Source organism: Henckelia pumila, chromosome 4 (genome assembly GCF_033568475.1).
Source record: "Henckelia pumila isolate YLH828 chromosome 4, ASM3356847v2, whole genome shotgun sequence".
Lineage (NCBI taxonomy): Eukaryota > Viridiplantae > Streptophyta > Magnoliopsida > Lamiales > Gesneriaceae > Henckelia > Henckelia pumila.
Genome location: NC_133123.1, coordinates 36182449 through 36326627, shown reverse-complemented (window position 1 = coordinate 36326627; position 144179 = coordinate 36182449). Strand labels below are relative to the sequence as shown.

The 144179-nt window shown below is 35.8% G+C and overlaps 10 protein-coding genes across 15 annotated transcripts; 2 read left to right on the top strand and 8 right to left on the bottom strand.

Annotated features, from left to right (window-relative positions):
* Nucleotides 1–42147: 42147 nt before the first annotated feature.
* On the top strand, nucleotides 42148–48550 carry LOC140860200 (phospholipase D delta-like). 2 transcript variants are annotated; one of them, XM_073263073.1, is made up of 10 exons: nucleotides 42148–43334; nucleotides 44032–44148; nucleotides 44559–44753; nucleotides 45454–45759; nucleotides 45842–45910; nucleotides 46013–46160; nucleotides 46312–46460; nucleotides 46845–47000; nucleotides 47663–47863; nucleotides 48031–48550. In XM_073263073.1, the coding sequence occupies exons 1-10, from the start codon at nucleotides 42393–42395 to the stop codon at nucleotides 48325–48327; spliced, it is 2580 nt and encodes an 859-aa protein (XP_073119174.1). In that variant the 5' UTR covers nucleotides 42148–42392; the 3' UTR covers nucleotides 48328–48550. The 2 variants fall into 2 exon arrangements, with proteins under 2 accessions (XP_073119174.1, XP_073119175.1); XM_073263074.1 differs by lacking the exon at nucleotides 46845–47000.
* A 2685-nt stretch (nucleotides 48551–51235) lies between these two features.
* On the bottom strand, nucleotides 51236–52507 carry LOC140867765 (uncharacterized). Its single transcript, XM_073272805.1, has 3 exons — nucleotides 52074–52507; nucleotides 51618–51699; nucleotides 51236–51510 (listed from the first exon to the last, which is right to left on the bottom strand). Exons 1-3 carry the CDS (start codon nucleotides 52505–52507, stop codon nucleotides 51436–51438), a joined length of 591 nt encoding a protein of 196 aa, XP_073128906.1. The 3' UTR covers nucleotides 51236–51435.
* A 7316-nt stretch (nucleotides 52508–59823) lies between these two features.
* LOC140865414 (NEP1-interacting protein-like 1) lies at nucleotides 59824–62089 on the top strand. The gene is made up of 5 exons (XM_073270054.1): nucleotides 59824–60085; nucleotides 60762–60940; nucleotides 61085–61168; nucleotides 61256–61423; nucleotides 61736–62089. The coding sequence occupies exons 1-5, from the start codon at nucleotides 59875–59877 to the stop codon at nucleotides 61856–61858; spliced, it is 765 nt and encodes a 254-aa protein (XP_073126155.1). The 5' UTR covers nucleotides 59824–59874; the 3' UTR covers nucleotides 61859–62089.
* A 4306-nt stretch (nucleotides 62090–66395) lies between these two features.
* LOC140866902 (F-box protein At4g35930) lies at nucleotides 66396–69155 on the bottom strand. 2 transcript variants are annotated; one of them, XM_073271966.1, is made up of 5 exons: nucleotides 68924–69155; nucleotides 68146–68587; nucleotides 67232–67306; nucleotides 67026–67135; nucleotides 66396–66901 (listed from the first exon to the last, which is right to left on the bottom strand). In XM_073271966.1, the coding sequence occupies exons 2-5, from the start codon at nucleotides 68536–68538 to the stop codon at nucleotides 66640–66642; spliced, it is 840 nt and encodes a 279-aa protein (XP_073128067.1). In that variant the 5' UTR covers nucleotides 68539–68587; nucleotides 68924–69155; the 3' UTR covers nucleotides 66396–66639. The 2 variants fall into 2 exon arrangements, with proteins under 2 accessions (XP_073128067.1, XP_073128066.1); XM_073271965.1 differs by having other exon boundaries at nucleotides 68146–68592; nucleotides 68924–69154.
* Nucleotides 69156–70767: 1612 nt separating this feature from the next.
* LOC140867821 (rac-like GTP-binding protein RHO1) lies at nucleotides 70768–73393 on the bottom strand. Its single transcript, XM_073272876.1, has 8 exons — nucleotides 73323–73393; nucleotides 72856–73124; nucleotides 72398–72485; nucleotides 72134–72243; nucleotides 71951–72014; nucleotides 71401–71465; nucleotides 71218–71283; nucleotides 70768–71127 (listed from the first exon to the last, which is right to left on the bottom strand). Exons 2-8 carry the CDS (start codon nucleotides 72952–72954, stop codon nucleotides 71026–71028), a joined length of 594 nt encoding a protein of 197 aa, XP_073128977.1. The 5' UTR covers nucleotides 72955–73124; nucleotides 73323–73393; the 3' UTR covers nucleotides 70768–71025.
* Nucleotides 73394–93751: 20358 nt separating this feature from the next.
* LOC140864905 (3-dehydroquinate synthase, chloroplastic) lies at nucleotides 93752–97514 on the bottom strand. The gene is made up of 8 exons (XM_073269312.1): nucleotides 97019–97514; nucleotides 95658–95808; nucleotides 95399–95566; nucleotides 95079–95305; nucleotides 94696–94819; nucleotides 94485–94547; nucleotides 94135–94278; nucleotides 93752–94047 (listed from the first exon to the last, which is right to left on the bottom strand). Exons 1-8 carry the CDS (start codon nucleotides 97351–97353, stop codon nucleotides 93916–93918), a joined length of 1344 nt encoding a protein of 447 aa, XP_073125413.1. The 5' UTR covers nucleotides 97354–97514; the 3' UTR covers nucleotides 93752–93915.
* An 872-nt stretch (nucleotides 97515–98386) lies between these two features.
* LOC140867819 (protein ALTERED PHOSPHATE STARVATION RESPONSE 1) lies at nucleotides 98387–102441 on the bottom strand. Of its 3 annotated transcripts, none has more exons than XM_073272873.1 (5): nucleotides 102261–102441; nucleotides 101280–102167; nucleotides 100222–100424; nucleotides 99799–100022; nucleotides 98387–99436 (listed from the first exon to the last, which is right to left on the bottom strand). In XM_073272873.1, exons 2-5 carry the CDS (start codon nucleotides 101953–101955, stop codon nucleotides 98656–98658), a joined length of 1884 nt encoding a protein of 627 aa, XP_073128974.1. In that variant the 5' UTR covers nucleotides 101956–102167; nucleotides 102261–102441; the 3' UTR covers nucleotides 98387–98655. The 3 variants fall into 3 exon arrangements, with proteins under 3 accessions (XP_073128974.1, XP_073128975.1, XP_073128976.1); XM_073272874.1 differs by having other exon boundaries at nucleotides 102271–102441; XM_073272875.1 differs by having other exon boundaries at nucleotides 102281–102441.
* Nucleotides 102442–104588: 2147 nt separating this feature from the next.
* Nucleotides 104589–107380, bottom strand: LOC140866201 (protein EARLY-RESPONSIVE TO DEHYDRATION 7, chloroplastic-like). Its single transcript, XM_073271118.1, has 4 exons — nucleotides 106405–107380; nucleotides 105628–105794; nucleotides 105326–105410; nucleotides 104589–105221 (listed from the first exon to the last, which is right to left on the bottom strand). The coding sequence occupies exons 1-4, from the start codon at nucleotides 107331–107333 to the stop codon at nucleotides 105035–105037; spliced, it is 1368 nt and encodes a 455-aa protein (XP_073127219.1). The 5' UTR covers nucleotides 107334–107380; the 3' UTR covers nucleotides 104589–105034.
* A 9051-nt stretch (nucleotides 107381–116431) lies between these two features.
* On the bottom strand, nucleotides 116432–129760 carry LOC140861606 (alpha-mannosidase-like). Of its 2 annotated transcripts, none has more exons than XM_073264630.1 (29): nucleotides 129447–129760; nucleotides 129256–129339; nucleotides 128641–128729; nucleotides 128383–128557; nucleotides 128167–128286; nucleotides 127996–128079; nucleotides 127834–127905; nucleotides 127629–127742; nucleotides 127076–127176; nucleotides 126892–126985; nucleotides 126413–126577; nucleotides 126207–126296; nucleotides 124724–124786; nucleotides 124581–124637; nucleotides 123535–123805; nucleotides 123259–123389; nucleotides 122225–122290; nucleotides 122069–122128; nucleotides 121847–121918; nucleotides 121683–121730; nucleotides 121412–121531; nucleotides 119679–119744; nucleotides 119300–119412; nucleotides 119132–119216; nucleotides 117893–118003; nucleotides 117727–117834; nucleotides 117608–117655; nucleotides 117312–117380; nucleotides 116432–116853 (listed from the first exon to the last, which is right to left on the bottom strand). In XM_073264630.1, the coding sequence occupies exons 1-29, from the start codon at nucleotides 129666–129668 to the stop codon at nucleotides 116635–116637; spliced, it is 3117 nt and encodes a 1038-aa protein (XP_073120731.1). In that variant the 5' UTR covers nucleotides 129669–129760; the 3' UTR covers nucleotides 116432–116634. The 2 variants fall into 2 exon arrangements, with proteins under 2 accessions (XP_073120731.1, XP_073120730.1); XM_073264629.1 differs by having other exon boundaries at nucleotides 117727–117819; nucleotides 129447–129759.
* Nucleotides 129761–130849: 1089 nt separating this feature from the next.
* LOC140865773 (alpha-mannosidase-like) lies at nucleotides 130850–142947 on the bottom strand. The gene is made up of 29 exons (XM_073270539.1): nucleotides 142459–142947; nucleotides 142288–142371; nucleotides 141651–141739; nucleotides 141393–141567; nucleotides 141172–141291; nucleotides 141001–141084; nucleotides 140839–140910; nucleotides 140641–140754; nucleotides 139775–139875; nucleotides 139586–139679; nucleotides 139111–139275; nucleotides 138897–138986; nucleotides 138305–138370; nucleotides 138164–138220; nucleotides 136699–136918; nucleotides 136370–136506; nucleotides 135305–135370; nucleotides 135150–135209; nucleotides 134958–135029; nucleotides 134795–134842; nucleotides 134525–134644; nucleotides 133620–133685; nucleotides 133341–133453; nucleotides 133174–133258; nucleotides 132488–132598; nucleotides 132319–132414; nucleotides 132199–132246; nucleotides 131905–131973; nucleotides 130850–131395 (listed from the first exon to the last, which is right to left on the bottom strand). Exons 1-29 carry the CDS (start codon nucleotides 142675–142677, stop codon nucleotides 131201–131203), a joined length of 3036 nt encoding a protein of 1011 aa, XP_073126640.1. The 5' UTR covers nucleotides 142678–142947; the 3' UTR covers nucleotides 130850–131200.
* Nucleotides 142948–144179: the final 1232 nt, after the last annotated feature.

Genomic DNA, 144179 nt, shown 5'->3' with positions numbered 1-144179 from the left:
ACCCTTACACGACCTCAAGACCCCTGGCCAGCAGCGAGACGCACCATGGTTGAAGAAAACATGAGCATGATGGAAGGAATACATGAACAAAGTGCATAACAATCAAAAGCCAATGTTTTTCTGAAAATTTCTTGGATGTTTCTGATGCATACACACGCACACTATTACCCACTGATATGGAACGAAAATTTGAGAAAGAAAACATGCCTTCCACCGAAGTTGAAGAGAAAGCAACGTGTAAAGCGATTCCGGGACGACGAGCAACCTTGAAACTTCGAAGAAACTCGGCTATGGAACCTCCTTGGCTGTGGTTCGAGGAAGAATATGATGGATGGGGGTGAGAAAACTGATGGAGGCGGCTGATGGAGGGTTTGAGCGTAGGGTTGGGTAGTTTTAGGATTTAAAATTTTAAATATAATTACCCTACATAAATTACTTAATTAATATACCAAAGTATATAATTAAAAACTCGACTTAAAAGATTTAAATCTGATACTAATCATAAATCTCGAATTATATAATTAAGAAAATTTTAAAAATACTAAAAAGTCATTATTTTGGCTTAATTTGAATAAAAACGGACTCCTAAAAATATATAAAATTAAATACTGGAAATTTTGAGGAAATAAAACTCAAAATAATATTTTTGGGCTCTTAAAAGGCTCATGAAATAAATTGGATAGAAAGTTGTCATCTCGTTCGTCCACGGTCCCGTCAACGCGATCAAAACAATTAATTTCCATAAATCGTGAAAATCACTAATTATGGATTTAATGCTTAAAAATCAATTAAATCATGCACAAATAATTCACATAATTATTTAACTTATAAATCTAAAATTTAAATAATTAAATTCCCTAATTATGCATGCGGATTTACGTATTTAAAAAAAATACCGGGTGTTACAAACTAGATCCTGTTTTTTGTGATTAGATTGTGTCGATTGTAGCCTTTGAAGAGGAAAAAAAACTGATTGGGGAGATGCAAATTGGTGGTGAGGTAATTGATTATAATTAAAATATGTCCTGTATTGAGAGCTTGTGAAATAATAAACTTATTGTGAATAAATTATTTTTTAAGGTAAATTATAATTCGAAGGATGCAGATTTGTTGTGTTATGTTAAAAGTTTAGAGGTTGAGATAAAATCTTTGAAGCAAAAAATTACTGGCTTTCAAGGTGGTGTTCCTTTGAGTAAAGATGATGGTGATGGTGATTGTGGTGTGAATAAAGAAAATAGTGGTTATTTTGGTAGAGATAGAGATGTAAATGCAGATCTTGGTGGCGAGAGTTTGAATGTGAAGGTGGAGTATGATGGAGATCCATTGTTGGACAGTTTGACAAAGTTATTTGTGGAGGAAGTTGGAGGTGATAGTGATGAATCTAGTGGTATTGCTGGATCTGAAGAATTGAATATTGAAAATCCTAGTAGCACCCCACAACCAAAGAGAAAACGTTTGTCGCACTGCCAGGAAGTTTCTCAGGAGCATGTTGAATTGGTATTGTGAATAACAACCCCATACTTGTTTTAATGGTAATTTTATATACTCGTATGATTTAGTATTAAATTCGTGCAGTCAGACACAAGTTTAGATGTTGCTGGAATTGCTTCATGTGCGGTGGAGAAAACTTTGAGCCAGTACAGTGGCAGACTTGATTACTCTGGGCATAAAGAGCTTTGTACCGATGAAAAGAATGTTATAGAATCATTTCTCAACGGGGATACACTTGGGTAAATATTTTTTTAAAAAAATAACTTGAATTTAAGTTATTTTAATTCATCCTATATGTTTTTTCATAATTATTTTATTGTAGTGGTATAGTTTGGCAACATAGTGATGTATTCCTCGATGGAGCTCAACTATTGCAGTGCTTATTTGGGGAAGAATTACGTAAAGATATGGTTCTCGCGTACTTCACTATTTTAAGCACCAAAGGAAGATTATATGGTCATGAAATTTTTTGCATGCCTCCATATGTGCAGGAAAGTGTTGTAATTTTCTCTCTGTGTACTTCAATATTTAAGTAACCTAGAGTCTCATAACATAATAATATTATCTCTGACAAAACACAGATTCGTGTGCTTGAGAAACTTGAGACCTGGAAGGAAAAAAAGGTGAAAGATCTTGAATTTGGTGCATTCATGTCGAAGCTTTGTGGAAGTACTAGAGAGAAACTATCAGATCTCACACATCAAACTCTTGAATGCCGCAAATACATCCTTTTCCCAATATGTTATAGGAATCACTGGTTTCTACTGGTTTTTAATCCTTCTCAAAAGAATTTCATTGTGAAAGACTCATTGTCCTCCCCTTTCGCCAAAGGTGCCGCCAAAGTTTATGTAAGTCATAAATCAACTTATGTGTTTATAAAATAAGTGTTAATGCCAATATTATTCGATGAATTTAATGTTTTATAGGCAAAGTTTGTGGTTGGGTATCTTTGGAACGTGCTACATCGTGACTATGGAAAAGGTGATGTCTTATTCCAAAAGAGTCGTACAAGAAGGTGACTTAAACTGCGGTGTGTTCACATGTTTGTGGGGTGAATGCTTTGCACGAGATGATCCTTCATTTTGGAAGCAAGAAGAGGATTGTTCGATTGAAGCCTATAGAGCACATATTGTTGCTATGATACTGTCAGATGATAAAGCAATCTTGCCAAAAGATTGAATTTCGTTGACAACTTTTTGGGAAAAAGAAAGGTGTTTTGTGTTGGAGGTTTTTGAACACAAATGTATTTTGGCTTTGCTTGTTTTGAGAATACTGTATTTTGGATATAAAGTGTAAATCAAGCATTATTTCACCGTAGTTGATGCATAACTATGAAATAGCAGTTAGGAATTATATCATATTTTATCTTTTTCATGAGTTATTCGCACATCCACAAGACACTTAAATTCATATATCAAGTAAAATTTAATGTAAATCAAGTATTATTCCAATGTAATTGAGATCTCTCATAACAAAATCGAGCACTGCCTGAAAATTTTACGTGAACACACGTTTTTGTACTTAATATTTATAAATGTTTCTGTGACTATGTAATCATATTGATGCATAACTATAATATAGAAGTTAGGAATTATATCATATTTTATCTTTTTCATGAGTTATTCGCACATCCACAAGACACTTAAATTCATATATCAAGTACAATTTAATGTAAATCAAGTATTATTCCACCGTAATTGAGATCTCTTATAACAAAATCGAGCACTACCAAAAAATTTTACGTGCACACACGTTTTTGTACTTAATATTTATAAATGTTTCTGTGACTATGTAATCATATTGATGCATACCTATAATATAGAAGTTAGGAATTATATCATATTTTATCTTTTTCATGAGTTATTCGCACATCCACAAGACACTTAAATTCATATATCAAGTACGATTGAATGTAAATCAAGTATTATTCCACCGTAATTAACAGATATGATAACAAAATCGAGCACTACTCGAAATTTTATACGGTCTTTGGCAATTTAATATTTAGTTAATGATTCTGATGACTTATCAGATAAAGATGAGTCATGTATAAGAAATAAAAATATATCCATGTAAGACACTATTATGAAATCAAATCATAATACAATTGGTGGATCAAATAGTTTAGTTATGCATGATCAATACTCAAGTAGAGACCAATATAGTTGAACACAATGAAAGATCACATCAACATATTGTTAAGGATTATGCCGGAGCGAACATGACGATAATAATTGCGGAATAAAAATAATCAACAAGAACACCAAGATGTACGTGGTTCACCCAATATAGGCTACGTCCACGGAGCTGCTGCAAATATTTATTACCGGAGAAATATTACAAGTGTATACAAAACACTATATCTCTCACCAACCCCAAACCCCGAGTATTACCGAGAAAATATTTCTCTAACTCACACAAGAGAACCCTCAAGAAAATACCTAGAAACCTTTTTCTTTTGTTTCTTATTTCCTATGCTCTCTGATTTTGGGATGTCTAAACAGAAGAACGAATGACCCTATTTATAGGCATCATCCTCCAATGTGAAAGCCTTCAGAAAAGAAATCAATTTTGATTTCTTTTGCCACGTTTAGACAATGCATGTGAACACATTAAAATGGTTGGTGGGCTGTCGTCAACAATTTCCAACTTTCAACAATCTCCCACTTGAAGACTTGATTCCAATCATGGCTTCACACAGTCAATACAACAGCTCATGCTTCCTTTCTTATACTTGCAGTCTAACTGAAGTCGAACATAACTTCAGTTTGTCAGTGGTCACCGCCTTTGTGAACATATCAGCTGGATTTCTGCTTCCAGGAATCTTCTCAAGCATCAAGATTCCATCCTCCAAAACTGATCTGATGAAATGGTACCGAACTTGTATATGCTTCGTCCTTGCATGATAAACAGTATTCTTTGCCAAATGAATAGCACTTTGACTGTCACAGTGTAACGTGCTATCTTCAAGCTTCTGACCCAACTCCTCAAGGAATGATCTCAACCATATCATCTCCTTGCTAGCTTCTGTCACTGCAACATACTCAGCTTCAGTAGTCGAAAGTGCAACAATCTTTTGCAACTTGGACACCCAGCTTACTGCCGTACCACCTAATGTGAACACATATCCAGTAGTACTCTTTCTGCCGTCTAGGTCACCACCCATGTCGGCATCTACAAAACCTTGTAAGCCTGAATCTGAATTTCTGAAGCACAGAGATGAACTAATAGTACCTTTCAAATATCTGAGAATCCACTTCACTGCTTCCCAGTGTTGTTTTCCTGGATTGCTCATAAACCTGCTCACAACTCCCACTGCATGTGCTATGTCTGGTCTGGTGCACACCATTGCATACATGAGGCTTCCGACAGCAGATGCATAAGGAACCTTATTCATATAAGCATGCTCATGCTCCGTCAATGGTGATTGAGCTTTGGTTAGTTTGAAATGACTAGCCAAAGGAGTACTAACCGGTTTAGCTTCATCCATGTTGAATCTGCTAAGCACCTTTTTCACGTACTGTGTCTGAGATAACTTCAAGACTCCGTTCACCCTATCTCTCAAGATCCTCATACCAAGAATTTGTTTTGCAGCTCCCAAATCCTTCACTGCAAATTCCTTTGATAACTCTCTCTTGAGTTTATCAATCTCCTCCAGACAAGATCCTGCTATCAACATGTCATCCACATATAGCAGTAGAATGATATAAGAACCATCAATCTTTTTCACATAACAACAGTGATCTGCCTGACACCTCAGGAAACCGTTGTTATTCATGAATCCGTCAAACTTCTTGTACCATTGTCTTGGAGCTTGTTTGAGACCGTACAAGCTCTTCTGAAGTTTGCATACCATTTTTTCCTTCCCTCGTAATTCAAATCCCTGTGGCTGCTTCATATAAATTTCTTCATCTAGGTCACCATGAAGAAATGCCGTCTTTACATCCAACTGCTCCAGATGTAAGTTTTCATTCGCCACTAATCCAAGTACAGTTCTGATAGTGGTCAGCTTCACCACTGGAGAGAAAATCTCGGTGTAATCAACGCCTTCCCGCTGTTGAAAACCTTTCACAACAAGTCTCGCCTTGTACCGCTTGCTACCGTCAACTTCTTCTTTGATCCGGTACACCCACTTATTGTGTAATGCCTTTTTGCCTTTCGGAAGTTCTGTCAGCTCCCAAGTCTGATTGGATGACAGTGAATCCATCTCGTCTTTCATGACTAACTCCCACTTGATTGAATCATCATTTTGCATCGCTTCTTCAAAGGTCTCCGGTTCACCTTTATCAGTCAGCAAAATATAGTGAAGTGCAGGGGAGTATTTCTGAGGTGGTCTGATGGTTCTCGACGATCTCCTGAGTTCAATCACCGGAGTTTGTGGATCAACTTCTTGTGCAGTTTCTTCTTCCTGGTTACTATCCTCCGACTCATTCATAGGAATATCTATCAATGGCACCTCATTTGACTTCAGGACTTTGGGACATTTATCTCCTGCTGCAATGTCTGACTTGTCCTTGTACAAAACTTGCTCATTGAAAATGACATCTCTGCTCCGAATAATCTTTCGATTTTGGTCATCCCAGAACCGATAACCAAACTCATTATCTCCATAACCAATAAAGAAACATTTCTTTGATTTCGGATCAAGTTTCGTTCTGTTGGCTGAATCGATGTGAACATATGAGAGACAACCAAACACTTTCAAGAACGAAAGATTTACTCCTTTGCCGCTCCAGACCTCCTCTGGTATTCTACAATCAAGTGGTACCGAAGGTCCTCTGTTGATCAGATACGCTGCAGTGTTAACTGCATCAGCCCAGAATGATTTCGGCAGTCCAGCGTGCAATCTCATGCTCCTGGCTCGCTCATTCAGGGTCCTGTTCATTCTTTCAGCTACACCATTTTGTTGAGGTGTACCAGGAATGGTTTTCTCCATCTTGATCCCGTTCTGTGCACAATACTTCTTGAACTCAAAATCTTCATATTCTCCACCATTATCAGACCGTAAACACTTCACTTTCAAGTTGGTCTCATTTTCCACCATGACTTTCCATCTCTTGAAGGTTTCGTAAACATCAGATTTATTTTTCAAAAAATAAACCCAAACTTTCCTGCTCGAATCGTCGATGAATGTGACATAGTATCGTGAGCCTCCGAGAGATGTCACAGGAGATGGCCCCCACACGTCAGTATGAACCAGCTCCAACTTTGCTGCTTTTGGTTCTCTACCGCCTTTTGAAAAACTCACCCTTTTCTGCTTTCCAAGAACACAACTTTCACACAGTTTGTGTTCGACAGTTTTTAACTCCGGTAGCTTTCCTTTTGATATCAGCATCTTCATTCCCTTCTCACTCATATGTCCAAGTCTACAATGCCATAGACTTGAGTTAGCTCCAGTATCCATAGCTGCTAACATATCTCTGCAACTGGAAGTCATGTAGAGAGTTCCAGTTTTCGTTCCTCGAGCAACTATCATGGCTCCTTTGCTCACTTTCCAAGAGCCATCACCAAAGGTCACTTTATGGCCTTCGTCATCGAGCTGTCCCACTGAGATCAGATTTCGGGTCAACTTTGGTACATGCCTCACTTTGTTGAGCTTCCAGATGGATCCGTTTGACATTTTCAAACTGATATCACCCATACCAGCTATTTCCAACGGTTTTCCATCAGCCAGGAAAACTTTTCCGTAATTACCAGCAATGTAATTACTGAATACCTCACGATCACCGGTGGTATGAAATGAAGCTCCCGAATCCATAACCCAAGAATCAACCGGGCTTTCCATGGATAGTACTAAGGCATCATGTACATCCTCAGTAACAGCATTTGCATTATTCTTGAGTGATCTGCAGTCCTTTTTCATGTGACCAGTTTCACCACAGCTCCAACACTTCAATTTCTTTTCAAAGGTATTTTTTTCTTTTCCAGTTCTTGATTTGGATCTGCCACGCCATCGGTTAGAACCTTTTTCGCTACTCCTGCCCCTACTTTTGTTTTCAAGATTTAGGGCAGATCTCGATGATGTTGCTTCTCCCGAATCCCTCCTGCGAACTTCTTCACCAAGGATTCGATCTCTGACATCATTGAATTGTAACTTTCCCTTTCCAGCAGAATTGCTAACCGCTGCCCGCATCGGCTCCCAAGCATTTGGCAAAGACGCCAATAGAATAAGTGCTCGAATTTCATCATCAAATTTAATTTCAACCGATGTTAGTTGGGAAACAATCGTGTTGAATTCATTGATGTGTGCTGCCACCGAAGCACCTTCCTCCATCTTTAAGTTGAATAATTTTTCATGAGAAACACTTTATTATTTGCTGATGGCTTCTCGTACATGTCCGACAAAATGGACATCATTTTCTCCGTGGTTTTTGCCTCCGCCACGTTGTGTGCCACGTTCTTTGTTAGGGTCAATCGTATTACCCCTAACACTTGTCGGTCAAGAAGCTCCCACTCATCATCCTCCATCTTTTCTGGCTTCACCCTGGATAGAGGTTGATGTAGCTTCTTGCTATACAGATAATCTTTAATCTGTAAGCGCCAGAACGTGAAATCTGTACCGTCGAACTTATTGATTCCCGGTCCCGATCCGTCATTTTCGGCCATCGCTTCACCTGCCTTAATAAAATTTCAAAAAGTCTTTTCTGATGTGGAAGATCAGACAAAGCTGCAACCACAGAGCATACTCAGAATTTTAAGAAATTTTTCACCAAGGCTCCCGAACACCGTAACAGCTCTGATACCAGTTGTTAAGGATTATGCCGGAGCGAACATGACGATAATAATTGCGGAAAAAAAATAATCAACAAGAACACCAAGATGTATATGGTTCACCCAATATAGGCTACGTCCACGGAGCTGCTGCAAATGTTTATTACCGGAGAAATATTACAAGTGTATACAAAACACTATATCTCTCACCAACCCCAAACCCCGAGTATTACCGAGAAAATATTTCTCTAACTCACACAAGAGAACCCTCAAGAAAATACCTAGAAACCTTTTTCTTTTGTTTCTTATTTCCTATGCTCTCTGATTTTGGGATGTCTAAACAGAAGAACGAATGACCCTATTTATAGGCATCATCCTCCAATGTGAAAGCCTTCAGAAAAGAAATCAATTTTGATTTCTTTTGCCACGTTTAGACAATGCATGTGAACACATTAAAATGGTTGGTGGGCTGTCATCAACAATTTCCAACTTTCAACACATATGTCATACTTAACCCAAAAATAACTTTATTCTCAATACTTTTTATCCATAACATAACTATAAAATAGAAGTTAGGATTATATCATATTTTATCTTTCTCATGAGTTATTCGCACATCCACAAGACACTTAAATTCATATATCAAGTATAATTTAATGTAAATCAAGTATTATTATACCATAATTGAGATCTCTCATAACAAAATCGAGCACTACCAGAAAAATTATACGGTCTTTGGCAATTTAATATTTAGTTAATGTTTATGATGACTTATATCATATTTAATCATTTTCATGAGTTGCTCGCACATCCCCAATATATTTTAATTCATATATTAAGTACAATTGAATGTAAATTAAGTATTATGCCTCCGTAATTCAGCGCTATGATAACAAAATCGAGCACTACTTGAAAATTACGGTACCATGATTTCAAAATTAAGTATCTCAATATATAAAAAGAGTACTTTGTGTTTGGATATTAATTTCAATATGAATCTATGGAAATATCTATTTTGTAATTTTGTTTGAATTATTTTTAAAAATTGGGGTTTTATCCTAGTACATGCCCTAAAATAAGAAAATCGGCAAAACTCAACTCTAAAAACTAAGCTATAGGTGGAGAAGGAGACAAGCATTCTGTGGCAAGCTTTACTTTCAAAAGGTACTTTTTTTACATTAACCCATAACAAATCGATTTGATATATCTTAGATCTGGTATATTATCTTGAAGCTAATGGAGTTCATTTGGGTTTTTATTTTTTGAATTTTGTTATTTTCGTCCGGAAGCAATTTGTGAAGATAATGTAGTTGATAAGGTATAAATCATGCTTCAATCGAGAAGCTTGTTTGTAAGATAAAGTAGTTGATTTCTTATAAATGCTGATATTTTGGTGTTTATCTTTATTATTTCCCAAAAACCATATTCAAAGATAATGGAGTTGAAGGAGGCACCCGAATGCCAATGTGGGGGAGACAAGATGTCACTTCGGAAAGCAGGACCACGCTCGACTCGTCCAGGGGTTTATTACTATATATGTCCTCAAGATCTTCATCATCCAAACCGCTTTATTTGGTATGACAATTACAGCGGACAAACACAACCACCTAATTCAGATTTAGCAGTGGTTCTCGGTCGAAAAATAAGATATATTCTACAGTAAATGAGCAATCCTCAGCTTCTTCTGATCGCGGGTCAGCACCGACTATACCGCATATGACGCACGACCACTGTGATGCCCGTGGAAAACATTCTGAAAGCATGGTATTTGTGTGTTGCTGTTTTGGATGTGGTTGTTTTATCTTTGAAATGTTCGTTCTTTTCTTGTTGTTAATTATCATAATGACTCATTGATTAGTTGTGTATGACTCTTGTCAATCTGTGGGACATTTAGATAGGTAGTCTTGACTTCTGATGCATATGTGGATTAGTGTTGTAATTGAAAATCGTTACGATGTATCGCTTTTATGAATTTGATGTGAACTCTTGTAAACTTCAAGTTTATTGTGTAACTATAATATCATATCCCACTTAATTATTGTTAGTACCAAATTTTATCAATCAAGTTCCATATATGACCGTATTTGTATTTTAATTGATTGATTTCGTACAACCATCCTAAATTTTTTTGACATGACCCATTTGAAAAATGATAAACCACCATAAACCAACAAAAAAAATGATCCAACGAATTCTCATAAAAACACCATTGCACCATGGAAAAGTAGACGACTATATATTGACCAAAAGTACCACAATCCAAGTTCAAGCTTGAATACGAACAACAACATAATGCGTCTCAAAGTAACAACATAGGCTGCTACATAATTATTCCGACACACAATTTAACCAACATAATGTAAACAACTCAAAACGCAGCACGACTAGATCTTGTACGCCTCCTAATATGGCCTTCAACACTTGTTTCATGCTCGAGTTGTAGCAACCTCTTACGACTAATAAAATAAAAGAAAAACAGTTAGTTTTCAATTAACTTCATTAAACAAACAAATATTTTAATGAATGATAAGAAACAAAATACACTAAACAATACAAAATCATCAACTGTTCATTCAAAGGCTTCTTTGCAGGTACGCCTGTTATGCCCTTGCTTTTTACATCTTCCACACTTTGTCAGATGATGTTCAACTTGAGAAGGGATCCTCATAGTTCATCTACGACCTGGTTGACTGCGCACGATAGGAGCACAAATTGATTCACCTTCATCATTATAACCTTCATACATATCAAATGTTGGTATAGGATTGATGACACATTTATAACTTTCACGATAAGCTCCGATCGTAAAATATTTGTCACAAAAATCATAAACCAACAATGACTTTGATTCTATGCAAGCACATGCATGCTTGCAAGGAAGTTTATAGATTTGCCAACCTCGGCATGAACACGTCCATGAACTCAAATCAACTGCCAAAGTTTTATCTCCATCTATAACCTCAAATTTCAATCCACATGACCTATGGACCTTCAAGCTGCGGGACTGAGAATAAGCAAGTGAAACATCCTTTTCTTTTCTAGGGGTTAAATCTTTATCCATCACCAAAGATTTTTCTCTTCTTTCGTGCATCATTGTCATAATTTGGATGTGTATATTGTCTACCATTGCCACAATTGGTAGGTGGCGCGCAGATTTCACCCAACTATTCCAACTTTCAGCAATATTGTTGTTAATCACACCCCATCGGTTACCCGTAAATAGAGCATTTGCCCAATTATCAGGTGAAGAATTCACAAGAAACTCTTGTGCAATTGGCATTGACTCGGTTATAGATTTTATAAGCTCAAAAAACTCATGTCGCGATGAGGCATATGTCGCTTTTTTCAATACAGATGACCATTTCTTCTTATTATGGAGTGGGTACCTCCGCAATACCTACAAGAAATATGCATAATATTAAAATTGTGAACCAAACAGTCAATATAACATAACAGTAAATAAATATTTATTTATGTCATACTAACTTGTTTCACAAAATTGTCTACTAAATGTCTTAAGCAATATGCATGATGACTACCAGGGAACACAGACTGAATAGCCTTAATCAAACCAGGATGCCTGTCAGAGAAAAAAGTAAAGCTATGGAAGAACGTTACGTTTTTTGAAGCTAGAACATCTTTCAATCGATTACAAAACCAGTGCCAGTTACAGTCATTCTCTGCATCCACAACTGCATATTCCAAGTTGAAAAGATCATCATTTGCGTCCTTTGCAACAGCTACTAGAATACTTCCTTTGTACTTGTTTTTGATGTGGGTTCCATCTAAAAATATTAATGGCCTACAGCCACAAACGAAATCAACAAGGCAAGCGTGAAAACATATGAACAGCCGATCAAATCTATTTGTCATCGTATCAATCTCATATTCAGCATAGCTTCCAGGGTTGGTTTCTTTAACGGCGTGACAATACCATCGCAACTTATCATATGACCCCTTCTCAGTTCCATGAATTTCATTCATTGTCATTTCTTTGCCCGTCCAAACTTTGTGGTATTTAATTTTCACTCTGAAATCTCTTTGTATGTCCTTAATCATTGTAATTGGACGATATGATGGCTCTCCCCTCAACTTATCTTTCACCAAGTTACATACCCAAGAGGAATCAGCTTTAGGATGTCCTCTAGTTCTTAAATTGTCATCACCACAACTATGAGTTAAATTACAATTTCTAATGCCAAATGCATTATCTTATTGATGTTTAGATGCATATATTCTCCATGAACAATTTGCATCACTACACACAACAATGATCTTCTTACTATCATTTTTCACATAGGAAAATGAACGTCTGATAGCAATGACATAGTTTTTAACACAATTTCGGAAATTAGCTGCATCTTTAAATATTTAACCAACACCACGTATGCACTGACGCCACGAATCAATAGAATTACTCATACTGCAAACTTCGAGATGGGTGCCACTTGTCGAATGTGTCTCATCTTCAGTTTGAACCCTTACCACGCCAATACAAAATATAACTCAGACAATATAACTATGCATGGTCCATTTATTCAGATTTTCACAAATAAATTAAGTAATTATACAACAAAAATAAAAGTCAAATACGTGACTATAAAAAAATTAATAATAAAACAATGCAAAATAATTACCTGTCTACGTTTGTGCTACGGTGACTTTGATCAGTCTTTCTTTCCGCTCTCAATTCAATGATATTCAACTTCATACACATATGAAGATTTATCATGTTACGCACATCATCATTGTCAATCAAAGTGACTTCCATCTTCTTGTGAGGGGCTGTGAAAAGCAACGTTGTAGTAGCCCGGTTTCATTTTACAAGATTAAGTAATTTTAAACATGTTAGAAAATGACATATAATTTTAAAAGTGTCAAAACATGTTTAAGGAGTCCTTATTTGGTTAAAATAAGTGGAAAATCAGATCCGGAACGTCCGAAAATGGTGGGGTAGGTCACGGGGGTCCCGGAGGACCAAAACCAGTTCGGAAGCATGAGAAACAGTTCGGAGCTACCGGGCAGATCGGAGCTTCTGATCCGAGATAGGAGCTTCCGATCCAAGAACGGAACTTCCGATCCGAGAACGGAGCTTCTGATCTCAACCAGAAACAGGTGTCAAGGAGATTGAAACATGTGGCCAGATGCAGGAGATCGGAGCTTCCGATCCTGCGATCGGAGCTTCCGATCCTGCGATCGGAGCTTCCGATATCGGCCGTCCAAAACGTGGCAATCATGCACCGATCGGAGCTTCCGATCAGGAGACCGGAGCTTCCGATCATGGCCTATAAATAGGGGTCCGAATCCCTCATTTTTAAGTGCAATTTTCCCTCTCCTCTCCCGGTAATCGCTCTATTTAAGGGCTTCGGGACTCTTTCTTTAAGATTTGGAGTAGAAAATAGTTTATTTTATAGCGGACAGTGTCCGCAGTAGCAGTCAGGCGGCGGAGCTCTGGCAAGGCGTCTAGGAGTCGTAGCTAGGCTATGCTCTAGGGCATGCGACATCAGCGGGCTGAAGACGGACGAAGGTATGGCTTTGGTTCCCTATAGTAAATAGGGAATAGGCTATAGTTTAATTAAGGCTTTTAGAGCCTAGTCGGTGATGTTTGGCATGCTAGGTAATGCATGGTTATTTATGCTGTAGTGCTGCATGGTAGGCTTGGACCTAGAGGGGGAGCTTCTAGGATCTGCCATAGTAAGGTACGGAAGTATTATTCGAGATATCTAGATTGAGTATGCATGTATTATGTGTTTGCATGGATTATGTGATTGCATGTTTTATATACCTTTATATACAGCATGTCATGACTGTATGTTGCATACATGAGCATATTGAGTTTTTACCTTAGAGGTATCCTGTAGTAGAGCGCTCACCCTACGAGTTTGTGGATGGTTGGATACGTAAGTTTTGTGTTAGGTCACCTTTATGATTGGACACATGTACTAGTATCAGGTCACCATTATCCACTGGGTATATGAGTCACCTCCTGATGCGACGGTGCAGCGTGCTATATACCCTGGGCCCGGTCTATGAGCTTGTTTCTTGACCTGAGAGTCTTGGTACCCAGTTCACTTGCATACATGCACACATAACACCGTATACTCATACTCTCGTACTGAGCATGTTAGGCTCACTTTCGGTTATTTTCTGTTGGCTGGATGCCCTATTCCATGGGGCAGATGCAGGTAGTTCTCCCGGAGACAGGGAGGTTAGGTGGTGACCAAGGCTGGATAGCGGGGTTGACCACTAGGTTTTGCTTACCTGGTATTTGACTTACTTTAATTCCGCAGTTTCTCTGATTAAGATTATTTATTAATTAATTGCATGCTTAAGTTCTGATTAGTAGGTGATCACGGTGCGGGTCACTACATTTATGGTATCAGAGCATGCAATAAGATTCTTTGGGACATAGTATTGATTTTGTGTTATCCTTTGTAGGATTACAAGTTGGATTCAATAACGATAGCAGTATCAGGAATTGGAATAGCAGGATGTCTAGGCTTTTCCAAGATCATAATTTCCAAGGTTGGCAGCAGAAGTTCGTATTATGTGGATCCCAGCAGGATGGAGCTGGTAGAGAAGATCCAGTTTTCAACGCCAGGAACTTCTCCAGGTTGAACGGAATGTGTGACATGTAGTCATCCATTCTAAGTCGACCAAGGAAGCCACCCCGGATGACTCTTCACTAGTAGTTGGAGAGATTGACGGGAAAATATTGTCTCATCTACCAGATAAGGAACCCAACAATATTGGAAGGATCCGGTAGATTAGCAAGATTTTATTCTTTGAGATCTTGTGAGGTAGAAGTTCTGCTGACATGAGTAGCAGGCGGGAAACTTCACGTTCAAGATCAGTAGATGGAATGAAAGACTTCCGCATGGATTTAAATACTGTATTTGGTTGTAAACAGTATTTCAGTTGTAATCAGATGTATTAAAGATTTCAGTATTTGATGTACTCAGTTATTGTTGTATTGTACATCTTTCAGTGTAATCTTTTGATTAAGTTATGTATTACATGGGATTGTAATAAAGATTGTATTAGAACCTGGATTTGTGGTTCAAGTGTTGTAATCTTTGAGATTAACTTGGTTATTTTGAATAAAAGACTGATCATTGTTTTAAATGAGTACTTGGGAATTTTGCATGTTTTCAATGAATAGTTCTAGATGTTTTACCTAGAATATTCTATTAAGCCAAGTGTTTGCCAGAGATGATGTGACTCATCAAGACGCATGAATGTTTGTTCTAGACGTGTTTTCTTAGAATAGTTGGCTGCTTTGATCCTTTTAGGTTGTTACCTAGTGATGATGGATTTTCATCAGGATGACAGATTAACTAATACCAAGAGTTGTGGATTGTGACCAGTACTAGACATGAGGGGGCGCCACCCTTAGTTGGTTATTCCTCTGGAAGTTTCTATACTTCGGAGATTGTTTGGAGGCCTTGGTGCTCCAGGGACTATATAGGGAAGGCTACTCAGTTTAGAAATTTGGCAACAGTAACAACAGGGTATGACTTTGGATAGGACAGATACCAGGTGTGGTATCAAGGTTTAGTTATCGTTTATTTGAGATAAAGATGTTTCGTTGTCAGAACAGTCTTGGAATGGATTTTTCCTTGACAAGTAATTGTTCTGAGTAGATAAGTTTTTGATCTTGATTTGTGATATCGGGATTTAATCCAGGAGATTAGTTGAATTGATATTCAACAGGATTTAATTATCAGATGCTTGCAGACTCGGGATTTGAGCTGTGCCTCTACAGAGAATTTTCCTTGACCAATGATTTTGGTCCAGAAAGGAATGATTGCATAATACCAGAGACTCAGGGATGAGTTATGCCAGGGTGCTCTTGACTGTCGGGTTCCGAGATGGTATAGTAAGTGCGACCTTATACCGATGTACTCTGAAAGGATTCTCTTGTTCCAGTTTGGCATTATAGGAAGACTTACCTCAGTCTCGTTGTTTGTATAGTCATAGCAATAGGTATAATTATCAGGAGAATATTCAGGATTTATTTGAGTCTTCTGGAGTTATACTTGGTACTGGATTAGTTCCAAGGGATTTGAGTTATCGTTTGACTTCATCAGAGATACAGACTTTCATTTCCGTGGATAGAATAGTCTTGGAAAGGATTCCTTGACAAGTGAATATTCTGGACGGGTAGTTCTCGCACGTGATACTGGGGGAGAACCAGGAGGTTTTACCAGTATTGTCTGATTCTATCAGAGGTATTTTAGTGATCGGGATCTTGATTACGAGATGAACAGGAAATTCTAAGTGATGAGTTTACTTAGGTAAATTTTCCTGTAGGAATAGGAATTCGATCGATGGATTGTCAAGCAAAGAAGAATTTTATCAGGGCACTGTGATGACTTATACTAGGAGACGTGAACTGTGATCAACGATAGACATGGGAGAGTATATTTCCATTGATATTCTGGAAGTATTTTGTACTTCAGGAAAGGATGGAAAATTTACTCAGTCTAGAGATCATTGCAACAATTACGTTAAAAATATAGTTTGGTGTCAGTTTGATAACCTTGAAAAGATACTCGATTCTATTGACAGATGTCATGAGCCTGCTAAGTTACAACATGTATTCATCAGTATGAGAATTCACTTGGTTAGTGAAAGCTGGGCACTTAAGTGTTCATGTATGTTTCGAAATGGTCAGTTAAATTGGTGCAAGTTTGGTGCCAATGACTATTTGCAACTATTTGTCTGAGGTAGATACAGATGTTATAACCCCGTGACGGAGGAGCTAAATATTCTTTTGCATAAAGAACGATTGGAATTATTCAATTTTTGGTAGTCTGATAAGATGAGTATAGTACTCAGATATTCAGTTCTCAGGAATGATTTGAAGTAATTCTCGGACTTCAGTGACAGAAATTGATCTAGCAAGCATTTGAATTTTAATGAATACTAACAGGATAACATCAAGTGTTTAGATATGGAAAAAGAACATCAGCTGAGATCTAAGGTTATCAGATCCAGCGAGATTGCTGTCACTGATTTTTTAGGATGTCTAATGGATGCATTGATAAGTTTGATTCGATGAGATCGATTCAGGGGTTTTTGCTAGGTTGTATTGTTTTTAGGACTTTGCCTAAGAGGGATGAAACGGTTTTGTTCATCCAGTAGTGCAAGTCAGGATTCAACAAGAAATGATTATCCGTGAGAGGATAAGCAATATTCTCATTTTCAGGTGTTATCTGAAGTTATGAGATGGGTGTCAATATAAATTGGCACTAGAGATTTCACTAATCGATTTGTTAATCAACAGAATAATTGTATTGATGTTTTCCAAGAAGAAAACCTAAGAGGTTCAAGAAATCAAGAATTGTGGACAACGGCGTTGTCACAGTTGTTATGACAAGTGTTAGTTATAAAGTATGTGAATCCTTTCGGTGTAAAACAATTTGCGTCTGAGGTTCTTTATGGTGGAAAGGAATGAAGAAAAATGTGTATTAGTATGCTTCTATATGTTTGGTGTATCAGTAGGTCAAGGCAGAACACTGACAAATTGGAGGATTGCTTCACAGTTTATCCATTCCTGAGTGGAAATGGGAGTTGATCATGATAGACTTCGTGACCCATTTACCGGTGAGCTCGAGGAATTGTGATGCTATCTGGGTTGTGGTGGACCGACTCACCAAGTCAGCACATTTCATTCCTTATAACCGAGACTTTAGTTTTGATAGTGTTACGCCTTAAACGCATACAAATCTCGTGTTATGAGATTAATGTTTTTAATGCATTAAAAAATCTCATATTATTATGTTTTGATGATTACAAAACTCGGTTAATTGTTACTAACCATTTAAAGTGAGACTTTGCAGATTAGATCATATTAACAGTCAAATTCTTGGAAGTTACTTTGAAGTTGTAAAAGAAATGGACAAGGACAAGCCAATATTATAAAGCAGAAACTTGCAAAATTCACCGGGCACTTTCCGGTCATCCAAATCAGATCTCCAACAATTAAAATCAAGATCAGGATGTTCTCAAGCTTCTCTCCAAATTTCATAGCAATCCAACGGCTGGATATGAAGATATGAGTTTTTTTAACAAAGCTGCACAGTACTTACTTCTGCAAGGAATGAACTATGAAGACTCAACTTCAGAAAATAACTGGGAATGCTTCGGTTATTAAAATCCGATCTACACCGGTCACATGGATTTCTATGATGTTTTAAAGTTTGTATCCAAATTTCAAATCAATCCAACGGCTGGATATGGAGTTATGATTTTTGCAAATATGTTGAACAGTAGCTATTTCTGCAAGGAGCTAACTGCTGAAGTATCGGATTCAGAAGACTACTGGAATCGATGGAGGCATCCAAATCCAATCTCCACCAATCACGATCAATATCAGGATGTTACAAAGATTGTGTGTTAATTTCAGGCCAATCCAACGGATGGATTGTGAGATTCGAATTTTTGAAAAGTAATGCTCAGAACAAAAGCGAGAACGTGATTTTGCGACTTCCGAGATTTACTGGAAATGTTTGACTCGTTAGAATCAAATCTTCACCGTTCAGATTGAAGATCCAGATGTTTTAAAGCTTTAGTTTAAATTTCAGATCAATCCAACGGTTAGATTGGAAGATATGATTTTTTTCACAAAAGCTGCTCAGTTCTGGAAAAAGAAGGCAGCGGCGCCTACACTTTGTCTCTACTCCTTGGCTTCCCAATAAACGCTCCAAGCACACAAATTCAAATTCAAATCTTTGCCAACTATAAATAGAGGCTTGCCAAGACCATTTAGAGACATCCCAACTCATCTCTTCTCTCCTTTGCAAGCAATTTCTCACTATCAAAGTGTTTGTGTGATATATTTGAGAGTGTTTGTAAAAATAGTTTGTGAGTTGGTTGTGCTATTGTTGTAAACACTTGAGTGTGAAGCCAAGTGTGTTGTGCTATCGTTGTAAGCACTTGAGTGTGAAGCCAAGTGTTGTGTTGAGGCTATCCTTGGAGCCCTTAAGGCCAAGAGTGTTGAGTTGTATCGGCGCGGTGATCGTGTCAAGTTGTAAGGCTATCCTTGGAGCCATCAAGGCCAAGACGTTCGAAGTGCTAGTGGATCCTTGGTTAATCGACTTAACCAAGAAGGGGAGACGTAGACGATTTATCGTCGAACTTCCATAAACATCTCTTATCCCTTTTACTGCTTTATTTACATTACGTATTTATTTACCGCACTTATTTATTTGATTGCTTAAGTCTTTCGCTTGCGTACTTGCATAATCATTTTAAATTGCTAAAGTTGCCAATAGAACCTAAATCCCCCCCCCCATTAGGTTCTAACAAGTGGTATCAGAGCCATTTGAAAATACTTTTCAAATCCTTTTTATGGCAAACCTAGCGAGTGATTATGCTCAAGGGCAATCTACTAATCGTCCTCCTCTTTTTAATGGCATAAACTACGGGTATTGGAAAAATCGTATGTCCCTATATATCCAAGCCGTAGACTATGACCTATGGAAAGTGACGGTGAAAGGTCCCTATACACCTATGAAAATAGTTGATGGGGTTGAAATTCCTAAGGGAATGGATGACTTTTCAAAAGAGGACATGAAATTAATTTCGCAAAATGCTAAAGCTATGAATATCTTGCATTGTTCCTTAGATATGAACGAGTACAACCGGATATCGATGTGCTCATCTGCTAAAGAGATATGGGACAAGCTAGAGATATGTCACGAAGGCACCAACCAAGTGAAAGAAACAAAGATCGACTTACTCCAACTCAAATACGAAACATTTGAGATGGAATCCAACGAAGATGTTGACACCATGTTCCGAAGGCTTACTCAAATCATCAATGAGTTAGCACAATTGGGAGAACAATATCCTACCAAGCAAGTTTGGAGGAGAGCTCTTCGTGCCCTACCAAAAGAATGGGATGCAAAGAGAACCGCCATCATCGAATCCAACAAAGGGGACATTGCCGCCTATGATCTTGATCAACTACATGGGACCCTAAAAACCCATGAGTTAGAAGTGTCCACAAGAAAAGAATCAAAGAAAGAAGATGTCAAGCACAAAGGGATAGCCTTGACTACACAAGTCGAAGAAGATGACGATGATGACATGGCTCTCTTCGCAAGAAAATTCAAGAAATTCATGCGAGGAAACAAATTCAAAAAGGACAAGAAACCTGAGAAAGAAGTGACCTGCTACAACTGTCAACAACAAGGTCACTACGCCAATGAATGCCCACTCAAGAAGAAAGTGGACAAAGGAAAGAAGAAAGCCCTACTAGCTACCTGGAGTGATAGCGACGACGAAGACGAGGAAGCAAACTTCTGCTTAATGGCTAAAAGTGATGACATCGTCTCTGACGACGATGACGAGGTACCTACTTACGATGAACTCTTACATGCTTATAAAGATATGTTTGATATGGTTAAGGTTCTTAGAAAAGAGAATAGAAATCTTAAAAAGGAATTAGAAACTAAGGAGCATGATAACCTTAGACTTAAGGATGACTTAGATCACTTAGAAAAATCTTTCGATAAATTCAATGTGAGTAGCAATAAATTGAACAACCTACTTAGCATGCAGAAATGTAGCTTTGATAAGGGAGGAATAGGCTATGGTAAAAAGTCTATAGACTTTGCTAGTCTAATAGCTAAAGCTAAAATGAGATCAACCCCTACTTGTTCTTATTGTTGCAAATCTGGTCATGTTAGACATAAATGCAGATCATTGAAATATCAATATGTTCAAAAGAGCTATATGAAATGGAGGCCTAAGAGTACTTAACAACTCATTAGTCGGCATTATGAGATCAAAATCTAAGGGAGTTCAATATAGACCGGCTTAAAAATGCCTTGACTTGCGGCTGGTCTCCCTGTTGAACGTTGCTCTGTCCAAGGAAATAGGTTTTTAAAGTGGCCATATGCCCTACCTACTACTGGGAGCACTCTTGGAAAGTGGCGATGATGTTGCTATGAGAGACTGAACTCTTAGAAGTCTATTTTGTATCTCTCTTTTCTAACATTGTGGACCCAAAAGAACTAAAGGGTACCAAAATCAATTATTTTCAGGGAAACAAGAAAAATGCTCTCCCTAGCATATGGTATCTAGACAGTGGATGTTCTAGACATATGACGGGGAACAAAGATCTTCTTCAATCAATCAAACCAAAGGAGAAGGGGACTGTCACCTTTGGAGACAACAGCAAAGGAGTAATTGAAGGCATCGGCTCAATAGGTATATCTAATTCTTGTCTAATTGATGATGTACTCCTAGTGAAAGGACTTAAGCATAATCTACTAAGCATAAGTCAATTGTGCGATAGAGGTTATGAAGTCAAATTCACTCCCCAACACTGCACTGTATCATTTATTAGTGACAAATCCATAAATTTCAAAGGATATAGAAGTGAGAACGTTTACAAGGTCTCTTTAAATAATTTATCTTTATCAAATATAAAAAGCCTTGTATCCGTGAATGTTGATGACAACATTCTTTGGCATAGACGATTGGGTCATGTTGGTCCTAGTACCATCGAAAAACTTTTAAAACTTGACTTAGTCGTTGGTATGCCAAAACTTGATTTGAAACTTGATTCTGTTTGTGATGCGTGTCAATTTGGCAAACATACAAGGGAATCTTTTAAAAGCAAAAATTTTGTATCCACTTCTATGCCCCTTGAACTTCTCCACCTAGATCTATGTGGTCCCTCGAGGAACGCTAGTTTAGGAGGAAAGCTTTATGCGTTTGTCATTGTAGATGATTTTTCACGTTACACGTGGACATTGTTTTTAGCTCACAAAAATGATGCCTTTGAGTATTTTAAAACTTTTGCTAAACGAGTTGAGAATGAGAAAAATCTTTCAATAAAACAGATCCGTAGTGACCACGGAACTGAATTTCAAAATGAGAATTTTTCAAACTTTTGTATAGAAAAAGGCATCGGTCACAATTTTTCTTGTCCTAGGACTCCTCAACAAAACGGGGTCGTTGAGAGGAAAAATAGGACACTAGTAGAGATTGCAAGGACCATGTTATGTGAGCATTCTCTACCAAAATATTTTTGGGCTGAAGCAATGAACACTGCCTGTTACATCATCAATCGCGTATCAATAAGGCCAATTCTCAAGAAAACTCCATACGAGTTATGGAGGGAGAGAAAGCCTAACATTTCATTCTTTCGGGCTTTTGGTTCTAAGTGCTTCATTCACAACAATGGTAAGGACAACCTTGGCAAATTTGATGCCAAATCCGATAAAGGTATTTTTCTTGGGTATTCTACTACAAGTAAGGCTTATAGAGTATTCAATAAGCGCACCTTACTTGTTGAAGAATCAATGCATGTTATATTTGATGAATCTTTGTTAAATATTTCTCGCACTAACAATGATGATATAGAAATACTTGAAGAAGAGATGATTTCCTCAAGCTTAAATGATATAGATGCTACAGTTGAGGAAACACCACTTCCTAAGGAATGGACACATCACAAAGATCATCCTAAAGATCTGATAATTGGAAGTCCATCAAAGGGAGTATCTACTCGCTCTTCTCTCAATAATATTTGTAATCATCTTGCTTTTGTTTCTCATGTTGAGCCAAAATGTGTTGATGATGCTTTACTTGATGATTCCTGGATTATTGCTATGCAAGATGAGTTAAATGAATTTAAACGCAATAATGTTTGGGATCTTGTTTCTAGGCCGCATGATAGACCTGTGATAGGTACTAAATGGGTGTTTAGAAATAAACTTGATGAGCATGGCACCATCACTAGAAACAAGGCTAGGCTCGTAGCTAAAGGATATAGTCAAGAAGAAGGCATTGATTATGATGAGACTTATGCTCCTGTTGCCCGTCTTGAATCCATTCGTATGTTACTTGCTTTTGCATGCTCTAGAAATTTTAAATTATTTCAGATGGATGTTAAAAGTGCTTTCTTGAATGGTGATTTGAAAGAAGAGGTCTATATTGAACAACCTGATGGCTTTGTTGATAATTTGTTATCTGATCACGTATATAGACTCAACAAAGCTTTGTATGGATTGAAACAAGCTCCTCGAGCTTGGTATGAAAAACTCTCTTCTTTCCTTATTACCAATGGCTTTACTAGAGGAATTGTTGATATTACTTTGTTTACCAAACATGACAAAGATGATTTATTAATTGTGCAAATTTATGTTGATGACATAATTTTTGGTTCTACTAATGAAACTCTTTGTCAAGAATTCTCTAAGTTGATGCAGGAACACTTCGAGATGAGTATGATGGGGGAACTTAACTATTTCCTCGGATTACAAATCAAACAGTGCAAGGATGGGTTCTTTGTGAACCAAAGCAAATACATCAAGGAGATTCTAAAGAAGTTTGGAATGGAGAACACAAAATCATCATCCACACCGATGAGCACAGCAATCAGACTCGACAAGGATGAAAATGGTAAAACTGTAGATCAATCTTCCTTTCGTAGTATGATTGGCTCCTTATTATATGCTACTGCTAGTAGACCGGACATTATGTTTAGTGTTTGCTTGTGTGCACGATTTCAATCATGTCCAAAGGAATCACATTTGTTCGCCTTAAAACGCATTTTCAAATATCTTTCAAATACTCCAAATCTCGGCTTGTGGTATTCGAAAAATTCTTTCTTTGATTTAAAATCTTATTGCGATGCCGACTTTGGTGGATATAAGGTGGACCGGAAAAGCACTAGTGGAACCTGTTTCTCATTAGGAAACTGTTTGGTTTCTTGGTTTTCCAAAAAGCAAAACTGTGTTGCGTTATCAACGACCGAAGCCGAATATATGGCTGCCGGTAGTTGTTGTGCGCAAATTCTTTGGATGAAGCATCAATTGCTCGACTATGGCGTCTCTTTTTCAAAAATCCCTATTTTCTGTGACAACACTAGCGCCATATGTCTTACAAAGAATCCGATTCAACATTCGCGCACCAAACATATTGACATTCGTCATCATTTTATTCGTGACCACATCGAACGAAATGAAGTTGAACTTCAATATGTTGACACTAAAAATCAAATTGCCGATATTTTTACAAAACCACTAGATGAAAATACTTTTATTCGTTTGCGTGGTGAACTTGGCATGATTGAGTTGTAATCACTTGTGGACATAAATAAATTTAATGTCATATTAAGGGGGAGCTTAATATAAAATTTGAGCAACTTAATTTTTGGATAATACAAATTAATTGTATTTATTCAAAGTTATAAAGCTCACATTTTATGTGAAATTTATGTGTTGCTTTTTAGAAATCATATTTAATTATCATGTTTTGTATTTATTTTTCCAGTCTTTTTGATTATCACAAAAAGGGGGAGAATTAGTTTGGTTAAATACTTTAACTAAGGGGGAGAGTTAGTTTGCTTAAATGCATAGAGAATAAAAAAATTGGTTATTTGATAAACAAACTCTTCTTAACTAATTGTTTAATTTAGGAGGAGTTTTATTCATGCAATTATATTGTGCAAATTTAAATTATTTATTTAATATTGTACATTTATTTCTCCTATTTAACCAAGTTTTGTGATCATCAAAAAGGGGGAGATTGTTACGCCTTAAACGCATACAAATCTCGTGTTATGAGATTAATGTTTTTAATGCATTAACAAATCTCATATTATTATGTTTTGATGATTACAAAACTCGGTTAATTGTTACTAACCATTTAAAGTGAGAAATTGCAGATTAGATCATATTAACAGTCAAATTCTTGGAAGTTACTTTGAAGTTGTAAAAGAAATGGACAAGGACAAGCCAATATTATAAAGCAGAAACTTGTAAAATTCACCGGGCACTTTCCGGTCATCCAAATCAGATCTCCAACAATGAAAATCAAGATCAGGATGTTCTCAAGCTTCTCTCCAAATTTCATAGCAATCCAACGGCTGGATATGAAGATATGAGTTTTTTTAACAAAGCTGCACAGTACTTACTTCTGCAAGGAATGAACTATGAAGACTCAACTTCAGAAAATAACTGGGAATGCTTCGGTTATAAAACTCCGATCTCCACCGATCACATGGATTTATATGATGTTTTAAAGTTTGTATCCAAATTTCAAATCAATCCAACGGCTGGATATGGAGTTATGATTTTTGCAAATATGTTGAACAGTAGCTATTTCTGCAAGGAGCTAACTGCTGAAGTATCGGATTCAGAAGACTACTGGAATCGATGGAGGCATCCAAATCCAATCTCCATCAATCACGATCAATATCAGGATGTTACAAAGATTGTGTGTTAATTTCAGGCCAATCCAACGGATGGATTGTGAGATTCGAATTTTTGAAAAGTAATGCTCAGAACAAAAGCGAGAACGTGATTTTGCGACTTCCGAGATTTACTGGAAATGTTTGACTCGTTAGAATCAAATCTCCACCGTTCAGATTGAAGATCCAGATGTTTTAAAGCTTCAGTTTAAATTTCAGATCAATCCAACGGTTAGATTGGAAGATATGATTTTTTCACAAAAGCTGATCAGTGCTGGAAAAAGAAGGCAGCGGCGCCTACACTTTGTCTCTACTCCTTGGCTTCCCAATAAACGCTCCAAGCACACAAATTCAAATTCAAATCTTTGTCAACTATAAATAGAGGCTTGCCAAGACCATTTAGAGACATCCCAACTCATCTCTTCTCTCCTTTGCAAGCAATTTCTCACTATCAAAGTGTTTGTGTGATATATTTGAGAGTGTTTGTAAAAATAGTTTGTGAGTTGGTTGTGCTATTGTTGTAAACACTTGAGTGTGAAGCCAAGTGTGTTGTGCTATCGTTGTAAGCACTTGAGTGTGAAGCCAAGTGTTGTGTTGAGGCTATCCTTGGAGCCCTTAAGGCCAAGAGTGTTGAGTTGTATCGGCGCGGTGATCGTGTCAAGTTGTAAGGCTATCCTTGGAGCCATCAAGGCCAAGACGTTCGAAGTGCTAGTGGATCCTTGGTTAATCGACTTAACCAAGAAGGGGAGACGTAGACGATTTATCGTCGAACTTCCATAAACATCTCTTATCCCTTTTACTGCTTTATTTACATTACGTATTTATTTACCGCACTTATTTATTTGATTGCTTAAGTCTTCCGCTTGCGTACTTGCATAATCATTTTAAATTGCTAAAGTTGCCAATAGAACCTAAATCCCCCCCCCCCCCCATTAGGTTCTAACAGATAGGATGTCACGATTGTACATCCAGGATATTGTTCGATTGCACGGAGTGCCTGTGAGCATCGTCAGCGATCGAGATCCCAGGTTTACTTCCAGGTTTTGGGGGAGTCTTCAGCGCGCTATGGGTACTACTCTTAGTTTGAGTACAACATATCACCCAGAGACTAACGGGCAGTCAGAGCGCACGATTCATACTCTTGAAGACATGTTGCGAGCATGTTCTATGGATTTTGGTCCAGCATGGCAAGATCAGCTGCCATTGATTGAGTTCGCGTACAACAACAGTTACCATCGCAATATTGGGATGGCTTCGTTTGAGGCATTGTAGTGACCCTTACCCGGATCACCTACTAAACAGAACTTATGCATGCAATTTACTTAATTAAACAGATATCAGAATAAAACTGCGGAATCCAATAACATTATACAATCCCAAGAAAAGGAATCTGTAATTATCCAATAATATACAACCAAATCGAATAGCTGTATAAACCCAAACAACAGTAATAAAACCTAGACGAAGCTCCAGCTGGCCAACCACTGACTAGCCCCTCCTGGATCCACCCTCCTCGTCCAATCGCAAACCTGCCCCATGGAATAGGGTGTCCAGAAAAATACAGAGTACGAGACATGAGCATAAAACGCTCAGTGCGAGAGTATGAGTATACATGCATGCAAAGTGAACTCCCTATAGACTCGAGGTCAAGAATCAGATAACAGAGACAGACCGGGCCCTGGTATGTAGCACGCTGTGCCGTCGCTTCAGGAGGTGGCTCCCATACCGAGATAATCGTGGATACGCCGGACCCAAATCGATGGAAGTCCATCCACTAACAGGATAGGGTACAACCCTACTACAGACATCTCGAAGGAGATACAGCAAGATGCAAATGAATGCAGCATAATATCATGGCATATAAATCATGCAGTCATATAATACATGCATACTCAGTCAGGATATCTCGAACAGTACTTTCGTACCTCAAAACAGTGCAAGCTCTACTAACTCTAGGTCCACGCCTATAGTCTGCTCTACACTGCCAAATGATACTACTATCATTAAAGTGCTCTAAAAGCCTTAACTACGCTATTGCATACTCCTAAATATTTATAGGAAGCAAAAGCTATACCTTCGTCCGTCGTTAGCCCTTTGATGTCGATGCCTCCAGAACATGGGCACAACTCCGCTACGACTACCGAACGCCTCTCCGACCTCCGGACCAAGCCTAAGAAGACTAGAACAGCTCCAAAAGGACTAGAAAGGAAAGGAGAACTCGGAATTGGCAAATGAAAGTGAAGTCTCGGCCTTCTATTTATAGACAACGATTGGAACTTCCGATCCTTGATCGGAACGTCCGAACCTCGATCGGAACGTCCGATCCTGCCATCGGAGCTTCCGAAGATCCTGATCTGCCACGTGTCAAAATATCACTTGATGCCTCCGGATAGGGGTGATCGGAGCCTCCGGTCCTGATCGGAGCTTCCGATCCAACCACACGTCATGCCTGACGTAATAACATCGGTGCCTCCGATCGCTCATCGGAGCTTCCGATCCTGTTCGGAGATTCCGATCGTGCCTTCGGAGCTTCCGATCCGTCCGATGCCTAATTGAATTAATTAGCATTAATCCTTTAATTACTCAATTAGGGCACGGGCTACTACATTCTCCCCCACTTAAGATATTTCGTCCTCGAAATCAGATCTTAAGTACCGAATGCAAATACAGAAATCAGAAACATTCTTTATTCAAATCAAACGTTTACAGAGTTTGCAACTGAATACAACTTAAAGAATGAAATCAAAACAACTCAGGATGGTCTTTACGCATCCTGTCCTCAAGCTCCCAAGTAGCTTCCTCAGTGCCTCGGCGCTGCCACTGAACTAAAACCAAAGGAATGACTTTGTTCCGTAAAACCTTATCCTTATAATCCAGGATACGAAGAGGTTTCTCAACATAAGTCAAATCCTTGTCTACCTGAACCTCAGACCGCTGCAGAATATGAGTTTCATCCGCCACATACCGTCGCAACAGAGATACGTGGAACACGTCGTGAATACTAGATAAATGCGGTGGCAAATCTAGTCGATAAGCCAAATCGCCAATACTCTCCAAGATCTCAAACGGACCGATAAATCTGGGAGACAACTTGCCCTTAAGGCCAAATCTGAGAATCTTGCGGAAAGGTGACACTCTCAGAAACACTTTCTCCCCGACCTCGAACTGCAAAGGCCTACGCTTGATATTAGCATAACTGGCCTGACGATCCTGTGCAGTCTTAATCCGTTTCTTGATCTGATCAACAATGTCTATCGCCTGCTGGATAAACTCCGGTCCTTCAGCCTGTCTCTCCCCTACTTCTTCCCAGAAGAGTGGAGTACGACAACGTCGCCCATACAACGCCTCAAAAGGTGTCATCCCAATACTAGTATGATAGCTGTTGTTGTAAGCGAACTCGATCAACGGCAAATGATCCTGCCAGGCTGAACCAAAATCCAAGACGCACGCTCTAAGCATATCCTCTAACGTACGGATAGTGCGCTCTGACTGACCATCAGTCTCCGGATGATAGGCTGTACTCAAACTGAGAGTAGTACCCATCGCACGCTGAACACTCCCCCAGAACCTAGAAGTAAACCTGGGGTCCCGATCGCTGACAATGCTCACAGGCACTCCATGAAGTCGGACGATCTCCTGAATGTACAACCGAGCCATACGATCCACATTGTACTCCCGGCTATAGGCAATGAAATGCGCTTACTTGGTGAGTCGGTCCACCACCACCCAGATAGCATCACAGTTCCTCGGGGATACCGGCAAATGGGTCACAAAGTCCATAGTGATAAACTCTCATTTCCATTCAGGAATAGGCAGACTGTGAAGCAATCCTCCAGGTCGTCGGTGCTCTGCCTTGACCTGTTGACACACCAAACATCTCGAAACAAACTGATAAACACTGCGTTTCATCCCCTTCCACCAGAAACGAGTACGTAGATCCTTGTACATCTTGTTGCTCCCAGGATGAATACTCAACTTAGTGCGATGTGCCTGAGATAAAATCTCCTCTCGCAACTCTTCATCCTGTGGAATCACAAGCCTACCAGACAAACACAGAAAGCCATCTGACTGATAATGAAATCCAGACGAGCTACCCTCGTTAGCTAGACGAGCTAAACGCTGGGTCTTGAATCAGACATCTGAGCATCTCGGATCCGCGAATACAAGGCTGGCTCAGATAATATCGCAAACATCTGGATACTCTGCATACCTTTCTTATGCTTGAAGGTATAACCTGAAGTACAACAGTCACTGATCGCACTAGACATCGAACAAGTCTGAAGTGCGGATAGTCGCACCTTGCGACTCAAAGCATCAGCGGTGAGATTAGCAGCTCCCGGATGGTACTTAATCTCGCAATCATAGTCCTTAAGCAAATCCATCCAACGTCTTTGTCTCATGTTCAATTCTGCCTGAGTGAACAAATACTTGAGACTCTTATGGTCGGTGAAGATCTCAAATTTTTTCGCCATAAAGATAATGACGCCAGATCTTCAAAGCGAACACAATGGCTGCCAATTCCAAATCATGGACTGGGTAATTGTCCTCGTGAAGCTTCAGCTGTCTAGAAGCGTATGCTATCACATGCCCATTCTGAGTCAGGACGCAACCTAACCCCTGAAGAGAAGCATCCGTGTAAACTACATACCCTCCATATCCTGACGGTAATGCCAACACCGGCGCAGAAGTCAACCGCCGTCGAAGCTCAAGGAAAATCTCCTCACACTCGGAGGACCACTCAAAATCCACACCCTTGCGGGTAAGTTGCGTCAACGGTCGAGCTAACTGAGAGAAGTTCAGAATGAAGCGACGATAATACCCTGCTAGACCCAGAAAACTACGGATCTCAGCAACTGTCGTCGGACGCGACCAATTAAGTACCGCTTCAATCTTGCTTGGATCCACAGAAATCCCCTCCCTGGATATGATATGGCCAAGAAAGACCACTCTATCCATCCAGAACTCACACTTGCTCAGCTTGGCGTACAACTGCTCATCTCGAAGAGTCTGTAGTACCAACCGCAAGTGAGAAACATGCTCTTCCGTATTACGCGAATACACCAAGATATCGTCAATGAAGACCACGACAAACTTGTACAAATACTCCCTGAAGACACGGTTCATCAGATCCATGAATATAGTCGGCGCATTAGTCAAACCAAATGGCATCACTAGGAACTCGTAATGCCCATAGCGAGTACGGAATGCAGTCTTGGCTACGTCCTGATCACGGACTCTCAACTGATGATACCCAGATCTCAAGTCAATCTTGGAGTAAATTGATGTGCCCTGCAGCTGGTCAAACAAGTCATCAACACGAGGCAACGGATACTTGTTCTTCACAGTGACTCGATTCAACTGCCGATAGTCAATGCACAGCCGCATCGACCCATCCTTCTTCTTCACGAAGAGAACAGGAGCTCCCCAAGGAGATACACTAGGACGAATGTACCCCTTGCCCAAAAGATCCTGTAGCTGATTCTTTAACTCACGCATCTCTGACGGAGCCAGACGATACGGTGCTCTAGAAATAGGCGAAGTACCCGGCATCAACTCTATGCCAAACTCGACTTCCCTAGCAGGAGGAAAACCCGGAATCTCATCAGGAAACACATCTGGAAATTCATCCACAACAGGAATGCTCTCTATCCCAATACTCTCAGCGGACAAATCAACTGCATAGATAAGGTAGCCTTCCCCGCCAGACTCCAGAGCTCGACAGGCTCTCAAAGCTGATACCAAAGGCATCGGGGGTCGCGCTCCCTCACCATAGAAAAACCAACTCTCACTCCCCTCCGGATGAAAGCGTACTAATTTCTGATAGCAGTCCACTGAAGCTTGATAGGTAGTCAACACATCTATTCCCAGAATGCAATCAAATTCGTCCATCGCCAGGACCATGAGATTCGCCAACAGAATGTTCCCTTCGAACTCTAAAGGGCAACCCATCACTAGACGCTTAGCCAAAGCAGATTGGCCCGTCGGAGTAGAAACAGACATCACTACGTCTAGTGCAATGCATGGTAACTTATGCCTCTTAACAAAACGTGCAGAAATGAAGGAATGAGATGCACCAGTGTCAATAAGTACAAGAGCAGGTATACCATAAAGCATAAATGTACCTGCGATGACTTTCTCATTCTCCTCCACAGCCTGATCATGTCTCAGGGCAAACACCTGGCCAGAAGCTCGTGGCCTCAAATGAGAACTCCCAGCAGACTGTCCCTGCGACCTCTGCTGTACGGTAGCCTGAGAACCCGATCCTGTACCAGAACCAGAACCGCCTCCCCCAGACTGTGGACAATCCCTCCGGATATGACCAGTCTCTCCACAACGGAAACAAGCTCCAGAAGCTCTACGACACTTGTCGGATGGATGGTTCTTCCCACAGTGATCACACTTCTCCTTCTTACCGTAACGGACAACACCTCCCGAACCAGAGGAAGAAGAAGATCCAGACTTCTTGAAAGTTTGGGCACGGGGACCCAAAGAACTAGCAGGCCTCGACTGAGGGAAAGACCTGCTCCGCCGAATGCTATCCTCTGCCTGGTGACAACGGCTCACCAAACCCTTGTAGGATATGTCGTTGCCAACCGCCACACGATCATGGATCTCAGGGTTAAGGCCCTGAAGGAACAGATTATACTTCATCTCTGAGCTATCAGCAATCTCGGGGCAATAGGATAGCAGATCAAAGAACCTCTGCTGATACTCATCGATAGACATGGTTCCCTGTCGCAGACTCAGTAGCTCGCCTGCCTTCGACTGTCGGAGTGCAGGAGGAAAATATCGCTTTTGGAAAGCTGTGCGAAACTCGGCCCAGGTGGCCACTCCTCTCGCCGCAACAAAAGGTGTAGAAGTAAACCTCCACCACCTGCGCGCACGCCCATCCAGAAGATAGCCAAGGGTCTCCACCTTCTGCTCATTGGTGCATTGAAAAGTCTAAAAAGTCGTCTCCATGCGGTCTAACCAGTTCTCCGCATCCTCCGGAGACTCACCTCCAACTAAGGGCTTAGGACCCATAGCTAAGAATCGACGCACAGTGAAACGCTCGTCGTCATGGTGACGATGACGCCGTTCTCGACGAGGCTCCCAGTCGGCATCACCCCAACGCCCACCAACACTGCCATGAGAACTCTGGTCGTCACGATTTGACATCTACAAAAATACCTCAAGATGAGACTAAATCCCAAGAAATCTTTTGCATGCTCTGATACCATAAATGTAGTGACCCTTACCCGGATCACCTACTAAACAGAACTTATGCATGCAATTTACTTAATTAAACAGATATCAGAATAAAACTACGGAATCCAATAACATTATACAATCCCAAGAAAAGGAATCTGTAATTATCCAATAATATACAACCAAATCGAATAGCTGTATAAACCCAAACAACAGTAATAAAACCTAGACGAAGCTCCAGCTGGCCAACCACTGACTAGCCCCTCCTGGATCCACCCTCCTCGTCCAATCGCAAACCTGCCCCATGGAATAGGGTGTCCAAAAAAATACATAGTACGAGACATGAGCATAAAACGCTCAGTGCGAGAGTATGAGTATACATGCATGCAAAGTGAACTCCCTATAGACTCGAGGTCAAGAATCAGATAACAGAGACAGACCGGGCCCTGGTATGTAGCACGCTGTGCCGTCGCTTCAGGAGGTGGCTCCCATACCGAGATAATCGTGGATACGCCGGACCCAAATCGATGGAAGTCCATCCACTAACAGGATAGGGTACAACCCTACTACAGATATCTCGAAGGAGATACAGCAAGATGCAAATGAATGCAGCATAATATCATGGCATATAAATCATGCAGTCATATAATACATGCATACTCAGTCAGGATATCTCGAACAGTACTTTCGTACCTCAAAACAGTGCAAGCTCTACCAACTCTAGGTCCACGCCTATAGTCTGCTCTACACTGCCAAATGATACTACTATCATTAAAGTGCTCTAAAAGCCTTAACTACGCTATTGCATACTCCTAAATATTTATAGGAAGCAAAAGCTATACCTTCGTCCGTCGTTAGCCCTTTGATGTCGATGCCTCCAGAACTTGGGCACAACTCCGCTACGACTACCGAACGCCTCTCCGACCTCCGGACCAAGCCTAAGAAGACTAGAACAGCTCCAAAAGGACTAGAAAGGAAAGGAGAACTCGGAATTGGCAAATGAAAGTGAAGTCTCGGCCTTCTATTTATAGACAACGATCGAAACTTCCGATCCTTGATTGGAACGTCCGAACCTCGATCGAAACGTCCGATCCTGCCATCGGAGCTTCCGAAGATCCTGATCTGCCACGTGTCAAAATATCACTTGATGCCTCCGGATAGGGGTGATCGGAGCCTCCGGTCCTAATCGGAGCTTCCGATCCAACCACACGTCATGCCTGACGTAATAACATCGGTGCCTCCGATCGCTCATCGGAGCTTCCGATCCTGTTCGGAGCTTCCGATCGTGCCTTCGGAGCTTCCGATCCGTCCGATGCCTAATTGAATTAATTAGCATTAATCCTTTAATTACTCAATTAGGGCACGGGCTACTACAGGCATTGTACGGGCGATGATGTCGTACTCCACTGTTCTGGGAGGAAGTGGGGGAGCGACAGGTTGAGGGACCAGAGTTAGTCCAGCAAGCTGTTGATATTGTTGGACAGATCAAGAAGAGAATTAAGGTTGCGCAGGATCGACAAGCTAGCTATGCGAATGTCAAGCGCAGACCTTTACAGTTTGAGGTGGGTGAGAAAGTATTCCTGAAAGTCTCACAATTTCGCAGGATTTTTGAGATTTGGTTAAGCTATCTCCTAGGTTTATTGGTCCATTTGAAATATTGGAAATTGTTGGAGATCTGGTTTACAGGTTGGCTTTACCCCCGTATTTTTCTAAGTATCCACGATGTGTTCTATGTTTCACTGTTACGACGGTATGTGGCGGATGAGTCTCATATCTTACAGCCGTCTGAGGTACAGTTGGACTCGAATTTGACATATGTGGAGAGACCTTTGCGTATCATAGGTCACAAGGAAAAGGTGTTATGCAACAAGACCATTCCTCTTGTTTTAGTTCAGTGGCAGCGCCGAGGCACTAAGGAGGCCACTTGGGAACTTGAGAGTCGTATGCGTACATATTATCCAGAGCGATTTTGAATTGTTGTATTTTCAGGTTGTAAATTGTAAAATGAATCAGTTTGAATAAAAGATGTTTATTTAATATTTTACTGTATTCAGTACTTAAGATTGTTCGACGATGAAATATCTTAAGTAGGGGAAGAATGTAGTAGCCCGGTTTCATTTTACAAGATTAAGTGATTTTAAACATGTTAAAAAATGACATATAATTTTAAAAGTGTCAAAACATGTTTAAGGAGTCCTTATTTGGTTAAAATAAGTGGAAAATCAGATCCGGCACGTCCGAAAATGGTGGGGTAGGTCCCGGGGGTCCCGGAGGACCAAAACCAGTTCGGAAGCATGAGAAACAGTTCGGAGCTACCAGGAAGATCGGAGCTTCTGATCCGAGATAGGAGCTTCCGATCCGAGAACGGAACTTCCGATCCGAGAACGGAACTTCCGATCCGAGAACGGAGCTTCCGATCTCAACCAGAAACAGGTGTCAAGGAGATTGAAACATGTGGCCAGATGCAGGAGATCGGAGCTTCCGATCGCAGCTTCCGATCTCGGCCGTCCAAAACGTGGCAATCATGCACCGATCGGAGCTTCCGATCGTGGCCTATAAATAGGGGTCCGAATCCCTCATTTTTAAGTGCAATTTTCCCTCTCCTCTCCCGGTAATCGCTCTATTTAAGGGCTTCGGAACTCTTTCTTTAAGAGTTGGAGTAGAAAATAGTTTATTTTATAGCGGACAGTGTCCGCAGTAGTAGCCAGGCGGCGGAGCTCTGGCAAGGCGTCTAGGAGTCGTAGCTAGGCTATGCTCTGGGGCATGCGACATCAGCGGGCTGAAGACGGACGAAGGTATGGCTTTGGTTCCCTATAGTAAATAGGGATTAGGCTATAGTTTAATTAAGGCTTTTAGAGCCTAGTCGGTGATGTTTGGCATGCTAGGTAATGCATGGTTATTTATGCTGTAGTGCTACATGGTAGGCTTGGACCTAGAGGGGGAGCTTCTAGGATCTGCCTTAGTAAGGTACGAAAGTATTATTTCGAGATATCTAAATTGAGTATGCATGTATTATGTGTTTGCATGGATTATGTGATTGCATGTTTTATATGCCTTTATATACAGCATGTCATGACTGTATGTTGCATACATGAGCATATTGAGTTTTTACCTTAGAGGTATCCTGTAGTAGAGCGCTCACCCTACGAGTTTGTGGATGGTTGGATACGTAAGTCTTGTGTCAGGTCACCTTTATGGTTGGACACATGTACTAGTATCAGGTCACCATTATCCACTGGGTATATGAGTCACCTCCTGATGCGACGGCGCAGCGTGCTATATACCCTGGGCCCGGTCTATGAGCTTGTTTCTTGACCTGAGAGTCTTGGTATCCAGTTCACTTGCATACATGCACACATAACACCGTATACTCATACTCTCGTACTGAGCATGTTAGGCTCACTTTCGGTTATTTTCTGTTGGCTGGATGCCCTATTCCATGGGGCAGATGCAGGTAGTTCTCCCGGAGACAGGGAGGTTAGGTGGTGACCAAGGCTGGATAGCGGGGTTGACCACTAGGTTTTGCTTACCTGGTATTTGACTTACTTTAATTCCGCAGTTTCTCTGATTAAGATTATTTATTAATTAATTGCATGCTTAAGTTCTGATTAGTAGGTGATCACGGTGCGGGTCACTACAAACGTCGTCGTTTCAGGGTTAATATTCGGACATTTTTGTCCGAGATTCTGGAACAACTCCATCAGCGTAGCACCATTAAGAATTGAAATTAGATAAAGGCCTTTAAGGTACTGACAATTACCAATAAAGGAAAAATTAGAATTTCCTCCAGAACAGGACTCCATGTTGGTTGTGCCTATCAAGAATAAAACACAAAATTCAGAACTATGTAATTTACAAGAAGATTTACAATGGACACAAATTTATTAAAAATATATATACAAATTATTTAAAAGATTTGTACACCATTTTTAGATGGATCACTACAGATTAATTCACAACTACCAAAATCAATTATATCAATAAAATTTTAAGATGAAATATAAGAGACATTAACAGCTATAAAAACCATATCCAGATCCATCTATTAAACTTAAGAAAATAAACAATCTAAAACCCATACCAAATTTGTCTTAATGTTTCCAGCTTAGAGCTGAAGATTTAAATAAATAATTTTGAAAATTTATACATCAATCAATTTTCAGAAATCTACACAGTAACTCATCTTTGATTAATACTGCATAACCTTTTCCAAGAATCGTTCATATAAATCCAACATCTGAAGAATAATCGAACCTTTGCTCGGTTGGTTATGCTTGTTCCTCGTCGTCGGTCGCTTCCAAACTTCGGTCAATTGGTGCCGCTAGTTGATGGATTTCTTCAGCCGTGGGGTTTCAAGCAACTGAGAGAACCCATTCTCGATGGAATGGAAGTGAATGATATTCCCCAGGCATTGAATTTTATTATTATATTATATCTTATTTTAATTAAATTTAAAGTGTAAAATCAGTGAATAATAATTAAAATAGGGAGTAAAAAATAAAATTTTGTGGTGTTAGGGAGTGCAGACAAAAGTGTAAAGGCAAGGGGATTGAATTTAAAATTGTATATGTGTTTGGGGATTTTTCTTCAAAAACCCCTCATATCAATTCCTTTATATCTATTCTTATATATAATTTTGATCTCTTGGTATGCCAATAAATTGAATGTTTCTTCCACTATTTCAATTTTTCCCACTCAATTATGATTTTTTTTCTTTTTTATAATTTAACTACTTTTTTTCTTTCCTTTTCTCCCCAATTTTTGTATTTAATATATAATACAATCATTTTAATTAATTGTTTTATTTGTATATATCTATTCTTATATATTATGTAAGAGCATTTGGTCTCTTGGTATCTATTCTTATATATTATATAAGAGCATTTGGTCTCTTGATATGCCAATAAATTAAATGTTCCCTCCACTATTTCAATTTTCCCCCCTTAATTATTATTTCTTTTTTCTTTTTTAATTTTTTTTAATTTAACTATTTCTTTTCTTTTCTTTTCTCCCCAATTTTTGTATTTAATATATAATACAATCATTTTAATTGACTGTTTTAATTGTATATATTATGTAAGAGCATATCTATTCTTATATATTATGTAAAAGCATTTGGTCTCTTGGTATGCCAATAAATTAAATGTTCCCTCCACTATTTCAATTTTTCCCCCTTAATTATGATTTCTTTTTTTTTCTTTTTTTAATTTAACTATTTCTTTTCTTTTCTTTTCTCCTCAATTTTTGTATTTAATATATAATACAATCATTTTAATTGACTGTTTTAATAGTATATATTATGTAAGAGCATTTGGTCTCTTGGTATGCCAATAATTGAATGTTCCCTCCACTATCTCAATTTCTCCCCCCCCCCCCCTCAATCTATTTTTATATATTATGTAAGAGCATTTGGTCTCTTGGTATGCCAATAAATTAAATGTTCCCTCCACTATTTCAATTTTCCCCCCTTAATTATGATTTCTTTTTTCTTTTTTAATTTTTTTTATTTAACTATTTCTTTTCTTTTCTTTTTCTCCCCAATTTTTGTATTTAATATATAATACAATCATTTTAATTGACTCTTTTAATTGTATATATTATGTAAAAGCATTTGGTCTCTTGGTATGCCAATAAATTGAATGTTCCCTCCACTGTCTCAATTTTTCCCCCTCAATTCTGATTTCTTTTTTTTTTCTTTTTTTAATTTAACTATTTATTTTCTTTTCTTTTCTCCCAAATTTTTGTATTTAATATATAATACAATCATTTTAATTGACTATTTTAATTGTATATATTATGTAAGAGCATTTGATCTTATGTGATAAATAAATAATTTAAAAAGTTATGTTTAAAAGATTTCGTGCTACATGTATCTCATGAGATTTTATACTTTAAAGTTGAATTTTTGGGGTATTAAAATATAATTTTAAATGTTGTGTTAAATTATTTTATGTTATGTAAATTTCCTGATGTTTAATTGTTGAAAGTTTTTTATGTTTTGAAACCATCATTCAAAGGTATATTTTTTTTATAAAAACTCATGTGTTTATGGCGATTTTATGCATGATTTATGAATAATTTTTTAAGTATGATGTTTAGTCGTAAAACGTGATGCATTTTTTATGTTTTGGATGAAAAGTTATCGAGGTTTATGGATTTAAGGGTAAAAGCATGATATTTTTGGTGTGAGTATTTTAGATATAAGTTTTGAATCATGCTGATTGATATTGATCGTGTTTGGGCAAAATTTTTTTGAGTTTTGAAATTTTCACAAGTTTTTTTTGTACCGTTTGATTCATGAAATTAGATAATAAATTGATATAATATATATATATATATATATTTTAATGATTATTTGTGATAACTTAATTAAGTCAAAACCCGGATTTTTAATCAATTATTAACTTTGGCTCCAAAGTCCAAATATTGTAAGCAATTTTAGGTAGTGTTTGCAACCTCTAAAAATAAGTTATTATGAATTTTTTTCTTAAGAAATTTGTTAAGAAAACATTTATAATAATTTATTTTTAGAGGTTACAAACACTCTCCAATGAAGACTTTAGTGAACGCTTTGCCAGTTATTAATTATATGCTTTACTTCTTTAAATTGTTTTCAAAGTCTCAATGATCTGACTTGTATAATTTTAATATGAATAACAATATAACGGTCGTATTTATGACATCAATAAACCAGTCCAATTCTTGATGTGTATAGGAATTGAAATTAATAATCTTTCACTATTCAAAAAATAGCAATCATAGTTTCCAACACTCATTTTGCATTTATAATGCACTAAGATATACTTCATTTATGTTGTCATTAGATCCAATTCTCATTAATATTGTTGCAGACTCTCTTAATCATAAAAAATTTCATTAATATTAGTAAAAACGACAGCTTCATCTTACTCATGTTCAACATTATTATCTTTAAACTCTTTAACTCAAACGATAGGATTCTCCAATTAATATAGAAATTTCAGAGATTTTACCTAACGAACGTGAACAACTAACACACATTAAGACAGATTCTAAGTTGCTCAATTGATTCCTTCAAATTAGTAATTAGACGGTAGACACCTTTGATTTGATGTATGATATAAGTAATAGATAGATAAGTAGTATAATGTAATAAAAAATAAATAAAAATGATAGTTAAAATAGTATTGAATTTGATTGATAGATTATGATTTATTTAATTTGATTGATTAAATTTTATATAAAAATGTTAAATGACTATTTTGTCTTTTTAACAATAAATAAAATAAACATTATATTATTTATAAGGGGTAATATAGTAATTTAAATTCAATGATTTGATTGATGTGAGATAATAATTAATGATTTGATTGATGTAAAATAAATAGTTAATATATAGATAAATACTATGATGAGAAAAACGTGAGATGAGATGAGATGAGTTACACATATATTAGTAATATGGTGAAGAGAATGATACCTTAGACTGTTACATCAATCGCTAACACAATTGATACATATAATTAGTCTGTTACATCAATCCAAACAATTTCAACTATTTTTTACATTTTTTTTTTAAAAAAAATTGAAATTTAAACGTTTCCTTTTCACCATAATTAGTAAAAATTTAGGCCATTTTTTTTAAAGTCGTAAAAAAATTAAATTAACAATAAGAATACACACAAATTTGGTCCCCTAGAATAGGATGCAATCATATATATATATATATATATATATATATATATATATATATATATATATATATATATATATACGAAGTAAGCTGATTGGGCACAATAGTATTATCTAGAATAGCCACATTACCAATTTTATATGTTAAAAAAAACAAAAAAACACATGACCAATTTATAAGTGCACAATGAGGGACATATCAATCAATTATTGCGTCAATACATCAATATCTACTAATAGGTGATTCTATGTTATATCGGGTGAAACATTCCCTAATTTTTTTGAGATGTTCGCGCGAACATCTCCTTAAATGACAAAAAATATCATGCTAAATGATAAAAAAAAAAAAAGTACAGGTGAGGTCCACATAATTTTTTTTCAGCAAGATGTTCGCACGAACATCTTAATAAAAAAACACAAAAGGAGTGTATCTCATCCGGTGTAATATAGAATCACCCATCTACTAATATATATATATATAGATATAATAAGTACATATAATTTTTCATAGTATGGAAAATTCAGCTCAATAATATCATTTCATAAGTTTAGATAATAAAACTAATTGTTGGGAATAATAGTTACATGAAGAGGAATATCAAAAAATAATATTTAATGTAAAATTTAAAATATTTAAGTTGTAAGTTATAGTATAGATCTATTTACAATTTTCTATAAAACAAAAGGTGTTGAATCTTACCTACTTGGCTACTTTAAATCATGTCTCGATTGTCATGAATGGTGAGGTAGTCCAATTATTTAGAGTGAAATTATTAAAACCTATACACAATTATTGTCTTACTAGGAGAACAACATGATATCTGGACTACCCAATTAAATAATTTGAGTTTTATGATATGCAATCATATATTGTTTAAAGTTATTGTTTAAACAAGATATGCTCGATCTCATGTTATATATTTGATTTAAAAAGAAAATTAAACTTTCCTTATCTTTCCAAATTTAACCAAGTATCATCAATCAAGTGTCAACAAAGTTACAAAACCCATGTGATGGGTAGTTCAATGATCGAAGTATACCTTAGTGCTAGCTGTGCATGCTTGCTATCAAAGCATTTTGCTCCTGTTTTTATTCTATTTAAGTTTTTTAAAAAAGAAGAAGAAATAAACAAATGTTCAACCAGTATGTAATATTCAAAATATAATTATTATCCATTTAATCATAATATTCCCATTTTCAAACACTTGCTATTATTATTATTATTATTATTATTATTATTATTTTTAATTTTATTGTTGTCATAAAAATTCATATGAAACTGTCACGCAAGTCAATTTTGTGAGAAAAATCTTCAATGTGATCTGATTTATAGAAAAATTTTATTTTTTATATCAAAATATTACTTTTCACTGCATTACATATACAAACATGGTTAACATATATACGGATATAGATCAATGTGTCACAAAAAGAACCATGTATTTTTTTTTGTGACGTTGGAACCTGTAGCCGCTACCTTTCGGTGCACTCTGGATAAACCCCCAGACTAACGCAATAGCCTGCAAACTACGCTAGTCAGGTAAATCACACTGTGCAAACCCTGTGCGACAGGCTAGTCCAAGAAAGTGTTGGCTGGTGGAATCGAACTCCTAATTTCTGGCCAAGAGTTTAACTACCTACTCCACCAACTTGGATACCCCTTGGGGCATGTACTATTATTTTTAGTTCAACAATTTCACAATACCATCCATCTTGAAAGTTTTTTCAAAATTTTTAATTTTGAAATTTGCATTTAGGGGGTTAAAAAAAGTTATTGATAATATCATATTTAATTTTGAATGACGACAAATAAATATTTTATTTTGTAATTTATAATATTTATCCGGATCCCACCGTTTCCCCTCATCAAATCAAACTACCCCCTCGATCAGTAGCGTTCTTCCTCCCTAGCTTCACTGTTACTGCTTCTACCTTTGCTCTCCAATGGCGGATACTAAGCCCCAAGAATCACCTGTCTCTTCCTTCACTCCTACACTATCCATTTATTCTTCCTCATGCTTATGTTTCTGATCTGTGAAGTGGGATCCCCACCTGGTTTCGAGATTTACTGATTTTTTTTACTTGAAAAAGTTCATTTTTTTTTCTTGCGTTGACGATGGAGGAGGAGCAACTCATGCTTTTACATGGTGATTTGGAACTGCACATCTACGAGGCGCGTGGCCTGCCCAACATGGACATGGTGTCTGAGCGCCTCCGCCGCTGCTTCACTGCTTGCGACGCGTGCCGCCCCACCAAAGCTGCGGAATCTGAGGGTAGCGGTGGTGGGAGTCGTCACCGGGACCGGAAGCTGGACCGCCCCCGGAAGATGATCACCAGTGACCCTTATGTCACGGTCTCCGTTCCCCAGGCCACACTCGCCCGCACGCGCGTGATACCCAACTCCCAGCATCCCACATGGAACGAGCATTTTTATATCCCCTTAGCTCATCCAATGGAGTTTCTGGATATCCGCGTTAAGGACAACGATATGTTTGGGGCGGACACCATGGGAAAAGTGTTAATCCCGGCGGAGAAGATAGCTTCCGGCGAGGTGATCGAGGGCTGGTTTACGGTTACTTCTTCTTCCGGTAAGCCGCCGAAACCTGATACTGCGCTGCGGCTTAAGATGCAATTTGTTCCTTGTAATAAGAACTCGTTGTATAATCATGGCATTGCGGGTGACCCATCGCATAAAGGGATTAGAAACACTTATTTCCCGCTTAGGAAAGGGTGCTCGGTTACTCTGTACCAAGATGCACATTGTAAAGATGATGGAAAAATGCCTGAGATTGTGTTAGACAATGGGCTGGTTCGGGAGCATGCCCGTTGTTGGGAGGACATATGCTACGCAATATCGGAGGCACATCACTTGATATACATCGTGGGGTGGTCCGTTTTTCATAAAGTCAAGTTGATAAGGGAGCCAACAAAACCATTACCGAGAGGCGGGGACCTGACACTAGGTGAATTGCTGAAGTATAAGTCTCAGGAAGGTGTCCGAATTCTGTTGTTGGTTTGGGATGATAAGACTTCGCACGATAAACCCTTGATCAACACGGTACGGCCAACTATGATGTCTTATGAGAAAGATAGGTTCCGGCGAATAATGGGTTGGATGCTGGTGGTTTCTTAGGCTAATCTTTGTTCATAGATTTATTCTTGATGCTTAGTTTGGAATTTGGTTTGTATAAGGTATATGGTCAATTAAGGAAATTGAAGGAGTCCAGGGGTAGCTGGGAACCCGTGAGCCGTCTGAGTTAAAGTTTATAGAAACACACTGAAAATTTAGTATCATAGATGGAAAATGGAAGATTCCATGAAGTTGAGTGCAAATATGTTAAGGATGTTCATGGAACATATGGATATAAAATATGGTAATTGGCTAACGTAACTCAACCATGTAGAATAGAATGTCCTGTAACTTCTACATGCTTTTTTTTCTTCATTTTCTGAGTTATTAGTTATTACATGCCATTTGGCCACTAGTGCTTATTCTTTGTTTGTTGTTTTCTGTGAAATCTTAGTACATATGATGGGCTCACATTAGTGTTACCTTAATATGTATTTTCTCATTTAAATAAGTCACGGACTCACGGTTCACTGCAAACTATGCTATCAGGGACTAGTCAACACTGAATATTGAAATTTTCAAATCCATATTCTGTATTTCTCCTGTTTGCAAATCCTTGTAACATGGTAGTCACAATTGAGTGAATTGTGGTTTTAGTGACTGGTTTTGGTGGCATTTTATGCAGGAAGGCGTAATGAAAACTCATGATGAAGAGACCAAGAAGTTTTTTCGTAATTCATCTGTAACGTGCGTGCTGTCACCACGCTATGGGAGCTCTAAACTTAGCTTTTTGAAACAACAGGTTAATGTCTTGTATGGTTGCATCTGCTCATTGAGTTGTAACTTCTTTTTAGGGCATTTCACGTGATAGAGATAGTTGTTAGCTTTTACGAAAGTAGGAAGAAAGTTGTCGTGCTGGAAAATACAATTGAGGACCGGTTTTGAAGCAGCATGGTTACTCTAGGATTTTTATATGCATGAAGAATTTAATATAGCAAAACGTGGGAAGGTGATTTAACCTAACTAATTTTTTTCTCATTCAAGAGGCGGTTCAGCATAACTTGGCCTTTAATCCTTTGAAAAATGTTGGCCTTGCGTATTTCTTCTCCAGTGGATTTTCTCATCTGCAACATCCTCTTCCATAGTGGTCTAGCCTCTCTCTTTTCCATTTGAATTTCAACTTATTGACTTCTGCATGCAATTGCATTGCAGGTAATCGGAACTGTTTTTACGCATCATCAGAAATGTGTTCTTGTTGATACACAAGCCCATGGCAATAATCGAAAAATTACCGCCTTCTTAGGTGGTATCGATCTATGTGATGGTCGATATGATACGCCTGAACATCGATTATTCCATGATCTTGACACAGTTTTTAAGGATGATTTTCATCAGCCTACATTTGCGGTATGAACTTAACCCTGCACAGTTTTTAGTTTTTATACTAGTTACTCCAACCGCATTTTTAATAATTTTCTTTAGTGATCAAGCATGTTTGTAAATAATGTAAAAGAGGATCGTGTGTGCCTACTGCAATATGCTTTTCATTACCAAAACCAAAACAATTCAAGTCTTCAGCATTTATGAGAGAGATTTGAGCTAGCAAAAGAAAACCGCAGCATTTATCAAGTGGCTTTTTCGCTATACATCCAGAACTGCCAGTCTCTCTACTACAATGTCCAAGACTTTGCAATCTCGCTAATTGATTATAGTTTTCAATGTTTCGGTTGCATGGCATTGACTTTTCTCGGCCTATAATTATGATTTGTTCGGGTATTTAATATTTTTTTTTCAAATACATTGAATGTGGTGGTTGGATATTAGTGTGTGTGATAAAGCTATTATTTGTCTCTTTTACTTGGTTTCATGTGGTGAGATGATTTTAACAGCACTCAACACCTAGAACTTGATGATCAATTATCAAAGAATCATGAGGCAATGATTCTAATTAATGGTTTACCCTGAGAAGTTGCTAGTCTAGTATTCTATTAAGTTTTTCTAGTTGTACTCAGTCTTATCATCTGACTACTTATCCCTGGTGAGCTTTTTACCAATTCTTCTAATTTCGCTTCATTTCCTGTTCTCTTTCATTAATTGGATTTTTTAGGCAGGAATGAAGGCTCCAAGGCAACCATGGCATGATTTGCATTGCAGAATTGATGGGCCTGCTGCATATGATGTCCTTGTAAACTTTGCTCAACGGTGGAGAAAAACAACAAAGTGGAGAGAATTTAGTTTACTCAAGAAAAAGATGACCCATTGGCATGACGATGCTATGTTAAAGATTGAGAGAATATCATGGATACTCACACCTGCCTTTTCTTTTTCCAAGGATGGAACTTACACATCTTGCTCCGAGGGTGATCATCTTTATGTGTCTGGAGAAGAAAATCCAGAAAACTGGCACACACAGGTTCAGAACCATCAACTTGGAATGTTCATGTTATTTGGTGGAATTTCGTGAAAATTATTTTAGTATTTCTTTACTTGTACAGATCTTTCGGTCCATAGATTCGGGGTCGGTTAGAGGCTTTCCCAAATTCTATGATGAAGCTCAGGCACAGGTTATAAATGAAAGACTTTTTCCGGAGTAATGATTGGTTTACATCTTGAGATGGTTACTATTTTCATCATTTCACTCTATCTTCAATGCTGACTCTTTGCAGAACCTTGTCTGCTCGAAAAATCTGGTCATAGACAAAAGCATTCAAACAGCTTATATTCAGGCAATAAGATCTGCTCAGCATTTTATCTATATTGAAAATCAATACTTTCTTGGTTCATCATATTATTGGCCGTCATACAAAGATGCAGGTAAAAATCATAATTTTCTTGTTTGTCGCATCATTTGTGTCTGTCTCTGGTATTTAGATGTTAAATAGCACTTGTTCCTAAATGGCCACTTCCTTTGGTCTTAATGACCATCATTTCAGGAGCTAAAATCACCTTTTCTTAAAAATGGCAGGGGCTGATCATCTCATCCCAATGGAGTTAGCACTGAAAATTGCTAGCAAAATTAGAGCAGAGGAGCGATTTGCAGTATATGTTGTTCTTCCAATGTGGCCGGAGGGCAATCCTAAAGAAAATGTTACGCAAGAAATTCTCTTTTGGCAGGTAATCCACAACAAAAATTTTCTGACGTAGTTAACAAAGATACTGATTATTTCTTCATTGTCGGAGGGGATGGTGATGGATATTTATACAAGTCAACGAACGTGCCCTCTTTAATCAAAAGACGAGTGACCATTATTACAACAATTCCATTTCTTGCATTATTCAAAGTCTTTGTACCCTAATCAAAAGATTTGCTCGATGTAAACGTAATTGGTCTGGCCATTCCATTAGAAAACTTTTCCAGTTTTGATATTATCATTTTATTATCTGCATCATCCGCTAGATCATCATTCCTTGAGATAAATAGTGATTGTTTCTCTAGTGTCATATGATGGCCACATTTATTGAGTGGGTTTATTTTAGTTACATGCTTTTTTTAATTAGTCCCAAACCATGGAGATGATGTATAAAGTTATTGCAAAGGAGATCAAGTCGATGCAATTAGATTCGCGTCCTGAAGACTATTTGAATTTCTACTGTCTTGGCAATAGAGAACCAATTTCGAATACTGCTTCGCAGGTGAATGGAGATGCTGATAAGGTAGTTGTCCAAATTAAAACATATCTTTTTTGTGCTCAAATATGTGTGCATTTATACAGATTCAATATTATGCCGAAATAAGAACTATGGATCGTAACTGATATGCATTAGTAACTGAGGGAAAGATGAGTTCCCTAGAGATGTATTTGAATAAAACAAGGATTTGTAAAACCAGAACTTTTCCATGGATTTATTAGTGCGTCAACCATCCCAACTCCAATATCAATCATTTAATTTATCTAACAGGAGTTTTTGTTTCGGTGTTAAGAGTAGATCAATATATATATAAACAATTTAAGATCTTGTTTTTTGGTAATTTCTTTCTTGTTTGCCGTATGTGGATTTGCTCTTTATTTGTTTACTTTTCCTCTATTTTTTTGATACAATTTCTTCATATAACATTCATTCTTTCCGTTCTGATGCAACCAAATAGCTACTAGTTAAGTTGTTTTGGGCTCTAATTATTCATCAACTTAATTAGCTTATGATTTCACAAATTATTAAATTGTTAACCTTCATATTGTTAGTATTATGAATCTCAGCCACGGTACATGTCACAGGAATATGATACCACACCTAATTTTTTTCGTGTGTCATTGTATTAAGCTGAGGCTTTTAATTGTTTTCTGATAAAACATCTGGTATCCATGGCTTTTTCTCAGGTTTCAGAGTCACAAAAGTTTCAAAGGTTTATGATTTACGTGCATGCCAAGGGAATGATAGTGGATGATGAGTATGTCATAATAGGATCTGCCAATATCAATCAAAGATCGATGGCCGGCACAAAAGACACAGAGATAGCAATGGGCGCATATCAACCTCATCACACTTGGGTAAAGAAGAAGCGGCATCCTCACGGCCAGGTTTGATCAATTCAAGAATCGTTTTTGTTCTTTTTCAGACACAGATGTCATGTAAAACGTTCCTGTACAAGTTTTTAGTTTTTTATGTGATCACAGTGCTTGAAGTGTCATCTTGATATTCGGCTCATTTTTTCTTGTTTACAAACTACTGCTCCCAACACATGCAGATTTATGGATATAGAATGTCCCTTTGGTCTGAACACCTTGGTAAGGTTGAAAACTGTTTCGAAGAACCACAGAGCTTAGAGTGTGTAAAGATGGTGAATGAGGTCGCTAGTGATAACTGGAACAGATACACGCGTGATGAGTTTACACATTTGCAAGGTCATCTACTCAAGTATCCCATGGAGGTTGATGCTGATGGTGGCCTCAATCCTTTATCAGAACACGAAAATTTCCCAGATGTCGGGGGCAGAGTTCTTGGGACTCATGCTACTGCTATTCCTGATGTTTTAACAACATGATGTTTTTTTTTTTGAATTAACAACATGATGTTGGTTGGCCTTTCTTCGTGCATTGTTTGTACAATTTGAGCAGGGTTGTGATCTTGAAATTGTTTTTGTTTTTTTTCCCAGTTTTTTCTTTGTTATGCTGTGTGAATATAGCCATATAGGTTGGGATTTTACATTTGTTCTTTGTATATTTAATTATTTGGATGGATGCGTATACAGTATACTACTGTTGATATTGTGCAGTGTTTTATGCATTTCTCACAATAATTTACAGTTTTTTTCATTGCTATTTTAAAATGCAAATATAATAGACCACCAATTTTTTAAAAATATTTTAATTTATTTCCAATGTCTAGATTTATAGTTAATATTTTTTCTATAAGAGTTAAGCCGGGTTAATTGAAATGTTAGTTTCTTTAAAAAAAAAAATTGGTTTTTATTTTAAGAATGAAATGATTGTTAATCGTTAAATAACCAAGGAGAACCCATATGCACGATGAAATTCAAATTTAAAATATGAACTATGTAATGATATTAATTCTAGAATGGAAACGTATTTCGAAAATAATTAATGAGGGCTTTGTCAAATAAATTAAATTTTTTTAGATTTATAAAAAAAATTAAGGAAATGGAAACAACAGAAGTATCATGACGTACAACTTATAAAGAATTAAAGATTGACCCCTGTGGCACTGGCGTAATTGTGGGTATAGCTCATTCAATTATTATTCCCACAATTCATTTTGGTGTTTGATTTGATGGCTAAAAATAATATTATATTGTTTTGTTTTAAGAAACTATTTCAGCTAAAGGAATTCGAGAAAAACCAAATTTGGATAATTTACATGTGTTTTTTTTTTTTTTGAAAACGATAATTTACATGTGTTTGGAATCAAAGAATTACATGGGATTTGGTGAGATTTGAAATTGAAAATACCGTGGCAAAACGAGATTTTAAAACAGGCGATACATTTGTATTTTTAGTTTCATAACTTACATTTTTTATTTTCATTTTTAGTTTTTAGTCATATTAATTAACGGCAAATTTACATTTTTAATTTTATAAATTGCATGTTTTTTTTTCATTTTTAAAATCATTTTTTTTTATCAAAAATGAAAAAATAACAAATTACATGACTTAAAGTGAAAATTAACCTTTAATGACTAAATTTTTTTAAAAACATGTAAGTTACAGGACTAAAAATGCAAATACATTGTTAACATGACTAAAAATAAAAAAATTCAAGTTACAGTACTAAAAATGCAAATTCAGTATTAACAAGACTAAAAATGAAAAAAAATGCAAGTTACAGAACTAAAAATACAAATTTATTAACATGGCTAAAAATAAAAAATAATACAAGTTACAAGACTAAAATTGTAAATTTAATGTTGATAGGACCAAAAATAAAAAAAAATGTGTAAATTACAGGATCAAAAATATAATTTTCTCAATTTATGAGTAACTTATGCAATTTGTAATGTTTAAAATATTTTATAAGTATCTTATAACTAACTGATATATTTTAAAATTTCTTAAAGATCGGGAGCACCAACTTAGATTTCAAGTCACTTAAATAGTACTCGTCTCATAGTGCATTTAAGTTTGTTTAATTACATGATATAAGTCATTTACAAATAATCCTCTCTAGGGCGAAATCGGAACAAGATTCACTCGCGACATTAGAATATGAATAAATTAAATTAGAACGAAGTTCTCACATAAAACATCATCATTATTATTATCTTTTGGTAAGCTAAATTACTAGATATAGATGATAAAATTTTCCTTCAATATCCTTAAAATTTAATATATCATATCTTAAGAGACTCAACTCACCGTCATCCCTAAATTTAGTTTCTTATAGGGGTGCAAACGAACCGAATCGAGCCGAATAATGGAAGAAATTTAAGGCTCAAATTCGGCTCAAATTAAGTATATTCAAATTCGAGCTCGATTCGAAGCTTGAAAATATCAAATATTTTGGCTCGAGCTCGACTCGAAATTGAGTTCGAGTTCGGCTCGAAATATTCGAATCTATTCGTGAGCTATTTGAATTATTGCTCGAATATTATGTTTCGAAAAGCTCGAAATGTTCGAAAAGGTTAGAAATGTGTATATATTTATTATATTATTATATTATATTAATAAAATATTAAGGCTCGCGAACTATCGAACAAATAATTTTGGTTCAAGCTCGGCTCGAAAAAAATTCGAACATATTCGGATTCGGCTCGAATTCGATAAGTTTGAATACAAATCAAATATTTATCGAACCAGCTTAAAAAACTCATGAACTGACTCTATTCATTTACACCCCAAAACTTTCTTATTCAGAAGATGTTCTACTAAAAACTTATTTAAAATAGTTTGTAAACTCTTATGCTTGACATAGATTTTTTTAGGCCTATAAGCTTCCTTCCAAAAATCAATATCTATTCATCTACTCATTTCCCACCAACACAATAGACTCCGGTCCCAAAGAAAACGTACCAACCCCAAAAATACGCAAAAACAGAACTCGAAATGCATAATATAAAAAAATATATATATACAAGTTATATTATTAAAAATACAAAATATAATTGTCATTTGTCCCTGGTTTAATTTGTATGAAAGCAAATGAACATGTCACCAGTTTTCATCACCACCTAGGTAAAATAATAGAATTGTCTCCTCTTGGAGAGAATTAAACACATGGGTTCACACCCACGTACGATAACATAATTGCACGTAGGATATTAAAGTTAGATGCAATAATAAAAAGAAATTAGATATTGCATTGATGGAGAAGAATCCAAAGGTTCTTCCAATCCCTACACTGTAAATTGTACAATTATATTCCTTTTAGGCAATGAAGAAACCAAGTCCCCTCCCCCACCTGCCCTCTGCAGCTAGCCAATAAAGCAAATTAATCCAAAAGCAAGAAAAGAAAAAGGGGGGCCGACCCCCACCAAACCCCTACATTATCCTGCTTCCTTGGACTACCAAAAAAAAAAAAAAAAGACACTAAAGTTTCAATGGGCACCAACCCTTTTTGCTAATACACCCATTGAAGTACCCAATACATGACTCACAAATACAGAAACCTATAAGTTTTTGGTGAAATGGAAGGTTTCTCAAAATGGAGCAGTCCATGTCCTGTAGAGGGACTTCTTTTTGGAATGTTGGTGAAACTCAGCAGCTTCATGCCACTGCGGGAATAGCTCAGAAAATGGGAAAATTAATTAGATCACTACTTGTATATATATATATATATTTTGCAGAAATTAAGAAAGTAATTACTAGACAGGATTTTGACCTGTTGCTGCTGTTTCTTGAGCCTGGCATTTTCTTCCAGTAAATGGGCCACTTCTAGTTCCAACTCATTTGTGTAAGCCTGTACATTTTCATCAAAAGAACTTAGGTGTCATGAGTTACCAAGATTTCCCACTTTTCCTTTACTAGCAAATTTTAAACACTTGGGGGGGGTTTTCTTTTCGTTTCTGCAGAGAATTAATTCTAGTTTTGGTAAGTTGGTAACTTAATCAGGACTTGAAAACTTGCTCAAAAGGGGGAGAAATATATATGTGGTGTGTTTATTAGTCGACCGAAAGTACAAATGGTTTCAAAAGTTGGAAGCATGCATTTTGACATATATAATTCCTTAATTAATTAATTCCCACGTGCTAGCTGCAGGCATACATAAAAAATGTAGCTTGTAATTTGAAATTCCAAAGATGAATTATAGAAGAAAAAAAGAAAGAAACTTTCCTGTTTTCTAGCCCTGGAACGAGCGGCAGACTCGCGGTTCTTTATCATGCGCTTGTGGCGGCGGTCGCCGGAATTCTTTTCCGGTTCGGGGAGCCTCTTCTTCCCGGCGGCATTAATGTGGTGATGGTCATCATGAGCAGGTGGAACGGCCAGATCATGATCATCATCAAAATATTCAAAATGCATGTTGTCATGAAGAGTACTGCTGCTGCCATCATTAATATTATTATTCGGGTGATGAAGATCACGACTGGAGCTCAAGGTGAGCATAGCTGCAGGCTGCTGCGGAGGAGGAGGAGGAGGAGGAGAGACGGCGGACGACGCATCTGGCGGCGGATCACTAGAAAAAAAGTCGAGAAGAATCATCCCACGTGAAGAAGGGTGGTGGTAATGAAGATCAGAATTAGAGAGGGTGATATCCTTCCACACATCCTCCATGTTCTTCATGTGATTGGGATTGGGATTGGGATTGGGTGTCCACATTTGGAGTTGGGGGGAGGCTGTTTGGTTTGGTTTGGTTTGGGGTATTTTTAGAATGGGAAACACACTGAAATCTCATGGGATATTGTATTTAGCTAGAGGGGGGTGAGTGGTCATGTCCCGCAGAGCGTCGTCTGCAGTTTTCTTTTCTCGCCATCAAAAGCTCTGCGGACTGAGTTTCCCCATCTCATCTCATCTCATCTCTGTACTACGTACGTAGCGTACTCCATTTTCAGAGGACCGAAGCTGGCTGGCGAGTGCCCAACACTTTCCAATCACATGCAAACATCAAACTTATAATAATTGGACTTCTTTGCTACTGACCAACATCAGTTACCTAGTGGCGGGCCAACAACGTTGTTTTTTTTTTTACTAGTGTCAAATTCGTGTACATCATATATCTAACAAATTTGGCTTTTATTGGTTATATATATATATATATATTTTGAGACTACAATTACAACGATATAAAGAAACTGTTCTCAAACAGATGGACTTAAGCATGAACTCGAGACTTGCTTATCTCGAGCAAATAAATTATAAATAAACTACTAAATCTACGTAAATAAATTAAGAAATCTATCCACAATCATCGAAAATCGAATCTAAGACCATATGGCTCAGGGCCTCAGCCTTGGCCAGTAGGCTAAGACCTCATCGACTATATATATATATATGTATATTATAGCGTCAAATGTTGTTGTTTTTGGATTGGTTTTGCATTAGTACATGATATTCATGCAAATTTCTGAATTAAAAATGTGTTATTTGAGTTTCATCGGCAAAAATACGAGTTGTTAGCGCGAACGTCTTGTACAAAACACACCGAGAGTAGAAGTAGTGTATAACTCCCAATCTTGTGGCATAGAATCATCTATCCATAAACGTACAATAGAATTTGTTCGATGCTACTCTTCCGGTAGAGCCTGAAGGATAGATCCAAATACCCTTGTTTTCTCAGCAAGATGTCCATATTCACATAGACATTTCTAATGCGAAAGAGATGGAGTGTTGGCGATCTATCCGTCAGCATTACTCAAAGGGTAGCATTATTGAAACACTCAAACTATAGATAGTCCATCATATAGTAAATCTGGTAGCTAGGGTATGGAATATAACCAAAATGATCTTGTAATTTTATTTATTTTCTGTTTTTGATCTTGTAAGTATTCAATTTTGGATTTTGATCCTATAAGTTAATTTAAATATTGGTTTTTAGTTATTTTTTCATGGAGTGTTGACATGACATCAGAAAATGCTAATGTGATAATTAAAAATGCTTATGTGACACTAAAATAAGCAAATTACAGCACTCTTTTGACTATTATCCACGCTAAGATATTTTCTTAATTTATTTACGTGAATAGTCAAACACCATACAAAACCAAAACACAAAATAAACACTATTTTGACTATTATCCACATTAAGATATTTTCTTGATTTATCTACGTGAATAGTCAAACACCATTCTTAACATCATGATAAATTTAATATTTAGTTATTCGACCAGCATTGACGTGAAGTCGAACATATGGACCAAAGTTTTATAATCTCTAAGATCGAAAATATATCGAAATAAACCAACCTAGGATCGTTTTTATAATTTTTTTTATTTACCAGTTGACTGCTCAGGATTTTGGATGGATTGGATTAATTGCATTTTTGTACGGCAAATGAACAGTGTAAATAACTTTAATTAATGTTTGCTTGACCGATGTTTTTGGGTAGCGATGATGATGTTACTGTACATAGGTCAAAACACAATTATTTCAACATTGTACATTTGTTTTAAAATTATTTTCATATAACATGCATTCTGGATTTCAGAATGTGCCTAAAATAATTATTATCGTTGTGTAAAATATTACTCTATTATATATATATATATATATATATATATATATATATATATATATATATATATATTACATCACTTCTTTTAATTTATTATATTAAATTAAAATATATGTCACATCATCAATTACATTTTTAACTCCACATACATTTACTATATGATCCCCATATTTCAAAAATATTCTATGAAAATTAATTATAATAAAATCTAATATGTTCTCCATATCCAAAAATTTATTTCTTAGGATGTATATAATAAATTAAAGTACAAAAAAAAACTTTACATTATCAAAAAAAAACTTTACATAGCCAAAACTTACAAATTATAATCATCAACCCCTTTTGAGAGAGTGCTGCTCTATGATTGCCCAAATAAGTTAAAATTCATAAAATAAAATAAAAATGACAACTACTGTCCTTAAATTTGTAGTTTGTATATTCCGCCTAATTAGTGCTCATTTATTTGAGTATGTTTCATTGTTAAATAATTTATAAACTTTAAATTTGGTGTTTGTTTAAAAGTTTTAACGAAAAAATATCCGAAAAACTTAAGAGGGCATGAAGATTTAAATTGAATTTTTTAAAAAATCGCCATGTTTAGTTTATGAAACATTATAAAGATGACGAGATTAGGAATGACAATGGAATCCGGCCCCGCGCTGAACCCGCCACGGATGGAACGGGTTCAAATCCGGTCAAACAGGTTTCGGGGTGGGGCGGATCCAGTCAACGGGTTCGGGGCGGGTCCCGGGTTTGGGTGGACCCGCCCCGTATATATATATTTATATAAAATATATTATATATATTTAATATATAAATATAATATAATAATAATATACTGTATATATATAATAATAATAATATACTATATAATTATATATATATATATACAGTATGTAGTACGTAGGGTTTTTATTAAATTTAATGTAAAATAAAAATCTAATTTCAAAAATAATGTCTTTAAAATTATATATCATAAATACAACAAAACTCTGTTACCGTCCGCTATCTCTGACAGAGGACAATGCAACATAGGCAGCATCCACTGTCAGAGACGGAGGACACTGCCTATGTGGCAATTTATTATTATTATAATTTTTATTTTATTTTATTTTTTAATTAATTATATAATTAATAAATATTTTTATAAACTTATAATTTATTTATTATTAACTTGTAATTTTGTTTCTCAAATTTTTTAAATTTTAATAAAATTTTGAATTTTTTGTCCTAAAAAATTATTAAAGAGACTGAAATAAAAAAATAAATTGATTAAATGATTTATTTATCAGGTATATTTATAAAAATATTGTTAACCTAAATAAAAATATTTTATAAAAATTCTACATTTATCATATTAATATTATTTTTTAAATTTAAACACATAATAAAAGTCTCGTTTATATATAATTAAAATTCGAAAAAAATATTTTTATTTATGTTAACCAATATTTTTATAAATATAACTGATCAAAAAAATTTCATTTAATGACTATACTTTTTTATTTTCGTCTCTTTAATAATTTTTTAAATGGATATCAAAATCAAAATTTAAAATTAAAATTAATCAATTTTGAGAAACAAAATTCCACATTTAAAATAAATAAATTATAAGTTTATAAAAATATTTTTGTGGAATTTTTTTTTATCTCAAAAGTGATTAATTTTAATTTTAAATTTCGATTTTGATGTCCATTTAAAAAATTATTAAAGAGACAAAAATAAAAAATTAAAGTCAGTAAATGAAATTTTTTTATCAGTTATACTTATAAAAATATTGGTTAACATAAATAAAAATATATTATTATTATTTTTATATTTATTATAAATTTTATTTTTTAATTACAAAATTGTTATATCAGTTGTTGTTGACTTATTTTAATTTGTTTGGATTTATGATAGTATTTCAATTATATTAACAAACCTAGATGAGTTTATTCGGAAAATATTTTATGTTTGAAAAAATTGTATATTTAAAACATATTGTCATCATTAATATTTATTTTGTAAAATTTTGATTTTTGTTAACAAATATTTATTTATTTATACTAAGTATACTTTAAATTTTTACAATTAAACTTTCACATTTTAATTATATATAAACGAGACTTTTTATTATGTGTTTAAATTTTAAAAAATAATATTAATATGGTAAGTGTAGAATTTTTATAAAATATTTTTATTTAGGTTAACAATATTTTTATAAATATAACTGATAAAAAATTATTTAATCAATTTACTTATTTATTTTCGTCTCCTTAATAATTTTTTAGATGGACAATAAAATCAAAATTTTAAATTAAAATTTAAAAATTTGATAAACAAAATTACAAGTTAATAATAAATAAATTATAAGTTTATAAAAATATTTATTAATTATATAATTAATTAAAAAAGAAAATAAAATAAAAAAAATTATAATACTAATAAATTGCCACATAGGCAACGTCCTCTGTCTCTGACAGCGGACGCTGCCCATGTGGCATTGTCCTTTGTCAGAGATAGCGGACGTTTGAATATAATATTCAAGCGTCCGCTGTCTCTGATAGAGTTTTACGGTATTTGTAATATATAATTTTAAACACATTATTTTTAAACTTAGTTTTTTATTTTACATTAAATTTAATAAAAACCCATAGTACGTAGTATATATATATATATATATATAATATATATAAGGTAATAAATTATATATATACATTTCATATAAAATAAATAAAAATATATAAATGCATGTAAATATATTTTATATTATAAATATAATTTATTTAAGTTTTTTTTTAAAAAATATAATATTAACGGGTTAATCGGGTCCAAACCTGGGTTGGACCCGCCGGGTTTTGAAGTGGGGCGGGGCGGGGCGGGTCCAAAAAAGAGACGGGGCGGGTTTGGGTCCGGGTCCTTTTTTTTGGCGGGACGGGTCTCGGGTTTGGCAAAACCCGCCCCGAACCCGCTCCGTTGCCATTCCTAGACGAGATGTTCATTATTTAGGTTCGTTTAAATATAAATGAGAATTAAAGTAGGACGATGGGCGATTTAGGTAGTGTTTGGGAGAGCTTCTAGGAAGCACTTCTTAACATTTCTTTAACAAAAATTTGAAATTTTGATAAGAAAAAACCGAGAAGTGTTTTCTAAAAGCTCACCCAAACACCGTCTTATTATGTCCGATCCTTTATCTTTTGCGGTGATCGAATTGAACCTTATAGTATATTTTACTTGGTTATTTTTTTTATTTTGATGATGACGTAGTAGTTCGCAAAGAATGCTAGTCAGATAAATTACACTAAATAAATACTATGCAATAGACTCATCCGAAAAAAATATTAATAACAAAATCAAAATCGTGATCATCGACAAAAAAACACACGTATTCCGTTGACTCTTACAACCCTGAGGAGCTTTAGTTTGTTGATATTGTATCATTAAAGTACATAATTCATATGTATAATCTGGTGTGTAAAACAAGTCAAAGTATTCGACTGTACCTTAATCAAGCATTCAAGCTCAAAATCTGATAAGCTCTAACTTATAATGACATCAATTTATACGCATTAATTCCACGACATAGAATTTAATTTTTTTTTTATTTTTTTAAATAAATTTTATTTTATTGCTATAAATGAAAAATCATTATTTCTCAAAGTATTCATTCACCCGAAACTACACGAGGCTACACGATGAAGAAACGGGTCTGTAACGGACTCATAATTATTTAGGTTAGGTTTCGATGTAAATGAAGATTAAACAATATAATCTATAATGAGTTTCAGTATTTAGGTTGGGTTTCAATATAAATGAGAATTAAAATTAAGATGATAACCGATCTCTTATCTTTTATACCAAACATAACTTATAGTACTATACTTGGGTTAGTCTATGCTACACCGGGAGTGTTTTTTCCCTTATTTCAATATCATTAGATCACGTGAGACCCTTATATTTTTACGGAAATTGACATGTGTGTTGATGATCCAATAGTTGACATTTGACCATATTATGGGTGAAAAAGTACTCCAGATGTAGCACATAATAATCCTATACATGGTTAATATCGTGTCCATTATATAAACACATCATTTATTAGGGGTGATTAATTAATTTTCTCAAAAACCACTGTAATCCGACCGAATCAATTTTTGTTTAATTTATGCTTTCTCACAATTTTGTATTCTTTTTTGTGAATTATTAACGTATGAAAGTGATTATTGTCTCGTGTTAGTTACACAACACAACACAACACAATACAATTATGTCATGATGTTTTGCTATTATCTCGTGAGATTTTGATATTATATCGTGAGATTTTGCATTCAACTTATCATGATATTTGATAAATTAAATTTTTATATTGAATATGTACGGTGTAAAAATTGTTGTACAAATTTCGTTATACATGCAACATCACTCAAATGAAAAATGAGTACAAATTTAGCTTTTAACTGCTAAATACTACAGGAATAAAATCGCAATACCATCTATGATACTACCTCGTCTTATTAAAAATCGTCCAAAATTTATGGGTCATAACCTTTAGTGAAACATATTACAGAAGAACTTGATCACCATCTAAATATTTATCTCAATAATCTTGCCAACTATTGATCTATCTAATATATACATGTAACATGAATTTATAATTAATAATTTTTTTTCCTGAATTGATAATCGTAATATTCCACTATATTATCGTAGTCATTCATGGACCTTTCTTAAAAAAATGTTTATATTGTTATTTTCTAAAAAAATTAAGAGTTATCATATTTACTAGTTTGTTGCATTTTCTCACGAGCTAAAAATGCAATACTTTTTATTGTTTTATATTTTATATATAGATCACTATTATGTTTTACTATATAAGATACATGAACATCCTATACTAGTTGGATTATAAGTACAATCAATATTCATATAACGATATTTATTACAATTATATCGTGAGATTTTGTATATAATTTATCATGGGATTTGATAAATGAAATTTTTGTATGGATTTTTTATGATGGAAAAATTGTTGTACAAATTTCGTTGTACTTATAATATTACTCATACTAATGATATGAAATCATGGTGTAATTTTTTATTTGTCTAAAACATCTTAAATTTTATTAAACTGGTTACATGATTTTACAGAATCATGACAACATTTTTCTTTAAAATTTATTTATTATTATTTTTATAATCTCAATTTCAAAAAGTAATTATTTTTACTTTAAAATTTACACGACAACCTTTGTATTACAATCTGCTAGTTTATTTAAAAAAAAATGCAGTCGATCTTATTTATATTTATAATAAAGAAATTATATTGTTTTTTTAAAAAAATAATAATTTATCGTACCCTAAATTAGAATGTTGTGATAAATAAAACCGTATTTGACTTAAATATGTTGATATTTATGGCGAATTGGATGCATTAGGCTTATAAATTCCTAATTGTGTGTGTGTTTGTGTGAGACATTTCGAGGAGAAGATGTGCATCTCTCACTTGATCACCTCCATAGGCATTGAATCGATGGAGTTTCATGCAAACCCACCTGATCCTCTGCCGACCACATACCAAATGGCGGAATCTTGTCCATTTGGATGTTTAGTCTATAGGATCAAAGAATTTGTTCGATTGGCGGTGTCTGCTGTCGTTGGGAATGTTCTCTCAGCGGTTTTAAGTTTTTTCTTTGCCTTGGGTAAGTGATTTAATCTCTCTACATTCAATTTCTTGATTTCGATTTGATCCGACGATTGCGTTGATGGTTCAGTGCGATGTTGATACGGTTGTTGATTTAGGTTGGTTATCATGATTCTTGTCTGGGTTTGGTGGTTTCTCCCCTTAATCATCGTTTTTTTTCCGTCGACGTTGATTTATTCTCCCGTTGTTTTTGTTGATTTAGGGTTTGGGTTTTTACCGTGTTGTCGAACTGGGGTTTTTCATCTATTTGGGAATTTAGATCTAGATTTAGATTTAGATTTAGAATTAGATTTAGATTTTTTTTGAAGCTGATTTAGATTGAGATTTAGAAGAGTTGAAGAAATTATAATTTTAGGCTATGTTTGGACCTCGGGTGACAGAAGATGTGAAGAAAATATCTTTTCATGAGAACACCAAGGATACAGTTCTCATTTTCTTGTCGAGGAAAATGAATTTAATGATTTAGCCTTTCGCGTTTCCCATTTCTGTGTTTGTGTGGTGTAGGATTTTGAATGTGAATTTTGTGCTCAATGGGCTTTTGTTGTTGATTATGATGATTTTTTCAGTAATTTCTCATGCAGCGGCTACCGAATTTTAGAGGCATGATGATCTTTCGAGGTACTTTCTCTTGAATTATTCTTTATGCTAATGAAGGAGTTGTCCCTGCTTTGCAGTTGGTACCTTATTGGGAGCAATGACTGGGGCTCTTATTGGTCAAGAGACAGAAAGTGGATTTGTTAGAGGGGCTTCGGTTGGTGCCATATCCGGTGCTGTTTACTCCATCGAAGTCTTTGAATCATCACTTCTTTTGTGGCAATCTGATGAATCGGGGATACGGTGTCTTCTGTATCTGGTAAGTCTTATTTATTGAATGGAATAATAATCTTGAGACAATACTATTCAATTGCAGACGTGATAATTCTGGTGTTCGATCTCTAAGATATATAGCATGTTTTGTAATCTGATTGAGTTTGGAGCTAATAATCTGACCATACAGATTGATGTGATAGTGAGCCTTCTAAGTGGCAGACTTGTCCGTGAGCGTATTGGTCCAGCTATGCTTAGTGCCGTGCAAAGTCAGGTATTATGCTGCTCGATTGCATTTCTTTGAACAATGGATGACAGTATATTTACTTTTTCCACTTACGAAATTTTCTTCCTTAATCAGATGGGAGCTGTCGAAACAACATTTGAAGAAGTTCCCAACCTTTTTGACACAGGTGGGGCAAATGGTTTGTTAGTAGATACGGTTGAAAAGATCCCAAAGATAAGAGCTGCAAGAGATGACATTGTTGATACTTCTGGGGAGGGAGTCCCTTGTTCTGTTTGCCTTCAGGTACTGTACTGATTTCTTTCTCTTTTAATCATCTCTTATTAGGAAAACTACTTCAGTGCACCTTGACATTCGGCCTATATATTTGCGTAATTTATATGACAAATCAATTACGCACATCCTACATCTACAACGATTGTGGGAATTCAATTATATTCACCTGATTCAGAAGAGGCCATTGTAATTATTGAAGTGTTGATGGGGATTTTCTTACTTACTTAGTGGCCAAAGTTTGAGCTCTTTGTATATAAACTTCTTTTATTGACAAGTTGAACTGATTTAGAGAATCTGTCCTATGCTTTTAAATCCATGCAGGACTTTCAACTGGGGGAGACCGTGCGACGTTTACCCCATTGTCACCACTTATTTCATCTACCTTGCATCGACTCTTGGCTGGTGAGACACGGTTCTTGCCCGTTGTGTAGAAGAATATTTTGATGCTCTTTCTGTACGACGAGAAACTCTATCTTGACTGTATCTTCTTACTAGTATACGGCCCTCTCTCTGTGTTCAATAAATCCTTAGTTCTAGGTATAGCTAAGCTAGCTCTATGTATGTAGTTTCGGTCTCTGTGTTTGATCACACGATTTTGTAAAGAAAATTTTGAGTTGCGATTGTATTCCCACACATAACATCTGTTGTTTATCATATAAGCGGCATTTGCTACTAGTAGTGTTGATGAGCCCAAAACAAATCCAATCTTTTCAAAAAATAATAATAAATTTAATTCAATCTTTATATAATTCTATTTGTCCTCTTCAAGTTCAGCCCTCGGGTCTCGAAATGTTTTCCCTACAAAAAACAACGTACAGATTTCAAACTTTTTTTAAAAAAAATCAATTCCATACACGAAATTTGAAATGAGAACAAACGTGGGCAATATAGGTGTTTCGCGTGAGCTACACAACAAAAAGACCCCAACAAATCATCCATGCACGTTGATAGAACATGCCACCCACTCAATCATTCACCTCTCTACTCTTGAATAGTCCCCAACATTTCACAATTCTTATAACAGAAAGACCTTGATTTCAAGCCAACCACCAAAATGGGTTTCATGACAGGAAACGGAAAAAGCGTCTGGTCTCGAATCGTCGTGAAAAAACTTTTCCGACGATCATTGTCCGCTCGTCGTCACCACGAAAGCGAATCTAGTATTATGATTGTGCACAACAACGAGGGAAGGTTCAGCAATGAAATAAACAGCAGCCTATATGAAGAGACTCTGGGTACAGATTTCTTGTCAAGAGAGGATATGGCTGCCATTTCAATCCAAACATGCTTTAGGGGACATCTGGTACATGCTACTAATCTTGTTTCTTAATCTCTCTTACACATGCTCCATATATAATAGCGATCGTATACACGCATTGCGTGCTTGTAATCTCTCTCATGCATACTCCATATGTTTTAGGGGACATCTGGTACATGCTAATAAATGAATATCATATATTATTCGTGATATCTACAAAATTATTATTATACAAACCGTTTTAGAAAATAGGTAAAGAATGGATAATAATGAGATGTTATAAATTTTAGGAATAAATATATGTTTATTTTCTTTTCAATAATTAAATTGCAGGGTAACTTTTTGGAAATTAACATTGACACAACAGAAGTAATGTTTATGTGGTGCTTTGTTTTATATATAGTAATAAATTTATCAATATAATTTGACTGAAATGGGCGAAATTGATATATTAGATTTGGCTTGACTTTGATTTTGGTTATTTAATTTTTTTCTCAAGTTTTGTTCATATTATAATAATTTTAATTTCTTTTGTGTTTTATCATTTTTCATTGAAAATACAAACATAGTTTCAGATTTGTTATTTTGGTCGACGTAATAAACAAAAATTGATTGCTCTTTATCCTTTATAGATTATGATAACATAATAACATAGCGCATGCCATGTGTATATATTTTTACAGGCAAGAAAGGCTTTCAGAGCGCTAAAAAGCTTGGTGAAGTTGCAAGCGCTCGTTCGAGGGGTTATCGTGCGACGACAAGCACGCATAGCTCTGCAGTGCATGCACGCACTTGCCCGGCTGCACCTCACTATTCAAGCTCGAAAGCTTCTACTAAACGACTAATCAAAGATAGCCTAAATGGGAGCAATTCATGGTACTTCTCATTTTCTAGATAATTCAATGTTAAGTGTTATATAATTATTTCATGGCAATGGGCATCTTGCTGGCTGCGGATCAACTTGAAAACAAGATAGATATCGAGCATATATACAAGAATAAATGTCATAAAATATTGTGATGAATATTTATACAGATGGATCTGTTTGTATATTTCATATAAAAAAAACTTACTGTATTAATTTCTTGGGGGAACTTTAATTGAGCCGGAATTCGTTTCATTATTAAAACAATTTTTTACCGTGAAATCATGCAAATTTTTATGTGTGGCTTGGCTTTTCTCCTCTTTGTCTATTATATATTATAAGGATGTAAATAAATCAAATCGAGTGGTGATAGCCATTTTCTGATTTTAGATTTCTGGTTTCTTTTGAAGGTCAAAACATTAATTGACAGTTTTGCTCTTGATCGATTTTGGCTCAACTCCAATTTTGAGTTTGAAATTGATTTGTGGGGGCCGAGTTTTAATGATCTTTATAACTTTGTTGCACAAAGATTCTAAATTGGGTAGTCATATTTACGAAAAACAGAATTTCACTAATCGTAGAATCAAATAATTTGAGCACAAATTTAATTTGGCTTTAAAAAAAAATATTGGAACATGTTTGAGTTTGAACCGGATTAAATTAATAGTGTCGATTCATTAAAATGTATAATGTCAAAAATACCATACTCCAAAACAAATTTGTATCTACTGTTTTAACGTAACAATACTAATTAAAACGTTATAAACTAATTTTAATAACGATTCAAACTATTTTCACCATAACAATTTATATACTTTTATAACAAAAACATATTATATATTTAATGTGTTGAAACACTTCATGGGTTCGGTGAAATATTTTATTGATCGATACTTTATAGAAGATCTGAAACTATTAGTACTTAAATATTGTATATTAGTACCATATATTTAACTCTTTGTACCGTTTTTTATCCATGAAAAAAAAAGTGAGATCGGGGAGTTCAAACAAAAATTTCTAACATAGTGACTGATTCTTAATTTACACTTTATATTAGGGACTGATTCCCAAATAGCCCTTATTATAATAAGATATATTATACACACACATACATCCTGCAGAGTATATATTAAGCATCAACCAAAACGAGACAAAACATATTGATCTATAACATTTCAATATAATATAAGATGTTTCTGAAAAAAAATAAAACACAATAGAAATCACCCAAGTGCAAAAATGTTACATGTAAAAAAATAATGAGAGTAGACTTCTCTATGTATGTATGTATAAGAAGTCTACTCTCATTATTTTTTTACATGTAACATTTTTGCGCTTGGGTGATTTCTATTGTGTTTTATTTTTTTTCAGAAACATCTTATATTATATTGATTATATATATATATATATATATTTGTTATGTTGTATTTATCAAAATTATGGAACAAAGTATTGGAATAAAACAAGAAATAAAATTAATATTTTAAAGATCCATCCTGTCTAGTTGACTAGTCGAAATCGCTAATATGATGGGTCTAACCCTCAAAAGCCATAATGCTAATAGCCAGATAGTTAATGTGAAAAATTAGAAGTCGATACAAGGTGTGACTAAATTTTTTATGATTATTATTATTATTAGGGGAGTGTTATTTATACTCCGATTTTTCTTAATCTCACTCCATTTATTATTTTTGTACTACAAGTAATTCACTATATTACCCTTAATTAATTTTTGTAAATTCCTACTTTCAATTTTTTTTTTTTTTTTGTAAATTCCTCAATATATTCTCATAAATTTCTAAAATAAGTTTTTCTAAAATTAACCAACTCCTCAAAATAGTATAGTTATATACTTATATTTGTCAATATTTTTAAATATAGAATACAGGCAAATTAGACATTACTGATCAAAATAATCGTTCATTATTATGTTGTTTTTCAAATTTTTGAAAAAAAAGAAATATTTCATTCTTATTTTTTCATAATTTATGCTAATTTTCATTTTAACTTTAAAAATCAAAGTTTTATTTTAATCGTAACATCCAATAACAGATATATGGCTACCAATAAAAATGTTATTTTAAAAAATATATACATTTTCAAATTCAAGTTAATATATTTGTATAATAAATATTCTTGCAACCCAAACCAAGAAAAAATAGTATAAATTAATATGAAATGAATTATGTAATTGCAATTACGCTCTTAATCACTAAAATATGTATTATAATTTTTATGCTTTCGAATAAAAATTCTAAAATAATAAAATGTATTATTATTTTTTATTTTAATTGATATGTAAATTTAAATATTATCCCAAACACTTTAACTTAGTCTTGGTAAATCAAAATTTTGTAGCCCATTAAACTTATGTATTTTATATATATAAAAATATCTAACAAATTATGTATATTGTACAAAATATTGAAATATAATATGAATAATATTAATTTTAAAGATTAAGAATTTTTTTTTTGTTGTTTTATAATTTATTTGCCTATGAAGAAAAACCATGACAATTTTCTGAGTTAAATTTAAAATTTTAGTTGTAACAAATAGACTGATTGAATTTGGGTTTTTTTTACAGTAAATAGAAATTTTATAATATAAAAAAAGTAATTCATTAGGCTTAATCTTGTTTATAAGAGAATTATATTGATAAAATGAAGTGTTATTAACACTTTTTGAAGTGTAAACAATACTCATCTTATTATTATTATTGTCATTTTATTATTATTATTATTATTATTCTATAAAGATATACCTACAAGTCTACAACTACCATAAGGTGTATGTGCTACTAAAATAGTTGAAAATCCAAAACTAGAATATTAAAAAAAAAATCCAAAAACTGTACATATTACTAATACTTATATATTACATTATTCACCTCAAGAACAACCAAATACCAGTAACCAGTCTTTATCCTAACAGAATCTTTAGGCCCAAAAATTCACAAGCACCTAAACTGACTGCAAAATTTTCACCAGGCCGGCCTACTCCAAATCTCCAGAAACTATACGAAAAGGAAGCACGCCAAAGTTCTTGCTATATACATATGGAACAAAAGATATACTACTGGAACACAACCATAACCAAAAATCAACGAAGATTGTTCTGCGCAACGGCTTGACACAGTTCATCCTCATAGAATAGGGCTCTATTAGAAGCCAAGGATTTGCATACAGGTTTTGGTAAAACTGATGGCACCAAGCATTTCGAAGCAAACGAGGATTCTTGGAAGAGAACAGCTGCAATTTGGCGCATCTCGGTGCATTTTAGACGAGAAGGGGGACGAGGGCCGTGCTTAGGTGCCTTGGGTGTGTGAGGGCTGCCAATCCATATTCCTTTTCCACCTCCCTTGCTGCAAATGGTTCGAATATGTTAAAATGTCTGGTGTTTACAGTAGATTTCTAAGGGGAATCGAAACACTACCCATTGACCATGACTGACTTAAATTAAAATGAAAGAAAGCAAGAAACTCTAACCTCGCAAAGGGCCAATGATCAGTCAGCAGTGGAGTCGTTATTTTTAGCATCTCTTGCCTTGCTCTATCTGGAGTGGTGTAATTAAAGTGGAATTGCCTCGCTATAATGACCTGGACCAATCAAATCATTAAATAAATGGCACCGTGTTACTTCAAACATACAGTGGCAGCGAGAATAACTAAACAATGTTATGGAATAGAACTTACTGCCTTCCTAATTTTTTCAGAGACATGGAAAACTGCTCTGAGTTGATCATGATGGAGGTGGCAAAGTATTTTGACCTTCATGAAATAATATATATTTAATTAAATATAAATTCATAGAAATTTAAGAAACTAATGTTTAGGAACAATAAAATTACGACTAAGAGAATAGCAAATTGAACGGCAAAAGAACATTCAGAGAAATACTGTTCCCAAAGAAACATGTATCTACTTATTTGAGAGAAAAGACATCAGTTTGCTTCTACATGTCATTAAGTTTCAGTAGTGCTGTGTCCTTTTAATTTGTAATTTCAGGTTTTTGATAGAGTCAAGGAACATTAGTGGTAACTAGAAAATGCTCTGAAGCAGAGAAAGGGGATTCCAAATATGTGTTAAACAAATACATAAATTCCTCCGAATTCAGGGTAACAGTCGATAGCTGTTTTTATTAACCATGTCAACTCAAGACATGATTTTTCAGAAATCACAACTATTTCTTAGTTGTGATCAATTATCAACTAAATATAATGGTTCGCTCGGAGGCACATTTGCAGGTTTGTAACGTTTGTTCAAGAAAATTTGTGCATCATAATTTAGGGTTGTAAAACAATAACAAGAGAGTATATTGACTAAATGGCATTTAATCCAAAATAACAGTGTTATCGAAGTACAACATTCTATAAAGTAGAACAAAAAGAATCAGCAAGTTCACAACTTTTGCCTTCCAAGTGAAAATACATGACAAGAAAAGACTGGTGTTCTGATGACCAATGGTCAAACGAAAACAAGGAGTCTAACTATTACTCCAACAAATAGACAGCAAAAATATGTCAAGAGCAGCAAAACCTACAATGTGGAATATTTGCACGATTCGCACAAATAGCATTGTTAAGCTAAAGAGTGAAAATATTCAATACCAGTAAATCATTAGGAAGAGACTCCAGCCTTGACTCAAAATCACCTTCTTCAGCACAAGGTGTCTTTGGAGTTCTCTGTAAATTATTCTTAAGAAGCACATCATTATTCCCATTTCCAGGAGCTAACTCGAACCTCTTGGGCGACAAAAGTTCAGGGATTTTATCAATGTCCTTATTTAAAATAATATTGGCATCATCACTTCCGGTGTGCTTGGAATCTACAACCCCGACTCTTTTCTTCCCAAGGTCCATACAAGACTTAGATGCTGACGCCTTGCTATTTCTAAGCTGGGCAAGAGCCCCAGGCTTCAAATACTTATTCTTTGCTTTTTTCGACTTTCTTCTCTGCCTCCCAGTTCTGGACTGCCTTTCATTTGGAGACACTTTCCCCATTGTTTGAATCTTACTTCTCGAGGAAAAACATGATAACTCTCAAATTGGGCTTGCCTTTCATCGAACCATTCACAAACCAAAGTTAGCATCACTTAAATTAGAAATTTAAAAACAAATTCTGAGACCCCATATACAACTAAAATCAGACACGGTACCCATTTCAGCTAATTCATTTTCTTCATCACCTAAAAATCAAAGCAGGCGAAAAAAAAACCTTATACATCCTAGGAAATCAAATTTCACATGATAAACACAATCAAATCAGACAAACAAACATAGCACAATCATCAGAACCCTAAATATCTTTTAAAAAAAAAAACAGAGGCCTATCAAACAAACACCATTAAGCCGAAAAAAAAACACGAAAATTCAGAATAGAACAAACCTTCACTAATCCTTCTGGAAACTGGGCCATAAGCGGAAACCAAAGAAAAATTATTAAAAATAAAAAGAATATTTAAGGAGGAGGGCTTGGGGAAAAGGGAGGGAAATGAGAGAGACGTAAGCAGCTAGGGTTTTTGTCTCCTATTTTAAGGGGAAAATTTTTGAAATCTATTCGTGCCCGCCAATTCTTTTGAGGAACAGTTACCAATATCGAGGCAATAACTGCATATCGAGACACGTGGCGCGATTTTATTGAAGGGTTGGGGGCTGGGCAGCGAATCCTGTGCAGATTTATTAATTATTAATCTATTTGGCGTAAATTACGGAGGACAAAATCTATCCAGGGGTCTACTTCATTTCATATCAATTCTATATAAATTTATATATATATTAATAAAATAATAATAATAAAATAGTTTATGTAAAGGAATATAGGCCCTTGAATATATTATACAAAACAATTATTTTGTTTCTACTTTTTCAATTTTGTATTTTTTTTTTTCCAATTATAATTTGGGTGCGGTTTGGTGGGTCTCGGACATGGGACCCAACACCTATCTGGGCCAAGGCTCGTGCTTCTTGTTTTGATTTAGAGTAGGCTGAACTCGTTAACATCTCACCTCCATTTTGAATTTTGTTTGTTTGTGTTTTATTGTTTCAAAATTCATTGGATTTTGAGTTCAAAAAAAAATAAAAACATTGTGGGTTATGTGATTTGATAAATGATAATTTTATTAAGAAGAAACAATCTTGAGCTATAAAAATCAAATGGGGTCAAAAAAAAAATCAAATAGAAAATTGAACATATAATATTGAAACTCGAAACAAATATTTATTAGTTTGTTTTCCCAAGCTATTTTTATGAAAATCTTTTGTAAAAGTTTCGGAAAAAAATTGCGGAGATTTGTTTTATAATAAATAAAAATATTTTACAGATTTTATGCAATTTAGGCTACAGATTTGAGATCAAGTTAAATAATTTTAGTGGCACTGACATGCAAATACCTTCAACTCGAGTGTAATTAGAAAACATATTCCCCAAATCCTTCTCAGATGAAGCATCTTCATTCAAATTAAATTCATTAATCCAAACCCCACCTTATGTCACATGAATCTCATATATTTCACTGTATTTTTAAAAATCCAATAATCTTCACTTCGTCACATTGACAACAATTTTTTTTTACAGGAAGGGTCGATGCTATCTTTGGGATAGCTACCTCAAAGGCAAATAAATGGACCAGACCAAATCATTTAGATTGCAAATGTGATCTGGTTCATTCTATTGCCCTTGGGAGTAGCTACCCCAAAGATAACATGAGCTAATCCCTTCTTTCGTAGGGAGAAAAGAATCTTAAAATTGAAAAGTAAAAGAATGAAATCTAGATACAAGGGACCACACGTGTTTTGGGAAATCAAATATATATTATTTTGATGTCAACCGATGGAATTGTGACGAAATGGAATCTAAATAGACGTGGATTCTTTTCTCTCTTTTTCATGACAAAGAAAGTGGTTGTGATCCACCAAGAATCTTATCCGACCAAACTTTATTCTATATTTCAAGAAAAGGAACATGTTGGCCAATGAACATAAAGTAATGCAGCCGGCATCCTAGTGTTTAGGAAATATTTATAATATCAGATAATATATATATATATATATATATATATATATATATATATATATATGTCAACAAAATATTGTAACATTTCGTTGCCATTCCAGTGAGTAGATAGCATGTCAAGCATTGGCTGAGTAAGTGGTCAGCACGATCATACTAAAAATTACGACACGTTAATTTTTAATGAATAAAAAGGAGGATGGAATCGAAGAAGAAAGACGAATGCAAGAACAATTAATATTAACCACCAACTTGACAATTTTGTTTGGTCCAGTTAACAAGAGAAAAAACAAATCAAAACACAATGGGCAAGCGACTACAGATGACTTATCGGTTAGGGTTTAAGCCACCGATACGAATTGCTAGAACTTGGAGCAAGTGGAGGCAGACAACGGTACCTACTTTGATGGGGGGAAAAGTAAATGAAGTTGGAGGAGAAACAATTGGTGGGCTATTGTCCTTATTGTGCCTAATGCTGATCACAATATAGAACAGGCTTTTTGAGCCTTGCTCTTCTTTTTCTTTTGCTTGGGCGGCTGGAGCACGACTTTGATAGCAGCATCGAAAACTGCTTTGACATTCTGTTGGAAAAACATAATGGGGCTAAAAGAGTGTAGTGTGTTGAAAGAGTAAAAGAAACTGGAAAGTTGTATATCGAATCTTGAGAATACCTGTTGTGTTTTTGAACTACATTCGATGTAAGCAGGAGAACCAATCATCTTTCTCAGCTCCTCCCCCTGCACGTTTGAGATATGGCATTATAATCATGTTCAGAAATGGAAGGGAGAACACATGCTTTAAGTCTCTTTTGTAGACAGAAGATGGCAAAGAGAGCAGCGTATGTAAAGTCTCACCTGTACGGTAGTGATTGGTACGGCGCCTGGATGGTCAACAAAGAACTGCTTGTCATCCCGAAGATCTGAATCGGACAAACTCATTCAATGATCAACAAATAAAATCATCATTTAAAGTACAAGCAATTTTCATTTTTGAACGAATGAAACAATAGTGCCATAAGAGAATCCTACAATTGAGTATCTTACAACATATAAGCTCATAAAACACCACATACATCTAGGTTAATCATCCTCAACCTTTTCAACTTGATTTGTTGAAACATGTTGAGATGAAAAAAAAAAAAAAAAAATTCAATGCGAACAAGAAGTCAGAAGTATTCTTCTATGATTCAAATGAATATAACTTATCACAACTAAAAGTACCAAGCCTGCAAGAAATGCAGTAACCATCGGTGCTACAGCTAAAGCATTGCAGCAACAAATCTACTACTAACTGCACCTACAAATTCTGTCTACGACAGTATCTCTGTCCATTTTTATTTATTTACAACTATCGGTATTGTTTGCTGAGGCAGGGAAGATAGACAGATAACCCAAGAAACCTCACCTAGTTTAGTACCAACGAGAACGATAGGGACACCGGGCGCATAATGCTTCAATTCGGGAATCCACTGGAGAAAAATTAACAGAATGACATCAGCAAACCAAGAAAAAGAGAAGCACATAAAAGTAAAAAGTAGAAAAGCGCATATAGTAAAAGAAAATCTTTAGAGAACATACGATGCATTACCTTTTTGGAAACATTTTCATAGCTGGCCTTGCTAATGAGAGAAAATGCTAAAATGAAAACATCAGCACCACGATAACTCAAAGGTCTTAATCTGTTATAGTCTTCCTGTCCTGTTCAGATAAAATGAAAATTGCAGGTTCATAAAATATAAAAGATAAAAGATATACCTCAAGATGGACACATTTCTAAATTTTTCTGTAACGAGGCCCACGTATAAGAAAATTTGGAAGAATAGTTATCGAGAAAGATACATCTAGCAAGTACCTGCAGTATCCCAGAGGCCCAGGTTAACAGTGCTTCCGTTGACGACCACATTTGCACTGAAATTGTCGAATACTGTCGGCACATAATCCTGTTTGATTTAAATAATTAAAAATAAAATAAACACGTTAAGCAGGTTGCAAATCATACATAAAAGATGATTCTTTTTTATCCGACAAAATCTACATACGAAAATACCAACAATCAACATTCAATCAAAACAGATCTGAGGTTCTTTTTGAAGATTAAGCAAAATACATTCTTCCACAAGATGTAACGTTATGAATAAGCAGATATCTTTCCTTTCCATCAATAGATACAAGAAACGGAAACGCAAGCTCGTATTTTTTTCATCTAATTTCACCACCTTCTCAAGATTTACCGAATGCCCACAAACGCACACTAATAAAGCATCAAGATTCAAGATTAAACGATAAGGAACAAGAAAACGGTGTACATACCGTGGGGAATGTATTACTGGTGTAGGAAATCAAGAGACAGGTTTTGCCAACGGCACCATCGCCCACCGTCACACACTTGATGAATCTCGAGGCACTCATTCTTCAACGGAAAATCACACCAACTTTTTCACACACTCACACAGACACACTATCCACCTCTCAGATCTTCTCCAGAAGACCTGATGCAACACGCGATTATCAATTTACAACCAATCGCGCATAATAAAAGACCACATAGATCCACAAGCTCCCCCTTTCGATCGAAAAACCTGTCAATGCACCGAGAAAACCGTCAAATTCAAACCCTAACCCTAAAAGCGCAGGAAGAAAACGAGGAATCGTCGAGGGGGTTGAGAGAACATGGGGGGATCGAGATCCAGAAAGAGAGAGAAATGGAGGTTCAATGGAAGTGAGAGAATTGAAAATGGGGAAAGAAATCAAGAGTGGGGATTACGCAGAATGCCTACCTTACTTTAGCCGGGAAATGCTGCCATTGAATCGCTCTCCATTTTCTAATTTCTACAGTCTCTCTCTCTCTGCCCCGATTTTCTAGCAGGAAGAAAAATATAATTGGGCCGATGGACCCGGAATAAACGGGCCTCATCTTCCGTTGGGCTTTGGCCATTTTCATCTGCATTTGAAGTTAATGTTCTTTATTCTGTCCACTCGCATGACATGGCACACGCGTTGCGTGTGTAATAAAAAAAATTAATATTTATTATGTTTGTTTATTTTGAAACATATTTTTATTGAGAAACTAATGTGTTTGCAAAGATAAGAACGTGGGAAGAATTAGAAAGAAATGATAGAGGTATTTTCTGGTAAATAGAAAAACAGACAATGACACCAAACACTTTTTATATGGTACTTAGCCTTAATAAATAGTAAGAGATAATATAATATAAATAATAATTATAATGATTAGCAAAAAAACTCAAATGGGAAAATTTGAGTGAAAAAAGAAGATAAAAGAACATGAGATGTTTTATGTTTTTTTATCACATAAATAAATTATTTTTGGGTGAGGAGCACAACCAAATATTACAATAGTGGAGATAAACGTGAGAGAAAGGTTGAGAAAGTGGGATAGTAGGAATGAAAGATTACTTTCTTACCCTACTTATATTGGTTTGCTTAAAATTGCAATTAATAAAATTAGAGGCATTTTAGGATGTTCATTTAAAATACGAAAAATATTTTTTATGAGACTCTCTTTTATTATAATATATATATATATATAAATATAATATAGTAAAGATAATATAGTAAAGATATAGTTATAATATAATATATAAATATAAATAAGAAGTAATATGATTGTATAAACTCGAATACGATTTAGATAAGATTGATTTTTTTTTTTGTGAATTACGGTAATAAAGCTTTTTTCGATAACTAATATAAATAAACAATGTATTATAACTAAAACACACCATAACACCAATTAAATAAATAAATAAGACAAAAAAAACTATTGTAAGGTTGTCTCGGATTTTCTATTCGAGCCATAAAAAATATAACTTCTTATGATCAAAATTTCCACTATAAAAGTATCTTTATTGTTAATTATGTTATAAATAAATATTATGTAATATATGTTGCTTTGAGCGAAAATTGTTATTTTTTATATCAAAAATATGAATTTTCACTATAAGTACAGATCAAATCGACTTATACATAAATATAAATTCGTGAGACCGATGTACATGAGACATGCTATAAACAAAGTGTACTAAACGCAATAAATCAGTCAAGCCGGAGTGTTATTAAAGATAGTATAGTTAACACTAGTGCCTGATAATGGTTACTTTGTGAATAATCTTTTCTTCTTCTTTTTTTCATTCTTTTTGTCTCATTCACCTTGAATAAATGTGCAGTTTAGTGGTAATAGTATGATTAAATTTGACAACATAGTAATCATTAATTTGCTGAGAAGTCTGATATTCAAATCTTTGTCGCCGCAACTCAGTTTTGTGCAAGATCTTGATACATTTGCCTTGAAAAAACTTGTATATTGATAACCACTTTGTCCTTGTTCCACTTTTATTTTAAAAAAATAACATTACCCTAACTCATGCGTTAATAACTGAAAGTGAAATAAACTAATAATAGTTTTTTTTATTTATATATAACACTAACCTACATTCTCTCTTTATATTTATACCATATATTGATGAAATATAATAGATAATCCGAGTAGATTATTTTTAAAACCATATTTGTGTTTCAAAAATAATTAATATAATCATCGGAGTATATATGCCAAAAACATATTAGTTTGGCCACTTTGATAACACACCATAGAGACAGACAACTAACTACCTAAAAATAACTAAAAAAAATTTAATTACTAGGATACCGTTTGGTATCATGACTGTGATGTACGATAGATGAATAAAAACATGATGAGATTTGGATAAACAAGACATAGATATGAATAATATGTTGTTTTGTATGTTTTTTATTTTGTAGGATTATTGTGTTTATTCTCTTAATTATCATTGTCAATTTCACACAATTTCATTTATATGACACTCATCCTCCACTAATACAATGAGTTAAGATGTATTTGTCATCAAACTTACATCTAATGTTATACCGGGCCATGAGATATCGTTGAGTTAACAAAAAAAATGAGAGAAACATGAGATGAGTAAAAATTTGTGTATCATCCCACTTTCATCTCATGTACCAAACGGTACCTAGGAGTTTTGCACAAATGCAATTTGTGTATCATTTATTAATGTGTATAAACAATATCAACATAAGAAATGACTGATATAATATACAATCACGGGGACGAGCTAAGGGTTAAGACCCAATTAATTATTTAGCTCAATGAGCTTGATATTTCATTTAATTGTGTATTCATTATTTATATTTATTAAAAGTTTATACGAAGGCCCTTAAAACTAACAAGTTCCATAGAAGTCCAAATCCGAAAAACTCTATAAGTATCTTATTTCATCTCATTTTCAAGATAGCCTTTATATTAGTCATTTACTCTTATTAAAATTTTCACCGACGATAATTAATTTGAACATCGGAATATTTTTATCGGATATCTCTTAAGTGAAAACCTATAAAGTTAATTGTTTGGAGTTGTTGAGTTATTACCTTAAGACGAGAGCACAAATCCCTCAAAGGGCATTTCTGCCCGTGATATTAAAAAAAAAAGGTATTAGAAACTGTTGATTTTGTATAGGGTTTCCTTTTTTTTTATTATTATTTCCTTTTTAAGGTATAGCAAATGCAAATTTACCCATGGGTTAATAGATCATTCATTATAGGGGCTATTTTAGGGAACCAAGATAAATAGATAATACTCTTATGGACGATCCCCGCTAGTGTGTGTCCTGACTCCTGTGCGTTTGTGTATATATATATATATGTATGTAGAGTATTGATATCTTGGACAACCATCGTGGACACATACATGAGCACCGGTTGACGTGACATTCATCTATTGGATGTACAAAATGTCACATCAACCAATGCTCATTTTGTAACGCCCCACTGTATCAAGACGGGTCTTTTCAGCGTGCTTATGTCCCCACTCACACGCACCCTGAAAACTTCCCAGGGGGTCACCCATCTTATAATTGCCCCAAGTCAAGCACGCTTAACTTTGGAGTTCTTATGTGATGAGCTTCCGAAAAGAAGATGCACCTTCTTGATATGAATAGTACATATGAAATCTTTTAAGCCCTCCTCAACTATGGAGTCCCATACCTACACAGTCTCAGAATCCCCTCTCATTCCGGCACGGGATCGGTTCATTCATGTCTCCCTCCGCCTAGAAGCCTACCAGGAGCCGCTCATTGTCCGTGCAACCTCTTGGCACCGGTGATCACTCCCTGCCTCTTCAGCCCCGGGCGTCACATGCCCACCAGCTTCCGCTTGGTTCGTCCCCGAACCATACCGTACTAAGAGAGGTCGGCTCTGATACCATTTGTAACGCCCCACTGTATCAAGACGGGTCTTTTCAGCGTGCTTATGTCCTCAATCACACGCACCCTGAAAACTTCCCAAGGGGTCACCCATCCTATAATTGTCCCAAGTCAAACACGCTTAACTTTGGAGTTCTTATGTGATGAGCTTCCGAAAAGAAGATGCACCTTCTTGATATGAATAGTACATATGAAATTTTTTAAGCCCTTCTCAACTATGGAGTCCCATACCTACACAGTCTCAGAATCCCCTCTCATTCTGGCACGGGATCGGTTCATTCATGTCTCCCTTCGCCTAGAAGCCTACCAGGAGCCGCTCATTGTCCGTGCAACCTCTTGGCACCGGTGATCACTCCCTGCCTCTTCAGCCCCGGGCGTCACATGATTCAAATCAGGTCAAGTTTTAACCCCGAATGAATAAATAAGACACACATTAAACTAATACATATCCATAAATATATATATGAAATATATATTATCCTCTCCATCGTATTCTCTCTCCTCGGTATTCATCTTCTCTGCCGATCTTTGTTATTTTCTTTTCAAAATTTTTTCCGTCACTTTAAATGGCCGTATCTCCTTCGTTTTTGGCCGGATTTCAAAAGTAAATATAGTTTTGGAATCCTCGCGACGTAAGCTTTAATTTGATACCGATATCGTAAGTTTTCTCGCGACCTGTTCGAACGCGATTTCGGCAGCCGTGACCTCCGCCGCTCGTTTTCGCCGGAATTCGGGAAGAAACCTTGTTTTAGGTTGTTTAGAGCTTAAACTCGAAGCTTTGCACAAGATTCGAAATTTCCAGAGGTAGATTTCGAGATTAGGGTTCGAATTTTGGGGATTTTTGGTTAATTTTAATTCCAGTGATTTATATTTGTTTAATTCTTGATTGTAGGTGTTATATTTCAGTTGAATTGAGGTATGGTTATTTTTCAGAATTTAATTGGGAATTATTTCGAATTTCCAGATTATTTTACTTGGGATTTTTGAAGTTTAGAGTTATGTAAATTGCAGTTTAGATGTTTAGATGCGTTAGACTTGTCCTATAATAATTTTAGGATTTGTTAGTAAATTTCAGAAAATGTCAGATTCTGAAACATTTAGTTCATTCGATGTATAGCGTCGTATATTCGATACTTGGACATTGATAGGATGTTTTGATATTAAAAATACATTTTTAGAAATGTTAGTTTGATTTTTAGACTTAGTTTTAGTAATTCTTAGATTATATAAATGGAAATAGGAATTAATATGGAATAAATGGTTTCCACAGGATTGGACTCTTCGAGAAATACTTGAGATATTCTGTGGTAAATTAAGTGTTGGTTGAGGTACGTATGAGCTGTTTATATTACGACGCCTATAATGGCATGTTATGATATTAAGTATTTTGTAATGAGTGATAATGTGCTTTATATGCTTATGTGGATTATATGATTGCATTCACTCATTTACAATTTTTCATAGCACGTTGAGCCTTGACTCCTTTGATTGCTATTGATATTGATCTCTTGAGATGTATTGAGTCATCGATGGAGCGAGTGACATTATTTAGTGCACTCCTGAGTTAGCACGAAACCGAGCGGGTAGCAACCGTGCTCTCGATGCTACGTACGACACTCCTGATGACAGCATGAGGCTGGACGGGTCGCTCCTGTCACCCTCCGATGCTACGTGTATGGATTAGCAGTGATGATTCGAGGTCTGCTGCGTTCCTGGCACGGGTGGCCACTGAGTTTATTGTGATACGATTATTTGGACTCCTTTTGGTATCCCTTATTTCATTGATACCTGTCACGCATTACATTGCATTTCATTGCATTGTACTTGATTTTATTCATGTCAGTTATATTTGTCGTAATTTTTATAGTTCGTCGTACTGGGGTCCGACCCCTGTTTTCTTTTATGCTGTGGTTGTTTGTGATTCCATAGCAGGTTATCCAGGGGGATTTGACGCATCTGGTGGAGCGTCATCTAGTGGTACCCAGTGAGGCGAGCATGGAGTCGAGTTCCTAGATATATGTATATATATTAGTCTAGCGAGTTTTATATTTGCCGGGGTGGTGCCCTGTGTATTTGTATAAATAGTTTTGGACCTTGTTTTGAATTGTTATTTGTGTGATCGAGCCTTGCCGGCTCTGCATGTGTTTAGTCCTGTCCAGTGCGGCTATAGGTTTGTAAATTGGAGTTGTGACTCTATTTTCGAGTATATATTGCTGGTTGTGTTGTACAGGTTTTTGGGATGTCCTATTTACGAATAGGTCATGCCGAAATTTCTGTAGGCCCAAACGCAAATTTTTAACTCGTTTTCGCTGTTTACATTAATTAATCCTGGTTGTTTGATCATTAAATATTAAATCAGGACACGGGCCCTTTCATTTGGTATCAGAGCGTATACTGGGATATGCTCGAATTAGATTCTAGGACACTCGAGTTTAGACACTAACAAAATGGTTGCGTATGTGTGTGACTACTTGTTCTTACGTGACTTACTACTTGTGTTTATTTTTTAACGTATCTGTTAGAACCGGTAGTTCTTGGCTTTAGAATTAGTTTATGAATTCTATTAGAACTCTGAGTTCCTATCATAGTTTTCTGTTCGTTAAGATATTTTTGCCTGTATTTAAATCCTTGTGTGTTGTAGAATGGCACCAGGAGGAAGAGGTAGAAAAGGGAAGGAAGTTGTAGAAGAGTCTGCAGCGGAAAATGTTAGAAATCTTGATGATATTGTCAGGGGAAGACGTGGTCGACCAGTTGTCCATCCTCCGAAAGATGTGGATTTAGAGGTGGAACAACAACCACGGGTAAATCCTGACAAAGGAAAAGCGATTCAGGCTGAGGCTGATCCAGTAGCCCAATTGACTGAGAAAATGGGAGGAATACGATTAATAATTTCTCAATTTCAGGAGTTGCGTCCGCAAAAGTTCTTTGGCAATGAAGGAAGTGAGAAAGCTGCTAGTTGGTTGAAAAGTCTCAACAATATATTTAATGGATTAGAATATCCTGATGACATTCGACTGAAGTTAGTTCCTTTTCAGCTGAAAGACCGAGCACAACTTTGGTGGGAAACGACAGCAGAAACACTTTCTGATTCTGGTGAAAAGATCACATGGGAAGTATTTTGTAAGCAGTTTGCACAAGAATATGCACCACCATCATACTATTCTGCTAAAGAAGATGAATTTAATCTGTTGGTGCAAGACAATAAATCTGTTGCTGAATATGCTTCTCAGTTTTCTGCTCTTTTGCCTTATGTCCCACATGTTGCAAAGAATGATCGATCAAAGCTTTCACATTTTTTGAAGGGGCTTACACGAACGATCCATATGTTGGTAACTACTGGAACTCCATCTACTTATATGAAAGCAGTAGAAAAGGCCAAGAAAATTGAAGCAAGTCTACTCAGGGGTGAACCACAATCAATCCCAGCAGCTAGTCCTCAAGGAGCTGGAAGTAGTTCACAGACACCAATGGGTTTACCTTCATATCAGCCTATTCAATCTTCTCAGCAAGCAAAAAGGCCTTGGTTTAAAGTTAAGGGGAAACCATTTAAAAAGAAACAGCAGTCTAGTTCATCGAGTTCCAGTGGTAGTCGTGCAGAAAGATCAGTTGGATCGTCTGGTAGGGTGTACTGTGACAGATGTGATGGTAATCATTTGAGTGCACATTGTACAGGATTTCCAGGAACTTGTTATACTTGTGGGCAGGCTGGACATTCGTCTCGAGTATGTCCAAATGCTGGAAGACAGCAATTTCAGCCACAACAGTTTGGTCAGTTTCCTGGACGACCATCATTCAGACCATATGCTCCTGTACCACAGTTTGCTCCTACACAGCCTTATATTCCAGTACAGTCCACTCAGCAGCCTAGGTATCCATCTCCTCAGAGTCAGCAGCGTTTTCCAGGTCCACAGCAGGCTCAAGTCCATGCTATGACTCAGGATCAGGCACAAGATGCACCTGGGGGAGTTATTGCAGGTATTTGTTATATTTTTGAGTATCCTGCACGTATCTTGATAGACACAGGAGCATCTCATTCATTTTTATCTGTTACATTTGCTGATGAGCATGAGATTGATTTTACTCCGTTATTGGATACTGTGTCTGTTGCTACTCCTGCTGGTGTTTTCTTGATGTCTAATGAGATAATTTTGAATTGTGTGATTAGATTTGAGGATAAGATCATGATAACCAATCTAATCAAACTAGCTATGTCTGATTTTGACTGTATCTTGGGTATGGATACACTGATGAATTATAGAGCTACGGTTGATTGTTTCCATGACATTGTGAGATTTAGACCGTATTATGGCAATAAGTGGAATTTTATGGTAGTGATTCACAATCTCGCATTCCATTAGTATCGGCAATGGAAATGTTTAGATTATTGTCGATAGGAAATGAAGGATTTATGATTTATGCTCTTGATGCGACGAAGGAAGATAAATTTAAAGTTTCAGATATTCCTGTCGTTAAGGATTTTCTTAATATATTTCCTGATGAGATTCTGGGTTTTTCGCCTCAAAGGGAAATAGATCTTAGCATTGAATTAATGCCAGGGACAAGTCCTATTTTCCGAGCTCCATATCGATTAGCTCCAGCAGAATTGAAAGAACTCAAGACGCAATTGCAAGATTTGCTGGAAAAAGGTTATATTAGACCAAGTGTATCACCTTGGGGTGCTCCAGTCTTGTTTGTGAAGAAGAAAGATGGAACGATGAGAATGTGCATCGATTATCGGCAATTGAATCAGGCTAGTGTGAAGAATAAGTATCCTTTACCACGAATTGATGACTTGTTTGATCAGTTGCAGGGTACATCTGTATATTCTAAAATTGATCTTCGTTCCGGATATCATCAACTTCGAGTTCGAGAGGAAGATGTTTCCAAGACAGCATTTCGAACGCGTTACGGACATTATGAATTCTTAGTTGTGCCTTTCGGGTTGACTAATGCTCCAGCGATTTTTATGGATTTAATGAATCGTGTGTTTCGGGAGTTTATAGATCGATTTGTTATCGTTTTCATTGATGACATTTTGATTTATTCTAAGTCAAGGAAGGAGCATAAATAATATTTAACATTAGTTTTTCAGACACTCAGAACATCACAATTATATGCTAAGTTTTCGAAGTGTGAATTTTGGCTGGACAGAGTATTATTTCTAGGACATGTGATATCAGCACAAGGGGTATCTGTCGATCCTAGTAAAATTGAAGCTGTTCTTAATTGGTCCAGACCAACCAATGTCTCTGAGATTCGTAGCTTTTTGGGTTTGGCTGGATATTATAGGCGTTTCATCAAGGGATTTTCTGAAATAGCTAGGCCTATGACTATATTGACGCAAAAAGATCGACGTTTTGTGTGGACTGAGGAATGTGAAGCTAGTTTTCAGACTTTGAAAGAGAAATTGACTACGGCTCCAGTACTAGCATTACCTTCAGGTTCAGGTGGATTTGTTGTCTGTACAGATGCTTCTTTGAATGGACTGGGTTGTGTTTTGATGCAAAATGGACGCATGATTGCGTATGCATCTCGTCAATTGAAACCACATGAAACTCGTTATCCAGTTCATGATTTAGAATTGGCTGCCATTGTGCATGCATTAAAAATATGGCGTCATTATCTGTACGGTGAACAGTTTGTGATTTATTCCGATCATAAGAGTCTGAAATATTTATTCACACAGTTTGATTTGAATATGAGACAACGTCGATGGTTGGAACTGCTTAAGGATTTTGACTGTGATATTCAATATCAGCCAAGAAACGTGAATCAAGTTGCAGATGCTTTGAGCAGAAAAGTTCATACTAAGATGTTGGCATCTTTAACTATTTCTAAAGTTCATGAGCATTTGAGAACTTCAGGATGGACTTATCGAGCTAAAGGTAATCATTTCATAGTTTCATCTATTCAAGTTGAACCACGAATAATTTTGAAAATCAAAGCAGCACAAAAGACTGATCCATATATTCATCATTTGAAAGAATTAACTCCAGCTGGTCAGTCAGGGAAATTTCTTGTTGCTTCTGATGGATGTTTGCGTTATAATGGTAGACTTGTGGTTTCGAATTTGATAGATTTGAAAGACGATATACTACGAGAAGCTCATTGTAGTCGACATAGTGTACATCCTGAAATTAGAAAGATGTATCATATCTTGAAAGCCCATTACTGGTGGGAAGGTATGAAGAATGATATTTCTGATTTTGTGGCTAAGTGTTTGACGTGTCAACAAGTTAAGGCTGAAAGGATGAGACCAGGTGGTATGTTACTTAGTCTTGAAGTACCACAGTGGAATTGGGAACACATTACTATGGATTTCGTGACACACCTACCTCGATCTAATCGTGGTTGTGATGCCATTTGGGTTATTGTGGATAGATTGTCTAAATCTGCCCATTTTATTCCATATGATCGTACTTGGACATATACGAAAATGGCGAAAATGTACATTGATCAGATAGTGCGATTGCATGGTGTGCCAGTTACTATAGTATCAGACCGTGATCCCAGATTTAATTCTAAGTTTTGGTCTAGTTTGCAATCAGCTTTGGGTTCTAAATTGGCCATGAGTACTGCCTATCATCCACAGACAGATGGTCAATCTGAAAGGACTATTCAGACGCTTGAAGAGTTATTACGAGCTGTTGTGATGGATTTTAGTGGTGGTTGGCAAGAATCTTTAGCTTTGGTGGAATTCTCTTACAATAACAGTTACCAAGTATCTATCGGGATGGCACCATTTGAAGCCTTGTATGACAGAAAATGTAGATCTCCGATCTGTTGGGAAGAAGTAGGAGAACGACAGTTGTCAGGACCAGAGTTTATTCAAGAGATGAAAGAAAAAGTTGAACTGATCAGGAAAAGAATGAAAGCAGCCCAGGATCGTCAAGCCAGCTATGCTAATAACAGACGTAGACCTTTAGAATTTCAGGTTGGCGATTTTGTTTTCTTGAAAGTATCACCATTTCGTGGTACTATGAGATTTGGGCGTAAAGGGAAATTAGCTCCTCGTTATATCGGTCCATACGAGATTGTTGAGAAGATTGTTATTTTAGTGTATCGTTTGAACTTGCCGCAGAGTTTGTCTGCGATACATGATGTATTTCACGTATCTATGCTGCGGAAGTATGAACCAGATCCTTCTCATATCTTGAGGGCTGATGATGTGGAGTTGGATAGTTCCCTTAGCTATGTTGAGTATCCAGTGCAGATTCTTGATCGTAAAGAAAAGCAACTGAGGAACAAGAAGATTCCTTTGGTTATGGTGGAATGGAGTAGACATGGGAGAGAAGAAGCTACATGGGAATTGGAGTATCGAATGCGTCAAGAATGACCTCATTTGTTTGACAATGTCATGAACTATGCCATGTACTCTGATTTTCCTATGTACTATCAGTGATAGATGCTTGAATATGTGTATAAATTTGATGTGTGTTTGATTTCGAGGACGAAATCTTCTTTTTAGAGGGGGAGAAATGTAAGGACCCGATTTTAATATGTTAATTAATTTGTGTGTTAAAAATATGTATGAATAAATATCGGTTTATAGACGATATTAAATTGTATATTTGATTTATAAATCACACATAAGTTGAAATAATTCAAATCAAGTCAAGTTTTAACCCCGAATGAATAAATAAGACACACATTAAACTAATACATATCCATAAATATATATATGAAATATATATTATCCTCTCCATCGTATTCTCTCTCCTCGGTATTCATCTTCTCTGCCGATCTTTGTTATTTTCTTTTCAAAAATTTTTCCGTCACTTTAAATGGCCGTATCTCCTTCGTTTTTGGCCGGATTTCAAAAGTAAATATAGTTTTGGAATCCTCGCGACGTAAGCTTTAATTTGATACCGATATCGTAAGTTTTCTCGCGACCTGTTCGAACGCGATTCCGGCAGCCGTGACCTCCGCCGCTCGTTTTCGCCGGAATTCGGGAAGAAACCTTGGTTTAGGTTGTTTAGAGCTTAAACTCGAAGCTTTGCACAAGATTCGAAATTTCCAGAGGTAGATTTTGAGATTAGGGTTCGAATTTTGGGGATTTTTGGTTAATTTGAATTCCAGTGATTTATATTTGTTTAATTCTTGATTGTAGGTGTTATATTTCAGTTGAATTGAGGTATGGTTATTTTTCAGAATTTAATTGGGAATTATTTCGAATTTCCAGATTATTTTACTTGGGATTTTTGAAGTTTAGAGTTATGTAAATTGCAGTTTAGATGTTTAGATGCGTTAGACTTGTCCTATAATTTTAGGATTTGTTAGTAAATTTCAGAAAATGTCAGATTCTGAAACATTTAGTTCATTCGATGTATAGCGTCGTATATTCGATACTTGGACATTGATAGGATGTTTTGATATTAAAAATACATTTTTGGAAATGTTAGTTTGATTTTTAAACTTAGTTTCAGTAATTCTTAGATTATATAAATGGAAATAGGAATTAATATGGAATAAATGGTTTCCACAGGATTGGACTCTTCGAGAAATACTTGAGATATTCTGTGGTAAATTAAGTGTTGGTTGAGGTACGTATGAGCTGTTTATATTACGACGCCTATAATGGCATGCTATGATATTAAGTATTTTGTAATGAGTGATAATGTGCTTTATATGCTTATGTGGATTATACGATTGCATTCACTCATTTACAATTTTTCATAGCACGTTGAGCCTTGACTCCTTTGATTGCTATTGATATTGATCTCTTGAGATGTATTGAGTCATCGATGGAGCGAGTGACATTATTTAGTGCACTCCTGAGTTAGCACGAGACCGAGCGGGTAGCAACCGTGCTCTCGATGCTACGTACGACACTCCTGATGACAGCATGAGGCTGGACGGGTCGCTCCTGTCACCCTCCGATGCTACGTGTATGGATTAGCAGTGATGATTCGAGGTCTGCTGCGTTCCTGGCACGGGTGGCCACTGAGTTTATTGTGATACGATTATTTGGACTCCTTTTGGTATCCCTTATTTCATTGATACCTGTCACGCATTACATTGCATTTCATTGCATTGTACTTGATTTTATTCATGTCAGTTATATTTGTCGTAATTTTTATAGTTCGTCGTACTGGGGTCCGACCCCTGTTTTCTTTTTATGCTGTGGTTGTTTGTGATTCCATAGCAGGTTATCCAGGGGGATTTGACACATCTGGTGGAGCGTCATCTAGTGGTACCCAGTGAGGCGAGCATGGAGTCGAGTTCCTAGAGATATGTATATATATCAGTCTAGCGAGTTTTATATTTGCCGGGGTGGTGCCCTGTGTATTTGTATAAATAGTTTTGGACCTTGTTTTGAATTGTTATTTGTGTGATCGAGCCTTGCCGGTTCTGCATGTGTTAGTCTTGGCCAGTGCGGCTATAGGTTTGTAAATTGGAGTTGTGACTCTATTTTTGAGTATATATTGCTGGTTGTGTTGTACAGGTTTTTGGGATGTCCTATTTACGAATAGGTTATGCCAAAATTTCTGTAGGCCCAAACGCAAATTTTTAACTCGTTTTCGCTGTTTACATTAATTAATCCTGGTTGTTTGATCATTAAATATTAAATCAGGACACGGGCCCTTTCATTTGGTATCAGAGCGTATACTGGGATATGCTCGAATTAGAGTCTAGGACACTCGAGTTTAGACACTAACAAAATGGTTGCGTATGTGTGTGACTACTTGTTCTTACGTGACTTACTTGTTGTGTTTATTTTTTAACGTATCTGTTAGAACCGGTAGTTCTTGACTTTAGAATTAGTTTATGAATTCTATTAGAACTCTGAGTTCCTATCATAGTTTTCTGTTCGTTAAGATATTTTTGCCTGTATTTAAATCCTTGTGTGTTGTAGAATGGCACCAGGAGGAAGAGGTAGAAAAGGGAAGGAAGTTGTAGAAGAGTCTGCAGCGGAAAATGTTAGAAATCTTGATGATATTGTCAGGGGAAGACGTGGTCGACCAGTTGTCCATCCTCCGAAAGATGTGGATTTAGAGGTGGAACAACAACCACGGGTAAATCCTGACAAAGGAAAAGCGATTCAGGCTGAGGCTGATCCAGTAGCCCAATTGACTGAGAAAATGGGAGGAATACGATTAATAATTTCTCAATTTCAGGAGTTGCGTCCGCAAAAGTTCTTTGGCAATGAAGGAAGTGAGAAAGCTGCTAGTTGGTTGAAAAGTCTCAACAATATGTTTAATGGATTAGAATATCCTAATGACATTCGACTGAAGTTAGTTCCTTTTCAGCTGAAAGACCGAGCGCAACTTTGGTGGGAAACGACAGCAGAAACACTTTCTGATTCTGGTGAAAAGATCACATGGGAAGTATTTTGTAAGCAGTTTGCACAAGAATATGCACCACCATCATACTATTCTGCTAAAGAAGATGAATTTAATCTGTTGGTGCAAGACAATAAATCTGTTGCTGAATATGCTTCTCAGTTTTCTGATCTTTTGCCTTATGTCCCACATGTTGCAAAGAATGATCGATCAAAGCTTTCACATTTTTTGAAGGGGCTTACACGAACGATCCATATGTTGGTAACTACTGGAACTCCATCTACTTATATGAAAGCAGTAGAAAAGGCCAAGAAAATTGAAGCAAGTCTACTCAGGGGTGAACCACAATCAATCCCAGCAGCTAGTCCTCAAGGAGCTGGAAGTAGTTCACAGACACCAATGGGTTTACCTTCATATCAGCCTATTCAATCTTCTCAGCAAGCGAAAAGGCCTTGGTTTAAAGCTAAGGGGAAACCATTTAAAAAGAAACAGCAGTCTAGTTCATCGAGTTCCAGTGGTAGTCGTGCAGAAAGTTCAGTTGGATCGTCTGGTAGGGTGTACTGTGACAGATGTGGTGGTAATCATTTGAGTGCACATTGTACAGGATTTCCAGGAACTTGTTATACTTGTGGGCAGGCTGGACATTCGTCTCGAGTATGTCCAAATGCTGGAAGACAGCAATTTCAGCCACAACAGTTTGGTCAGTTTCCTGGACGACCATCATTCAGACCATATGCTCCTGTACCACAGTTTGCTCCTACACAGCCTTATATTCCAGTACAGTCCACTCAGTAGCCTAGGTATCCATCTCCTCAGAGTCAGCAGCGTTTTCCAGGTCCACAGCAGGCTCAAGTCCATGCTATGACTCAGGATCAGGCACAAGATGCACCTGGGGGAGTTATTGCAGGTATTTGTTATATTTTTGAGTATCCTGCACGTATCTTGATAGACACAGGAGCATCTCATTCATTTTTATCTGTTATATTTGCTGATGAGCATGAGATTGATTTTACTCCGTTATTGGATACTGTGTCTGTTGCTACTCCTGCTGGTGTTTTCTTGATGTCTAATGAGATAATTTTGAATTGTGTGATTAGATTTGAGGATAAGATCATGATAACCAATCTAATCAAACTAGCTATGTCTGATTTTGACTGTATCTTGGGTATGGATACACTGATGAATTATAGAGCTACGGTTGATTGTTTCCATGGCATTGTGAGATTTAGACCGTATTATGGCAATAAGTGGAATTTTAATGGTAGTGATTCACAATCTCGCATTCCATTAGTATCGGCAATGGAAATGTTTAGATTATTGTCGATAGGAAATGAAGGATTTATGATTTATGCTCTTGATGCGACGAAGGAAGATAAATTTAAAGTTTCAGATATTCCTGTCGTTAAGGATTTTCTTGATATATTTCCTGATGAGATTCTGGGTTTTTCGCCTCAAAGGGAAATAGATCTTAGCATTGAATTAATGCCAGGGACAAGTCCTATTTTCCGAGCTCCATATCGATTAGCTCCAGCAGAATTGAAAGAACTCAAGACGCAATTGCAAGATTTGCTGGAAAAAGGTTATATTAGACCAAGTGTATCACCTTGGGGTGCTCCAGTCTTGTTTGTGAAGAAGAAAGATGGAACGATGAGAATGTGCATCGATTATCGGCAATTGAATCAGGCTAGTATGAAGAATAAGTATCCTTTGCCACGAATTGATGACTTGTTTGATCAGTTGCAGGGTACATCTGTATATTCTAAAATTGATCTTCGTTCCGGATATCATCAACTTCGAGTTCGAGAGGAAGATGTTTCCAAGACAATATTTCGAACGCGTTACGGACATTATGAATTCTTAGTTGTGCCTTTCGGGTTGACTAATGCTCCAGCGATTTTTATGGATTTAATGAATCGTGTGTTTCGGGAGTTTATATATCGATTTGTTATCGTTTTCATTGATGACATTTTGATTTATTCTAAGTCAAGGAAGGAGCATAAATAATATTTAACATTAGTTTTTCAGACACTCAGAACATCACAATTATATGCTAAGTTTTCGAAGTGTGAATTTTGGCTGGACAGAGTATTATTTCTAGGACATGTGATATCAGCACAAGGGGTATCTGTCGATCTTAGTAAAATTGAAGTTGTTCTTAATTGGTCCAGACCAACCAATGTCTCTGAGATTCGTAGCTTTTTGGGTTTGGCTGGATATTATAGGCGTTTCATCAAGGGATTTTCTGAAATAGCTAGGCCTATGACTATATTGACGCAAAAAGATCGACGTTTTGTGTGGACTGAGGAATGTGAAGCTAGTTTTCAGACTTTGAAAGAGAAATTGACTACGGCTCCAGTACTAGCATTACCTTCAGGTTCAGGTGGATTTGTTGTCTGTACAGATGCTTCTTTGAATGGACTGGGTTGTGTTTTGATGCAAAATGGACGTGTGATTGCGTATGCATCTCGTCAATTGAAACCACATGAAACTCGTTATCCAGTTCATGATTTAGAATTGGCTGCCATTGTGCATGCATTAAAAATATGGCGTCATTATCTGTTCGGTGAACAGTTTGTGATTTATTCCGATCATAAGAGTCTGAAATATTTATTCACACAGTCTGATTTGAATATGAGACAACGTCGATGGTTGGAACTGCTTAAGGATTTTGACTGTGATATTCAATACCAGCCAGGAAACGTGAATCAAGTTGCAGATGCTTTGAGCAGAAAAGTTCATACTATGATGTTGGCATCTTTAACTATTTCTAAAGTTCATGAGCATTTGAGAACTTCAGGATGGACTTATCGAGCTAAAGGTAATCATTTCATAGTTTCATCTATTCAAGTTGAACCACGAATAATTTTGAAAATCAAAGCAGCACAAAAGACTGATCCATATATTCATCATTTGAAAGAATTAACTCCAGCTGGTCAGTCAGGGAAATTTCTTGTTGCTTCTGATGGATGTTTGCGTTATAATGGTAGACTTGTGGTTCCGAATTTGATAGATTTGAAAGACGATATACTACGAGAAGCTCATTGTAGTCGACATAGTGTACATCCTGGAATTAGAAAGATGTATCATATCTTGAAAGCCCATTACTGGTGGGAAGGTATGAAGAATGATATTTCTGATTTTGTGGCTAAGTGTTTGACGTGTCAACAAGTTAAGGCTGAAAGGATGAGACCAGGTGGTATGTTACTTAGTCTTGAAGTACCACAGTGGAATTGGGAACACATTACTATGGATTTCGTGACACACCTACCTCGATCTAATCGTGGTTGTGATGCCATTTGGGTTATTGTGGATAGATTGTCTAAATCTGCCCATTTTATTCCATATGATCGTACTTGGACATATACGAAAATGGCGAAAATGTACATTGATCAGATAGTGCGATTGCATGGTGTGCCAGTTACTATAGTATCAGACCGTGATCCCAGATTTACTTCTAAGTTTTGGTCTAGTTTGCAATCAGCTTTGGGTTCTAAATTGGCCATGAGTACTGCCTATCATCCACAGACAGATGGTCAATCTGAAAGGACTATTCAGACGCTTGAAGAGTTATTACGAGCTGTTGTGATGGATTTTAGTGGTGGTTGGCAAGAATCTTTAGCTTTGGTGGAATTCTCTTACAATAACAGTTACCAAGTATCTATCGGGATGGCACCATTTGAAGCCTTGTATGGCAGAAAATGTAGATCTCCGATCTGTTGGGAAGAAGTAGGAGAACGACAGTTGTCAGGACCAGAGTTTATTCAAGAGATGAAAGAAAAAGTTGAACTGATCAGGAAAAGAATGAAAGCAGCCCAAGATCGTCAAACCAGCTATGCTAATAACAGACGTAGACCTTTAGAATTTCAGGTTGGCGATTTTGTTTTCTTGAAAGTATCACCATTTCGTGGTACTATGAGATTTGGGCGTAAAGGGAAATTAGCTCCTCGTTATATCGGTTCATACGAGATTGTTGAGAAGATTGGTATTTTAGCGTATCATTTGAACTTGCCGCAGAGTTTGTCTGCGATACATGATGTATTTCACGTATCTATGCTGCGAAAGTATGAACCAGATCCTTCTTATATCTTGAGGGCTGATGATGTGGAGTTGGATAGTTCCCTTAGCTATGTTGAGTATCCAGTGCAGATTCTTGATCGTAAAGAAAAGCAACTGAGGAACAAGACGATTCCTTTGGTTATGGTGGAATGGAGTAGACATGGGAGAGAAGAAGCTACATGGGAATTGGAGTATCGAATGCGTCAAGAATGGCCTAATTTGTTTGACAATGTCATGAACTATGCCATGTACTCTGATTTTCCTATGTACTATCAGTGATAGATGCTTGACTATGTGTATAAGTTTGATGTGTGTTTGATTTCGAGGACGAAATCTTCTTTTTAGAGAGGGAGAAATGTAAGGACCCGATTTTAATATGTTAATTAATTTGTGTGTTAAAAATATGTATGAATAAATATCGGTTTATAGACGATATTAAATTGTATATTTGATTTATAAATCACACATAAGTTGAAATAATTCAAATCAGGTCAAGTTTTAACCCCGAATGAATAAATAAGACACACATTAAACTAATACATATCCATAAATATATATATGAACTATATATTATCCTCTCCATCGTATTCTCTCTCCTCGGTATTCATCTTCTCTGCCGATCTTTGTTATTTTCTTTTCAAAATTTTTTCCGTCACTTTAAATGGCTGTATCTCCTTCGTTTTTGGCCGGATTTCAAAAGTAAATATAGTTTTGGAATCCTCGCGACGTAAGCTTTAATTTGATACCGATATCGTAAGTTTTCTCGCGACCTGTTTGAACGCGATTCCGGCAGCCGTGACCTCCGCCACTCGTTTTCGCCGAAATTCGGGAAGAAACCTTGGTTGAGGTTGTTTAGAGCTTAAACTCGAAGCTTTGCACAAGATTCGAAATTTCCAGAGGTAGATTTTGAGATTAGGGTTCGAATTTTGGGGATTTTTGGTTAATTTGAATTCCAGTGATTTATATTTGTTTAATTCTTGATTGTAGGTATTATATTTCAGTTGAATTGAGGTATGATTATTTTTCAGAATTTAATTGGGAATTATTTCGAATTTCCAGATTATTTTACTTGGGATTTTTGAAGTTTAGAGTTATGTAAATTGCAGTTTAGATGTTTAGATGCGTTAGACTTGTCCTATAATAATTTTAGGATTTGTTAGTAAATTTTAGAAAATGTCAGATTCTGAAACATTTAGTTCATTCGATGTATAGCGTCGTATATTCGATACTTGGACATTGATAGGATGTTTTGATATTAAAAATACATTTTTGGAAATGTTAGTTTGATTTTTAGACTTAGTTTTAGTAATTCTTAGATTATATAAATGGAAATAGGAATTAATATGGAATAAATGGTTTCCACAGGATTGGACTCTTCGAGAAATACTTGAGATATTCTGTGGTAAATTAAGTGTTGGTTGAGGTACGTATGAGCTGTTTATATTACGACGCCTATAATGGCATGCTATGATATTAAGTATTTTGTAATGAGTGATAATGTGCTTTATATGCTTATGTGGATTATATGATTGCATTCACTCATTTACAATTTTTCATAGCACGTTGAGCCTTGACTCCTTTGATTGCTATTGATATTGATCTCTTGAGATGTATTGAGTCATCGATGGAGCGAGTGACATTATTTAGTGCACTCCTGAGTTAGCACGAGACCGAGCGGGTAGAAATCGTGCTCTCGATGCTACGTACGACACTCCTGATGATAGCATGAGGCTGGACGAGTCGCTCCTGTCACCCTCCGATGCTACGTGTATGGATTAGCAGTGATGATTCGAGGTCTGCTGCGTTCCTGGCACGGGTGGCCACTGAGTTTATTGTGATACGATTATTTGAACTTCTTTTGGTATCCCTTATTTCATTGATACCTGTCACGCATTACATTGCATTTCATTGCATTGTACTTGATTTTATTCATGTCAGTTATATTTGTCGTAATTTTTATAGTTCGTCGTACTGGGGTCCGACCCCTGTTTTCTTTTTATGCTGTGGTTGTTTGTGATTCCATAGCAGGTTATCCAGGGGGATTTGACGCATCTGGTGGAGCGTCATCTAGTGGTACCCAGTGAGGCGAACGTGGAGTCGAGTTCCCAGATATATGTATATATATCAGTCTAGCGAGTTTTATATTTGCCGGGGTGATGCCCTGTGTATCTGTATAAATAGTTTTGGACCTTGTTTTGAATTGTTATTTGTGTGATCGAGCCTTGCCGGCTCTGCATGTGTTTAGTCCTGACCAGTGCGGCTATAAGTTTGTAAATTGGAGTTGTGACTCTATTTTCGAGTATATATTGCTGGTTGTGTTGTACAGGTTTTTGGGATGTCCTATTTACGAATAGGTCATGCCGAAATTTCTGTAGGCCCAAACGCAAATTTTTAACTCGTTTTCGCTGTTTACATTAATTAATCCTGGTTGTTTGATCATTAAATATTAAATCAGGACACGGGCTCTTTCACATTTTGATCTTTGGGGCAACCACTACATGAGCACCGGCTGACGTGTATCGTGAAATGTCTCAATTGGAATAGAACGTCTCTAGGCTAAAATAGATTTTAACCATCAGCTAATTAGTTATCAATGAGAACATCTCATATTACAATACGTGAGGCTTTTATACAACATTCTCAATATAATGTTACAAGAAACACCTTGCAAAGAAACAAGGAAAATGAAATCACATAGAAGAATAGACGAAACTGGCAACCAAAAATACAATCACTCGGACAGTAGTTAAATAGCTACAAGCAAGATCAAATCAAGACTTACAAAAAGCACACAACGTTTCCTCTAGGGCCTGCCTATCATACTCACCAGTGAAGACACAGCTGCCAAGCGTACCTTTCAACAGAATAAGCCTTAACAGACCGTCGGCTACCTTCTTATCCACCTGTATTTAATGAAGCAGCATTACACCAAGAACGTAAACGTGAATGTTAACGAGCATTATATGTGTTTGATTTTGTTTTTTTCTCACCGCCATCACAGATTTAAACTTGTCTACAGTCATGGATTCTGCAGGGGCTGTAGGTAACTTGGCTCGTTGAAAGATATTATACACCCGTTTTACCAATGAATCATCAATCCAGCCGAGTCGGCGAGACATGTCAACTGCCATGACCTGAAATGTAAAATGGCATCCTTGAGCATAACCGCATAAATAAATTTGTAACCAACCAGTTAAAGCCAGTGGCGGAAAATTTGGTTTCTTAGGAGGTTCTAGGTTTGTATCACACCGAGGCGTTCATTCAGGAAGCTAAAAAAAGAGTGCAAATCAATAATATAATGCCATAGTCTATAGAAATTAGAAAGTGGCAGCCTACAAACCGTTCCAGCAGCAACTGCTTCCCCATGAAGCCACTGCCCATATCCAACACCAGTCTCAATAGCCTGTGAATATCAGTGGATAGCTCATCAGAAAATTGACTTGATGAATAAATTTACACTTCAGGATTGTGGCATTTCACGACGAAAATCACATGTTGTGACTGTATTTCTAAAAGTAAACATCATTCAGATATCGAATTATCACACTCACATGACCAAAAGTGTGACCCAAGTTCAATGTTGCCCTCAATCCACTTTCCTTCTCATCTAGGGACACAATCTCAGCCTTATTTTCGCACGACCGCTTGATAGCATAGGTAAAAGCTCTGGAATCCCTGCACAGGAGATAGCCCTTTAATGTTACAGGTCAAATCATCACCAAACGAAACCAAATACTCATGGACAGCAAATCTCCTATACAAAAGCAGTGAGATTCACTCTTTTCATTCAGCTACTCTTTGATTAATGTAGATCTCAGTAATTTAACGAGATCTCATTCAAATATTTCTATTACTTCGAGATCCAACGAACAAATCACATCTTGCCATTTTAGAGGCAAGTGAATATGCAACAAACGACTGAAAAAAACTATACCTTGCCATAAGTGCTTGCATGTTATTTTCCTGCCACTCAAAAAATTCGGCATCTCGAATGAGCCCATATTTAATGACTTCAGCCAGCCCTGATGCTAATTCTCGATCCGGTAATGTGTTCAAAGTGTCAGTGTCTATGAGCACACATTGTGGTTGGTAGAATGCTCCAATCATATTTTTACCTAGTGGGTGGTTGATTCCAGTTTTACCCCCAACCGAAGAATCTACCTGAAGTAAAAAATATAGCAGAATAACGGTGAAACTAAATGCTGTAAAATTCGCTGAACTATCTGAGATGAAACTAGACTATCAGTGTCATACCTGTGCCATGACAGTAGTAGGAATCTGAATGAAATTTACTCCACGCAGGTAAGAAGCCGCAGCATATCCACACATGTCACCAATGACTCCACCACCTAGAGCTACAAATGTACAGCGTCGGTCCATTCGTGACTCGATTGCTTTATCAAAAACTTTCATGAGAGTGTCCTATGAAAATGCACAATAATGACAATGCACCTAAGTTGCAATTAATTAATTGATTCCAGATGATAATGTCCTAAGAACATAGGATACTTACCATGTTCTTATATTGCTCTCCATCTGGCAAAATTACGCTCTCAACTTTGACATTAGGATTTCGGTCAGTTAAAGCCCAAATTGTTTTATCAAGATACAATGGAGCAACAGTGTTGTTGGTGACCACCAGGACTTGCTTGCCATGGACATGCCTGTAACACAATAGTGCTTAATAGTAATCATAACGTAATGAGAGAACAAAGCAAAATTTACACTCAAATCCGCTTTACATGTGGTAAAAGAAATTGGAAAAAAGTAAAGAAGAATCATAAATTTTGAGAGCAAAACAGAAAGAATAAGGATAGATAAACATCAACATATTATTACAGTGATATAATAAATACGAAGATTATCATTTTTTCACTTTGTGCCTTTTGGCGTGAGTGAAGGCATGGAAGAAGCCACACCACTAACTAGTGGGAGTAGGTCTGTCATCACAATGGAACAATCCAGTAGCAAAGGAACTTATTCAGATGCTCAGTAACTAATTAAGAAGTTCTTAATGAATCCCAAGAACACAGGCAAAACGTATGCATGCTCCTTGTTTCTCAAAATACTAAAGGAATTAGAACAAATAATGAAGCTAAAAAAGCTATCAACTGGGGAAAAAACATCACAATTCAGTAGCTGTAACTATCATAAAATTATAAGCATAACTTTAACCGTAACACCACCAAAAAGAAACTAATATTGTAAATTTTAATCATTACTGAAAAAGAATGTAAACAGCATAGCATATGAATAAAGATTAACATTATATTCAAAATACAATTTTTCCAAGTTTATATCAAATTTAACATTTATCCCCGTGCAAAGCACACACTTTTTACTCGTATACACAAATGGTTGCATAGAATTTCAAATATAACCTCAAATTAGAAGCACTGGTGCAGTCTTAGACAATGCCAAAGGCATTGGCCAAAAAGAAAATATTGAAACTTTCAAAATTAAATAAAGTTGGCCAAACATTTGATCCTCAGAAGACGAAATTCCAATCCAATTGTTTCAAAATTCCATAGCTAACTCATGTAAAGGATGATCACATAAACTTCAAGCAGGGATAAGCGGATTAAATTGCAAACTCAAGCAGAGAAATACTCCGATGAACAGGGTTGAGGTGAATTACTTTGAATACCATCGATAATCCACATTATGCTAAGAAGCGCAGCCCTTCGGAAACAGTTTGAATCACTAAAAAACTAGTCAGTTCATCAATCAAGGGCCGTTTTTCCTATTATTTTTGCAGAGTTTTCAGAAACAAACTTCGCAAAAAGGAGAAAACCAAGACCTTTGTGAACCAGCATTAGTTACAAACCGATCACATACGGACAACATCAAAGGAGTGAAAGGAGAAGCAATTACCTTTGGAGTAGCTGGGGTTGATCAAGAAGGCCAGAGCCAATGTAAATCGGGTAGCTCCGATCGCCCAAATCTACCTCAACGATTGCAGAAACCGCAGGTGAGGAAGACGAGGTTTGATCCATGACAGGAGCAGCGGGAGTCACGGAGGCCTTCAATACAATCTTAGCCGCGCGATTACTATTAGATTCTGAAGATAGACAAGACGAGGAATAACTGAAAGAACCGGAGGCAGGAAACCGGACAAGCGAATGATGCGAGCTGAGTTTGTTATGGCTATGAGAAGGGGTTGGCAGAGGAAGCGTGTGTTGGGAGCAGAAGGAGGAAGAAGCCGCCATCGGAGGTGGTGAGAAATGCGGGCGGCGGAGGCTGAAGCTGTGGCGGTGGCTGTGGCGGGGAAGGGGAAAAAGGATTTGTAGCCTCCGGGGGAAGGCGTATTGGATGGTTAGTTGGAGTTGTGTTTGGTGAGTTCTCTGTGGTAGGTGACACTCACGCTCACCAAAGGAGACTTGGGTTCAAATTCAATTATATCTATATGTATATATATATATATATATAATTTTTTTTTAAAAAAATCCATTTTTAATTAACTTGATTTAATTTGTGAATGAGATAATAAACAACGTTTGGAAACAATGTGGAAAACATGGGTTGCGAGTTTTGAGTTTATAGATAAAAATATTGTAGTTGAACTTTTATTTTTACCATTAGGACATTTTTTATGTTTGAGAAGATTGGAACTATGAAAATGTATTTGAGTCTAACGATCAAAATCAAGATTTATTTTTGTGAGTCAGTCCTTCATATTTTAATGAAAATTTCCGTAAACATATTGAAGATGAAAATACCAAAATTTAATTAAATCAAATATTGAGACACATATAGAATTGAAAAAAAAAAAGTGGCGATCTATCAAATAATAATAATAATAATTATTATTTATTATAAAATAGTAAAAAATATAATAATAATAATTATTATTATTATTTATTATTATTATTATTATTATTATTATTATTATTATTATTATATTTTTTACTATTTTATAAACCAAAAAAAACTCTAACAAATCATTCTTACAAATAAATACTCGAATGAACCAGTCTTACGAATCAATTTCTGATATAATTTCTGATATCTTATTTTATTCTGCGCATGAGAATTATTACTTTATTATAGATTTGAGTCCAATCGACCCGATTTAAAAATTTCAACCCGTGTGACAAATTTCTTATTTGACCGACCCATGAAAAAATTACTTTTCATGTCCAAAATATTATTTTTTTCTTACTAAACCCGGTAACTGGCACAAATTCTCAAATCACAAAAAAAAAATAAAAATAAAATAAAATTGTATCTCGAAGGGGAACGAAGGGAGAAACATAACATTATACAAGGAGATAATAATATTCATGATCAAACACCATCAATCCAGAATACGAATAGGATTTCTACACATGAATGTAAGGAGGAAATCTAACCATCACCTAAATACTACACTAGTAACGATTCTTGAGCATGAACACGGGCCATTCTAGGCTTCTAGCACGAACCCGCATTACTCGCATTCGTTGTTCATGGAAGCACATCTGTACATGGAGCCAAAACTAAAACTCGAAAATCCATCCCCCCTCAGCTGTTCAAGGCAAAATCATTTTCACGTTATGCAAGTCATGGTTACTTTTGGCCTGATTATGTACCGATTCGAACGCCTGTGTACACACGTTGGCAAAACCAGTCATGGCCTGAAACACATGCGGCAACCCCATCTGTAGGTTGTTCATCGTCATGGCCCTCGTCACGCTGACTGATTTTTCATGCTTTGCTTTTTCATCCTCTGCTTTTGCCCGTAAAGTCTCCACCTTTACTCTTTTCTCCCGCACAGGGTGTTTACTTGTTTCACCAGAGCCAACTGGTATCGTATATGGGCCGTATTTGCTTTCCAGTGATCTAAGCTCGGACCCCTTTTTCTCGAGATCTTTGAATGCCGAATCGGACCTCTTCTTTTGTTTCTGTTCTTCGGTTTGTTGCACTACAATGGCGTGAACGACGGTTAAGAAGCTCTTGATTCCCTCCGAGGCAACCCTGTCGGGGGCATTGTTGATGGCAAGCTGCCATTCTTCGCATAGCGAGTAAACGGCCGAATCTTGTCTAGTTTTGTGCAGCGGGTTGTTACCGACTTGAAATAGACTGAGGCGGAGCCAGCCAGTGAGCGACTGAACATAATCACGTTGAGCCTTCATGAGGTTACAGAAGGAGAGGTGCCATTGCTGAGCTTTGAGCTCGAGTTGTAGTGTCGATTGTCGATGGATTTCAGAGGTGGCGCTGGAAGATGGGATCGAGTTAAGGTACTTGAGTTGCTGGACTATGTGTGTTTGCACCTGATGGAACTCATACATGCTTCTCCACATGCATGTTAGCCTGAAAAGAGCAAGAGGAGATAAATTTAGGCAAGCTTAGATAAATTATTGTTTGTAACTTGCAGTCGATATCGACATTTATCCACTTGATGTCTGTTTCCTAGAAAGAGGGAACTCGGGCGAACTAAAAGTTCGAAGTTGTCTAAGACTCTTGAGCATAAGGAGTGAGCATATATTTTATCAGTTTTCAAAAAGATAACATGTAACCCACTCGAATATTGGTTCGTCATATGTCAAGTGTTCAATCTTCATCAGTGGTAGGCTGATAGCTAAATTAACACCACACTTCTATCTACAAGTGAAATGGAGACTACAGGAAAAAAATAAGAAAGAGAATAAGCTTATAATAGGAAGATAACTAACCCCTTCACAAGCTCAAGAAGTTGCGGATAAAGCTCGGATTCCCTTAATTTGATAATCTCGGTTGAAGTAGCCTCAATAGCCTGCGAAGCAACCATCATCTGCGATTCCAATTTCTCGACGTCCTTTTTCGCCTTCTCAGTTTTAAAATAATCAGCACTCTTCATCTCTAGCTTCCTAAGAATAGCTACCTTCTTCTCATGTTCTAACTTCAAATACTGGGCATTCTAGAACATCATCAAAGAAAAAATTTCAACAAGTCAACCTCGCAAACATGATTGTATGATGTACCTTTTACATACTAATATCATATTTGGTTCCAGAAAGTACACGAAAATATATTAATACAAATTTCTTATCACATATCAAAATGACAATGTTTTGTCCTATATTGAGTTCAGCCACAACACAGATACATTGTGATACCTTAACCTCCTGGTAGAGCTTGACTTCCCATGCATACAACCTCTCGACTGTCGAACAATGAGTTGCTATGCCATCATTGCCACGACCAATATTATTTCCACCCGAATCCTCACAATACTTCCCAAATGCATTCCATTTCGCACTGCTCGAGCCCCATGTCCACAGTAGGGGGCTCAAGTTCTTCACATTACCATCATCTTTTCCTGTAGCACAAATAAATCCAATACCAATCAAAAGAACATAGAAGGATACATCCACATGGGTTGACAGATAAATTCTGCCATAGAACATCGTACAATTGAGTGTTCGTCCTTGCATCGAAAGCTAGAAACAACAAAGCAACTCCAGAATCACCTACCCAACAATTGCTTCAGTTTGCAACTATTGAGAATCAAACATGATCTTGGCGACTTGGCCGTATCATTTATGGTCAGATATTCACAATTTTTAAACCATAGGACGGACATACCGTCCCCATATTCGATCATTATGACAAATTCTCAAAATGCAGCCATTCTGGATGCAGGAAACAATTCTTGCTACCCAACAAACATGGCATCAAATTGTCTCAAGCATAGTTTTCACAACAATATTATGGAAAAACAGAATGTTGGAAATATTTTGTGGATCCACACATGAACCTACCATATAATTAAAGGTGATCGGTTATATTTTATGGGTTTACAAACTATTGAAACAAAAATCGGTATGGTTCACCTTACGTGTAGAAAGTAGAAACACAGCCCGAACAAGTCTTTTGTTATGGTCGAAGACTGCTCAGGTTATATATATGGTTATGGTCTCCCAGGAACAACTTCTCTTCTTCTAAAGTCTCAGGCTAAAAAAAGGTGGTCAATTACTCAATTCTCTGTAGGTTGTAGCCATCGAATATCATAACTCACCTAGTTCAATCAATGGATTTTATTAAATTTCTAACACAGAATTCTTGCAAAATCGAAAGGGACAGAGACTGATAGACATACATATGTACAGTCGATAAAAATCATAAAATAGACGACGAAAAAGGACATGATCCGGAAATGAGATTATGAAATTACCCGACGATTCTTGGTGACTTAATTGACCAGTGGGGACTTCCAACAGCGACGAGAGTGGACCACCAGCATTGGCAGCCTGAACAAAGTAGTCATTGAGTTCTTTGATGATCTCAACCAGATCTTTACTCTTCGTAGATACCACCACCGCAAGCTCGCTGCTGCTACTGGTGGCTGTCGCCGTCACCACAGAAGGTGGCGCAGCCACGCTCCGAGCAGCTGCGGTGGCAGTGGCGGCCACCTCAGAGTCAATAGTGGTCTCCTCCCACTCCTCCTCGTCCACAGACCTTCTGGAAGCCGGCATAAAAGGGTCCCAGAAATCCCAGGCAGATGAAGAAGACATCGGCGGCGGAGGCGGCGGAGGGTGGACAACAGAGGAAGTGGTGGTGGAGGTGGTGGTGGTCCAAGAAGCTTGGCTCATTGCTGGTGGTGGGTTGGGAAAAGGAGGAGGGACTCGCGCAGGAGTCCCCGTATGCCGGAGGTGGTGGTGGAGACTGGTCTCCGCCGACGCGAACTGAAGCAAAGCGGCGCCGGTGGTGCGTAGAGACCTCAAATACATGCTGTGGGCGGCGGCAAACGAATGCCTCGCCTTCACAAACTGCTTCATGTACCTCTTCCTCGCCTTACACCTCGAAACCATTTCTTCCCCACTTATCAATCTCGAATACCAACAACCCATCTCTCAAATCTCTATTCTCTCACGATTTAACAGATAAAAACTCGAACTTTACCGCTAAGATCCCAACATCATTCGAATATCTCCTACCAGATTCTTGTTTTCAAATCTCATCACAGTCAAAAAGCAAACAGCCGTGCCAGTAAAAGTACAACAAATGAGAAGCCAAACACTGAAAAAGGAGAGAGAAAAAGAGCGAGAATCCTGATCCGTACCTGCAAAAAAACACATTTGCTTTTACTGAATCCAACATTTCTACATAAACACTGCATACCAATTCCAAAAAAAAAAAGAAGAAGGAAGAATACCGAATATTACATAAACCAACAGAATTCGAAGAAGAAAACAAGTCACAGGCTGCGCATCGACGTTGTACTTCTCTTTTAACGGGTCGCCATTGACAGACGAAAGAAAGGAAAGTGGAGACGAAGAAGAAGACAATAGTATATTTGGGCACTACAGGAGAAATGAGTTGTTGGGCAGAGTGCCAAAATGCTTCATCATTTACTTTTCTTCTCCATAATGCCCTCAATATTTATTTTATATATAATATTTACCCGAATATTATTTGGTGGATCTTCATTTTATTTATTTAATCAACGTTAATTATCAAAGCCAATTAAAAATAATAATGACCCATAGTTTTACTTCTAATATAATGTCAAAAAAAGAACAAACTAATAATTATTTTAAAATTTTAAATATTTTAATTCATTATTATTAGAAATTATATTTTTGAAAAAAATAAGTATAGATGTTCGATTCTATAAAATATATATATTTAATAAAGATATAAGAAATCGAGTCTTTTCCATGGTTCTCTCTATTTGCTAAATTAAAATATAAAAAAATTGAACATGTAGATGTCTATTTAAATTAGGAGTTCTTTCCATCCTGCCACGTGTAATTATAAGAGTAGCGAGCGATTTTTAATAATGTATATATAACATAATTTTTAAATTAATGGTAAAGATTCTTTATATATATATTTTTTAAATATAATACATCTTATTTAAAAGTTTATATATAAGAAAAAAGATTAAAATGCCAAATGTGGAGTACGGTTGGAGCATTAAATGTTGTTGTTTAAATAAGTAAGAATTCAAACCTATGAGTTTAAATTTAATTGGTGAGCAAATTAGAGAAGACATTAAAAGTACATTATATAATTTTACCGTTTGGATTTTGAGTAAGTAAAGTGAAAAAAAAGAAAAGCAAATGCTGTTGTGTCCGCAGGGAGAGGATGGTAAATTCAGTGATGGAGTGAGGGTAATTTTGTCAGAACATGGAATTCCAAGGGACTGAAAATGCATGTTCAAGTAATAATTCCTATAATTATTTATTCAAATTCGGAGGGAGTGCCGAGGAGTCGGTTGAGGTGCAAGGGTAAGTGTTGCAAATTTATTTAAGTAATACTTAATATTTTTTAGTCATCAAAACTTAAGTATGCCTTTGGGTTCAAATTCTGGAAACAATAGTTTATATTTTCATAAAATTGACTCTTTATGTCAAAATTTATGCAGGAAAAATATAATGATCCGTTTCAACTATATGAATTTTTTTTCCCCTAAATATAATTTTAAATTAAAGTGAGTAACTAAAAATACACTTAAATAGCCTCTCAAAAAAAATTACACTTAAATAGATTAAAAAAGTGTTTTTATTAAATCGAGGGATATGCACGAGCGGCAGAGACCTGAAGGAGGGAGCAACATGACTCAAATTTCCGGAGCATACCCCACAATATTTTAGTAGGAAATATGCTCTACACGATGATCGAACCCGCAGCGCTAAGAAATCTCTTCTCACCTCAAACCTTACCAACTCACCTATGTCCTGTAAAAAGCATTTTTTATTTTTCATTTTACTAATATTCCAACATTAACTAAATTATGGATACGTAAAACTATTTTTTGAACGAGTTAAACCGGATAAAATAGAAAATTTGTTTGTAAATTTTGTTTTTTCAACTATTTTCGTAATATATATATATATATATAGAGTTTTTTTATGCTGTCCACCTATCATGCTTACCACCATGCTCACCAATGATGTGGCAATTCAAACTCTACTATTTTTTTCCACCTTTTTCTCAACTTTTTTTTTCCCACTAACATCTTCCATTTTTTTTAACCAATTTGTATCATTACTATAATTTCAAACCTATATATCTCAAATATCAATTTGATTATATTAAATAAAAACTCATAAAATATTCATGTATTATATCGCACACACAACTGCATGTGATTCCATAGCTAGTATATATTAAAAATCAAACAATTTTATGCATTTCGGAAGGACGAAGGAAGTATGTGATTTTAACATACTATTAATTATTTTAAATTAAATAATAAATAAAACAATGTGACTTACTACCTGCATAAATTTTATGTTGGGGAGGAAATGAATGAGCTGTAGTTATTTTTGGAAAAGCAATTCAAATAACGTGAAAGTTTTAATATTTTATTTTTTTTCAAAAGATATAAATTTTTTGTAACATCAGTACTGAAACGAAGCAAATTTTTGCTAAAAGAAGTAAGATAATAGATATTGAAACAAGAAGTATGATATCAGAACATAATTTCCACTGAAAGATCTTGCTGCTTCCAGCTATAGTCCTTGTCCGAGTATGATAACAATTAACAAAGAACAAAATGACAAGACAACAATCAAAAAATTCTAAACTTTACATAAACTTATATTGACAGAGGTGGAAGAGAATGAGTTATACCCAGAGATTTATTCCATATGCATATAGGATATAGCCCTTGGATGGGGGCAATCCGTCGTTCCGCCCCGTTGGAAACGGCATTCAAAAAACTGACCCTAGTAGAAATTATTTATCACAAATCTACCCCGTCCAAGGAGTGGGGCTACGTCGGGAGTTCTTGTCCGGGTGTAGCATAAGACCTCCCAATGCAAGGCTTAAAAAAAGTCGAGGTTACAAGATACCTAAAAGCCACAACACATTGCGCCCACCAGCTCCTCAGTACAAAACTAATGAGAAAGCAGAAAATTTTAGGACCATGACATCAATCAATATGTACAAAAGTAGCAAAAAGGTATCACGTGTGTCGTCTTATTTGGAACTCTTCCCCTTCTTTTTAGCAGCTGATTTAGCAGCAGACTTGGCTAAGGCAGTTGGCTTTAGTACACTTTTAGGATTCAGCGCTTGCCGAATCTTGAACACAGTCCATGCGGTTCCTACGGCATGCCCTGCAGCATCTAGCCCCTCACTCGCTGCCTTCGCGGCCTCTTCGCCGTACCTGATGAAAGACAACACAAAGCCGAAAATTAAAAAAAAAAAAAAAACAGAACAGAACAGAAAGCGTCCCTCATTTCACAGCGATGTTAAATATGGCGAATCTACCTGTGGGTGACAAGTCCTGTAGTAACTGTGGAGGATGTCGCCATGACATTCTTTCCAGCTACTTCAACCGCATCACAAATTTTGCCTGTTTTCAAAACCAACGTGAATTTGAATAAAGGAAACAGATTTTTAAAATGAGTTTTAAGTTTGCCTCATATATACATGATGTTGATCCAAACACATAGGATAGGAGCCGATATACAAATAAAACTTAGTATATGATTTCAATATCAGCTTCACCTTAATGACACAAATTATCATCATGTTAAGCAGAAAGTTGAGTGAACAGAAATCAGACATACTAAATCCATCCAGAGAAGCAAGAACAATTTCTCCAGGCAACAGCCCAAAGAACTTCTTTCCGACTTTAGAATTTGCAACAGAACCGGTAAAGAATCCCGAAACCTTTACCACTCCTGTAAGTACTCCACATGCTACTTTCTCTGTCATCTTTGTCACTTTCTTAACCCTGGAGAGTACAAGCCAACCTCGAAACAGTTAGTAAGTCAACTGTCAACCCACGGGAGGGAGTGATGCTCAAATGAAAAATAAAATCAGGTGTTATGCATATTTTTTCTAAGCATGTGGTTCTCGTCCACATCGAATTCATTAACCAGCAGCTTGACTAAATTCTTGGATCATCTAAAGAAGTATTAGAGAATGCATTTAAAGCATAACAAGTTGACGCTGACCGGAAGTTTTCAAAGGCCCACAAGATGTGTCCTTGTGCTTAGATGTAATGCAAGCAAGTGGTAGCCCTTTGATGAGACATGCCATAGCCTTTGTTATGCACGAACCTTGGCGTGCTTAAAGACGTGAATTTAAGGTGAATCACAAAGTAATAGCCATGAATTTCAGTGACAGATTAATAAAGATTTATTGTCTTGTTGTTTAACATCTCACCAAGTACATATCAGTGATATTTGATGAACTTATCTTCAAATATTTAGAATCGGAGTGCATGATCCCGTGAACATCTCACCGGTAAAGTAAGTCTTATGAACTATGATACTCATGCACGTTACTATTCACCCACCAAACATCTAATGTAACCAAACAAATGTATGTAAAAAGGGGACCTTTTGATTCTCTTTAAAGTAGTGGGATCAATCTCAGAATTCCCTCCAGAAGCCATTCTCTTTTTGAGAAACTCATTTCCCCATTTCAGTCTATCCACAGTCACATCTCCACACCACAGTACTCCCTTAATCAGCTGCCCTGATCCTGCGGCGATGAGCCTAGCCGCAGTCCCACTATACTCCTCCACATTCGGCGCAAGTGTAGTCCAGTAAGCCGCACACTGCCCCTCCACCACTTCCTTCTTCTTCTCATCTGTTTTCAATTCTGCTGCTGTGACCTCTCCGACCTCCACCACAGCCGCCACCGCCTTCTCCTCAACTTTCTGCACGGAAAAATTACAGTAGGTATCCAAAATCACATCCAATTCCTTGAGCAAGGATTCCTGCTCTTTGGAAACTATCGTCAATCCGTAGTTCAACATATCATTTCCGGGGTCTTTCTTTTTCTTGCGGCTCTCCTTCTTTTCGTCATCGCTGGAATCTGAATCCTCAGCTTCATTCGGAGGCTTGAAGGAGAAGAAATAATGCGAATAGTCGAGCTTGACGGCCGCGAGGTCCTTGGTTAAGGGCCACTGGATGTCGTCGGAGACGGAGGCGAGAGCCGCGACAGTGTTGCTCCCCTGAAGGAGGCGGAGGATCCGAAAATCACCGGTGGCAAGCTCGACGGAGTAGTGTCTGTCGATCAAGTGAAGAATGGCACCAGGGATCGTGACAAGGGATTCCTCGATCGATTCGGGTGGGGCGGATGAGGAATATGGGTTGGTTACCGGGTCGTTGGAGTCCGGGAAAAGGTTCTCCACCAAGTCTTTCATGTCGATCGTGGGGTAGAGGGATGAATGGGGCGGTGCGGTTGGGCTAGTTTCTTGATTTGAGGTGGGCAATTGGGGGTACAATGGATTAGGGTTAGGGTTAGGGTCCTGGGACGCCATTGTTGAATCAAGATGCAAGCTTTTTGGCCTTCTGTTCAAACAGACTACTCTAGGGAAGAAACAATCAATGGAAAATATGAATATTCCCGCGCAAATATCGCTACAAGTTACTTGATTCAGCACGCTTTCTAGTTTCCACTTTCAACTAACGCTTCTTGTGTACACGATGGTTTTCGACTAAAATATCCGAAAACTAAAAATAATGTATAAAAACCAAAATTAAAAAAAAAATTTATAGGCAGGGGTGTCAAAATAGAACTCAACATTTCAACCCGACACGAATCGATTCGAAAAAGATCAGGTTAGGGTTGAGGGTTTTGGGTTGGGTTGACCATTTTCGGGTTGATTCGAGTTCGGATTGAGACATTTTTTGGTAATATATTACGCCAATCCAAACCACTCGAATTAACACCCCTACTCATAGGGATGAATTCATTGTAGAAATTTAATGAATTTTTTTAATAATATACTTATGTGAAATCGAAGTTTTTTTATTAACTTCTATATAATACCACGATTTTTGGATTTATTTTTAAATGTATTCAAGCGAATGAGAGCGCATTGGAATACCAACTTCTAGTTTGTATGTTAAAGCACTCATTTGTGTTTTGATTCGTTCGTGTACGGTTTATTAGTTTAATTACCAAGTTGATAATTATTTGGACTGTTCGATATCTCGTGAAAATATGATTAAGAAATAAGAAGTCATATTACACATAGTATTGATGACCAAAGTATATCTTTATCAACCAATTTTTATTTGATCAATAGTTTAGGATGCAGCCCACAGGGGCATAAGTGAGTTGGTAATGTCTGATGTGACGTGAGAAAAAATTTCTCAGCGTTGCGGATTCGATTCTCGTATGGAGCATATTTCGTGCTGAAATATTAATATTATTAAAATTATTATTGCATATACATTGAAAGCTGAATTATTTGATGCATAATGAAAGTGGTAGTAACATCTTAACAACTTATAGTCGATAATTCGACACTATCTTTGATGATCCAATAATTAAAGATATCATATCCTTTGTTCCAAATAATACAACACATTTGTTTACATGAGATCGAAAAACACAACTTGGATTCATTGAATTGATTTGTCAATCACACTTGCAGTGTCTTACATTTATCTGCAAGTAAATAAAGATATGATCTTATAGGATATCCATTTTTTTTTCAGAACGATCCGATTCCATTATACTTCATATGAGATATTAACTCATTTTATTTAAAAGTTATTCTCTACCAATTTCAGCCAAAAAATAATGATATCAAATTAAAAATTTCAGAAAATAAGAATTCATACAACCTTCTAAATTTTTTAGTCATATTTATAATCATTGACATCACTGCACACTGTCAATAATTTATTAATTAGTTTATATAATTTGGATCTTCAAGCCAATATATTATGCCAAAATACGAAAGCATATATACTTTTATTTACCTACCGATTTACAATAGCAATAAAACTTTTGGTTTCTTCTCCTCAATACAGTTATATTTTATTATATTATTCTATGTTTGTAATTTTAAATAATTATTAATTTATGATATTAACGATATCGTATATTTATATGAAAGCCTTCCAAAAATTATCATCTTATACATTATCAAAATAATTAGCTTAACAAATTGGCCCAAGTTGAGACCCAAAAAAAACCATTTCAAAGAAGTTACTAATTTATAAAAAATTTCCTGTAATTCTTTTAGAGCTATTGATTTGCAATATCATATTTTTATTAAATTAGTATTGGCATTGGATTCAAAAATTCAATAAACGCTCTAGACAATTGAAGTTTTTTTTTTAATCAAGACAATTGAAGTTTTAATTTGGCATGCTCACATGTTTTCAAGTCATTCAATATCATTCAAGAAACCACAAAATTAAAGAAACAATGATAATTTCATTAATAAGTTCAATTAAGGATAAATTTATTTGTTGTTCACTTTTTTGTTTTTAGTGTTAACAAAAGTTGAAGCCGGAATAAAATCCCTATGCCTCACTTTATATAATATTTGCAGCTAGCTACACAAATATATATATATATATATATATATATATATATATATATATATATATATATATATATATATATATATATATTAGAAATGTGCACGTGCATTGCATGTGAAGTGCCGAAACTTTGAAGTCTACTATCATGAACGATAATTCCAATGAATCTGATAAAAATTTAAATAAATATAGATAATATCCTAAGATTATTTGGTAAAATCATATTGAAATCAAATGAGTATTTGAATTAAACAAAAGGAAATGTAAGGTAGGCAATGTTTATAAATAACTAGTATTTCGTTGCACGCATCGTACATTTCGTTTTTTTAACGAAGAAAATAAATAATAAATTTTAAAATTAAAAATAATAAAAATATAACGTTTTTCTAAACAAATATTCACAAAAAATATATATATCTTATAAAGTGAGTGTCATTTTTATAAATAAAATAATATCAAAGGGTACAAAGTGAGCTTTTAATGGCTAGAAAAAAGGAAACAGTATAAAATGACTTTTTTGCCCAATAATTTTTGTTGTATTGAAAATTAAGTTAGGAGATAATGGTAATTTCAAATCAAGCTTCACCAATTAATTAAAATTTTGTTGATTAGAGGGTCTCTACATTAATAATATAGTAAGATAATGTTTATTAGAACTAAGCCAATCAATTTTGTTATTCCTTAATCTTGATTGATCCACATGCTCTCGGCTTTATTCTCTTTCTGTAATCACCCAAAACTTCTTCATAATCAATATCTATCATTTTTTTTTATTTCTCTTACTAATTTTGGCAGTGAGTGACTTATTTTTTTCCTTGGTTACACATTCTTCTTTTGTTACAATTTCTTCCTTGAGCACTTAACTTTTGTTTTGCGCTTTTTTCTTCGTTGCTTTGTTGGTAATTTTTTCAACTTTTTAGGCATTTTTACAATTTCCTCAACTATTACAGATAATATGTTATTATTTGTATCTATTGATTCTCTCATCACAAACAAGAATTTGTAGTTATCATTGACCACGTTATCTAATGGATCAATAACCTATGCTTTATATGACATTAGATGCATCATTTATCAAACAAATTAACAACACATAGAAAAATATGTTTACTTTATATCATTGTAATTATAATAGGATTTTTTATGAAGTATTTATATGTGCTATATGATATGAACTTTCTTTTGGATGTTGATGTAGTCTTGAATAGGATGTCCAACGAACGTTGCAGTAACATCATCGAACCTTGTGATTCTCGTAACATCATCTTCACTCTCCATCAACAATGATAATTTATATCTTGAAATAAAAATTAACATTTAATTAATTTTCGTTGCTTGTATATAGAGTTGTACAATCCTAATAATATATATGAAGTACATTATCTTAGAAATATCTTGGTCTTTAACTTTATGCATTTCAAACCATTGAGACTTTGTCGTCTATGTGGCTGTGTTGAAACAATGATTGCATGCTTCATACCAAATTGATGATTTATTTTTTATTTTCTTAATTATACCTTCGAAAAAGTAATATGAATTCTACCTTCAAAGAAAGATTGTATTAGATTAATTCATTTTAATTGTGTAATTTTTATTCGCATCATATTTAATTAGAAAGGAAAATGTTGTATTTAATATATGTATAAGTAATTTATAAGGAATTGTACAAACCTCCGTGAAACTTCCTTTTTGTTGAATATCTCGTTTGCTGTCACACTCGTTGTGGTCGCGAACATTTTTTCAGTCCAAGTATTGTTTAGATGCTTTCATCTTTTGTCAGGATGCAACTTATGATAACATGAAAAAAAGCTCAAAAATAGTTTTTGTTGTCTCTTTTACAAAATTAATTCGCTGCGATAGTTGATAAAAAAAATGTTAATAACATCACTACATGGAGAAAAGAGTTTATTCGATCTCAAAGACAAATAACGTTTTTAAAGGATAATCGTTAATTGATGATTTTAGTAATTTAATGACATCTAATTTTTTAGTTAGTTCAAATTTAGCACATACTGTGTGAAAATTATGACGAAAGATCAATAAATCAAATATATATATTGATATGAACAAAAGATTAAGAATCCATCATCAATTTCTATTTCCACGATAATGAAACATAAATAGATGGAGATAAAAGATATCAAAATTGAGAGTCCGAAATCATGTCATTTCATTAGTTGGTTGATTATACATGACTTAAACTTTGTTTCAGTAGGACAAAAATTAAATCAATCACGTTTATTTGAAAGGAAAAAAATAACAAGCTAACGCTATCTCGACTATAAGTGCTCAAAAATTGTGGATTAGATTTGAGAAAATGAGTCCATGAATAAGTGTTACCTGCAATTAGGGGAACAAACGAACCGAATCGAGCCGAATAATGTTAAAATTTTAAGGTTTGAATTCGGATCGATATAAGTATATTCGAGTTCAGGCTCGATTCAAAGCTCGATAATTTCAAATATTTTGGCTCAAGTTCGGCTCGAAATAAAGTTCGAGTTCGTCTCGAAATATTCGAACATATTCGTGAACTATTGCTCGGATATTATGGATTGAAAAGCTCAAAATGTTCAAAAAAATTCGAAATGTATATATATATATTTATTATATTATTATATTATATTAATTAAATATTAAGGCTCGCGAACTATTCGCGAACTATCGAACAAAATAAATTTGGCACGAGCTCGACTCGAAAAAAAGTTCGAACATGTTCGAATTCGGCTTGAGTTCTATAAGTTCGAATACTAATCAAATATTTATCGAGCCGACTCGAAAAACTCACGAACATTTGGTTCGTTTACACCCCTACCTGCAATACAAACACAAAGCAAGCGAATAATAAATCGTAACATGATTACATGTACATTGCAATGATTTGTCGGGTATAATTAAAAAACAAATGACATATTCTGTGGTGCGTAAAACTAAACCAAACTTCAATTCATGTAACTGTAAAAGCATGTATATTGGAAATATTTGTGTTGTAATAGCAAAGTAATCACCCCTTCATCGATGAATATCATTTTTCGGATAGTTTTCCCTCCTTTGAGTGTAATTTCCGTAACTTTGCCGAAGAACACATATCTTGACAACAATCTTTTTGTTGTCATTTTTTATTTTTCTAAGTAGTGTGTGTTTAATATTATCCATTGCATGTAGTGACCCTTACCCAGATCACCTACTAAACAGAACTTAGGCATGCAATTAACTTAATAAAACAGATATCAGAATAAAACTGCGGAAACCAATAACATTATACAATCCCAAGAAAAGGAATCTGTAATTATCCAATAATATACAACCAAATCGAATAGCTGTATAAACCCAAAACAACAGTAATAAAACCTAGACGAAGCTCCAGCTGGCCAACCACTGACTAGCCCCTCCTGGATCCACCCTCCTCGTCCAATCGCAAACCTGTCCCATGGAATAGGGTGTCCAGAAAATACAGAGTACGAGACGTGAGCATACAACGCTCAGTGCGAGAGTATGAGTATACATGCATGCAAAGTGAACTCCCTATAGACTCGAGGTCAAGGATCAGATAACAGAGACAGACCGGGCCCTGGTATGTAGCACGCTGTGCCGTCGCTTCAGGAGGTGGCTCCCATACCGAGATAACTGTGGATACGCCGGACCCAAATCGATGGAAGTCCATCCACTAACAGGATAGGGTACAACCCTACTAACAGACATCTCGAAGGAGATACAGCAAGATGCAAATGAATGCAGCATAATATCATGGCATATAAATCATGCAGTCACATAATACATGCATACTCAGTCAGGATATCTCGAACAGTACTTTCGTACCTCAAATACCAGGTAGGCACTACCAGCTCTAAGTCCAAGCCTAAAGTCCGCCTACACAGCGAAATGATACTACTATCATTATAGCGCCCTAAAAGCCTTAACTAAGCTGTAGCATACTCCTAAATATTTATAGGAAGCAAAAGCTATACCTTCGTCCGTCGTTAGCCCTTTGATGTCGATGCCTCCAGAACTTGGGCACAACTCCGCTACGACTATCGAACGTCTAGACGACTCCCGGTTCAAGCCTAGGAAGGCTAGAACAACTCGAATATGACTAGAAATAGAGAGGAAATCCGGAATTGGCAAGGAGAAATGAAGCCTCGGCCTTCTATTTATAGACAACGATCGGAGCCTCCGATCCTCGATCGGAACGTCCGAACTTCGATCGGAACGTCCGATCCTGCCATCGGAGCTTCCGAAGATCCTGATCTGCCACGTGTCAAAATATCACTTGACGACTCCGGATAGGGGTGATCGGAGCCTCCGGTCCTGATCAGAGCTTCCGATCCAACCACACGTCATGCCTGACGTAATATCATCGGTGCCTCCGATCCTCATCGGAGCTTCCGATCCCGTTCGGAGCTTCCGATCGTTCCTTCGGAGCTTCCGATCCGTCCAATCCCCAATTTATTTAATTAGCATTAATCCTTTAATTACTCAATTAGGGTTCGGGCTACTACATTGCAGCTATTTTATTGAACCGCTAAAAGCCGATTTTGTATGGATATTTGAATTCACCTTAATGGGTAAACTAGACACTAGTGTTAAATCTCACGAAATACATGACATTTGTAAGTTATACGAAGCATTCGAAAAGGCATATATCATCATTATATTAATTAGAGCCGTCAATTTGGGTTAGGTCCGACGGGTCGGCCCGGCCCGCCACACAATTTAAGTGGGTTGGGTTAAAATTTTTTCAACCCAACAAAAGGTGGGCTTAAATGGACCAACCCGCCTAGGCCCGCGACCCGCGCGGGTTGGCCCGCCACGGGTCTGAAAAATTAATATTTTATTTTTATTTATATTGTGATATATGTATTTTATAATCAAAGTTGTGAATTTTTTTGTATTAATTACTTTATATAAAATTTACACATATGAAATCAATAATTTAAATTTTTATTAATATGTTTATATTAATATTTATTTATGAAATTATATTTATAATTAATTATAATAATTTTTAGTTATTTTTATTTGTAATGAGCCAACACGTGGGCTGACCCGCCTAACCCGCAACCCACCTTGGGTTGAGTTGGGTTGAGGATTTTCAGCCCGCCGGGATGGTGGGTCGGCCCGCCCTCAACCCGTCAAAAGGTGAGTTTTTGGTGGGCCGGCCCGCTCCGCCATGGGTTGGCCCGTCTGACAGCTCTAATATTAATGTGTTGCTAATTGCTATTAATTAATATTTCATTATTATTATTATTAGTATTATTTTTAAATATGGATTAAGATTAGTATTTATTATTTTACTCTGTACATTGGGGCTAATTGCATCCACACTCCCTGTGAAAAGTCTAAAAGACATAAAACCCCCTGTGTAAAATTAATAGCATGTTAGACCCTATGTTTTAAAAAAATTAGCATAAAAACCCCTATGAGAGGGTATAAATGTGCCCAAGTTTGTATAACATAGGGGTAAAATGTGATAATGTGCCCAAGTTTGTATAATATAGGGGTGAAATATGATACATTTTAAAAAACTGAGGGATGCATTAGCCTATTAATATTTCTTAAAGGGTTTTATGCCTTTTAAACTTTTCACAACGGGTGTGGATCCAATTAGCCCCTGTACATTGCATCAAATAAATATGTTTTCTTAATTCACCGAATATAGACTAAATCGTGAATGCATGTATATATGGATTCTGATTAATATAAGTAGTAAATGATAATGATGGATAGTTTTATGATAAATATTCACGTATATTTTATAGATGAAGTCCTTGATATTATCTTGATACGTATGTCTATGTATAATAATTGAATGATGAGTCAATTTGATTGCATGAAATTAAGTACTGAACTGCATGGTTGGTTATGTAATTTGATGATTACTTTCACGATAAACACATAACATTATATTCGTACTATTTATTCTCTATTCTCTCCACTATTAATGTAAATATGATTTTTATAATTGAGTTTGTGCTAGGATTAGTGATTTTGTTTTTATATAAGCCACGATAATTAATTTTCTATTAAAGAGATTCATGATTAACGATAACTAACTATATAACGTTTGTTTTAAATCAATAATTTGATCGGTATATAACAAAGTTTATTAAAATTAAAATCAAAGGATAAATATTATTTTTTGTTTTTTTAAATTTTGGAAATTATCTTATCTATATATATATATATATAATAAAATTATTTCTTATGAAACAAGAAGTTTTCTAACATGATTAAAGTGAGATTAACGTGGAACTATTTGGTGAAATTCAGTTTATTATTGTTTTATTGAGGTATATTATTTTACTATCTTATATGAAATTATATATATCAGATAGTGGGAACGAATGTTTTAAGCGTATAAGGAAAGCGACATCTATAAGCCAAAATCACGGTCAAAGACATTAAATAAAAGCATAATAAATCAAACATAACATAATCATTAAATGATGGTAATTGGTGGTTAATTAATTATTGAGGAGGAGGTCAATCAGGAGAGTTGGGTAATTAGAGAGTACTTAATAATTAATTATTGAGGAAGAGGTGGGGAATTCACAAATAAAACCCATATATTAAATAGGGGTTAAGTTAATTTAATTATCGAGAAAGAGGTCAATTAAGAAAGTTGGGTAATTAGGAAGTAATTAATAATTAATTATTGAGAAAGATGTCAATTAAGAGAATTCAAAAATGAAACCCATATATTATAGGGGTTATAAAATAGAAATTATTGATTATTGATTATAGATTATAGAATAGGGTAATAGATTATAGATAGATTATAGATTATATATATATATATATAATATACAATTTTGCTATCCTGCCTACTTACCGTGCCCATCTAATGTGCCCACCATTAGATGAAACTCAACTATTGGATGTGATGAATTGTGCGTCCAATAGTTGAGTGCCACCTCATGGTGGACACATTATGTGAACACGGTGGGTGGGCAGGATAACAAAACTCTATATATATATATCATTGGTATAAAGTAAAATTAATATTTATTTTTTTGACAAGTAAATCTTGCATATAACATAAGCTATATATTTGTGTAACATGAATCTACGCACAAAGTGGAGAGGAAAATTTTCATTCAGGAGAAAATTTGTCCAAAACATTGATGGCTAGCCATTTGCACTAAAATGTAAACATCCCCCATCATTATTTTTCAACTGCATCAGAGTAAACTATTTTAAGACACGACCAACAAACAGTCTACATTTATTCCCGGTCCGAGGAAGAGAACTTCAAGAAAGGACCAAGCACTACCCTTGCTATCAGAGGGTGGAGATTCTTGGCTCTTCTGCAAATGTCAGGAGGAAAGTCCGGATCTCCATGGGACCGAGCTCGACCGTAAGACTTGACATGTCCACAGGACCACCTCTAATTGGAGCTGCTGGCTCCGCTCCAACCTCATCTTTAACTTCCCATGTCATTCTCTTCATCTCAGACTTATCTTGATTCGCTGATAAGCTTGTTTCCTTGAGTGTCTTTATCTGAATGACCATTTCAAGTAAATACCAGAAGCATAAAAAGATCCACTTGATACTTGTCACGGGTTTGTCTAATTTTCACGAAATACTGATGCCATTTTCTGTAGTTGTTACATTTAAATACAGAAATACCACTTTCATTAGCTTCCGCTACTTTGCAAGGGACAAGACAGAAAATGGTAGAAAGTTGAAATGGAGAGCACACACGATGACACGAACCAAAGAAAACACAGTTTATTTGCCGTGTATGCTTTGCATATGCAAGAGGAGAATGGAACTGATCGATATTCAGAAATGCATAAATAACCAAGAAAGCGCATGCAAATCAATGCCGATGAGAAAGCTTGAAAAGGGTCAAAGGCATAGAAAGGAGCTCGAAATAAATTCTACCAAAATCTTGGAATAGCACATGCTTGCATTTTGCAAAAAGTAATACTCGGTGCAGTACACAACATACAAACCTCTTTTCCGGCAAACATCCTCTCCAGTTCAACTTTGGCAAGCGTTGAGTAATCAGGATCTTCACCAGCCTGGGAAGATACATCCGTGAATTAGTAAATAAATATGCGGCAAAGAAAATTTTTGAAGGACTACGTAAACATATCAGAGGATATGTTTCTTCAATATGGTGTTCAAACCAATACAAGGAATGCACATAAAGTTTAGTTCTAATGTTCATTGACTCATGCTAATGACATCAAATACAGATAAAATGATGAATGAATAAACACAACTGCAATTAAATTGCATGTGTCACCTCATACAGATGGGCCAAACGAAGGAGCACACTTCCATCGACCAAATCCTGAAATACAAAAGCCAAAGGATAAGTGGAAAGAAATCGTACATAGAACAGATGCGAATAAAATCAATCACCTGAAGAGTTATTAATGCAACATTCAGAGGTAAACTAAAATTTGCATCCATAGTAGTTGACGTCAAATAAGAAGACTTCCAGTACTCAGGGTTCTGCAGGAGTACATTCTAGATAATCAGATTGCAGGATAAATATCTCATATTCATGTTAAACAACCAAGTACACCTCATGTGAAAAGGCCAAAAGAAGAGGCGAATAGATTTCTTGACCAGTTGTCCGCCTCCAGCGAGCTCCAGCACCAAGCTTATTAATGGCAATATAATAATTTCCTCGTACCTAAAAGAGATACAACAAAGCAGCTTTCTTAATTAAAAGAACGCATTAATCCCTTATCTCTCCTACCACTTCGGGATATCAAACATAGTGATACCAAAATATGAATTTAAATTGATGCGGTTTTCTGTTGCCAATATTTTAACCCTTATTTCCGCTCTTATTTTGGGAGAATAACGCTTCTTTACTTTATTTCTCATAACTGAGAGTGAGTCATACAAGTCACTGATGGCCTTGAGGCTGTACTTCAATGATGAGCGCTATAGAAAATGAAGCTAACTCTAGGCTCCTTGTGCAAGAGAAAGACACAGCCTTGTTAACCAGCCCAAACAATCTAAAAAGCAGAGAAGGAAATAAAATTTGAACAATATAATACCACCTATAGATTCTTATGTTGATGCAATTTTCTGTTGTCAATATTTTAACCCTTATTTCCGCTCTTATTTTTGGGGTCATAAATCATAATGCTTCCTTACTTAAGTTCTTGAATTTGGTAACTGACAGTGAGTCATTTATCGCAGTCAGGGCCATGATGCTGTACTTAAATGTTGAGCTAGAGAAATTGAAACTAATTCTATGCCCCTTGTGCAAGAGAAACTGAGAAAGGCGTGGAGTTATTAACCAGACCAAACAATCTATAAAGCAGATAAAAAAAGAGCTAATATTATAATACCATATATAGATTCTTAAAATGCTGGACACTAATACCGTCAGATTTCAATTCAAGGTTTCCTTTCCATACTATAAAGAGATACTTGAATTCTGATTTCCAATTTCTAAGATAGTCTGAGCTATCTTTCTCATAATCAATAGACCAGGGAGGATGCCTTTTGTTTTCAATTAACACCCACTTATATATTCCCTAGGACACAAATGCAAATTCAAAAATAGACTAAAAATCACACACTAGCATCATCGTGTTGGGTAGCCCATGAGGAAGCCTAAAAAGGGTGGTTGAATTGGTTATTTAATACTGTACCATAATCCTATGTGAGAGGGAATGAGAGCTTAATGGTCAAAGAACCTTAAATGCAAAGTTAGGAGCCTCTAGCTTTATTAATTGGGGTGACAATTTATGCATAAGATAATAAAAACATGGAAGCACACAACATTTACTTCACATTATCGTACCGTGAGTCCTTCACATGTATTGTCAGCACATACAGTTTCATTAAGGGGTTCACCAACTCCTTTAGAATCATCCTTTAAGATACGCCTGGACGAGGACAGCACCATGACATGTTTATTCTACTAATACCAGAAACAAACAAAAGTAAAAATTGGCAACCATTTGTAGACCTGTGAAGCATCAATTCGATTTCTCCATCATTAATGCTGGATCCTCCAGTGGCCCGATCAACCAACACAGAAAACTCAAATCGTTTATCCTCCATGAAAATACCAAGGTTGATCTGAAACAGAGTACAATTTTTTACCATGAACATAAACATTTATCTGTTTTCATTGAGGGGAAATAAAAGTCACAACTGATGGAGGGGACCAAAGTTTTCACATAAAATGAGCACCAGCTGCTGGGCATATACTGGTGATAGCGAATGCACATGAATAAGGTGTTTCCAATCTTCTACTCAGAATTATCGTTTCTTTTCAAACAACACCAAAAAAAAAATCATCTTCTTCTCAGAATTATGAAATTAGCAAGATAAGGAAGAGTTACTGGATAGTAGTTCCCTGCAACAGGTTGAGTAACTATGAGAGGCCAGTCAGCCCTGTCATTTCTAACCTGAAAAATTGTTGGATGAAGAAGTCAATTCAGGTCGGAATATTAATGTAATGGAAATTACCAACACGACAAGCAAAATGATGCCTTTAAGAGAATATACATTAGACCACACTACCAATTTTACAATAAGACCAGGCAAATCTTCAACCGTTATCCATAAACAATTCGGTTTCTCCAAGGTGAAGGAGTTCAGCCGGAATGAATAAAAAGTCATCAAGTGCATAGAAACAGTCAAGGCAGGATATTTTACACCTTTCAAGTTTCAACCCAACAAAATGCATCGTGAGTGAAAATAAAATTCTGCCAAGTCAATTGCACAAAAGGCTCAAACAGATGATGCTCATGTGTCTTTTATCTATTTCTTGCAACTCGGGTTTCCTCGCCCAAACAGTGTCAGACTCACAATCTACCTCCAGCTCCTAATCAGACATATGGTGAATACATGTAGACAGACTAAAACCACACACAACATGCGAGGTTCTAGAGGTTATTGTTGAGCGTCTGCAACATAGTTGCGTTTTTTTTTTTGCACAGAAAGGGTAGACCATGCCACATAAATGGGATTCATGAGGTAGCTTTACAAGGCAAGACGCAGCTCACACATCCTCGTGGAATGTTGTGGTTGAGTTCAACTTACCATTATGGTATTGCCCAAGGGTTTATCCAACAATCCACATTTATTCTTACATGTGGGGTCCATGATTTTTTCATGGTCCCTACATGTGAGAATAAATATGGACCATTTGATGCAACCTTAAGATAATACTCTTAAGTGTAGCATCTCATTAACTGTGTGCTGCTATTCTGTATCCCACAAATAGATAATGGTAACATCAAATGCAATCGATATATTGTACCCTTCAAGAATTTATTTTGGACTACAAATAAGAAAAACCCGAATACTCATGCTCATAGTACATCAGTTAACCCCGAACTTTTGTCATGGCTGATAGAAAGCCAATCACACTTGAGAGTAAACTTTCCCAATCAGAAGATAATTTTCTAGCATAAATCAACCCCTTTAACGAAGTTTGGTGTGGTTATTCGTGCCTTCCATATCCTACCGCCCCAACACACACACACACACACACACACTCTTGTAACTCTAGAGGTAAAGAACATGTCTGTTTGTACACGCATTTATTTTGAGTTATTGACAAACATATCTCCGAACCATACTTTAGTGGGTTTTTGTCTACAAAATGAGCCATAGTTTGTTATCACATCATGAGCTAAATCTCAATTCTTATCCAATTATGCCATTGTTAAAAGTATATTTTGGAATTGGAAATATTGTAAAACAACCAGTGTGCTGCACTTTTTAATCAAAAAGTTTTTGGAAAATTAAGACACTATTTTTTTACAATTTAAAATCAGCATTTGTATCATGCTGGTGCTCATGAAATATTAAACTTAAACTTTGATCTTCAGTGACAAGCCATGGAGTAAAGTGCTATAAGCTATTCACTAGAAAAAAGATATAAAGACGAGCTGAAAACTCAATCACTTTGACAACTATCTTCCACCTAAACATACATCAGTTGTTCTTGAGCAATTGGAAAAAAAATCTGCTAACAGAAGAAAGCAAAGGAGTACATTAGCTCACAAATCTAGGTTCTGACACATAGTCAAAGTAAATGTGAGGAGAATAATAAGGTAAAACATACCCGTTTTAGAAAGTCCCTTCCATTGGAATCAGTGTAGAACACTTTGTCAGTGACCATATTAGTTGTCATTCTTGTAATAACCTCTTTCCCAACATTATCGTCCATAGGAATTGGACCAATCTTCAGATAACATTAATACATCCAAACGTATCACAAATAAAGGATAACAGAATTAGCAAGTCGGAAAAAAATGCTATGTTCCTTGAGGTGTAGAAAAGCAATACAATCACATGGAAAAAAGAGGGGAACCAATAATAACTCGGTAACTCACCGTGTATTCAACTTCAGCATGATCTTTATCTTTATAAACTCTAATAACCTGAAAATGCGAAAAAAATAGTTCAGCATACTAAGTGAGCCAATTGGATGAAGATGCATGCTACTTTGAAACAATTAGAGCTTTCACCACTAATAAAATAAAGTTAAATACTTAACCTGGTAGATCCATGAAGCAAATTGCTGGTGTACTTCATCAACCAGTGGTCCCCGTACAATCTTCAGAGGAACCTGTAAGCATCAAACAAAACCCTCTTGAGCAGGAAGTTAAATATCAATTATAGTTTCAAGCTGGAAATAATTCTATTTCTGAGTTCGAGAGGCATTTCACCTCCAACATGAAGAACACATATAGACTCTTGTCCACGGGAAAATACTTACCGATCCAGAAACTACAGAAGTAGGCACTCCGTTGGGTCGGAAAATATAAGCACCAGAACACTGCAAATTGTGATATGCATCAACTTATAGCAGTTTCTTCTTTCACTCAAATGATAGACAGTGTGAACAATCCTAAATAACTAATTTCAAATGCACCTGGGGGTCTGTATCTCCCTGGCTAGAAGAATACCAAAGATAGCTTTGTTGTACTGGTACATCAATCTAGTATAACAGCATTAATCGGAAACTGGTGAAGACATTTGGTTAAGGAGTCTCGAGTGAATCAAATATAGGAAGTATAGCAGTAAAGCTTCAAGAAACAAAAGTTGATGAATAGATATTGGTGGACGCAGCACATTAAACCTTTTGCATTCGGATGTCCCAAGATAAGATGAAACATTTTGAAAGTTATGGCTAAAATGCATCATAAGGCACTAGATGATTAACATGGCTCCAGCATTTTGACCAACATATAGATATGGAACTTTCTGTCGGCAATTAAGAAAGTTGGCCAGAAACAAATGAAGAACTCTATAAAACATCACCAAGATTCCTCTATAACATTGCCCAAAGTATTGTCTTGAAGAATTTTCCTGGAATGCATTGAATTAATATGATTACTGATTACAGAAGCGCAGTTCACATTCTCCTCTGATAATGAAAGGGAAGTTTTGTGATATTGACTTTTCCTCAATATATATACGGGTTATTTTCGTTCACCTCCCCTATATTTTATGCATTTTATACTTACCACCTCTTATCAAGTGTAAAATTATACCACGCCAATGTAGATGATTGTCAGATACAAAAAGGTGGGGGAGGTAAATGCAAATTACCAACACACACACATACATTAGAGTCTCTTTTGTATGTATTGTGTGCTTATACGGTTGAAATATTTATTCAAACATGGTAATTTTTTTTAATTAATGATTTTTTCGTATTTTTTTTTATTAAGAGTGATAGATTATCTAAAAATCTTAAAACATAGAAAAAGATAGGATTGAATTTTAAAATATGGATAAAGATGGGATTGAAAATTTAAAAGAAAAGGTTATTTTAGGAACATAAAAACAAATCATCAATAATAGGGTGTAAGTGAGTCACGAGTAACTCGTGAGCAACTCGGTCAAAACTCGACTCAACTGTACAAAAAAAAACATATTCCTTTTTAAATTAAGGAATCTTACACCAGTTTTGGAATTGGATATGCGTGTAAGTTGCCCAGATACCGATGAAAAAGACAATTTCAAATTTCCTGGTCCAATTTCTACAGTTTCGTTATTTGTAAGAGCCACCATGGAACCACTTCTCCTATTTCCTGCACTATTAAATTCCATATGTAAGCTAAACTTACAGAAAGAATAAGGTGAATGGGTCTCTATCATGTTTTACAAAGATTATTGTCCGTGAAGAGTGTGAGAAATATGAAGTGTTAAAAACCAATAAATAAAAACAATCATAACTGGCAGACATTTTTGGAATTGCTGGCTGAGAATAATATTCTGAAGCAACACCCTTTTGAGATTCTTTAGAAATGAAGTATGTATTCCAACCCAGAGGCGGAACAGATGCTGGAAAGACAAGCCAATATTTCGGAGCATCTTCAGCTGAAATTCCATTATGTGCCTTCACATAGAACCTTCGAACATTACTCGTTATATTATCCACTTCCACAAATTGAGACTCAACAATGCTTCCCATGGAATCTTTGACAAGAAGATTATGGTCGTTAACCTGTAGATTATGAGTCTATTGGTTACGTTTTATTATTATTCGGTAACCCCCATCATAGCAGAAAAAAGGTTAAAAAATAGCACTAGTGCGTTTTAGTGGTATATATACAGTTTTGATCCCACACACACTGGTGTGCAGGATTTTTGAGTGACCACTAAAACCCACTATTGTGTTTTAGTGATTTTTTATTTGCTTTTTAGAAACCACCAAAACCCACTAGCCAAAATAAAATATCTATCTGGTGTAGGGGTACAATTTTGATCTCTCGTATCCTGGTGTGCAGGATTTTCGTGAGCGATTATTTTTTTTTGTTTTTCAAAAACCACTAAAACACAATAGTGGTTTTTAGTGATGTGTGCGTGAGATCAAAACTATATGTATATATATATATATATATATATATTGGTTGGGGTGGGGATATCATTCTTAATGTAATCCAGATAAACAATCTAAAATCTTAAAATAATTTCAAAGATCCCAAATAAGTTTAACTTTTTCAGTATGACAAATCTTCCAAAGAAAATATTTGTTTTGGACGGTGAATGCAAATTCAATCCAAAAACCTAACCAGATTTATAATAATTTGAGGTGATGGAATATCCTAAGCTAACTGGTAGTTTTATGACCTTGTACGATACAAAACTAGATTGGAAACTTCTGCAGGCAGTAAGCTCAATGACACCTTTCAAGAAAACAATTCAAAGTTCTATGTTGTAACTGAAACCTCTGATGATCAACTACAAAGAGGGAAAAGGAGAAAACTATAGTTACTCACAGGAATCCTGAGAATATCGGTATGTGTCCATCCTAATGAATTGTAAGCCACAACAACCTGAAAAGAGAGTTATACCTGTGTAAAGCATACTTCTTACAACATATAAACACCTAAGAAAGAATGTACAGAGAAAAAAGGATTACCAAACTCTTTCCTTGGGGAATATCTTCTGTTTGCGGACAGTAACTTATATTGAGTAGCTGACACTGTTCACCAGTCAAGATTTGTCGAGAGAAAAATAAAATATCGGGAAAGAAAATACTCAGTTGCTACTCCAACAACGAAACAACTAAAAATTTCACTCTCATGCATTTCAAATAACAAGTGTATGTGGACAAGGGAAATGAATGGGTATGCTCGGAGCAACTACTTCGTACATTTTGCCATTTTGGTTAAAAAAACATAAAACTATACCATGCTTTTATTAAAAAGACAGATGCTTCTACTAAAATTTCATGTAATAACTGTTTCTAGGCCAACTAGATTAAATATATAATTCCATTATTTAACTCACTTTTAAGGATAATGATGGCAAGAGAAGACATAAATTTTCTTATAAGTTTTTGCCCCTTGTACATGACACATATTAATACAAGTAAGCATATTTACCATAAAGAACTGAAGTTAATTTAGCTAACTATATATTTTTTAGTACACATTTTTAAAATTATCTCCATAACATGGTGATATTCCTTTTCCAGGTAATTTATACAGTTATTTTTAAAAAAAATCCTGAATCAATATGGACAATTTAGTTAATTGAGGTTTGTTGGCTACTTGCCTATATATTGTTTATCATATGATGTAAAAAATCATTTGCGTGGAGTCGTAGACCAAACTCCAAAATAATTATTATTCAAATATTTTTTTCAATTAATCATACTTGAAGTTAGTTTTACACACAATTTTTATCCAATATTTTCTAACCTAATTTAATACAATAATCAATAGTGTTTATATCTGAAGTGCCTTAAATTCAAATATTTGGTCGTTAGTATATTAATTGTTTTTTCACATTTTAACATGGGATCGATAATGTATTTCCAATTGGTTTCAGTTGAGAAATTTAACCTAAGTACTATCCATATATATGTTTCTTATTGTTTTTCGTAAAAAATACTACATGGTTAAAAGAAGAAAGTTTGATTTTGATTTTAAATAATTTATAAGCTTCACACTATTTAATCTTTGTTTTCTACAATGTTTAAGGAGGTCGATTTTAAAATTAAGGAAATAAATGCAATATAAAATTATTATAAATACTTTTGTAACTAATATGATCCACAATTATAAATAGATTACATGTAATCGCGCATAGTTGTCAAAGGCGAGTGCCTCTCGCCGCCACCAGGCTCAGCCCCTGCGCCTGGGATGTACCCAGGCGCAGCGATTCACTAAGGCGAGCCCAGGCGCGCGCCTGGGCTCGCCTTTGAAGCCCACTGAGGCGCCTTAGGCTTTTTTCTGTTTTTTATAAAATTTTTTGTGTTTTAAATTTTAAGATAAGAAAGGAAAGTCAATCAAACCCTAGAATAATGTTTTCTGTTAAGCAAGACAGTAGATAACTTTGTCTCCCAGTCATAACACTGGTAACTCAAACAAGTTCACAAAGTTTAAGTATCACCTGACCTGGCTAAGTTTCACCGTGGATTCAGCACACTGCCTCCCCAAATTAGAACCAACCAGACATGACAAAGCTGAATTCACCATAGTTTCTGCCTGAAAATATAAAACCATTGGATAATACTCAGAGGATTTTAAAGTATAGGTCCATTTATAAGCACAAGGCAAGATGTTGTGATGTGATTATAGTGCAAAATATCATAGAAATGCACCTCAGTGACTCCAATGGCCAGTCGTTTTGAATAGTCATCTGTAGTGTGCTGTCTAGATGTACCACTAACAGCGTCGTGGTGCTGTGCAACGCCCAATGCGTAACCTAACTCATCAGTACTGGTGCTAGATGTTCTTCCCCTCAGAAATTCAAGTTGCCTAGCTGCCTAGACATGCAGAACATAAGTTAATAATGCATTATGCCCAAAATATATCCCAAAAAATGAAAAGATTGCTGCCAGCATGCAGAATGTAGCTGGATATCAATTGGCGTGTCAGTCTCTTGTCATGGTTGTCGTATTCTGTTCTTATACTTCACGAAGATATACATAAAAACTATAGCACATTGTTAAATAAAACAATTAAAATAACAAGTTTCATGACTAAATCATTGTAACACATAATTAGGAGTTGTCCCTGAGCAAAAAAATTAGTCAACGAGGACTTTTGTTGATTAATGCACAAAAATGACTGAGAATACCAGATAATATCCACTCAGCAAACGAACATATCTTTTCAATGCAGGTCGACTTGTATAAAATCCAGTCCAGTAAGCATTATCATTGTTTGCATATCTGATCCAAATCAACAGTAACAGTATCTTGGATCAAGATAAATATAAACATCAGAATAAAAAAATAGGATACATGTTAGTTAGTGCTCACGGGAAATAATCATCAATTTTCAGGGGCCAAGATTCACTAGCAGCATGTTTTGCATCCGTGTATATAGATGGTGTTGAATATAATGCATTCACCCGGCCATCCTGTTTCAGTAAACTCTCTCAGACTCATTTGATGAAATAAGATGAACACAGAATGCAGTCGTGAGTCATCAGAAATTTATGACACAAACTCCTCAAGTTCTGCACTGATGACTAATTCAGGATTTAGAACTATCATTTCTAGTTTGATTCCGCAGTGGAAACACATAAACCCCAAAACTATAATAAAAGAAAACAAAGAAGCAAGCAGGTCGTCGTGGCCAAGCAAATCTATTAAAAAAATCGTCCAGCTAACTCCAAAAGGAAAAAGATATTTGTGAATATTGATCGCGTTCATGTGTGCATAGCACACATACACAGCATATCTATGTGTTTTGACTTGCATAGCGGAGCGCAAAACACGCTGGCAGATATGATCATCCATGATCCAACATGCTTATTTAAGTCGAATTAGTCTTTCATTTTCTCGTTTTCTTCTCATTCAAAAAATATACCTTGTTGACATAATGAATAAGTTTGTCCATTTGCTTGAACCAAGACTCAGCATATTGATATCGGAAGTCTTCTCCCATCGTCCACATAATATGACTAGTTCTCGTTACATTTGCCTGTGAATCGAAAACAAATAAACAACCGTGATACTCAAACCATGTGCTTTTTATATCATTTTACAGTTAAAAATGGCTTCTTTTACTTCACCTGAGTCATTGCAGCAACAATAAAATCATTAACTCGTGCTTCAACATTGAAGTCAAAAAGGTAAGGATCATCCTGCATTTTGCCATGTAAAGAACTATTAAGCAAAATGTTAACCAAGCAAGCTTCAACTTTGGGATTAATACTCCTTCTCTGTCAAAGAACCTGGACTGGATTGAAGTCACGGTTTACTTCAAAATCAAACCCATTTGGTGGGCTATAGTGAACAGGAAATGCATTGGCAAAAATCTGCAAGAAGACAGACCTTAAAAATGACCAAATGAAGCAGATTAAAAATTTGCTTTCAAGCAACTGTTGGATATTTGCATTTCCTACCTGAGAAGATGAACCGAGTGTCCTAGAACCCTGCCATATGACTTCAAGAGATTTATCTCCCTTGCGTTTTGCTCTATCTTGGTAATCTATCCGTCCAAAATGAATAGAATCAAATCCCAGCTAGATAAACAGCAGAAACATAAATTAACGCACGAACTAATTACAAAGAAAACTAGTTATATAATTTTTATTTCACCAGATAAAGTGTGTTTGTACCTCAGCACCCAGTAGGTAAGCTTGCACTGCCGAGTGCCCAAATGGATCGATCTGCCATCCGGCACGAGGAGCCTTGTTAAATTGACTTTTTATCAATTGATGGCCAAGAGTTGTTTGGTCAATCAAATCTATATAATGGGTAGTTGCTTCATCATGCATACACCAGCCACCATTTCTGCACAGACAAGTCAGTTGAATAACCTTATGCGAGATGTCTCCAAGAAAATCATACATATGAGGTTACAAGCATCACCATACACGAATTCCAACTGTCCAGCATCAACAAGCTTTCTCACTTCTGCTTGAGTTTCTGGACTTTGCTCTTTCCACCATCTATAGAAAAATGCCTACATAGAAGCGCACGTCACAGACAGGTGAAAAGGCCAAAAGGGTACTATCATGATAATGAAACACTGACCAATTGCATCAATACCCAACATCATCATAATATAAATAAAGTTGTCTAATAAACAGTGATGCATGCTAGAGAATCGTAAAGATAATCCATTACAAATCCAATGAATAAGAGAGGAAACAGTCCATAGTGTTGTCCATTTTAAATTTGTAATGAAAGAAATGTACCCTACATTTCTCTAATGGATCCTCTATTAGAACAAGTTAAGGATTGCAATCAATCTAGTTGGTATTTTTACTTCTCAACAACGGTTTCGTGAATGTAGTGCCTTTATTTGGACAGGGTGGCGACTGGCGACAATAGACACCATACTGAACTTAAGTTGATATAACACTGATGCAAATAAGATAAACGTTGCAATAACAATTTCTGTGGCATTCAATGCATTTACACATAAACCATCCGTTTATTGACTTGATCAAAAGAAACCGCAAAAGGGAAAGCAAAACTTTTGCTACCATTTCAACATAGATGAACTTCCTATTCGGATCACGGCGCAACGAAACCACAACTGAATCCAGAATATTTTCCACACATGCACCCTGAATCGAAAAGGGTCGAACAAAAGAGAACCAAGATTAAATAAACGGAAAGTACCTGTACCTCTCAAGAAAACACTCATATAACTCCAGTCACACGTTACACGTACCCGAATACTGTTATTTGAGCCAACATAGTACTGATCAATGGTCTTAAGCCAGCCCACATCATCGTGCGAGTGAGCAACCAGATGAACATTCAACTTCCCATCCACAATCCCACTCCCGGTATCGTACTTGATGTACCCTTCAACACCAACAATTCCACATGAACAAAAAGCAGATGCAACGCACAGCACAACTGAAACAACCAGCGCCAGTTTCTCCTCCATTCCCGGTCCCAGAAAAGATTTCTCTCTTCACACCAGTTTTATCCTTGGAATATTAACTGTAACAGTAAAAGAAAAATAACGCAAAGCTCGTTATTGAAGCTTTAAATTGAAGTAAAGGGAAAGGGTAAAGTTTAGTCCTACAAATGGCCAATTTTGGTCATGGAGTTAAATATTTTTATCTAATGATTATGAAATTACTAAAATTATGGTTTGCTTAATTGCTTATTTAAAAACTAAAATTTCTTCTTCTTTTTTCCCCTAACATTTTGGACTTCTAATTCTATTTATATTTAAAAATAAAAACAAAAACATTTTTTTAACATTTATCCAAAAGTTAAAAATCGAGATTGAACTTAACTGTTTCATTCCTTTTCCAAGTCTGTTTGGTTGAACTATTCTGATTTGTCGGAATTTGGCCACACACCAAAACAAGGTTAATCTTAAATTTGTTTATATTTTCTTCTTAGCAAATCAAATTTCAAGATTTTATTTATTGTAAACTTGAATTTAAGTGCAAAAGCTTTAAAAAAATCAATACTAAAATAAAATGAAATGAAAAAAGGGCAAGTTGGATAATTAAAAAAAAAAAGCACTAATGTTCAGCTTTAAGAACATTATTTATATACTTTCTAAAAGGTTGGGACCAAGAAAACACAATTTTTTTTTTCATCCAAGGGTTACGGCCCTAGAGTCGATGTAATTTCATGTTTTTTTACGCCAATTAATGTCTCAATCGTCCTATCCAACTATCGTGAAATAATCACATCGCAACATATTCACTTTAGTTTTTATTTGTCCAATTTATTCGGACACCATTTTGTATGAATGATGAAACTCGATGTTTTTCTATTAATTATGTGTTTGGCTCGAGTTATATGATGATTAGAGCTACAAAACAGTTACATATTATCCATATATTTCGATTTATAATCACATCTCTATCAGTAAAGCCGTCTCTGGTAGTCATCAACTATACCCAATTCATATGAAATAGTTATCGATTTTGAATGGATAACAACTAATTTTTGCAACAAAAAATAATATTTTAGACTAAACAAAGAGGACATCTTCAAAGTAGCAGTTCATGTAAGCTAGTCTGGTTTAACAAATGCCACAATTGACACAATTTGAAATTTAAATTTGGCTTGTTTTACCAGTAAGTCACTGAAAGGGATCCCAAAGTTCAATAAATAATGATAAATTTATGAATATGGAGTAACTACAGCCAGTCTGCTATTTGGTTCACTTGTTTTTCCAATACTCAGTGTGGAGAAAAAAGACAAGATGAAAATATATCTGTGAAGATGGCTATACAATTGCAACACCAAGCAACCATCCCCTCTCATTATTTTTAGCCTTATCAGTGCCCATTTTTTTACGTTGCAGCCGATGATCAAAGTGTTATCAAAGACAGTCGACACTTGTTCCCTCTCTAAAGAAGAAATCTTCATTCTATAGTTCATTATTCGAGAACAGAGGAAAGGAGAACTCAGTAGCTCTTGATACCAGATGGTGGAGATGATTGTCACTTTTCAAAATGTTAAGAGGAAAGTCCGGATCTCCATGGGACCGAGCTCGACTGTAAGACTTGACATGTCCACAGCACCACCTCTGATTGGAGCTGCTGCCGCCTCAGCTCCAACTTCGTCTTTAACTTCCCATGCCTTTCTCTTAATCTCAGACTTTTCTTGATTTGCTGATAAGCTTGTTTCCTTGAGCGTTTTTATCTGACATATGATTTCAAGTCAATATACCATAAGCATAAAAAGATTCATGTGTTACTTTTACACTGGTTTATTTAACTTTCACCAAGGACTGGTGTCATTTTCTTGTATTTTACATGAAGTACTACTTTCATCGGCTTCTGCTCCTTCATCATGAGCCCTTCAGTGAGTGTGGTTGAGAGGGAGAAGAGAAAGTTTGGAATGGAGGACACACTCGAACCAGAGTAAACACTGTTATGTTATATTTGGTGTATGCTTTGCATATGCTTTGGTAAATAAACATCAAATCATATAAAGTGAGGGATGAAACTGAATGGATTGATCTTAAGAAAAAACATTACCCAAGAAAAACTGCTTGCATATCAACAGCAGAGAAAATTTAGGGACGATGAAGCGGAAAAAAGGCAAAAATGGTATAAAGGAGCCCAAAAGAAATTCCATTTTAATCTTGAATAAAAATAAGCTTGCATTTGGCGAAAGTTAATACACGGTGCAGCATACACCATACAGACCTTTTTCCCAGCAAACATTTTCTTCAGTTCAACTTTGGCCAGTGTTGAATAGTTAGGATCTTCACCAGCCTGGGTCAACATCATGAATCAGAGGGTATTTCGTAACAACTTATAAGTTTCTAGAGTTTATCTATACTATTAATCAAACTTGAGTCATGTTTACTCACCAACTTCGTCCGTCAATATGACACCAATATAAATTTACATTTATAAATATATTTAATGCCAATGACATCAAAAACAGATATAATAATGAATTCATAAACACAACTGCAAGTAAATTGAACGAGTCACCTCATATAAATGGGCCAAACGTAGGAGCACACTTCCATCGGCCAAATCCTGAAAAAGGAAAACCAAAGGATCAGTGGAGATAAATTATTCAGAGAACATATGCAAATAAAAAACAATCACCTGAAGTGTTATTAATGCAACATTAAGAGGTAAACTATAGTTTGCATCCATGGTAGTTGCCGTCGTAAGATGAGAATATTTCCAATATTCAGAGTTCTGCAGGAGTCCATTCTAAATAGTCAGATCACAGGATTACAATCTCATGTCCGTGTTTAACGACCGAATATACCTCATGTGAAAAGGCTAAAAGAAGAGGTGAATAGATTTCTTGACCAGTAGTCCGCCTCCAAAGAGCTCCAGCACCAAGCTCATTGACGCCAATATAATAATTACCTCGAACCTAAAAAGATAAAACAAAGCAACATTTTATACGAAAACACATTAATCTTTTCCCTTCTACGCTGCTTTAGGATATTAAATATAATGATCCCAAATGTGCATCTTGCAGTTTTCTGTTGTCAATGCTCTTAACCCTTTTTTCCACTCTTATGTTGGATTGTATTGTAATATTCTTTACTCTAGTTCTCGAGTTTGGTAACTAAAAATACATCGTACTTAGGGCTATCAGGCCGGATTTCAATGTTGATATAGAGCAATTGAAGCTAATACTATGCCCCTTGAAATGCATGGAATTATCAACCAGCCCAACCGATAATAACAAAAAGAAAAACAGAGATCACATCAACTAGCATCATTGTGTTGGCTAGCCCATGGGGAAGCCTAAAACGGGTGTTAAATTGGTTATTTACTACTTCATAAATCATAATAATACTTTGGGAGAAGGAATGCGAGCTTAATAATCACAGAACCTTAAAAGCAAAGTCAGGAGCCTCAAGCTTTATCACTTGGGGTCAACAATTATGCATTTGATAACAAAAATTTAATCACACAAACTTATACTTCACATTACCATACCGTGAGTCCTTCACATGTATCATCAGCACATACAGTTTCATCAAGGGGTTCACCTACTCCTCTGGAATCGTCATTTAAAATACGCCTGGAAGATACTGAAAATTGTTAAACTTATTCTACTAGTAACATAAGCATACCAAAGAGAAGATGTTCGAACATTTGTGAACCTGTGAAGCATCAATTCGATTTCTCCATCATTAATGCTGGATCCTCCCGTGGCCCGATCAACCAAAACAGAGAACTCAGATTTCTGATCCTCCATGAATATACCAAGGTTGATCTGAAAACATCGAACAATTTTTTAATAACTGATGAAAGGAAACACATTTTTTTCTATCAAATCAGCTGCCGAGCAAATACTGGAGATAGTGAATGCATGTGAATAGGGTACTTGCAATCTTCTCTTTAAAATTATGAAGTTAGCAAGTTAAGGAAGGGACAGTTACTGGATAGTAGTTCCCTGCAACAGGTTGAGTAACTATGAGAGGCCAGTCAGCCCTGTAATCTCTAACCTGAAAAATTGCAGGATTAAGAAGTCAAAATCAGGTCAGAATATTAAATGTAATGGAAATTACTGATAAGACAGGGCAACAAGATGCCTTTCAGAGAATATACATTGGACTACATTATCGATTTACAACAAGAACAGCCCGACTCTTCTACCATTATCCATAAACAATTCCGCTTTTTTCTAATGTGAACGAGAGCTTGCTGCAGCCGGAATAAAATCATCAATTAAAAGTCATCGAGCGCATAGAAATAGTCAAGTCAAGAGACATGTCAGACCTCACAACCCAACAACTGCCTAGAGAAGCAATCAGCGAAAAATGAAGTTCTACCAGTTCAACTGCACAAAATGTCCTCTCTATATACACTTGTCACGAGATATTAACAGACATATTTTCCCACCATACTCTAGTATTTTTTTCTTGTCAAAAGAGCCATAGTCTGTTATCACATCATGAGTTAAATCTCTATTCCTTTCCAGTCATCTCAATGTTTTAATTCAGTATTCTGGAAGTGGAGATATCGTAAAACAGCTACTTTGCCACACTTTTTAATCCAAAGTTTTTTGAAAATTAGGAGACTCAATTTTTTTTAACTAAACAACTTCAACGGCAAGCCATAGAATAAACGATATAATCCTATCCACTAGAAAAAAGATAAAAAGGTAAGAGCAGAAAACTCAATCGGTTTTAACAACTCAATTCCATCTATTCATCTAAGTCAATTATTTTTTAGTAATCAGATAACAAATTCTGATAACAGAAAGCAGTGTATTCTAAGTTCACAGATCTTAGGTTCTGACACATTATCAAAGCATGATTGAGGAGAATAACATAAAACATACCCGTCTTAGAAAGTCCCTTCCATTGGAATCAGTGTAGAACACTTTGTTGGTGACCATATTAGCCGTCATTCTTGTAATAACCTCTTTCCCAACACTATCATCCGTAGGAATTGGACCGATCTTCAGATCGCATTAATACAACCAAACACGTTACAGAAAGAGAATAACAGGATTAGCAAGTCGAAGAGCAAAAGCAAAGGAATATGTCCTTGAGGTGAGGAAAAACAATACAATCACATGGAAAAAGGAAAGGATGTATTAATCACTAACGGTGTATTCAACTTCAGCATGATCTTTATCTTTATAAACTCTTATAACCTGAAAATGTGACGAAATAGTTCAACACACTCCGCGACCCGATTGGATGAAGATGCGTGCAACTTTGAAACAATAAGAACCTTCACCATTAATAAAATAAATTTAAATGCTCAACCTGGTAGATCCATGAAGCAAATTGCTGGTGTACTTCATCAACTAGTGGTCCCCGTACAATCTTAAGGGGAACCTGTGAGCAGGAAGTTAAATATTAACTTAAGTTTCAAGCTGTTGAAATAACTGTGAGTTCGAGAGGCGTTTCACCACTAACTTGAATAACATATATCCTTGTCAGGATAAAAACACTTACTGATCTGGAGACCACTGAAGCAGGCATTCCATTGGGTCGGAAAATATATGCACCAGAACACTGCAAGGTGTGATATGCATCAACTTATAGCAGTTCTTTCACTCAAATTCTGGGCAGTGGGGACAATCCTAGACACAAAATTCACATGTATGTACCTGAGGATCAGCATCTCCTTGGCTAGAAGAATACCAAAGATAGCTTTGTTGTACTGGTACATCAATCTGGTAAAACAACATTAGTCAATTGTTGAAGAAATTTGATCTAGGAGTCTCCTAGACTGAGGACATCAAAGATAGAAAGTATAGCAGCAGAGTATCAAAAACCAAAGTTGATGAATAGATAGATATTGTTTCCCAGTTGGATGAATTAAACTTTCAAGTTTAGATGTTTCAACAAAAGATGAAACATATCGAAAACTGCTGGAAGATTGTCAATTTCTTAACACAAACTATTGCTAAAAATGCATAGTAAGGCAAAAGATGATTTTGACCAATAGATAGATATAGCATTTTCTGTCAGCAATCATGCTATTTCACCATAAACAAATAAGAACTGTATACATATTCGAGATTACTTTATAATATTGCCCACATCAAAATCTAGAAGAATGGAATGTAGCTGAATAACATGAATTACACGGCCCCTCTTCTGTACTCAATTGCTATTCAGGGAAAAAAAATATGAGCTACGACGGAAAAAAATGTTTCAGTTACTGTGAATTAAAAAAAAAGAAAATGTCAGCAAGGTGATTATAGTTTTCAATTATTTGATTTTGGCTAGTCAATCAAACTGATGATGTGGATTTCGATGAAAAAACCTAATACTAATGCTAAAGCTTTAGATTCTTCAAGAAGCACGATATCTGGTAGCCAAGTTCCAACTGCCTTGTAGATACAGGTTCTAAGCAAACTCTCACCAGCAAAAATGTTTCCACAACAATTTCAACACATGTAGTATAGGATGCAGAGACAGATCAATTGAAGTTATATTATGTCATTGATCCATTCCGCTTCAAATAGTTCATAGACCATTAACAAAAAAAAAACCTCTTTAACTGGTGACCAAAGAGCACTAACTAAAGCAAGGTTAAACAAAAAAGTACGATGTTTTTCGGATTTTATGAATTTCCTTCTTTCACTCTCCGCTGTAGATCTTTTGTCCAGCTTAACCGCATAACAAGAACAATTGATAACACTCCGTTTTAAAACAGAGAACCTTACACCAGTTTTTGAATTTGATATGCGTTTAAGTTGCCCAGATACTGATGAAAAAGACAACTTCAAGTTTCCTGGTCCAATTTCTATAGTTTCATTTGTTGGAAGAGCCATCATGGACATGGAACCACTTCTTCTATTTTCTGCAGTAATGATTACCATCTATAAGCACCAAAATTACAGAAAGAATGAGGTGACAAAGTCTCTCATATTTTAAGAAGATTATTATTGCTTAAAAGTGTGTCTCAAGAGTTAAAAATAGATATTTTTTTAAAAATCCTAACTGGTAGACACTTCTGGAATTGATTGTGGAAAATAATATTTCAAATCTATACCCTTTTGAGAAGCTTTAGTAATGAAATACGTATTCCAACCCAGAGGTGGCACCGATGCTGGAAAGACAAGCCAATATTTCGGAGTCTCTGAAGCTGAATTTCCAGTATATGCCTTCACGTAGAACTTTCTAACCTTACTCGTCACATTATCTACTTCAACAAATTGAGACTCAATGATGCTTCCCATGGAATCTTTGACGACAAGATTATAGTCGTTAACCTGTAGATTATGAACCTACTGGTTATAATTTATTATTATTCTGAAACCCCAATTGTAGCAGAAAAGAGGTTCAAATATAACACTTGCTGAGTAGCAACAAAACAGAGAATTCATCTTTTGGTTGTAAAGCAGAAAGCGTTAGGCAAACTTGACTGGCGTGAAATGATGTTTCCAGTTTGGGCTTGTTGTTAAATACAGATCTAAAAAGTGAAAATGGTTTTGAATAAATCATCGAAAAATTATACACGCATTCTGGCAGGAAGGACTAGAGCCAAATATTAAGGCTCCTTTGCTATGAGAAGTCTGAACATATCCTATCAAAACTTTCTAGGATGATGAAAGATTAATGTGAAAGAAGCAAGATTTGGTGCACATAGAGTTCCGCTCCCAGGGGGAGGGTTGGTGCATTCCACGGTAAACAGTTGCTTAGAAATTATTACTTTCCACATTATGATTCACCTTTAGATCAAAATTCACATATTTTGAAGCATTCATTAGGGGTGATCCTTTTGGCTACCGTGGAAGCGACTAAGTAGTTCTGCTATGGCACTATGGCTTAACACTTGTTGATGTCAAGATTTTTTATAAAAAAAATTATAAGTCTTTACAAATTGAAATGTCACTAAATTGAACAGAAAGCAAAACAATCAAAAATCTTAAATAATTTCAAAGATCCAAACTATGTTCAACTTAAATAGAATGGCATATCTTTGAAAGGAGAAGATTTTATTTTGGAAAGTGAATGCAAATTCAATCTGAAGACCTAACAAGATGAACTAGTTTGCAGTTGTGGGATATCCTATGCCAACTGGAAGTTTTAACACCTCATAAGATACAACACTACTTTACATTTGGAAGACTACCTGTCAAGGATGAGTTAGCTTAAACTTGCGACTTAAGATGAAAATTCGTTTCAGGAATAATACAATTTTTTTGGGAAGAATAATATATGAAAGTTTTGGATAAGTTATGAAATTGATTTTTGATATGCCAATATAGAAATTGAATATAAGTTGTAGCCTAACAACGAACATGATCTTAGTTATTACGTTGGAAGGTAGATTAAAATTTTATCTCATCACTTATTGGGACTTTAGGATTTTGGTTTATAGTTAATGTATTGATTTTCCAGCACACAGAAGCTCAATGATGCATTTCAGAAACAATTCAAAGTTGCTGTACAACAACTGAAACCTCACTATGATCAACTACAAAGAGAGGGAAGTAAAAAATAGCGTGACTCACGGGAATCCTGACAATATCAGTACGTGTCCATCCCAGTGAATTGTACGCCACAACAACCTGAAAAGAGCGTTATACCTTGGTAAAATAAAACACTGTTTACAGCATGTTGAAAAATGAGCATATACGGAAAAAAGTTCTTACCAAACTCTTTCCTTCCGGGATATCTTCCTCTGTCGGTGGACAGTAACTTATATTGAGCAGCTGACACTGTTCACCGACCAAAAGGTGAAAAGTTAAAAAGCTGAACATTAGACAAGAAAATATGTGGTTTCTACTCCATTGACATAACCTTCCATGAAGGACAAAACAAATACAAATTTTACTCACATTTTAATGAAATTGCAACAGAAACGAGCAAAAATGTTTAAGCCCATATTTACATATAAAACACGAGGCACTTATCAAGAAGTTTTATCCACTGCAACTGAATTTAGTGTAACTCCTGACCATGAGCATATGATGTTTTACTCATGTTTCTAAGGTATATTAGTTATCCCAAGAAAGGAAAAAAGTTCAGATTGAGCTAATAGTATCTGCGTATTTCCTGGCAATCAATGAGTAGACATGTTTAGTGCCAACGAATTAGCCCAAGGATCCAGTATTTATTTTTCATGATGTATAATTGGTTTTACTCGCTTTGAACAATGATTTTCTGTTAGCAAGACAATAGAGAACATTCCCTGTAAGTTGGATCCCTGGTAAATCAAACAGATCACAAAGTTGTAAGTGCCACCTGGCTAGGTTTCACTGTAGATTCAGCACACTGCCCATCCAGATTGGAACTAAACAGGCATGATAAAGCTGAATTCACCACAGTTTCTGCCTGAGAAATATAAAACCACTGGTTAAGAATTATAGGATTTTAAAGCTTATAAGTCCATATATAAGCATAAGCAAGATCAAGATGTTGTGATGTAAATATAAAGCAAAATATCATATAAATGCACCTCTGTGATTCCAATGGCCAGTCGTTTTGCATAGTCATCTGTAGTGTGCTGTTTAGCTGTCCCACTAACAGCATCATGGTGCTGTGCAATACCTAATGCGTTACCTAACTCATCAGTACTGGTGTTAGATGTTCTTCCTCTCAGAAATTCAAGTTGCCGAGCTGCCTGCGCATGCACAAAATGAGTTCGTTCCAATACCTTTTAAAATATTATTAACACATATGGCCAACAGTGTATCTCAAAAAATGAGAAGATTGCTATCAGCATGCAGAATGTATCTGGAGACTGGAATAGCAATTGGGGTACTCGATTCTTATACTTCATGATAACTTACCCATAATGCAATCGCAAAATTACCAATCAAAACAATAAGTTTCATGAGTAAAAATAATCGGGCGCTGATTTCTATTTTTCTTAAAAAAAAATTGTTGACGAGGAATTTTTGTAATTAATGGACAAATATGCCTGAGAATACCAGATAATATCCACTCAGCAAACGAACATATCTTTTCAATGCCGGGCGACTTGTATAAAATCCAGTCCAGTAAGCATTAGCACTGTCTGCATATCTATTCCAAACCAACAGAAATTACTCTACCTTGGATCAAGTTGAATAGAAATATCAAAATAACAAAAATAAGACCAAGAGTTATTTAACGCTCACGGGAAATAGTCATCGATTTTCAGGGGCCAAGATTCACCGGCAGCATGTTTTGCATCTGTGTATATAGATGGTGTTGAATATAATGCATTCACCCGGCCATCCTGTTTCAGTAAGCTCGGTCAGACTCAGTTGTTGAAATAAGTAGAACACGAGTCATCACAAATTTAGTTTTCCAGATATTTGAGACACACACTGTACAACTTCACTGATGACTGATTGAGGCATTAGAACAATCACTCCTGGTTTGAATTTCTATAATCATAATACCGAGTAAACAAAAATGCAAGCAACTTGAAAGGGCCAAGCACATATGTTAAGTAAAAAATTCATCCAGCTCACTCCAAAAAGATATGTGTGTGTGTGTGAGGGAGAGATTTCGTTATGTTGAGCACCTTTTGTTGGGCATCCATGAGCAACCGTGAGATGTTCATGCAACATCTCACAAAAATTTAAATTTGAAGTAAATTTCCACGAACATCGTGTGAACATCTCACGGCGCACATGGTTGCCCACCTAGTGCTGCCCTCTCTCTCTCTTTGTCAAGCAAAAAATTCATCCAGCTCATTCCAAAAAGCAATACACGCACACACACACACAATACATACGCATACATATATTGCTGAATATTGATTTTGTTCATGCGAGCTTAGCAAACGTTCACAGTATACATGTGTTTTGACTTGTATAAATAGCACAAAACATGCGGACACACATGACCATACATCATGCTTATTTTAGTCGAATTGGTCTCATTTTTTCAATCGATTTCTCACGGTCAGTCTCATCCGAATAAGAAGAGAACTGTGTGCTAGAGCCTTGCTTTTTAGTTAATGGGAAAAACCCACTTCTCATTCAAAATATTGTACCTTGTTGACATAATGAATAAGTTTGTCCATTTCCTTGAACCAGGACTCAGCATATTGATATTGGAAGTCATCTCCCATCGTCCACATGATATGATTAGTTCTTGTGACATTTGCCTATGAATCAAAGGCAAATGAACAGTCTGTGCTATACTCAAACAGAGTTTTAGTTACAGTTAAAAATTGGTTCTTTTACTCCACCTGAGTCATTGCAGCAACGATAAAATCATTAACTCGTGCTTCAACATTGAAGTCAAAAAGGTACGGATCGTCCTGAATTTTGGGAATTAAAGAATTATTTTAAAAAACATTAAACAAGCATTGATTCAATTTGGGATTGATGCTCCTTTTCTGTCAAAGAACCTGGACTGGACTGAAGTCATCATTTACTTCAAAATGAAACCCATTTGGTGGGCTATAGTGAACAGGAAATGCATTGGCAAAAATCTGCAAGAACACAGACCTCAGAAGTGACCAAATAAATCAGATTAAACATTTAATTTGGAGCAACTGTCGGATATCTGCATTTCTAACCTGAGAAGATGAACCAAACGTCCGAGAACCCTGCCATATGACTTCAAGAGATTTATCCACCTTGCGTTTTGCCCTGTCTTGGTAATCTATCCGTGCAAAATGAATAGAATCAAATCCTAGCTAGATAAACAGCAGAAATGTAAATTAACACATGAAACATGAACAAATTACAAAGAAAACTAGTGATATAATTTATTTCACCAAAGGAAGTGTTTGTGTACCTCGGCGCCTAGCAGGTAAGCTTGCACTGCAGAGTGCCCAAATGGATCAATCTGCCATCCGGCACGAGGAGTCTTATTAAATTGACTTTTTATCAATTGATGACCAAGAGTTGTTTGGTCAATCATATCTATATAATGGGTAGTTGCTTCATCATGCATACACCAGCCACCATTCCTGCACAGACAAGTCAGTTGAATAACCTTATGAGAGATTTCTCCAAGAAAATCACAGACAAAAGATGTTAAGCATCACCGTACACGAATTCCAACTGTCCGGCATCGACAAGCTGTCGTAGTTCTGCTTGAATTTCTTGGCTTTGTCGTTTCCACCATCTATAGAAAAATGCCTACATGGATATGCACATCAAAGACAAATGCAAGGCAGCAAGGGTACCATTATGACAAGGAAACACTGCCCAATTGCATCATTACCAAATATAAATAAAGTGGTCTAATAACAAGTGAAGAATACACATGCATTCTAGGATAACCCATTAAAACTCCAATCAGTGAGAGGAAAGAGCCCACGTTGTTGTCCATAGTATTGATAGAAATGTATCCAACATTTCCTAATGGTGATCCTCTACTAAAACAAGTTAAGGATAGTAACTATGTCGTTGGAGCTCGTGGCATTCTTGCTTCTGAAAAATGCTTTTATGTACAACAATGTCTTCATTTGAAAAGGGTGACGACTAAGGACAACAGTAGCTGTATCGAACTCAGAATTCTCACACATATACATAATTTGATTCAAAATAGAGAAACGTTGCAGTAACAATTTCTGGTGCATTCAATGAATTTACAGCTAGAAAATGATGGTTTCAAACACAGAAACCATGTGTTCATCGACTTTATCAAAAGAAACTGCAAAAGCAAAAAGGAAACATTTTGTTACCATTTCAGCAAAGATGAACTTCCTATTCGGATCACGGCGCAATGACACCACAACTGAGTCCAGAACATTTTCCACACATGCACCCTGCATTGAAAAGTGTCGAACAACAGACAATAAAGATGTTTTCCCTGAAATTAAATTATATAACTCCTCATTCACAAGTTAGCCTACCTGAATACTGTTATTTGATCCAACATAGTACTGATCAATTGTCTTAAGCCAGCCCACATCGTCATGCGAGTGAGCAACCAAATGAACATTCAACTTCCCATCCACAATCCCACTCCCAGTATTATACTTAATGTACCCTTCAACACCAACAATTCCGCACGAACCCAAAACAGATGCAACGCACAGCACAGCTGAAACAACCAGCACCAATTTTCCCATTCCCAGTCCCAAAAAAGATTTCCCTTGATATGTTTCGACAGCACATATGGCAGCATATGCTTATATACCAAGAGAACAACGCAATGCTCATTATTGAAGCATTTAAGTAAGGTAAACGGACAGATATACATCGGTTTCTCCTTTGGACTGTAGAAGCCGGCCAATATTTTAATCAAAATTACGCAAACATGGTACAATAATTGATAGCTTTTTTCACAAATCTTGCCCAAATGGAGGGCCCTTTCAAGAAAATATTGAAACCCACGTAAAATGGGCATGTTTAATGCAAGAAGGGACCAGCTTTTCTGTCAAATCTCCGCTGGAAAGGTTTGGCCTTACCAAGTAAGAGTAACCGATCGGCGAGCGTGAGGGCTTAACCGTTATATTTAACTGTTCTTTGGGTCCTTTCCATAATAAGACAAAATAGAAGGACACGATGAATTTTTTTATTTTTTTGAGGGGGACACGACACGATGAATATTTATTCAAGGCAAAATTGCAAATTGGGAAATTGAAGTCTAGCAATTGGTTATTACTTTATTCGTTATTACTATCATTTGGTTATAATATTTAATTATATAATTAATTTTTTTTGTTGAAAAGATTTAATTATAAAATTATTTATCTGTTGAAAATATATTATTATTATTATTATTATTTAAAGTTGAATGTTGAATGTTGAATATTGAGTTGTAAAATGTGGAAAATTAGTGTGTGATGATGTAGATGATTATGTAATAATTTTTGGATTAATCTCAAATGTGGATCTATAAATAGGTCTTCATTTGTGATGAAAAATATAATTGAATTGAGAGAAAAAAATTTGTAGTGTAGAGTTTGATATATTTTGAGTTTTGAAGTTTTTACTTTTTACCATAAATTTTTACTTTTTCACAACACGTTATCAGCACGATCGCTCGAAGGTTCTCTATATTTTCCGACGCTCCAAAACACAAGGAGAAGACAAAAATATTCAACATCACGATCGCTCGAAGGTTCTCTATAATTTCCGACGCTCCAAAACACAAGAAGAAGGCAAAAATATTCAACAAGTAAGAATATTTATTTTATTGTTTATATATTTTTACTATGTATATATATTAATATATAATTTCATGTTATTATATAAAAGGATGTCTATGACACCAACCAAATAACGTGATATGATATATATTTATTATATATATACTAACTATATTAATATATAATTCATGTTATTATATAAAAAGATATTTATAACACCGACCTTATAATAACGTGATATGATATATATTTATTATATATATATATATATATATATATATATATATATATATATATATTAACTATATTAATATATAATTTCATGTTATTATATAAAAGGATGTCTATGACATCGCCCTTATAATAACGTGATATGATATATATTATTGTGTATTTATATACTAACCATATTCGTATAATCTCATGTTATTATATAAAAGGATGTCTATGATACCGACCTTATAGTAGCGTGATATAAT

Excerpts from the sequence above, each read along its gene's own strand:
- LOC140861606 (XM_073264630.1), bottom strand. The coding sequence starts at position 129,668 with ATGGAGGAGAAACTGGCGCTGGTTGTTTCAGTTGTGCTGTGCGTTGCA. Across the intron at positions 126,986-127,075 it reads AAAATTGATGATTATTTCCC|ATATGCAAACAATGATAATG; the intron begins GTGAGCACTAAC and ends GATTTGGATCAG. Across the intron at positions 122,129-122,224 it reads AGGGAGATACAGACCCCCAG|TGTTCTGGTGCTTATATTTT; the intron begins GTGCATTTGAAA and ends CACAATTTGCAG.
- LOC140860200 (XM_073263073.1), top strand. The coding sequence starts at position 42,393 with ATGGAGGAGGAGCAACTCATGCTTTTACATGGTGATTTGGAACTGCAC. Across the intron at positions 43,335-44,031 it reads ATAAACCCTTGATCAACACG|GAAGGCGTAATGAAAACTCA; the intron begins GTACGGCCAACT and ends CATTTTATGCAG. Across the intron at positions 47,001-47,662 it reads TGAATGGAGATGCTGATAAG|GTTTCAGAGTCACAAAAGTT; the intron begins GTAGTTGTCCAA and ends GCTTTTTCTCAG.
- LOC140867821 (XM_073272876.1), bottom strand. The coding sequence starts at position 72,954 with ATGAGTGCCTCGAGATTCATCAAGTGTGTGACGGTGGGCGATGGTGCC. Across the intron at positions 72,486-72,855 it reads CCAGTAATACATTCCCCACG|GATTATGTGCCGACAGTATT; the intron begins GTATGTACACCG and ends TAAATCAAACAG. Across the intron at positions 72,015-72,133 it reads ATGAAAATGTTTCCAAAAAG|TGGATTCCCGAATTGAAGCA; the intron begins GTAATGCATCGT and ends ATTTTTCTCCAG.
- LOC140865773 (XM_073270539.1), bottom strand. The coding sequence starts at position 142,677 with ATGGGAAAATTGGTGCTGGTTGTTTCAGCTGTGCTGTGCGTTGCATCT. Across the intron at positions 142,372-142,458 it reads GATCAAATAACAGTATTCAG|GGTGCATGTGTGGAAAATGT; the intron begins GTAGGCTAACTT and ends TTTTCAATGCAG. Across the intron at positions 139,680-139,774 it reads AAAATCGATGACTATTTCCC|ATATGCAGACAGTGCTAATG; the intron begins GTGAGCGTTAAA and ends GGTTTGGAATAG.
- LOC140866902 (XM_073271966.1), bottom strand. The coding sequence starts at position 68,538 with ATGGGGAAAGTGTCTCCAAATGAAAGGCAGTCCAGAACTGGGAGGCAG. Across the intron at positions 67,307-68,145 it reads CTCTTCCTAATGATTTACTG|GTCAAAATACTTTGCCACCT; the intron begins GTATTGAATATT and ends TATTTCATGAAG. Across the intron at positions 67,136-67,231 it reads CTGAAAAAATTAGGAAGGCA|GTCATTATAGCGAGGCAATT; the intron begins GTAAGTTCTATT and ends TGATTGGTCCAG.
- LOC140867765 (XM_073272805.1), bottom strand. The coding sequence starts at position 52,507 with ATGGAGGATGTGTGGAAGGATATCACCCTCTCTAATTCTGATCTTCAT. Across the intron at positions 51,700-52,073 it reads GCTCGTTCCAGGGCTAGAAA|ACAGGCTTACACAAATGAGT; the intron begins ACAGGAAAGTTT and ends TGATGAAAATGT. Across the intron at positions 51,511-51,617 it reads TCAAGAAACAGCAGCAACAG|TGGCATGAAGCTGCTGAGTT; the intron begins GTCAAAATCCTG and ends CTATTCCCGCAG.
- LOC140866201 (XM_073271118.1), bottom strand. The coding sequence starts at position 107,333 with ATGGCGTCCCAGGACCCTAACCCTAACCCTAATCCATTGTACCCCCAA. Across the intron at positions 105,795-106,404 it reads ACTTTAAAGAGAATCAAAAG|GGTTAAGAAAGTGACAAAGA; the intron begins GTCCCCTTTTTA and ends TGTACTCTCCAG. Across the intron at positions 105,411-105,627 it reads TGCTTCTCTGGATGGATTTA|GCAAAATTTGTGATGCGGTT; the intron begins GTATGTCTGATT and ends TTTTGAAAACAG.
- LOC140867819 (XM_073272873.1), bottom strand. The coding sequence starts at position 101,955 with ATGGGTTGTTGGTATTCGAGATTGATAAGTGGGGAAGAAATGGTTTCG. Across the intron at positions 100,425-101,279 it reads AAGTCACCAAGAATCGTCGG|GAAAAGATGATGGTAATGTG; the intron begins GTAATTTCATAA and ends TTTGTGCTACAG. Across the intron at positions 99,437-99,798 it reads CTTCTTGAGCTTGTGAAGGG|GCTAACATGCATGTGGAGAA; the intron begins GTTAGTTATCTT and ends TGCTCTTTTCAG.
- LOC140865414 (XM_073270054.1), top strand. The coding sequence starts at position 59,875 with ATGTGCATCTCTCACTTGATCACCTCCATAGGCATTGAATCGATGGAG. Across the intron at positions 60,086-60,761 it reads AAGTTTTTTCTTTGCCTTGG|TTGGTACCTTATTGGGAGCA; the intron begins GTAAGTGATTTA and ends CCTGCTTTGCAG. Across the intron at positions 61,169-61,255 it reads TTAGTGCCGTGCAAAGTCAG|ATGGGAGCTGTCGAAACAAC; the intron begins GTATTATGCTGC and ends TTCCTTAATCAG.
- LOC140864905 (XM_073269312.1), bottom strand. The coding sequence starts at position 97,353 with ATGGCGGCTTCTTCCTCCTTCTGCTCCCAACACACGCTTCCTCTGCCA. Across the intron at positions 94,820-95,078 it reads ATGCAAGCACTTATGGCAAG|GGATTCCAGAGCTTTTACCT; the intron begins GTATAGTTTTTT and ends TCTCCTGTGCAG. Across the intron at positions 94,548-94,695 it reads TGGGTCACACTTTTGGTCAT|GCTATTGAGACTGGTGTTGG; the intron begins GTGAGTGTGATA and ends TGATATTCACAG.